The following is a 144,179-nucleotide window of genomic DNA, read 5'->3' on the forward strand; positions in this document are numbered from 1 at the left end:
AAGGGCAGTGTGGAGTGCAATAGAGATTGCATCATCTGTGGATCTGTTGGGGCGGTATGCAAATTGGAGTGGGTCTAGGGTTTCTGGGATAATGGTGTTGATGTGAGCCATGACCAGCCTTTCAAAACACTTCATGGCTACAGACGTGAGTGCTACGGGTCGGTAGTCATTTAGGCAGGTTATCTTAGTGTCCTTGGGCACAGGGACTATGGTGGTTTGCTTGAAACATGTTGGTATTACAGACTCAGTCAGGGACATGTTGAAAATGTCAGTGAAGACACTTGCCAGTTGGTCAGCACATGCTCGGAGTACATGTCCTGGTAATCCGTCGGCTACGGAGCGCATGATCACATTGTCATCCGGAACTGCTGGTGCTCTCATGCATCAGTGTTGCTTGCCTCGAAGCGAGCATTGAAGTGATTTAGCTCGTCTGGTAGGCTTGTGTCACTGGGCAACTTGCGGCTGTGCTTCCTTTTGTAGTCTGTAATAGTTTTCAAGCCCCGTCTCATCCGACGAGTGTCAGAGCCGGTGTAGTAAGATTCAATCTTAGTCCGGTATTGACTCTTTGCCTGTTTGATGGTTCGTCGGAGGGCATAGGGAGGGCATAGGGGGTATACAGAAGATAGCCCTATTTGGTAAAATACCAAGTCCATATTATGGCAACAACAGCTCAAATAAGTAATGAGAAACGACAGTCCATCATTCCTTTAAGTCATGGACAGTCAATACGGACAATTTCAAGAACTTTGAAAGTTTCTTCAAGTGCAGTCGCAAAAACCATCAAGCACTATGATGAAACTGGCTCTCATGAGGACCGCCACATGAATGGAAGACCCAGAGTTACCTCTGCTGCAGAGGATAAGTTCATTAGTGTTACCAGCCTCAGAAATTGCAGCCCAAATAAATGCTTCAAAGAGTTCAAGTATCAGACACATCTCAACATCAACTGTTCAGAGGAGACTGTGTGAATCAGGCCTTCATGGTCAAATTGCTGCAACGAAACCACTACTAAAGGACACCAATAAGAAGATGAGACCTGCTTGGGCAAAGAACCACAAGCAATGGACATTAGACCGGTGTAAATTTGTCCTTTGGTCTGGAGTCCAAATTGGAGATTTTTGGTTCCAACCGCCGTGTCTTTGTGACGCGGTGTGGGTGAACGGATGATCTCTGCATGTGTATTTCCCACCGTAAAGCATGGAGGAGGAGGTGTTATGGTGTGGGGGTGCTTTGCTGGTGACACTGTCTGTGATATATTTAGAATTCAAGGCACACTTAACCAGCATGGCTACCACAGAATTCTGCAGCGATACGCCATCCCATCTGGTTTGGGCTTAGTGGGACTATCATTTGTTTTCCAACAGGACAATGACCCAACACACCTCCAGGCTTGTGTGTTTGACCAAGAAGGAGAGTGATGGAGTGCTGCATCAGATGACCTGGCCTCCACAATCCCTCGACCTCAACCCAATTGAGATGGTTTGGGATGTGTCGGACTGCAGATTGAAGGAAAAGCAGCCAACAAGTGCTCAGCATATGTGGGAACTCCTTCAAAACTGTTGGAAAAGCATTCCAGGTGAAGCTGGTTGAGAGAATGCCAAGAGTGTGCAAATACATTTTGATTTGTTTAACACTTTCTTGGTTACTAAATGATTCCATATGTGTTATTCCATAGTTTTGATGTCTTCACTATTATTCTACAATGTAGAAAATAGTACAAAGAAAGAAAAACCCTTGAATGAGTAGGTGTGTTCAAACTTTTGACTGGTACTGTATGTCCGGTTCTTTACCTGGATCTCCACTGATCTAACACGACTGTCGGTCCCAGGCATGGTCTTGGTGATATGGCCCATCTGCCAGGAGGCTCGAGGCAGTTGACGGTCCACTATCATTACTACTTGGCCAATGTCCAGGCTGGCCGTTTCTCTCCGCCATTTCCCTCTGTGCTGTAGGCTTGGTAGGTAATCCCGACTATATCAGGGCCGAGAAATGGTTAGCCAAGATCTTGCTGTGCCGCCACCAGCTTCTGCCAATGAGGTTGGTATCAGCATACTAGGCTTAAGGAAGTGAGGCGCCTCGGCACCCCTTCAAGAGCAGATTCGGTGTGACCGGATCTGGGTCAGCGATATCCCAAGGGTTTGGAGTTCAGTATCCTTTCCACCTCTATCAGGATGGTCCGCAGTGATAGTTTGGTCACCCATGATGACTCGTAATGCCGTCTTCACCGATTTGATCTCTCGCTCCCATGTTCCTTCAAAATGAGGAGCTCCTGGAGGGTTGAATTTGAAGGAGATTTGTTGGTCCATCGGTTGATACTGGAGGGTTGGTTCCATTGCTTGGAAGGCTTCCTCCAACCTGGCTTCTCCTGCCTTGAAGTTTGTGCCTCTGTCAGCTAGGATCTCGTAGGGTTTCCCCCGTCATGAGATAAACCGCCATAGGGCCATGAGGAAGGTTTCAGCATCCAGTAGGTCCAGGTGGACACATCTAGTTGTCAAGCACTTGAACAGAATGCCCCAGCGCTTCTCCACTAGACGACCTAGCTTGATCATAAAAGGCCCAAAGCAATCTACTCCTGTTGACCAGAAGGGGAGTTTGAGGAGGCGCAAGCGAGCAGGGGGTAAATCTGCCATTTTGATCACCGTTGCTCCGGCCCGCCATCTCTGACATTCCATGTAGGCGTATTGGTGCTTGCGAATGGCTCCTCGTCCTCCAAGTATCCAATACTTCTGCCTCATCTTCCCATAGACTCTCTCTGGCCCTGGGTGGAGAAGCTTCTCATCATAATTATTGATGAGGAGACTGGTGAGAGGGTGTCTGGAGTCGAGGATAATTGGATTGATAGCATCGGGATCCAAGACTTCTGCTTGATGCAGCCTCCCTCCGACTCTGATCATTCCGAGTATCTGGTCGTACTCTGGGGAAAGAGAAGACGGCTGTCCTTAGCCACTTCCTTACCGGCTTTTAGCTCCTCAGGGAAGCTGACTGCTTGTGCATGCTGTAGGAGGAGTGTCTCTGCAGTGAGAGAGGTGGGTATGGAAGCCACTCCATCTGAGGTCTGGTTGGTGGCGGCAATCAGATCCTGCAGTGTTTGGGATTGTCCTGTGTCAGGGAGAGCTGTTGTTGGCTCCGTAGAGATGTTGTAGCATTGGGCGGACTTCCTCAACTCATGAGCTTCAGTTGGTTGCAGAGGGGCTGCAGGCATGGGGGCTGTCGGCCACTTGTTCTCCGGTTGGGACAAGAATGGTGGTCCCAAGCTCCAGCAATGGGGTTGAGCCAGTTCCTGGAGAGTTTTACCACGAGTGATTTCATCAGCAGGATTGTGCCATAGTTCACTGCTACTTGGCCTGGCTTGTGGCAGGAGGTTCTGGACAACCTCTGCTGTGTTGCTGGTTCACTGGTTGGCTTGTGGCAGGAGGTTCTGGACAACCTCTGCTGTGTTGCTGGTTCACTGGTTCTCGTTCCCGTCTTCTCCTTCAACGGATTGGAGCATTGAGGTCAGGGATTGGACAGCAAGGGAGAACTCTTGGAAGGCAGCATGGTCTCCTGTTTTGATTGGAGGCACGTTCAGGATGTTGTTCAGTTCATTCTGGACTAGCTGGCGTGGCTCACCATATCTCGCTTTCAGGGCCTGGAGAGCAGCAGTGTACAGTCGTAGTCAAAAGTTTTGAGAATGACACAAATACTAATTTTCACAAAGTCTGCTGCCTCAGTTTTGATGATGGCAATTTGCATATACTCCAGAATGTCATGAAGAGTGATCAGATTAATTGCAATTAATTGCAAAGTCCCTCTTTGCCATGACAATGAACTTAATCCCCCAAAAACATTTCCACTGCATTTCAGCCCTGCCACAAAAGGACCAGCTGACATAATGTCAGTGATTCTCTCATTAACACAGGTGAGAGTGTTGACGATGACAAGGATGGAGATCACTCTGTCATGCTGATTGAGTTAGAATAACAGACTGGAAGTTTTAAAAGGAGGGTGGTGCTTGAAATCATTGTTCTTTCTCTGTTAACCATGGTTACCTGCAAGGAAACACGTGCCATCATCATTGCTTTGCACAAAAAGGGCTTCACAGGCAAGGATATTGCTGCTAGTAAGATTGCACCTAAATCAACCATTTATCGGATCATCAAGAACTTCAAGGAGAGAGGTTCAATTGTTGTGAAGAAGGCGTCAGGGCGCCCAAGAAAGTCCAGCAAGTGTCAGGACCGTCTCCTAAAGTTGATTCAGCTGCAGGATCGGGGCACCACCAGTGCAGAGCTTGCTCAGGAATGGCAGCAGGCAGGTGTGAGTGCATCTGCACGCAGTGAGGCAAAGACTTTTGGAGGATGGCCTGGTATCAAGAAGGGCAGCAAAGAAGCCACTTCTCTCCAGGAAAAACATCAGGGACAGACTGATATTCTGCAAAAGGTACAGGGATTGGACTGCTGAGGACTGGGGTAAAGTCATTTTCTCTGATGAATCCCCTTTCCGATTGTTTGGGGCATCCGGAAAACACCTTGTCCAGAGAAGACAAGGTGAGCGCTACCATCAGTCCTGTGTCATGCCAACAGTAAAGCATCCTGAGACCATTCATGTGTGGGGTTGCTTCTCAGCCAAGGGAGTGGGCTCACTCACAATCTTGCCTAAGAACACAGCCATGAATAAAGAATGGTACCAACACATCCTCCGAGAGCAACTTCTCCCAACCATCCAAGAACAGTTTGGTGACGACCAATGCCTTTTCCAGCATGATGGAGCACCTTGCCATAAGGCAAAAGTGATAACTAAGTGGCTCGGGGAACAAAACATCGACATTTTGGGTCCATGGCCAGGAAACTCCCCAGACCTTAATCCCATTGAGAACTTGTGGTCGATCCTCAAGAGGCGGGTGGACAAACAAAACCCCACAAATTCTGACAAACTCCAAGCATTAATTATGCATGAATGGGATGCCATCAATCAGGATGTGGCCCAGAAGTTAATTGACAGCATGCCAGGGCGGATTGCAGAGGTCTTGAAAAAGAAGGGTCAACACTGCAAATATTGACTCTTTGCATAAAATGAATGTAATTGTCAATAAAAGCCTTTGACACTTATGGAATGCTTGTAATTATACTTCAGTATACCATAGTAACATCTGATAAAAATATCTCATAACACTGAAGCAGCAAACTTTGTGAAGACCAATACTTGTGTCATTCTCAAAACTTTTGACCACGACTGTATGGTGTTGCGGAGTGCATATAGGATTTGGCCAGCATGTATGCACTGGGGAACCGCAAGTGATCCATCAGTACTTGATGTTTGTAGCATTGATGACTGTGAATACCCAGTAGGCTGTCCAATGCCATTTCCAAGAGGATGAAATCACTCTTCTTTCCGCTCTCAAAGTATGGCAGTTTGGGTCTGGGAATTCCATAGGCTGAAGCTACAAGCAGTTCCATGATGTTGGCTCCCTCTTCTGGTTGCGTGAAGGATAAAACTGGCACTGCTGATTTGCTCACTGTGGCCTCGTTGGGCTTATCCCCTACTTTCCCAGACCCTCCATTGGTGTCAGCCTGAAATGAGTGAGAGCTCTCCCACCTGATGGTTGATGACTGGCCTGGCCCAGGCCCTGCACGAAAGGAATGATTTGCTGTTGTTGGTAATTGGTGGAAATGTTAAGGAGAGGTGCTTTGGCTAGATGGGGGGGGAATGCTAACTTGCGTCGCTGGCATAGAGGGTGTTGGCGGAGCGGCATGTCCCCCGTGGTCCGTGCTGGCTGTTGACCTCGGCGCCTCCGGGGACTCTTTGCCATGCTGTACCAGAGGAGCAGATTGGGAAAGAGAGGCAGACAGGTCAGGTCCATGTGGAGTGGTGGTCAGGTCAACTCCCTGTCGTTCCTCTCCAGGAAGGATGAAACTATCCATGCCACCTCCAATTACCTTCTTGCTTGACGTCGCTGCCGCTGCTGTGCCATGACTTTGGCAATTCATTCCCGTTCCTGTAGAGCTCTATAGGTGACATCGTTCATCAGCCTGTCGTTCCTCCTCAATCTGACGCTCAATTTCCTCCAACGCTAGTAGTTTCATCCTCTCTCGTAGGACAGCAGTCTGTGAATCACTGAGGGCTAGTGAATGGCGGCTGCCACGGCCACTTCCAAAGGGGTATCCATTGGTCGAACTCTCACTCCGTCTAGAGTCACTCCGTCCAGAGTGCCTCGACAATTTCCCATGACTTGAGGGGTGAGCGGAGCCCGCCTTGGAGAGCTGGTCGACCTGTGCTGTGGGAGTTACCTCTTTCATGGGTTCTTCCAGTAGACCACCCTCCTGTTCCAAAGCAGTTTCCGGTCCTTGGCTCGGACAGGATGGTTGATGGCTGATACGTACAGTTGATCCATCACTGCTTTGAGCCTTAGTGGGCTTGCCCTTTGGTGGGGGAAACTCCACTACATAATCCTTAAGATAACCAGGTGGTTGTCTGCTTGTTTGTTGTCTGGTTCTCCTGGTGCTGCTGGTGGTTGAGGATGAAGCCTTCTTCTGTGCTTTAGGCCTAACTCCTTTTATTCTTTCCAGGACTTTTCCCTCATCTTTAGCCTCAGCTGCTATTTCCTCATCTCTCCTTCCTTCCAGTGGAAATTCTTCCTTCTCCTCCTCCATTTCCTTTTCAACTGTCTTTGGTTCAGTCAACATCTGCCTCGAAGGACCATTGAAAGATTATTGGAATCTGTGTGTGTAGCCGGACAGGTAGGATGACTGACAATAGTGAAGGTGAACAGGAAACAGAATAACATGTATCAAATCAAATTCGTAATCACAAAAGTCTAATCATAACAACAATCGTTCTCATTATTAACATAATTAAGTAATTCAGCAATTCAGTTCAATATGAATTCAATATGAAGCATGATTGAGTCATTTAGGATCACAACTGTTCATCATAATCATGATAATGCAAATAAATCGATCAGATATCAATTATTCAATCTATAATCTCAATCAGTTTTATCTCAGGATTATCAATTTAGCAAATAATAATTACGTTTCATATTTCCAGTTTTGTCTTCATATGTACATGTCATTTTGTTACATTTTAACCACATATAAATGGCATAATTGTCCTGTGATGATCTGTAGGGCCGTGATCATTCTCCATTGATATAACACATTAGGTTTGAGGCGTGCGCTCCAAGCCGCACTCCGCAGTATTTACTATAAACAATAACTGATGGCCCGCTCTTCTGAGCACAACAGATAGTTCAGATGAAAGATAACCGATTCGGTGGACTTACGTTGATTCGTGGACGCACAGGATGTCTGGATTAGACAGAGTTGGGGGAAAGAAAGCAGCGAGGTCGGCCGGTGGCGATTTCCTCCTTTTAATGAGTTGAGATCTGTCAGACATTTCCAGCTGACCTAATTAAAGCGCTCTGGCCCAGCTGCGCAAGTGGCCATGAATTAAAGGGCGATTCCACCAACTCCATTGGCCTTTTCCACAAAAGGTCTTGGGCTGTTTTCATTGGTTCAGGCTAGGTCCCTTAGTTCCAGAAGGGAAATCTTAACGCTACAGCATAGGATGACATTCTAGACGATTCTGTGCTTCCAACTTTGTGGCAACAGTTTGGGGAAGGCCCTTTCCTGTTTCAGGCCCTTTCCTGTTTCAAGTCCCCGCAGCAATGTTCCAACATCTAGTGGAAAGCCTTCCCAGAAAAGTGGAGGCTGTTATAACATGACCAACTCCATATTAATGCCCATGATTTTGGAATGAGATGTTTGATCATCAGGTGTCTACATACTTTTGGTCATGTAGTGTATATAGATTGAGATATGGTCGCGGACCCCCTACAGTACCTTCGCAGACCCTGTGAACCCCACTTTGAGAACCCCTGCATTAGCAGACGCTCTCAACTGGTCGTATGTATGCACTGTAAACAATGACCAGGGCCCATATAATATGTATCTGCATTCCTTTAAAAGGGTAAACCAACCTAGCCCAACAGATTCAACATAGTTGAACTCAAACATAAACTCTATTTAATAGTAAGATACCTCCCTGACAATGCAATATTCCAAATAACAAAACACTTTCAGGTTTGGTTTGTCTATGGGAAGTCCTCCCGGGCTTTAGTTGACTGTATGTTGATTGAATCACCGTTATCAATTCGCCTCTCTCTCCTTAGACATACTGGAGGAAGTAGTCTCGGGTTTTCACGCTCATACCAGCAGAAAGAGACCAGAAGGTGAGAGAGACTGTGTGCCTGTGCGTGTGTGTTTGTGCATTTTTCTGCCATATTCGGGGAGTGTGAAAAATCCCAGGTGGGAAAATGTTGTTCCACCCGCTCAAACGGTCACACTGCAAAGATTGCAATTTAGCCTCTAGTCATCCACGGCTCCATTTCAAAAGGACCACATAACACATTGCCCAATTTATAACTTGGAGGAAATTAACTGTGACCAAAAATATATGTATATATATCTGTTGTCAACTGATAGTTATTTGTTTCTTCAGGATGTGGTCATAGCATGCCTATTCACATGACTGTTTAGAACAAAAGGACAGTATCTCAAACTGTTCTCAAACTGGGGTCTAAGTTCTTAGAAAGTGTGCTTATTAAATCTATCAGTGTTGGGGTCTATTCGAATTGAGGTCAGTCAAATTGGAATTGAGTAATCCCCCCAAAAATAACATATTTTTAATGACTTCTCATTCAACTGTAAAGGTGAAGCTATTATATTGATATATTTCTAATCAACCAAGTCTTGCAACCCTAGGCCTATATGTATTGTTTATCAGCCATGACAAAAATGTCATAACACATGGCCTCTTATGTATTATTGCTTGAATCCTGGGCTGAATTTCAACAATAGCTGTTGATGACTTCCCAAATGCTACAGTTGAAGTCAGACGTTTACATACATTTAGGTTGGAGTCATTAAAACTTGTTTTTCAACCACTCCACACATTTCTTGTTAACAAACTATAGTTTTGGCAAGTCGGTTAGGTCATCTACTTTGTGCATGACACAAGTAATTTTTCCAACAATTGTTTACAGACAGATTATTTAACTTATAATTCACTGTATCACAATTCCAGTGGGTCAGAAGTTTACATACACTAAATTGACTGTGCCTTTAAACAGCTTGGAAAATTCCACAAAATGATGTCATGGCTTTAGAAGCTTCTGATAGGCTAATTGACATCATTTGAGTCAATTGGAGGTGTACCTATGGATGCATTTCAAGGCCTACCTTCGAACTCAGTGCCTGTTTGCTTGACATCATGGGAAAATCAAAAGAAATCAGCCAAGACCTCAGAAAAACAATGGTAGACCTCCACAAGTCTGGTTCATCCTTGGGAGCAATTTCCAAGCACCTGAAGGTACCACGTTCATCTGTACAAACAATAGTACGTAAGTATAAACACCATGGGACCACGCAGCCGTCATACCTCTCATCCTAGAGATGAACGTACTTTGGTGCAAAAAGTGCAAATCAATCCCAGAACAACAGCAAAGGACCTTGTGAAGATGCTGGAGGAAACAGGTACAAAAGTATCTATATTCACAGTAAAACGAGTCCTATATCGACATAACCTGAAAGGCCGCTCAGCAAGGAAGAAGCCACTGCTCCAAAACCGCCATAAAAAAGCCAGACTACGGTTTGCAACTGCACATGGGGACAAAGATCGTACTTTTTGGAGAAATGTCCTCTGGTCTTATGAAACAAAAATAGAACTGTTTGGCCATAATGACCATCGTTATGTTTGGAGGAAAAAGGGGCTTCTTGCAAGCCGAAGAACACCATCCCAACTGTGAAGCACAGGGTGGAAGCATCATGCTGTGGGGGTGCTTTGCTGCAGGAGGGACTGGTGCACTTCACAAAATAGATGGCATCATTAGGAAGGAAAATTATGTGGATATATTGAAGCAACATCTCAAGGCATCAGTCAGGAAGTTAAAGCTTGGTCGCAAATGGGTCTTCCAAATGGACAATGACCCCAAGCATACTTCCAAAGTTGTGGCAAAATGCCTTAAGGACAACAAAGTAAAGGTATTGGAGTGGCCATCACAAAGCACTGACCTCAATCCTATAGAACATTTGTGGGCAGAACTGAAAAAGCGTGTGCGAGCAAGGAGGCCTACAAACCTGACTCAGTTACACCAGCTCTGTCAGGAGGAATGGGCCAAAATTCACCCAACTTATTGTGGGAAGCTTGTGGAAGGCTACCTGAAACGTTAGACCCAAGTTATACAATTTAAAGGCAATGCTACCAAATACTAATTGAGTGTATGTAAACTTCTGACCCACTGGGAATGTGATTAAATAAATAAAAGCTGAAATAAATAATTCTCTCTACTATTATTCTGACATTTCACATTCTTAAAATAAAGTGGTGATCGTAACTGACCTAAAACAGGGAATTTTTACTAGGATTAAATGTCAGGAATTGTGAAAAACTGAGTTTAAACGTATTTGGCTAAGGTGTATGTAAACTTCCGACTTCAACTGTATATACTGTAGGCCTAAATAGCATCATTGATGATATATGATTGATATGGTTAATTTAAAAAAACTGCTGTTGATATCTTCCCAAATGCTGGAATGACTTCGATAGCGACAGTGTAGATTTTTGAACACTCTTTCTCACGATAGCGCATTGGTAATAGTCAGTGACAAAGGTTAAAGCCGTGGATGGGAGACCGAAGGGATAGCTGTAGATAGATCAACTCTCCAGTAGGAGGTGCTGCCCAGCCTATTGTTTTTTTTGTTATAGTGGATATTACATTTGAAGATCTGATGTTGTTTTAAAGGTACCAGTTCAACATATTTTACACAAGGTTTGTCTATGTTGAAAATGTGTTACCATGATGACATAATCCTGTGGTTGAAATTCTACCCTCAAAACAACAGTTGATTACTTTTTTCAAATCCAATAAATTTTCCACGTAGATTCCACAACAGAATACATTAACAAATTACATTGAAACAACATTGATTTAACCAGTTTGTGCCCAGTGGGAACCTACAAAAACTACAGTACGTCACCTTGTAATTTGACCTATGTGCATTCCTTATTTGTCTCGCAGGCTTACGCGTTACAATGAATAAAGCTTCTTTTTTTTCTACTTTTTTGTTGAAGACTGCTCATCTGAGCTCAGTTTTAAGCAATAGGATAGCAATCCCATGTTGTGCAGTATGGCATTGTGCTTATCCTCATTTTCTCTTGTCTACTCCGTGTGGCACTGTGAAGAGTTCAAACCTTTTATAAAGCGTTTTGTCACTCGCTGTTTTCAGATGTGCTTGATGAGGAAAGACATGTTCAGGACAGACTCTTCAAGGAGATTGTGAGTGGAAATGACAGTCGTGACTAGGTTAGAGACAAAAAACAATTTTCTCTTTCCACTCACGCGGCATTAAAGAGGTCCTTCTTTTGCAAGCCATACTCAAAGTGCTGACTTTACAAGCTCAGACTGAGACTGCAAACCCTGAGGTGTTGCGAGTGTATTTGAGCGCTATGTTTTGTGTGTCTCTCCATTTAGCAAGACGAGGACATACTGAGTGTGAGGAGAGGACTGCAGGCTCTTTTCCTGCCAGAGGGATCGAGGTTCTAAACCCAAATCAAGTACCTCTGCACATTTATAAGATATGTTTGTGTTCCATTAAGTTTGCTTGTCATTCTACGTTAATTGCGATCAATGAAATATATTGAGCATAACTTAAAGAAATATACATGCATTATTTAAAAAGTAGCAAATGTTAATTTATATGATATGAATATATAATTGTTATATTTATGAATTAATTTATGTAAACTCAGCAAAAAAATAAACGTCCTTTCACTGTCAACTGCATTTATTTTCAGCAAACTTAACATGTGTAAATATTTGTATGAACATAACAAGATTCAACAACTGAGACATAAACTGAACAAGTTCCACAGACATGTGACTTAACAGAAATTGAATAATGTGTCCCTGAACAAAGGGGGGGTCAAAATCAAAAGTAACAGTCAGTATCTGGTGTGGCCACCAGCTGCATTAAGTACTGCAGTGCATCTCCTCCTCATGGACTGCACCAGATTTGCCAGTTCTTGCTGTGAGATGTTACCCCACTCTTCCACCAAGGCACCTGCAAGTTCCTGGACATTTCTGGGGGGAATGGCCCTAGCCCTTACCCTCCGATCCAACAGGTCCCAGACGTGCTCAATGGAATTGAGATCCGGGCTCTTCGCTGGCCATGGCAGAACACTGACATTCCTGTCTTGCAGGAAATCACACACAGAACGAGCAGTATGGCTGGTGGCATTGTCAAGCTGGAGGGTCATGTCAGGATGAGCCTGCAAGAAGGGTACCACATGAGGGAGGAGGATGTCTTCCCTGTAACGCACAGCGTTGAGATTGCCTGCAATGACAACAAGCTCAGTCCGATGAACGCGAATCCGACCATCACTCCTGGTGAGACAAAACCACGACTCGTCAGTGAAGGGCACTTTTTGCCATTCCTGTCTGGTCCAGCGACGGTGGGTTTGTGCCCATAGGCAACATTGTTGCCGGTGATGTCTGGTGAGGACCAGCCTTATAACAGGCCTACAAGCCCTCAGTCCAGCGTCTCTGAGCCTATTGCGGACAGTCTGAGCACTGATGGAGGGATTGTGCGTTCCTGGTGTAACTCGGGCAGTTGTTGTTGCCATCCTGTACCTGTCCCGCAGGTGTGATGTTCGGATGTACCGATCCTGTGCAGGTGTTGTTACACGTGGTCTGCCACTGCGAGGACGATCAGCTGTCCGTCCTGTCTCCCTGTAGCGCTGTCTTAGGCATCTCACAGTATGAACATTGCAATTTATTGCCCTGGCCACATCTGCAGTCCTCGTGCCTCCTTGCAGCATGCCTAAGGCACGTTCACGCAGATGAGCAGTGTTTTTCAGAGTCAGTAGAAAGGCCTCTTTAGTGTCCTAAGTTTTCATAACTGTGACCTTAATTTCCTACCGTCTGTAAGTGTCTTGTTCATTGAACAAGCATGGGAAAGTGTTTAAACCCTTTACAATGAAGATCTGTTAAGTTATTTGGATTTTTACTCATTATCTTTGAAAGACAGGGTCCTGAAAAAGGGATGTTTCTTTTTTTGCTGAGCTGATTATTGCAGTGATGTTTGACACTGTTAATAGCTTTTTATGGTTTTAACCGTCTCTCACTACGAGTAGTATTTTCAAAATAAATAATGCATTTCTATGAAAATTGTTCGAATAGCATGTCTGCTGTTAAGGTTGCCTGAAGTTTATTTCACTTTTTAAATGTTTTATAAAGTGAATTCAGATAAACTAAACTACCTTACTTGGCAGGGAAATATGAAAGTAGTACTTCAACTTATTCACGTTATTCCAATGGACAAATTTCCATTTGAGTATCAGTTTGAGTGTCCTTTGCTGAGTAACTGTTATGCTTTATTTAATCTCAAATTGCCAGACTCATGAATCTCACATTCACTCTGCTTACCACTGTACCTGACTACTTTCTGAGCAACACAAAGGGGAAGGCTGGATTGAGGCTTTACTTTTACATATAGAGCTCGCCAGCTTGTAGTCCTAAAAAACGGAAATTAGTTTGCATTTTCTACCTCCAGTTAGTTGGCCATTCCTATGGGAGAAATTAATGGGGAAAGAATGGGGTTTTGGGATATACGCCGAGAATAAGGTCTGAGGTTAATACAGGCTTAGGATATCTTAGACGTTTTGTTCTATGAGATAATACAGTATCAGTCAGTTAACATTACTTTTATGAATTATGAAGCCTTTATGAGCTTGTTTTTATTACATAAACGCTTAAAAGTTCACAAAAAGTTATGTTAGCTGATGAAGATTATCTCATAGAACAAAACGTATAAGATCTCCTAAGCCTGTGTTTACCACAGACCTTATTTTCGGCGTTTATCCAAAAACCGTACCAAAAAAAACATTAATGTCCCCATAGGCTTTGGCCAACGAGCCATGGCGGCGTTAGCCTCTGTTAGTGCCTAAAAAAGACGCCATTACTTTTGCTCTCTGTTCAGCTGCCTAGCAATCCGTTTATTAATACTTGCTTTATAAAAAATATGCTGATTACCAAAAATAAGAGGAGGCAAAACAATTTTTTAAAGACCTTGTATTTTGAAGTCAAGTAGTGCTTATAAAGTTTATATTTTCAGTAAAGACATTGACAGTCAGGTTCAGATTGACATATATACAGTTGGTATGAAATTTACCCCTGACCGACCACACAGTCGTCATCGTCGTCCCCCCTCGCCATCCCCCCTCGCCATCCCCAATCCCCCCCCCCCCCCATGTGACACGTTATTTAAAAAAATTTAAAAGGTGAAGCTGGTCACATGCACAACGTCATCTTCCCTGTACGGATTTGCCACCTTCTCAAAGAAGACTGTTAAAAAAACACACGCACACAGACCGAAGTAAATTGTTCTTCCCTCGGCTCCATCTTAACCGATGGGCAGACAGACCGACGGAGTCCCAGGTTCCGTCTTTAGTCTTCTGCCTCCAGGCAGCTCCCACAGTGGGAAGACAGCCTCTGGGATTCACTGCCACACGCCCAAACATCACCATCCGTCCACCCCTCCTATCGATGAAGGCCAGGGGCGTGCTGGAGGAATCGAGGACACCCTGCAGATAAAGGACCGGGCTCTGGAAGGATGGCTTACGTGCTCCGGCAGTTTTCTAACCGCCGCCGACGCAGCAACCGAAAATTCTAGGCTCAGCATTATTTCTTCACAGAAGTATCTCCCCTTCGTATTCATGGCCTGTGGAACCTACAGAAGGAAAGGGAGGGGGAAGAGTGAGGGGGAGGAAGAATCATGAGCGCAGAAGGTGCCTTTGTAATCACTCCAGTTATGATTACAGCTATTCATCAATCTTGTGAGGCTATTTTTAGCACGGCTATGTGTACTGGGGGAAGGGGGCTGCTGTCTCCCTAGGTCATTGGTACAAATCGACTGGAGGACATTCGTTTACCACACACACTTAATTGGGGACAGACAGCATTTGTCATTTCTCTTGCCAATATCAGGCCGCGGGGAAGGTTAGCAAGGACTCCCCTCCTTCTCATTTTACGCATCTATCTTTAGCTCTGTGGACCTTTTCTAGACATGTAAGGGGAGCTAAAAATAGAGTGAACCGCAGCCAAGAATAGAAGCAAACACACAACACACACTGACCTCGTAAGGTGCTTGCTTGAGGCGTGCACCTCCATCTCAGTGCTTTTGAACTCGTTCAGCTCTTTTCGGATAGCCGCCTGCAGAGGAAGAAAACGAGGGTTAGACTAGAGAGCATCCTTAAGCGGAGGCGGACCACGCACGCATCAACCCACGGTCTGCGAAACTCAGCACAGAAAGACGACAATGACAAGGTCTTGTGAGGAAAAAAAGCTGAAGCTAGCTAGAAAACAGTGAGACATTCTGGCTCTATGGAGATGGCAGCCAGGGCAATAAATAGGCAATGTAACCTACATCACAAAATGCTCAAAAAAGGGTATGTGCCAGTCACTTTGCAATTTGAGTGGGGAATCATGAATTTTGTGTGGAATGTGAAATATAAGAGATGCAGTCGAAGGATCTGTCACGATCGTGTGAATGATGAGACCAACGCGCAGCGCGTGTACCAATAAACATGATGACTTTATTGAATTAAAGTGCAACACGAGAAAACAACAAAATACGATACGTGAAGTTCCACTACTGATACAGACAGCAGCAACACGGAAACAAAAACCCACAAACCCCACAGGACAACATACAGCCTAAATATGGCTCCCAATCAGAGATAACGAGCCGAACAGCTGACACTCGTTACCTCCGATTGGGAGTCAAGGAATACAAACACCCAACATAGAAATACCACAACCTAGACACCCCAACATAGAAATACACCCAAAACAAATGAACATGAACAACCCTGGCTCAAGAATAAAGGTCCGTGGAGCCAGAGTGTTACATTACCCCCCCCCTAAAGGTGCGACCTCCGGGCGCACCAGCAAACAGTCTAGGGGAGGGTCTGGGTGGGCGTCTGTCCAGGTGGCGGCTCTGGCCCCGGTCGTGGTCCCCACCCCACCATAGTCATTACCCACTTACTTAGCCTCCTACACATTACCACCCCCCCACTACACCCCACTGGGTTAAGGGGCGGCACCGGACTAAGGGGCAACACCGGACTACGGACCAGCACCGGGATAAGGGGCAGCACCGGGCTAAGGGGCAGCACCGGGCTAAGGGGCAGCACCGGGCTAAGGACCAGCACCGGGATAAGGACCAGCACCAGGCTAAGGAACAGTACCTGACTAAGTGGCAGCACCGGACTGAGGGGCAGCTCCGGACTGAATGGCGGATCCTGGCTGGCTGGCTCAGGCGGATCCTGGCTGAACGGCTCATGGCTGGCTGAAGGATCTGGCTGCTCATGGCTGGCCGACGGATCTGGCTGCTCATGGCTGGCCGACGGATCTGGCTGATCCTGTCTGGCCGAAGGCTCTGGCTGATCCTGTCTGGCGGAAGGCTCTGGCTGATCCGGTCTGGCGGAAGGCTCTGGCTGATCCGGTCTGACGGAAGGCTCTGGCTGCTCCGGTCTGACGGAAGGCTCTGGCTGATCCGGTCTGACGGAAGGCTCTGGCTGATCCGGTCTGACGGAAGGCTCTGGCTGCTCCTGTCTGGCGGAAGGCTCTGGCTGATCCTGTCTGGCGGAAGGCTCTGGCTGATCCTGTCTGGCGGAAGGCTCTGGCTGATCCTGTCTGGCGGAAGGCTCTGGCTGATCCTGTCTGGCGGAGAGCTCTAGCGGCTCCGATCTGGCGGACGGCGCTGAAGGCTCATGGCAGACGGGCGGCTTTGTAGGCTCTGTACAGACGGGTAGTTCAGACGGCGTTGGGCAGACGGACAGTTCAGACGGCGTTGGGCCGACAGGCAGTTCAGGCGCCGTTGGGCAGACGGACAGTTCAGGCCCCGTTGGGCAGACGGACAGTTCAGGCCCTCTGAGGCGCACCGTAGGCCTGTTGCGTGGTGCCGGAACTGGAGGTACCGGGCTGAGGACACGCATCACAGGGCTAGTGCGGGGAGAAGCAACAGGGCATGCTTGGCCCTGGGGACGCACCGTAGGCCTGATGCGTGGTGCCGGAACTGGAGGTACCGGGCTGAGGACACGCATCTCAGGGCTAGTGCGGGGAGTCGGAACAGGGCATGCTGGACCCTGGGGACTCCCATAACGCCTAGTGCGGGGAGCCGGAACAGGGCATGCTGGACCCTGGGGACTCACCTCACGCCTAGTGCGGAGAGCAGGAACAGGCCGGGCTGGGCTGGCGACGCGCACCGTATCCCTGGTGCGAGTGGCCGGAACAGGCCGGGCCGGGCTGGCGAAGCGCACCGTATCCCTGGTGCGTGGAGTAGGAACAGGCCGGGCTGGGCTGGCGAAGCGCACCGTCTCCCTGGTGCGTGGAGTAGGAACAGGCAGGGCTGAGCTGGCGACGCACACCGTATCCCTGGTGCGAGTGGCCGGAACAGGCCGGGCCGGGCTGGCGAAGCGCACCGTATCCCTGGTGCGTGGAGTAGGAACAGGCCGGTCCATACCGGGAACACACACCACTGGCCTCAACCGAGGATCAGGAACGGGCCGGACCGGACTGGCAACACACCTCAGTCCTTCACGCCGTGCCACACACACATCCCTGCCTCTTCTCGCCAATGGCTCCCGTACTCCGTTAGCCCTCTCACCTATACTCCCTGTGGCAGCTTCCTGCTGCCCAGCCACCCAAGCCATGTGCCCCCCCCCAAAAACTTTTTGGGGTTGCCTCTCTTCCACGGGCTTCCAGCCTCGCCTTCGCGCTGCCTCCTCGTACCACCTCCTCTCGGCTTTGGCTGCCTCCAGCTCTTCCCGAGGGCGGTGATACTCCTCCGGTTGTGCCCAAGGACCCTTTCCAGCCCGGATCTCCTCCCATGTCCAAAAATCTTTAGGAGGCGTCCATAACTCCTGGACGCGCTGCTTGGTCCTTTTTTGGTGGGTTTTTCTGTCACGATCGTGTGAATGATGAGACCAACGCGCAGCGCGTGTACCAATAAACATGATGACTTTATTGAATTAAAGTGCAACACGAGAAAACAACAAAATACGATACGTGAAGTTCCACTACTGATACAGACAGCAGCAACACGGAAACAAAAACCCACAAACCCCACAGGACAACATACAGCCTAAATATGGCTCCCAATCAGAGATAACGAGCCGAACAGCTGACACTCGTTACCTCCGATTGGGAGTCAAGGAATACAAACACCCAACATAGAAATACCACAACCTAGACACCCCAACATAGAAATACACCCAAAACAAATGAACATGAACAACCCTGGCTCAAGAATAAAGGTCCGTGGAGCCAGAGTGTTACAGGATCCTTGTTTTTGACACGGTTGACATTCTCACACACACACACCTTGTCGGCTGCCGAAAGCCTGGTCCAGGGCTTGTCTGCTCTCCTGTCATAATCCTGAGCTTTGGCCACCTCAACATAGTCGCTGAAACGGATGAGAATCTTTCGGTCCCGTAGTTCGTCGACTGTGGGCCGCTGATTGAGCTGAAATACACAACGGACTGAAATTAGCTGAAATTCCTGTATTCATCTGTGGTTTTTGCATCATAATGCTTCTCTCATAAAAGTAACGATTTTGCCATAGTAGGCTTATACAAGGTTTTTTGGACAAATATTTGTACATGTCTTATTATGTTCTTATCCAGAGCACATCCCAAAAGAACGATACAACTAGTGTACAGCATGAAATAAAGTACAAAAACAGAACAAGTACTTCAGTCAGGAGAAATGGGATGTCTGCATAGTGTACTTTACGGTTAGTGTATTATTACATTGATAATAACAATAAAATAATAATAATACTTAGTAACTAAGTACTGTAATAATAGTGTAATATACCTTTCTGTTGAGCCGCTGTTTGATTTCCCTCCTCTCCTCTTGTTCTGTCTGGTCATTTCTCTCTTTAAACCAAGGAGAATAATACAATTAGTGATAGGACTACAACAAAGACACTGATAAGAACACTTGAGAGGTTGGCAAACACATTCCCCAATAATGATGTCATCATTTCACTTGTTTTCAACTGGTTTTCATCAGTTTTCCCCCTAATCCACATGTCAGTGATGTCACTGTTTGGCCCTAAACCTTATCTACTGGTGAATGATTATGAAATCAATACCAGTGTCCCACTGAGTTTGACTGTAGAGACACAGATTAGGCTTCAGATATTACAAATCAAGTCTAATCCATGGGGATATATATATGAAACATAATTATTTACACAAGTGTAAATCTTGTCAGATCCAAATTCCCATTGAATCTCAAAATTAAAATGCTTATGTAAGAGAAACACAAGGCTGTAGCCTGCCCAAAATAATATGTGCTGTTGCTCAGTTTTCTAAACGAATTTCTCAACATCAAGTCGTGTTAGGTATGTTGGAAGACAATGTGCGCTCATCCTTTCCCTCTCCTGAATTTTGAACGAGTGAATGTGTGTATCATAATACATGTATGTATTGTCTACCTTGGTAGATTCATTTAGGACCTGCGCATGAATTTCACATTACTCAATGAAAAGAAACATAAAAAGGGTAGAAATTAAAATAAAAGGGCAGTTTTACAACTCACGTTTTAGGATATTCCGGCTTTCCAACTCCTCAACGTTCGGCCTCTGGCTGAGTCTCCTGCGAAAAAATACCAGAACCACGTTCTGAACCATTTTCGATTCAAGCTTGGTCAACATCAAATAAGTAGACTTTTAAAACAAGTTCGCCTATCAATTCTCCTCAATGTAGTGGTTCTATTGGGGAACCCCCTGTTTTTCCATCTCGCGTCTAAACCTCGACTATGATGCTTTACTAGAGGCGCTCCCCACATGTGGACTACCCACAGGCGCGATTTTTTTTGTATTTCCCGTTTTACCGCTGTTGAGACCTCTGTCTGTCTTATCTTATTATCTCAAATCTTATAATAAAAGAGATACGAAGAACAAACACTAGGTCTACAGTCGTCTGCTGTTGCATGTGCAGATGCTCGCTTCACTGTCATCCCTTGCAGTCTACCCTAGTACACACACAGGCAGCACCCTTTTTGAACTAAGTCGTGATGCGCTACTCAGGCGAGCCTCCCTCCTTTCCCGACTGCATGTATAATTTGTTGTCGAGAGGAGGTGCATACGAGATTTCCACTCAAGTTATCCCCGATCACTCAGACAACCAAATGTCTCAGTTTCACAATGTTGCTTCTATTGTTCAAATTTTATTTTTTCAAATGTTAAAATAGGTTACAATTAGCCTTCATTTACTATCTTGACTTACCTATCAAAATGTATGTACTCCTGATATGGGTAGCTAGCTACAACACATATATATCTCAAACTGATTATAAAACTGTATATACTTTTTTTCTTAAAATATAATAAAAATGATTGGATACTAATAAGCAACTGAAAATAATGACTAATTCATGTTTGCTTATACCTCACCATCAAAGCTTCAAACAGTCCACAAAAACCAAATGCCCATGACTTTGGAGTCACCTGTGCATGTGAGCATTTCAAAGACTTTGATATCAATAATAGATAGGGCTCAGCCCCACACTGCATGCAGCAAACCCACCGCTCAAAAGATAAAGGTAACGAGACAGCATGCCTCGCCCCCGACCAACTTCAAACCTCAATTCCAGAGCTCTGAGCGAGGACCAAAGTCAGGTCACACACCTTGAAGTAACATGCGCTGAACTCGCCACTGACCTGCCACAGCTGGGTATTGTGGAAGCCCATTGCCCTCCCACACTGCTGCTCTTTCCCTCTGAAGAGGTGATCACAGTGCTGAAGCCCTAACAGTTATAGGCAACGTATATCAATACCAAATGCATACAATGAAATGCAAATACAGAACAATCATGCTTGTATTCAAGACAATGTATTTAATAGTATCATTACAAGATGACTAAATGTAATCAATTTGATTACATTTAGTAATCCTTGTACTGTTTGACTTAGGGTCTGATCATAAGAGATGGATGATGACATTGAACAGCATAAAAAAGTACAATGGCATCAATTGCTGAGAACAGAGACTTATAATACTTTTTTTTGGCAGACGCCTTTCAGGACACTCAAAGACAATGGTGGTACGGTAACTTGCAGATGCTTAATTTCAGCCCCTCCCAAATTTAAGGAGAGACCGGCCAATGCTGAAAAGAGTGAAATCAATCCCTAATCCTAACCCAGGGCTGGATTCAATCCGTAGTGCTAAAGTTCGGCGTTACAGGGTGATTGAAATATAAAGGCGATGTTCCCGCTTTAGCAGAGACTGCATTCGCGGTAAACGCTGCATATGTCGGCTCAATCTGAAATTTCAGCGATACAGATTGAACCAGTCTTTGTAAATTAAAAGCACCATCTGTAAGTTAAACAGCCTAACCTTGCCATTTTGTTTGATAAGGTGAGGGGTGAAGCTGGGAAACCACTCAAATACATAGGAGTCCATGAGATAAACATGACAGTTAACATATTTTGAAACTATACACTGTTGACTGAAATGACAACAAAAACAAGAAACAGAGTTGAGAGTTTGGCTTATGATATTTTAGACAACATTTATACATTTATAAGAATCATTGTCATCACAGACTTGCTACTAGCAATACTGTTGAATAATTCATTAACTTGTTATTTGTCTGGTCAATAAATTTTCCAAGGAAGATTAATACTAGGCCAGGTTATTTAGGTATATATCGCTATTTTCAGAGATGCACAAATTACAGCATTTATTTTTCCTGAATGAATCGTGAATAATGATGCCTGAGAAAGTTACAGACACACACATACCATCCTCCCCCCCAAATGCTAACCTCCCCTGTTATTGTAATGGTGAGAAGTTAGCATGTCTTGGGGGTATGATATTTGTGTGTCTGTAACTTTCTCACTCATCACTATTCACGATTCATTATGGATTATCCCTAATCATGGTAGCATCCACATTCAGCTAGAAGTGTTTAGAAACATATTGTATTCTTATTTAAAATAAAAAATGACTCCAAAATGACACTACATTATTTACCATTAATTTCCATTTGGCACAAAATAATCTGAAAACCAACCAAAACAAACAGCAAATGCATCCAATAAATGTGTAGAGTCACAAGCTTGATGTGTGCTATGAATATGGGACCAAATACTTAACTTTTTACTACTTTAATACACATATAAGTGAATTTGTCCCAATACTTTTGGTCCCCTAAAATGGGGGGACTATGTGCAAAAATTGCTGTAATTTCTAAACGGTTCACCCAATATGGATGAAAATACACTCAAATTAAAGCAGACAGTCTGCACTTTAACCTCATAGTCATTGTATAATTTCAAATCCAAAGTGCTGGAGTACAGAGCCAAAACAACAACAAAATTGTCACTGTCCCAATACTTTTGGAGCTCACTGTATATCCTACATCTGCCACTCCAGTGCGAGTGAGTGAGAAAGGCATTCCAACAGATGTGGTGGCATTACATTTTCAACAAATGAAATGGAGAGTCACTCTCAAAGCCCCAATGGATACTATACCACCATGACATTGACCTGGCTGCTGGGTGGCTTAGTGACAGTTTCTCGTGGAAATCTTTAAGACAATGGATTCTTCCCGGCGAATCCTTACTACAGTACACCTCAGCAACCCTCCAGTGGGGATTGTGTTATGGTGTAAGCTTAATAATAGCTGTGTGCAGAACATTGGCTATTCTTGGCTAAAGATAATATCTTAATTTAGGGGATTTGGAAACGGAAAGTCTAGAGAATAAGGGTTCATTAGATGTTTCCTACCCTATACATTTCATATTGACCCAAGGACAGCTGTCTAAAATACAGTACAGTTCAGAACATCTGATTTTCTTGAACATTCTGTAGAACATGAGATGATAATGCAGCGTATTGCAGGTGTATAGGTACCCACTGTCCTGAAATGGCTATTCAGCCGACAATAGGCCTTTTAAAGACGTTTCCCAAACATTCGCAGAGACATGGTAAAAGCATGTCGGCTCAAAAGTAAATTACCTTAAAAAGTCTGTTATAGTGTGATGCTTTATAACACCCCTTGGATTGCATCCTGGCCTATACCCAGCTAGCACATTTGGTTCATTGGAAGTTCTGGGAACGTAGATTTTTGGTTACCATTGGTACTGGGAACTAAGCAATATGTTTCCTAACCAGTAAAACTGACGTTTTTTTAAAAACGTTCTGAGAATGGGAATGAATTTTGTCTGTTCCGGGAACGTACAGGTTGCAGGGAAGTTCTGAGAACATTTTACTATGGTTCCCTGAAAGTTTTCCTGGGAGGTTGAATTAACTTTCTGAGAACGGAATGTGGTGAGTGATTTTGAAGGAGTCAGGCGCAGGAGAGTAAATCACAGAATAAAAGGTTTATTTCCGAAAACACAGCGGTACGCAGCAATGCGTCAAACACTCCAGTGAGGAAATCAGGCACACTGGAAACAACAAGGCACACGGGTGAAATATCCCGGCGATACAAAATACAAAGAGCTCTACCGAGCTAATCTAACCTTCACAATAAACAATCACACACAAAGACAAGCGGGCAGAGGGAACACTTATACATGTACAAATGAGGGGATATGTACCAGGTGTGTGTAATAGACAAGACAAAACAAATTGAATGATGAGATGAGGAGCGGCAGTGGCTAGAAGGCCGGTGACGACGAACGCCGAAGCCTGCCCGAACAAGGAGAGGAGTCAGCTTCGGAGGAAGTCTCACACGGAAATTATAGGTCATTTGAAGGTAATTAAATAACGTTCTGAGAACATGTTTCAATAAGACTTAACACTGCTAGCTTAGTTTGGGTTAACTGTTTTGAATGCCAAGCACAGATAGGACACATGGAAATGTATTTGCTTAGGCATTAATCATGCAAACAAATTAATTGTTTTATTGTGGCATGGCATCAGTGAGATTCGAAACTATGATTTTCTGTTCTCTAGCCATGTAATTAGTCCACTGCGTCACCAGGATGGAGCTAGTTTGACATGTTTTTTAAACTCATACAAAGTTGTTAATTTTAAGCTATTCAAACAGACCCCATTTCAAAGGAAACAAGCACTCATTAAGATCAGGTGTGGCCAATTAGTGGGCGGCGGCCAACACACCTGAACACACTTAACAAGATAGAGGATAGAGAGAGTTTTGTTGACGCTGAGAACAGAATGTATATGTTTTTAAATAAAAAATCTAGAATGTTCTCTGAACGTTACTAAAGTTTTCTTGTGTTTTTTATGGAACATTTTCTTAATGTTCTCGGAACAATTTGAGAACATTACTTTCAATAGAACCATGAGGAAACCTGTGGGAAACGTTATGCTGAAGTACTAAACTTTGCACAGAAGAACATATGTTTCTTAACATTCTCTGAACTATTCGAGAACATTCCCAACCTCAAACCAGTTGGAGAGTGTTCCTAGAACATTTCCAAAGTGTAAATGAAATGTAACCACTTTTAGGAAACGTTCTGTTAAAGTAATGAAATACCAAGAAAATAATTAGTTCCTTAAATGTGCTGAGAATGTTCCAAAGCCAAGCAACTATCCTGCACCATTCCCAGAAAGTTGTGGGAAAGTTGTATGCAAAATAACCATAGGACAACCACGCTCTCACCAAGCTCTAAGAAACATGGTTCTCAGCATGTTATGTGCTAGCTGGGTATTTACTCAAATTGCCTAATACTAGGATAAATATGTAAAGCATTGCTAACGCCTGGAGAGAAAAAAATAGACAACCTTGAGTGGGCGGTTGCAGTAGGCATTAGCTTCCTTTTCTCCTTCAGCCACAAATTGGCAGCCAAAAGAAGGTAGCCAGAATGCAGTGAGCAGTCACAATAAACCAGCTCTCCACAAAACACATCTCTTGCTGGCCCGGAGTCTTGTCGAGCAGGTAACGCTCTCGCCTCCGAAACCATACACTTCCCCTGCAGCGGGGATACCGGTTCTATCGAGGCATGAGCTCTACGCATTTCTGCTCCCCCTACTCTGTCTCCCATCTTCTGCTCCTGTCATTAAAAAAAAAGATATACAAATATGAATGAGTTCGGAATTCCGCTCTCCTTTAAAATGGAAAAAACCCATCTCCTGCATTCTGGCCTACTGTAACTGTATCGCCCTCCCCCCACCATTTCTCCTCACATAACTCCTCAATAACACACATTTGCGGAGGAGTGGTGAGGCGGAGAGAAAGGAGTGCACCGGGATGTATTATTCAATAGTCTCCGAGCTAAGAATAGCACCGTCGAAGAGCCACCGCAGCAGAAGTGGCGGGCAGAGAGCAGAGCGCTATAGATAGAAAGGTCATCTCGCACCGTGACAATGGACAGGCAAGGTGTCATTATCCCAGTGATAAGCTAGGACAGCATCTTTTTTTCTGCTCCCACCGCAACATGGCTGGCGGTTTCTCCGTTCTGGAGAGAGACTCAGAAAATGACGATTAAATCTAAGCTAGGAGCCATCTTGGGAGATCTGAACCAGGAGTGATGGACTGTTTTGTCATTCAGTAAGGGTACCCTGGGGAAATAGGCTTTACTCCTCCATTAATAGGCTTTACTCCGCCATCTTCAGGGCCAAATATAGTTGGGCTTTCCCCTCTCTGAAAAAGTGCAGTGTTAACAAAATATGGAGCATGCACGGCAAACTGGCATATATACAGGGCATTAGAAAGGTATTCAGAACCCTTCCCTTTTTCCACATTTTGTTACGTTACAGACATTCTAAAATTGATTAAATATTTTTTTCCCCTCATCAATCTACACACAATATCCCATAATGACAAAGCAAAAACAGTTTTTTTGCAAATATTAAAAACAAACAAAACAGAAATACCTTATTTACATAATTATTCAGATCCTTTGCTATGAGACTCGAAATTGAGCTCAGGTGCATCCTGTTTCCATTGATCATCCTTGAGATGTTTCTACAACTTGATTGGAGTCCACCTGTGGTAAATTCAATTGATTGGATATAATTTAGAAAGGCACACACCTGTCTATATAAGGTCCCACAGTTGACAGTGCATGTCAGAGCAAAAACCAAGCCATGAGGTCGAAGCAATTGTCCGTAGAGCTCCGAGACAGGATTGTGTTGAGGTACAGATCTGGGGAAGGCCTCCATCATTCTTAAATGGAAGAAGTTTGGAACCACCAAGACTCTTCCTAGAGCTGGCCGCCCGGCCAAACTGAGCAATTGGGGGAGAAGGGCCTTGGTCAGGGAGGTGACCAAAAACCTGATGGCCACTCTGACAGAGCTCCAGAGTTCCTCTGTGGAGATGGGAGAACCTTCCAGAAGGACAACCATCTCTGCAGCACTCCACCAATCAGGCCTTTATGGTAGAGTGGCCAGACGGAAGCCACTCCTCAGTAAAAGGCACATGACAGTCCGCTTGGAGTTTGCCAAAAGGCACCTAAAGGACTCTCAGACAATGAGAAACAAGATTCTCTGGTCTGTTGAAACCAAGCTTGAACTCTTTGGCCTGAATGCCAAGCGTCACGTCTGGAGGAAACCTGACACCATCCCTACGGTGAAGCATGGTGGTGGCAGCATCATGCTGTGGGGATGTTTTTCAGCAGCAGGGACTGGGAGACTAGTCAGGATCGAGGGAAAGATGAACGGAGCAAAGTACAGAGAGATCCTTTAAGAAAGCCTGCTCCAGAGCGTTCAGGACCTCAGACTGTGGCAAAGGTTCACCTTCCAACAGGACAACGACCCTAAGCACACAGCCAAGACAACACAGGAGTGGCTTCGGGACAAGTCTCTGAATATCCTTTAGTGGCCCAGCCAGAGCCCGGACTTGAACCTGATCGAACATCTTTGGAAAGACCTGAAAATAGCTGTGCAGCGACGCTCCTCATCCAACCTGACAGAGCTTGAGAGGATCTGCAGAGAAGAATGGGAGAAACTCCCCAAATACAGATGTGCCAAACTTGTAGCGTCATACCCAAGAAGACTCGAGGCTGTAATCGCTGCAAAAGGTGCTTCAACAAAGTATTGAGTAAAGGGTCTGAATACTTACGTAAATGTGATATTTCAGTTTTTTATTTCTAATACATTTGCAAACATTTTGAAAAACCTGTTTTTTATTTGTCATTATGGGGTATTGTGTGTAGGTTGATGAGGGGAAAAAACAATTTAATCCATTTTAGAATAAGGCTGTAACGTGACAAAATGTGGAAAAGGTAAAGGGGTCTGAATACTTTGCGAATACACTGTACGTACTAGTGGCACCACGTAAAGAAGGACTAAGCAGCTCATGACCTCAACAAAATGTCTACACTGGTGTGGGACTCTGAACTTTTACCATTTACAGTGGACCTTTTCATATGTGGTCTCTGTTTTGTCTGGAGGTAACCGTGGCTAGAGGATGGGAGCACAAATTGCAGTATAGTAGGATAATCCCAAACCGATCCCTACCTGCCCCTTCCCCTTACCTTTAATGGTCTGGATAGGTAGGAGCAATGTAGTGGTGGAGCTTTCACCACATTGCTTCCACCATACAGATCTGCAAACCTCACAGGAGACCACTGGGGAAGATATAGCAAACTATTTGGGACCGGCTACTTGGGTTGTGCCTTATGCTCCTGTAAATTATCTTCCACAGTGCTCCCCCAGGACCTTTAAGTCTTGGTCCTGGAGGCCCACTGTGTGTGCAGGTTTTAGTTTCAACCAAACAATCCCATCATAACCAGGCTTAATTCAACGGTCAAAACTAAGACATTTAGGGGGAGAAATGTTCAGTGGTCCCCCTGAATTATGTTCAGCAGTTCATCTCAATCGCAAATGGCAGTGCACGTGACCATTGAGCAGTGAGCAAAATAACTATAATATTTCAAATAGACAGGAAGGCATATTATTCAAAGGCAGTTCCAAATACAACTTGCAATTGCATTGTGTGCATCGAATACATCCATTTAAATGAGCAATTATAACGTTTTATGGTAGTTTTTGCACAGATCGGTGGTCTTTTGTTTGACCAGCCTACAATGGCGCTCTCAATGTGACCTTCTCTCCAGACAGCTCCACATCTCACTCCCATGCTTGAGGAACCCCCTGTCTTGCCACTGCCTGGAGTCTGACTGTTAAATCGCTTTCTTGAAGATGTGTAGCACTCGACTGAGTTATGTAACATGATAGTGTACCCCTAGCTTCACAAATTGGTGATAAGAAACACAGCAGTTATAGTACTTAAATGCCTTCCTATTCTGTCCTTCTACCGAACTGCTAATAAGAAACCATACAGTACGAGAACATTCTCTAAATGCTTTTGTTTAGTGAAGCACGATGTTCTATTAATATTCTCGAAGTCTTGTGTCCACATCCATAGTGTCCCGCAGGCCTGTAGTGTTACTGGAAGTTCGAATTCTAATAACTCCCTGGGAGGGAACATCTTCTAATCTAATATGCAAAAAAAAAATTGTGTGTATGGGTGGTCCCGGGGATCGAACCCACTACCTTGGCGTTACAAGCGCCGTGCTCTACCAGCTGAGCTACAGAGTGGGTGGCACATAGAGTAAAGAAAAACAGTACACAAACAAAAAGGAGGCAATAGAAAACAGGAAATTAAGGATTCCTGATTTCTTATCTCTCCAGTAACATTCTTGAAATCAAAAATAATTTTTGCTCTTGAGAAGGAATCTGGGTATTTTACCACCATAGTGTACCACGTTCTAAGCGTATAACTCAGGTCCACAAATGAACAACATTTCGAGTTTGCAGGATCTTACTCCAATTGGTGATGAAACCACTCAGAGCAATTACTCATCTCTCTCCCTCAACTAGGGATTGGTTTGGTCAAGACCTTGATTAGTTCAATCAGCTGGTTTAGCACCGGGCCGCTGTAAAATCCCTCCAACACAATACAGCGACTGATCCAGGATCAGGATTGGCCGAGTCCAAGCATCGATTCCAAAGAATGTACAAAACAATGCCAGATTAACCGACGGACGCAAATCAAGGATATAATCCTCCGAGATCAGATTGTCTTTCTCACCTCCGCTCTAAACCCCCCACTGTTCAACATTACATAACCACTACCATTAAGCTTACAGTTTCATCCCCTCCTATCACTCACTGTTCACTGTTCAGACTCTCCTCTCATGGACATTCATAGGTGAAAAATCTATCGATGTGCCCTTGAGCAAGGCACCTAACCCTATTCAAATCAAATACTATTGGTCGCATACACATATTTAGCAGATGTTATTGCGGGTGTAGCGATATGTTTGTGTTCCTAGCTCCAACAGTGCAGTAATATCTAACAATACACACAAATCTAAAAGTACAAGAATGGAATTAAGAAATACATCATATTAGGATGAGCAATGTTGGAGTCCGGAGTATAAATACAGTATATACAGTACCAGTCAAAAGTTTGGACACACCTACTCATTCAAGGGTTTTTCTTTATTTTTACTATTTCCTACATTGTAGAATAATAGTGAAGACATCAAAACTATGAAATAACATATATGGAATCATGTAGTAAAGAAAAAAGTGTTAAACAAATCAAAATATATTTTATATTTGAGATTCTTCAAAGTAGCCACCCTTTGCCTTGATGACAGCTTTGCACGCTCTTGGCATTCACTCAACCAGATTCATGAGGTAGTCACCTGGAATGCATTTCAATTAACAGGTGTGCCTTGTTAAAAGTTAATTTGTGGAATTTATTTTCTTCTTAATGTGTTTGAGCCAATCAGTTGTGTTGTGACAAGGTAGGGTGGGGTATACATAAGATAGCCCTATTTGGTAAAACACCAAGTCCTTATTATGGCAAGAACAGCTCAAATAAGCAAAGAGAAACAGTCTATCATTACTTTAAGACATGAAGGTCAGTCTATACGGAACATTTCAAGAACTTCGAAAGTTTCTTCAAGTGCAGTCGCAAAAACCATCAAGCGCAATGATGAAACTGGCTCTCATGAGGACCGCGACAGGAATGGAAGACCCAGTTAACTCTGCTGCAGAGGATAAGTTCATTAGAGTTACCAGCCACAGAAATTGCAGCCCAAATAAATGCTTCACAAAGTTCAAGTAACAGACACATCTCAACATCAACTGTTCAGAGGGGACTGTGTGAATCAGGCCTTCATGGTTGAATTGCTGCAAAGAAACCACTACTAAAGGACACCAATAATAAGAAGAGACCTGCTTGAGGCATTATCAAGTGCTTCTCAAATTGTGAATGAGAGACTGACGAAGTGTGTACAGCCTGCGCAAAAAAACTAAGCAGAGCTCATGCCCTTCAAGCAACTTTTTTCAAATCATCATTAGAGTTGCATCATGCAGCCTTACAATGTATTAAAAATCAAAACATATAGCCCAACGTTTGTAGAACAACTAAAGTTACATTAATAACTCTAAATGAATCATATAGGAGTACCTATTTCTTTGTTAAATGCTCAACACAGAATAGCCGCATGTGCGCGCTACCTCAAATCGTTTGGAGAAAATATCCTTTCTATTTTATTCAGCTTTGTTCAATTGTATTCTTCATACTATAAATAATATAAAATAATGCCATGGAATTCTAAGCAAATCGTGTCTGCTAAATTAACTAGTGTAGCCCACAGCCATCTGGCATAGCCAGATCAGGACCTAACATAAGGATAACTCAGAGTATGCTATTCTGTTCTTCTGAAATAGACTACATTTTCTTCCTATCATGCTTCTTTAGACCTGTCTAAAATAAATAATGGGTTTATTGTGAAGGTGTAGGCTATATTACATGGATTTATTAGACTTTTTAAAATGTACAGTGGGGAAAAAAGTATTTGATCCCCTGCTGATTTTGTACGTTTGCCCACTGACAAAGAAATGATCAGTCTATAATTTTAATGGTAGGTTTACTTGAACAGTGAGAGACAGAAAAAACGAAATCCAGAAAAACGCATGTAAAAAATGTTTTTAAATTGATTTGCATTTGAATGAGGGAAATAAGTATTTGACCCTCTCTCAACCAGAAAGATTTCTGGCTCCCAGGTGTCTTTTATACAAGTAACGAGCTGAGATTAGGAGCACTCCCTTTAAGAGTGTGCTCCTAATCTCAGCTTGTTACCTGTATAAAAAACACCTGTCCACAGAAGCAATCAATCAATCAGATTCCAAACTCTCCACCATGGCCAAGACCAAAGAGCTCTCCAAGGATGTCAGGGACAAGATTGTAGACCTACACAAGGCTGGAATGGGCTACAAGACCACTACCAAGCAGCTTGGTGAGAAGGTGACAACAGTTGGTGCGATTATTCGCAAATGGAAGAAACACAAAAGACCTGTTAATCTCCCTTGGCCTGGGGCTCCATGCAAGATCTCACCTTGTGGAGTTGCAATGATCATTAGAACGGTGAGGAATCAGCCCAGAACTACACAGGAGGATCTTGTCAATGATCTCAAGGCAGCTGGGACCATAATCACCAAGAAAACAATTGGTAACACACTACGCCGTGAAGGACAGGTCCCCCTGCTCAAGAAAGCACATATATAGGGCCGTCTGAAGTTTGCCAATGAACATCTGAATGATTCAGAGGAGAACTGGTCTCAAAACCTTAAAGATCTGCAAAGAGGAGTGGAACAAAATCCCTCCTGAGATGTGTGCAAACCTGGTGGCCAACTACAAGAAACGTCTGACCTCTGTGATTGCCAACAAGGGTTTTTCCACCAAGTACTAAGTCATGTTTTGCAGAGGGGTCAAATACTTATTTCTCTCATTAAAATGCAAATCAATTTATAACATTTTTGACATGCGTTTTTCTGGATTTTTTTTGTTGTTATTCTTTCTCTCACTGTTCAAATAAACCTACCATTACAATTATAGACTGATCAGGTCTTTGTCAGTGGGCAAACGTACAAAATCAGCAGGGGATCAAATACTTTTTTCCCTCACTGTAGATGTTCGAAAGGTCAGCATTAGTGGCTTGTAGGATATGTGTGGAAGCCAGGAGATGCTAAATGTGTTTATGTTAATTAACGGTCAACTACCGTGAGACCAACAGTTATTTGCGTGACAATCACCGGCTGACGAAATTTCGTGACCGCCACAGCCCTTTGCAGCAGTCTCTAAGGTGCATGGTAGAATAACCGGGTGGTAGATGGCTAGTGACAGTGACTAAGTTCAGGGCAGGGTACTGGGTGGAGGCTGGCTAGTGATGGCTATTTAACAGTCTGATGTCCTTGAGATAGAAGTTGCTTTTCAGTCTCTCGGTCCCAGCTTTGATGCACCTGTATTGACCTCGCCTTCTAGATGATAGCGGGGTGAACAGGCAGTGGCTCGGGTGGTTGATGTCCTTGATGATCTTTTTGGCCTTCCTGTGACATTGGGTGCTGTAGATGTCTGGGCCGGCAGCCTTGCGACGGTTAACACGCTTAAATGTCTTACTCATGTCGGCCACGGAGAACGAGAGCACACAGTCCTCGGGAGCGGCACACATCGGTGGCACTGTGTTATCCTCAAAGCGGGCGAAGAAGGTGTTTAGCTTATCCAGGAGCAAGACATCGGTTTCTGCGACGTGGCTGGTTTTCCCTTTGTAATCCGTGATTGTCTGGAGTCCCTGCCACATATGTCTCATGTCTGAGCCGCTGAATTGCGACTCCACTTTGTCTCTGTACTGACATTTTGCCTGTTTGATTGCCTTGCGGAGGGCATAACTGGACATTTTGCCTGTTTGATTGCCTTGCGGAGGGCATAACTGGACTGTTTGTATTCGACCATATTCCCAGTTACCTTGCCGTGGTTAAATGCGGTGGTTTGCGCTTTAAGTTTTGCGCGAATACTACCATCTATTCACGGTTTTTGGTTTGGGTAGGTTTTAATCGTCACAGTGGGAACAACATCCCCTATACCCTTCCTTATGAAGTCGGTCACCGTGTCAATGTATACGTCAATGTTTTTCTCAGAGGCAACCCGGAACATGTCCCAGTCCGTGTAGGTCGCTTAGGATAAGAGTGTCTGCTAAATGACTCAAATGTAAATGTATTTACTGTATTTATATTGACATTCATAGGCAATCAATATCAATGGTGTAGTCTTATGTCCCAAAAGAGCCTTCAGGTTAATTTCTTCCTTCCAGACCTGGGTTCAAGTACTATTTTAAATCATTTCAAATACTTTATTTGTGCTTAATAGTAGAATAGTTCCAGAACTGCAAACCCTTCCCATCTGGCAGGTATTTGAAAGATTTCAAATAGCATTTGAACCCAGGTATGCTTCCATACATTCTAGGGTATGAAAGATGTTGAAAAGGAAGAGGTGTCATTGCAGTAGGCCAACAGGATGTGATCTAGATGGGCTTTTTCTCAATTGGCCTTTCGCCATTCCTTGCTCCTTGCTTCCTTCCCAACCATATTGGAGAAGAAGCTCCAAGGTCCCTTCCCTTGCACCTTCTTCTCCAATGCCTTTTGAGAAAAAGGGGTGACGAGACGATGCAAGGTATTATGTAAAGATTAAATGAGAAAGGAGTGGGTGAGGAGTGAAGATGACTACTTACTTGGCGAGTTTCATCTCGATCTGCTGGCGTATATCCTGACGCTCCTGTTCGGTCCGTGCTGGGAAGATATTCCGGTCTTCCAGCTCCTCCTTGCTGGGTCGATTCCGAAGCTTCACTGTCAACAGCTCCTTCCTTAGCCTGCTCGGTAGTGTACCTGCACACACACACACAAAGGACTTCAGCGATCACTTCGAAGGACAGAAACCTAACCTAAAATGTTCACATGCAAGTAAAACCTTCTTGTAAATCATGTGGACATCTCAAGTTTAGGAGAGTCCATAATGCCCCCCAAAAACAAAACAAGTTTTTTAAATGTGTCGTCTTAAAACTGCACTGTCTGCCATTTGTGTCTGTCTGTTTTCCCCCCAAAGTTTAGCCCAAATGAAAGTCTATTCTTGAGTTGTTATATATCGCTTGGGAATTTGTTTAACAAGGGGGATATCATTAATCTATGTTGTTCGTTTGGTGGATTTCATTGTATGCAATCTTTCCTTTAAGAAAGGACACACCGGAGATGACAGAGTCGTTCCAGTCGTCCTGATCGTGGGGGAGGCCCGAGCTGTCGGAGAAGCACTGGTCCAGCCGCACGTTCTCCTTGTTCTCCTCTGCCTCCTTCTTCCTCTCTGCTTGGTGGAGCCAGTCGACAATGCCGCCACCCACCGCCGACTGATTCTCCGAGCTTGTGGAGCGAGAGATCCGCCCGTCAGAGCGCCGCCATGGGGGCGAACCCGGCTCAGCAGGCCCATGCACACTGAGGGGACACGGGAGGGAAGAGAGAGCATGGGGGTTAACAGGACAGGAGGGGGTTAATGGATGGGTGAGCAAGGCAGTGCAGGTTAGTATGGGAGGTAGCATTGGGTCAATTTGAAAGGGAACATAGAGGTAGGCGTTAACATGGATGGGTGAGCATGTGGTGAAGATACCATAGTGAAAATGCAACATGGCGGATATAAGCTGATCGACTGTAACATCACTGAAAGGGATCATGTTGAGGTTAGATGTGGGGTTGAACATTAAATAACACTTTACTCAACATCAGTAGGTATTGTAAGACATGAGAATGTCTGGCCGCATGTGTGACCGTGTTTATAATGTCTTATCATCGTCTCATAATGAGCCTGACTAAATACCAGCCATTTTGAGTCAGTGGAACTGTTGATACAGAGAGACCTAACATATTATAATACGATTTATTGTAAGACATTATAAAGGCTCATATATGCTTATAACATGTTATAAAGCATTCTACCCACAGGCTTTAAGTGTTAGCAAACATTAGAGACAACATGAACTCCTGATCACATCATTGGTGAGATTATATGGCTGTTTGCAGTGAATGGGTGTGCTGCTCACCTTTCCTGTCGGTTCGCCTTAGAGGCAAAGGCTCGTTGTAGTTCCTCCATGATACAGCTAGGGGGCATTGGAGGATGCATAATATTGGTGAGGTGAGGAGACCCTGCGGGGTTGGAGAGGGGCCCTCGCAGGGCCACCATGGGGACCAGGCTCTCGGGAGCCCTGGGAGGCTCCTTAGGCAGGAAAGAGTTGGCCAAGTGTGAGGACACAGGGGATGGGTCTGAGAGGCAGAGAAAGACAAAGGTCAGGTATCTACTTTACTTTGTTTTTGTTTATGCATATATGTGTATAGATGACCATACGTACAATATAGTAACTGATAACAATGATGTATATATGATGTAATGTATTACAGTTGACTCCAAATGAAATATTGTACTTTGTTTGCCTATGACAGCATAGTATCTCAAAACTATTTGAGTGGTCGACAATGGGTACGTTTACATGCACAGGAATAATTCGATATGGCAGTAGGCAGATTTTGCAATAGTCATGTAAACACCTTACTCGGCTTATCTTAATTGGCGTAAAGTCAGAAACGAAGTAAGCAATCTTTCAAATTGTTAGGACATGTAAACACCTTAATCGGCATTCCAGCGGTGTATTTGATCTGTGTATGTGCTAGCACCAGCCGAGCGAGCTTCCCTCCTTTAGCGCGAGTGAAGTGAGTTCGGAACAACTGAATATATGCATCTTAGAAGTAGTTTTCACATACAAACTTTATATGTCCGAATCAAAATATGGTCGCTGTTGTAGAACATTTCTTTTGATTAGTGATTTTCTGCATTTATCAGAGTGCCATCAGGTAGCCTGATTTCAGATGTATGCATGTAAACAGGATTATTAGGGAATTCGGTCCTATTGCAAAGCATGTCAACGTTTTAATCGAACTATTATATTAATCTGACTATCCACAATAATCGCATTATTGTGTGCATGTAACCATGCTCAATGTGAATTTTAAAAACTCTAACTCTAGTGGTGTGGGTGGTCCACATCGCCATCCTCTTCATGCACAGATGTGTGATCCTTTGGTGTGTTGTGTACAGTATATGTAGCAGATGTCAGCTAGTTAGCTGTGTGTGCTAGTAGTACCCATCATGCCGTGACAAAGTAGTGTTACCCTTGGCCAAACAAAGCTATTGGTAAGGTAATGGTAGGAAGGAAGCATGCTAGCTTTTGTTGTTTTGTGTCATTGTTGATCGAATCCTGGCCGGCCGTACAAGGATGGTCTCCGTCACATACTTGTACATGTGGGGTACACACTACCCTTGTCTGAGAGTGCAGTGCAGTACATGATGGTCCCTTCCTTTTAGTACACTCCACCAGGGTCAATTCCATTTCAATTCAATCGATTCCAATTATTCTCAATGCTTTTCTATGAGGAAAAATTGGAATCGGAATGTCAGTTTACAACCTGAATGGACTGAGTTCGATTCGAATTGACGCCTACCCTGGTACACTCCACTCCACTAGCCTACTCACCCTCGCCACTGCTCAGCTGTGGCATCACCGGTTTGGCCGCTACTGGAGGTGGCGTGGTTCCCCGAGGTATTTCCTCTTCTCGGGTCTCCTCCGTCTCCTCCGTCTCCTCTACGCCCTCCTGGACCTCCCCGGAGGCATTGGCACCAGGCTGCGCCTCCTCTTCTCCCTCCTCTTCTTCTGTGTTCTGACAGCTCTCCTCCTCTGGCTCACAATCCTCTGGAGGCTCAGCTGCTGAAAGACATTCGTTTAATTAATTAAGTTGAATCAAAGTTGAATCAGGTACCATCAGGACACCATTCACAGTGAGATAGTTGTTGTCAGTGAATGAACGATGCTATTATAAATACCATTCTGGTTGTTTTTACATTTTCTTCATTGCCCCCTAGTGGCTCATGTGAGTATCATGTGGCTAAACATAACCTCCTTTGAATAATATGTACAGTATAAGTACATGAATATGAAAATGGTGATCTCTCCATATCATACATCATGTATCTTGAGTGTTGCCTATGGTAAATACTGTCAAAACATAATAAATAATTGTTCACAATTATAAACAAAAAATTAAATAGTGGTTAGAAGATATATATATATTCCCTTTGACATGCCTATTAACGATTATCAAAGATACACACTAAGGATTCAGTCGAATTCCATGGCTCTCTGTAAGTTTGATTACTCTGAAATGCGTCCACAACTGGCAAAAGCAATACGGTTGATGGTAGACTTCATCATATTGCTCTCGGCTATCCTATCCTGTGTCAAATAATGAATCTTCTTCGACAGGAGGACAAAGTAGAAAAGGTGAAATTCAGTACTTTCGGCTCATGTTCATAATTTGATCTCGAATCCAGAATGCTGGAGTATAGAGCCCCCCCAAAAATGTAGCTTCACTGTCCAAATACTGAGGACTGTAGCTCCACCTTGCCCTATGACAGGCTAGGACGTGGAAGTTTCATCATATACAGTATACCAATCAAATCCTCTCAGATCTCCATAAATGCATAATAAACGGTAGGATCTAGGCGCCGATTTGGGATTGGGCCTTAACTTTCTTTGTAGGGTTGTTGGGCCGTCCTACCTGGCGGGGGGAGTTCCTCCTCTGGGCCCAGGTACTCCACACTGCTGACCGTGAGAGTGGCGCTGAGCGACCCCCCAAAACTCCCCAACATGCCTGTCCCGTCTGAGGAGCCCTGCAAGGGGGAGCCAGGCTCGGGAGAGATACACCCACTGGACAACGCCACATCTGCAGAGAGACAACATACAGGGCTTAGTCTGCAGTATTCTACAAGTGTTACCCTCTATGTTACGCTCATGGTCTCCATAGCGTGACTACATTACATTATTTCCATATTGGGTCATTCCATTTGTTGTCATTCACCTTTTGACCGCACCCCTTTAGATTTGAACAACATTTTCCATACACATTTGCACGTGGTAGAAATTGTCAGAAAGTGACATTCTGGACCCGAATGCAAAAACATTCAGGAGATAGAGGTGCTCAAAGTTGACCCATTTTGCATACCCCACCATACCATGATACATCCATGTCTTCATCAATTCATCTCAGAGCATTTTGTATTATTCTGTACATTCTGAGACACTCCATTTAGTATGATATGTTACGAATTACAATTCGTATTATATGTTCCGAATTAGCAAAACATACACTATGTTCCAAATTTGCCAAAATGATTTGTTATGAACGGCTAACATTAGCTAGGCTAGGGGTTAGGGTTACGTTTAGGAGTTAGGTTAAAGGGTTAGGGTTAGCTAAAAGGGTTAAGGTTAGGGGAAGGGTTAGCTTAAATGGTTAAGGTTAGGGAAGAGTTAGCTAACATGCTAAGTAGTTGCAAAGTAGCTAAAATGCTAAAGTTGTCCGTGATGAGATTCAAACTTGCAGCCTTTGGGTTGCTAGACGTTCGCGTTATATACCCACCCATTTTTGTTTCTGTATATGTTGTAGCTTAGACCCTAATTTACATCACCTGAGGTGTTTGTGTTGTGCCTGCAATCGGTTGAGACTTAGCATACTCTTGAATAGAGGGTTGGAGTCATGTTTTAGCTGATAAATGTGCTAAAATGGGAATACAATTAAAATTACAACTTTCAAATTGTACCACAAAGATGGTTGGAAGTCCACACATCAGAGAATGTTGACTTGAATGGGAATATCATTTGTTTTAAATTATACTGTCAATCTTCCATAGGAAACCTATTGAAATCATAGAAATATAGATAATAGAATATACATTTGCATTTAAGTTGACATTTGACGGTGGGTAGCCATCTTTGTTGTAGTAATTGGTGGTTAAAATTTCAATTCGATTTCAATGTCAATGGTGTACCAGCTAAATTGTAGTGGCCTGAAGGGATAGGTCCATTCTATGAATTATATTTCTATGACTGAAATGACACGCACCCTGTATTCATGGGAAAGCAGCTGTGTCTCAACCGATTACTGGCACAACACAAACACCTCAGGTGATGTAAATTAGTGTCCAAGCTACAACATATGCGAAAATGAAAAACATTGGATTTTACGCGTTAAGAAAATTGATGTTAAAAGAAATGATAAAATAGTTTGACTAACCTGATTGTAAGCTTTTAAATTATATCAAACTAAACCGTTAATCTTTTCCAGTGATGAAGACATGGATGTCTCATGGTATGGTGGGGTATGCAAAATGGGTCAACTTTGAGCACCTCTATCTCCTGAATGTTTTGGCATTCAGTTACAAAAAGTCACTTTCTGACCACTTTTACCATGGGGAAATATGTATGGCAAGTTTCGTTTAAATCAAAATGGCTGCGGTCAAAAAGTGATTAATATCAAATGGAACGACCCTATTCTGAAATGGCTTCCTTTCCTCGTGTCCTTTCTTTCATTACCCCTGATCTGACAGAATTGGAGAGTCCTATTTGGGGTCATGGTAAGTTGAGATAGAGGAAGCCATTTTAAATATTTGGGGCATTACTCAAGCCCTTTTACTCATAATCTGCTACGCCCGCTCTCTCTTTTCCCCCCCATCTCTGTCTCTCTCTCTCTCGCTCACCTGTGGAGCTCTGCTTCAGCTTCTCGTTTTTCTTTTTCCTCCACTTCCAGGGTTTGAAGATGCGCCCCAGGCTGGCCAGCTTGCTGTTGCGGCGGATGGGCGGGGTGTGCACCCCCGACACCAGGCAGCCAGTATGCAGCACCCTCTGATGGTCCATCACCTCCACTGCAACCAGAAAGGTGTGTAGTAGACAGGGAGTATGGAGCGAGTGGGAGACAGGAAAGAGAGAGGGGGGAGGCAGAGTGGAAAATAGGGGGAGGTAGAAAAGAGAGAGGGGGAGAGAAAGGGAAACGGTGTAAGAAAGAGAGAGTGGAAGAGAAGGAAGGGGTAGAGAGGGAGGTGGAGGTAAGGGTGGAGAGAAGAAGAGAGATACATGTGCAGGGAGAGAGATATTAGTTAACAGTGAATTATGCAAATCATGTCATGGTGTGAATGTTCACCCTATTCATTATGCAAATTACCTCCTACTTTAAATAAATTGATTTGAATTAACATATGGTTTCCCTATATCTCTCCCCTTTAAGACTAGAGAAAATAAACTCTACAGCAAGACTCTACAGCTACTAACGATGGAGCACTGAATATAGAAGCCACAGCTCCCAAGAGCAAAACAGGTGCATCAATCCAAACAAGTTTCTCATGAAGGCATAACCAGAGTATTTACAGAAAAAATGCCTCTCCATCTATTTTCTCTGATCCTCTGTTATTAAGCCAGATGACAAGGGCATATTGTTGAGAGAGCGAGAGAGAGCGAGAGCGAGAGCGTGAGCGAGAGAGCGAGAGCGAGAGAGACAAAACGACATAGATAGATATGGCACAGACTGATTTGATTAGCTGACCACAGTGATTGATTTGACATCACTACATCAACAGCTCCTCAACATCAGAAGAGAACCAAGTTTCATTGAATTATTGCGTGAGTCACACAGCCACAGGCCCACACAACAGCTGCACCGATGTACATATAGTCTTGCTGATGTGTTGTGTTCACATTCAATCACAAACAAACAGGGTAGATACTTTTTCCACATTTTGTTATGTTACAACCTTATTCTAAAACGGATTAAATTGTTTTTTCTTCTTCATCAAACTACACACAATACCCCATAATGACAAAGCAAAAACAGGTTTTTAGAATGTTTGGCAAAAATTAAAAACACGGAAATATCAAATTTACGTAAGTATTCAGACCCTTTACTCAGTACTTTGTTGAAGCACCTTTGGCAACGATTACAGCCTAAGAGTCTTCTTGGGTATGACACTACAAGCTTGTGCACACCTGTTTTTGGGGAGTTTCTCCCATTGTTCTCTGCAGATCCTGAATGCCAAGCGTCACTTCTGGAGGAAACCTGGCACCATCCCTACGGTGAAGCACGGTGGTGGCAGCATCATGCTGTGGGGATGTTTTTCAGCAGCAGGGACTGGGAGACTAGTCAGGATCAAGGGAAAGATGAACAGAGCAAAGTACAGAAAGATCCTTGATGAAAACCTGCTCCAGAGTGCTCAGGAACTCAGACTGGGGCAAAGGTTCACCTTCCAACAGGACAACGACCCTAATCACACAGCCAAGACAACGCAGGAGTGGCTTTGGGACAAGTCTCTGAATGTCCTTGAGTGGCCCAGCCAGAGCCCGAACCCGATCGAACATCTCTGGAGAGACCTGAAAATAGCGACGCTCCCCATCCAACCTGACAGAGCTTGAGTGGATCTGCAGAGAAGAATGTGAGAAACTCCCCAAATACAGGTGTGTCAAGCTTGTAGCGTCATACCCAAGACTGCCAAAGGTGCTTCAACAAAGTACTGAGTAAAGGGTCTGAATACTTATGTAAATGTGATATTTCAGTTTTTTTTTTTTTATACATTTGCAAAGATTTCTACAAACCTGTTTTCGCTTTGTCATTATGGAGTATTGTGTGTAGATTGATGACACATTTATTTTATTTAATCCATTTTAGAATAAGGCTGTAACGTACATTTTCTTGGAAAAAGTAAAGGGGTCTCAATACTTTCCGAATGCACTGTACATAGGAAATGTACAGTAAATAGACCAGAAAGAATCCAAGCGGCAAACATTAGCTTGACTAAACCCACTACAACAGGAACAGGCAGGAGGCAGACATTTTGGTTTCTCTATTCAGTACAGGCTACAGAGGTTTTCATCAAAACAGGGGGAAAATGACTGGAAAACCTCAGTTCACTGTGGAACTGGGTGTTGTTGGAGTACAGTGGAGGAGAGGGAGGGTGGATAGAGCCCCGATGCCGTGTGCAACATGCCTCTCTCGCTCTCTCTCTCTCTCTCTCTCTCTCTCTCCAAATGCATGGGATGGGATGGGATGTGGGAGAGAAGTGGGCTCTGGCGTTTGACATCCAAATAATGGAGAAACGAGTCAGTTGACCGGCGCGCACGTCCTCCCTACTAACCGTCAACCAGCACACAACGGAATCCAGGTCAAGCCTGAAGACGCGAGGCGGCGAGCATGAGCACAGCAAGATTAGAGAAGGGGGGAGGAGGGGATAGGAGGTAGAAAGGAAGGGTGGGGGGGGGGGGGGGGTATTTCTGTTACCATGGCGACAACATCCAGATGCTGCAGTCAGTCGGTGGAGAGGAGCCTCCTTGGAGGCAGAGCAGCCCAAGTGCATGCAGGGAAGGGGGTAAGCAGCATGGAGGAGGTCAGTGAGTAGAAAAGGGGAGGGGGGGGGGGGCTAGGTGGGAGGGAGGAGAGGAGAGTTGAGGGGGGATTCTAGGCTGTTGCCATACGGAAGGAGAATCTCCAGCAGCCAATCAGAGCCCAGCAATTCATAATGTATATCTAGTATTTCTACATTTTCCATAGAAGGAAACCTGTTTTAAAAAATTGAGTAACAGATAACATTGAATTTGGAGAAATCTCAGCCTTTTTTTTTCACCGGATGGGGATATATTAAAAAGTATGTAAAATGTCCATCATGAATGGGCGGTACCACATGTGGTGAACAATACGATGTCAATGAATATGCTAATGTGAATTTGGATTAATTCATTCCATGTATTGTGTTTAGGCAGCGCCCCATTTCTTTGCAGTAATGTACATAGTCCAACAAACATGGTCTACAGTATGTTTTAGTCTACAGTATGTTTTAGTCTTCCAGCTATTGCGAGTGTTTAGCCTACAAGTGCTAAAAGTCTGGAACCCTTACCTACCAATCAAATTTAGGCAAAATATATTTTGTGTGAAAGAAAGGGGGGATTTTATGATTGCATAATAAGAAGTGTTCAAAATAGATATTTTCATGCATGATTGACAGTGTTGTGAGGTTACTGCTGTACTGTCACAATAAAACAATGAAAAACAACCATACAACATAGTTTGCATCTTATATAGGCATTATTATGTTGTAATGCATACCCTGTTAGTGTGGAAGCGGTGGTAACCAAGGGTTCTTCAAATTGTGTGATTATCGTCACAACAATGTTGCCCTGCTGACTGGTCAAGATGAACTACCTCACTGTTCACACACTTGAAGACCAGAGTCATGTTCCTAAGGCACCAAATGGAAGAAAACTGATTGAAACAGGGAGGGACTAGTTAGACTAGTGCAATAATAAATGCTGGTTTTCCAATGCAGATCATTTTAAAATGTGTTCTGCTGTGTGCCCTAATGAACACGATCCTGCTCCGTATTTGGTGCTACTTAGCTTGCCTTTCCCTGCCATATCTCAGTCAATCATTACACTGAGTGAGATACTGCCAGCTGTAACAAATTATTGCAATTAATTTACAGCTGTCTCTCTAATGACAAAAGTAAACTGACATAAAACATGACTGACAGCATGCATGACAGACACGGTTGTAACTAAAGGTCTGTTGTCCTAAGGTGGAGTTGAAAGGTGGGCTGTTCATAGGTGCAATGACATAAGGAGACTAAACATATGCCTTATGAGCGTATTTCAAGGGCATTGTTGATGGACACTTCATGGTGCAATGTCACAGTCGATGGAGGTCACACTCACACCATATACAGTGGCTTGCGAAAGTATTCACCCCGCTTGGCATTTTTCCTATTTTGTTGCCTTACAACCTGGAATTGATTTTGGGGGGGGGTTTGTATCATTTGATTTACACAACATGCCTACCACTTTGAAGATGCAAAATATTGTTTTGTGTGAAACAAACAAGAAATAAGACAAAAAAACGGAAAACTTGAGCGTGCATAACCCCCCCCCCCCCCCCCCCCCCCAAAGTCATTACTTTGTAGAGCCACCTTTTGCAGCAATTACAGCTGCAAGTCTCTTGTGGTATGTCTCTATCTCTGTAGCTCATTTGGTAGAACATGGCGCTTGTAACACCAGGGTAGTGGGTTTGATCCCTGGGACCACCCATACGTAAAAATGGATGCACACATGACTGTAAGTCGCTTTAGATAAAAGCGTCTGCTAAATGGCATATTATTATTATAAGCTTGGCACATCTAGTCACTGGGATTTTTGCCCATTCTTCAAGGCAAAACTGCTCCAGCTCCTTCAAGTTGGATGGGTTCCGCTGGTGTACAGCAATCTTTAAGTCATACCACAGATTCTCAATTGGATTGAGGTCTGGGCTTGACTAGGCCATTCCAAGACATTTAAATGTTTCCCCTTAAACCAGTGTTGCTTTAGCAGTATGCTTAGGGTCATTGTCCTGCTGGAAGGTGAACCTCCGTCCCAGTCTCAAATCTCTGGAAGACTGAAACAAGTTTCCTCAAGAATTTCCCTGTATTTAGTGCCACCCATCATTCCTTCAATTCTGACCAGTTTCCCAGTCACTGCAGATGAAAAACATGGTGTTCTCGGGGTGATGAGAGGTGTTGGGTTTGCGCCAGACATAGCGTTTTCCTTGATGGCCAAAAAGCTCAATTTTAGTCTCATCTGACCAGAGAACCTTCTTCCATATGTTTGGGGAGTCCCCCACATGCATTTTGGCGAACACAAAACATGTTTGCTTATTTTTTTCTTCAAGCAATGGCTTTTTTCTGGCCACTCTTCCGTAAAGCCCAGTTCTGTGGAGTGTACGGCTTAAAGTGGTCCTATGGACAGATACTCCAATCTCCGCTGTGGAGCTTTGCAGCTCCTTCAGGGTTATCTTTGGTGTCTTTGTTGACTCTCTGATTAATGCCCTCTTTGCCTGGTCTGTGAGTTTTGGTGGGTGGCCCTCTCTTGGCAGGTTTGTTGTGGTGCCATATTCTTTCCATTTTTTAATAATGGATTTAATGGTGCTCCGTGGGATGTTCAAAGTTTCTGATATTTTTTTATAACCCAACCCTGATCTGTACTTCTCCACAAACTTTGTGCCTGACCTGTTTGGAGAGCTCCTTGGTCTTCATGGTGCTGCTTGCTTGGTGGTGCCCCTTGCTTAGTGGTATTGCAGACTCTGGGGCCTTTCAGAACAGGTGTATATATACTGAGATCATGTGACAGATCATGTGACACTTAGATTGCACACAGGTGGACTTTATTTAACTAATTATGTGACTCCTGAAGGTAATTGGTTGCACCAGATCTTATTTAGGGGCTTCATATCAAAGGGGGTGAATACATATGCACGCACCACTTTTCCTTTATTTATTTTTTAGAATTGTTTGAAACAAGTTATTTCTTTCACCAATTTGGACTATTTTGTGTATGTCCATTACATGAAATCCAAATAAAAATCCATTTAAATGACAGGTTGTAATGCAACAGGTTGTAATGCAAGGCACTGTACACATGGCTTGTAGAGTGACATGTCTCGAATCCCACACAATGAAAACGAATGGATCAACCAACCTCCAGAAATCAATTCTCAGTATATGGCTTTGTCTAGATATTTATATGTCAATGGCTCCATCATGCCGTCTGATAGGCCAGGAGGAATTGTCGCCATATCGCTTTCACCTATCCAATCGTCTCATATCTTTCCAAGTGTATAGGGGGTAGGGGCTAGGGGTTGATTTGGGATTCAGTGTCAGTCCTGTTCAAATTCATTCCTCCCACCCCCCTCACTTGGAGGACTAACAATGTGCCCTTGAACAGGCCACCTCCTTACCCACTGCCATGCCATGCCAGCTAACCTCCTCACTTACCCCCCTGGCACTGCAACTGTGCTGCCATCTGTCCATTGCCTACGGGCCTGTCACAGTCTGAGCACACAGCTAACTACCAGAAGAGAGTGAGAGGTTGCTTGTGTCTATGCTTCCTAGTGAGCAGCCACACATTGATTTAAGACCCCTGTTCTGAGAGAGACTTGAGAGCACCTGCACCACCATTACACAAAGGGAGGTGCAGAGTTCATAGTGACCCAGTCTCTATGAAGAGTGGAGTGTCCATGCTAGCAACTGGTTGGTCATTGAATCCCTTATATCTTAGTTATTGCTTAGCACTGCCTTGAATGATAACATTGTATAATGGCACTTTTTTAGATGCCAAAAATCTGAATTATCTGATATTCCACTAACAGGCCAAATAGGGTTGACCAAGAGCAGATTTGGGCTGTTGTTTTATATATATATACAGTGCCTAGTGAAAGTCTACACACCCCTTGCATAGTATTCACATTTTGCTGCCTAAACATTTAATCTAAAAAGGTATTAAATTCAATTTTTTCCCTACAGATCTACACAACCTACTTCACATTTTCAGAGTGAAAGAAAGTCATAGAACATTTTCCTGATTAATTAGAAATAAAAAAAAAGAATGTCTTGATGTCTTCACACCCCAGAGTTAATACTTGGTGGAAACACCTTTGGCAGCCATTAGAGCTGTGAATCATTTTGAATAATATTCTACCAACTTTGCATAACTCTTAAGGCAACATATGTCCATTGTTTTTGTCCAAATTGCTCAAGCTCAGTACATTTGGTTGGGAATCATTGATGGACATCAATATTCAAACCTTGTCTCAGATTTTTCAAGCAAATGTAAGTCAGGACTGACACTAGACCACTCAGGAACCCTCAACACCTTTTGGAAAGCCATTCTGGTTTGTCTTTGGCATACACACTTGTGTAATTGTCTTGCTGAAATATAAAACTCTATTCCAGGGTTTTCAGAAGACTGAGGCAGGTTTTGCTTTAACAATTTACATTGGCTTTGCTCTTTTCATATTTATTTTGATCCTGACAAACTCCCCAGTCCCTAATGATGACAAGCATACCCATAACATGATGCTACCACCACAATACTTGAAAATACAGAGGGTTTCACTCTGTGTTGTGTTGTATTGGATTTGACCCAAACTTGTAATTTTAATTTAGGCCAAAAAGTTAATGTCTTTGCCATGTTGTCTTGCAGAAACTATACTATGAAGCAAAAAAAAAAAAAAAAAGAGGGTGTTCTTTAATGGAAGCCTCTCCAACATAATCCAGGTAGAATCAGGAATTCCCCAGGGCAGCTGTTTAGACCCCTTACTTTTTTCAATATTTACTAACGACATGCCACTGGCCTTGAGTAAAGCCTGTGTGTCTATGCATGCGGATGACTCAACACTATACACGTCAGCTACTACAGCGACTGAAATGACTGCAAAACTTAACAAAGAGCTGCAGTTAGTTTCAGAATGGGTGGCAAGGAATAAGTTAGTCCTAAATATTTCCAAAACTAAAATCATTGTATTTGGGATAAAACATTCACTAAACCCTAAACCTCAACTAAATCTTGTAATGAATAATGTGGAAATTGAGCAAGTTGAGGTGACTAAACTGCTTGGAGTAACCCTGGATTGTAAACTGTCATGGTCAAAACATACTGATACAACAGTAGCTAAGATGGGGAGAAGTCTGTCCATAATAAAGCGTTGCTCTGCCTTCTTAACAACACTATCAACAAGGCAGGTCCTACAGGCCCTAGTTTTGTTGCACCTGGACTACTGTTCAGTAGTGTGGACAGGTGCCACAAAGAGGGACTTAGGAAAATTACAATTGGCTTAGAACAGGGCAGCACGGCTGGCCCTTAAAAGTACACTGGGAGCTAATATTAATGATATGCATGTCAATCTCTCATGGCTCAAAGTGGAAGAGAGATTGACTTCACCACTACTTGTTTTTGTAAGAAGTGTTGACAAGCTGAATGTACCGAGCTGTCTGTTTAAACTACTAGCACCCATGCATACCCCACAAAACATGCCACCAGAGGTCTCTTCACAATCCCTAAGTCGAGAACATATGGGAGGCGCACAGTACTACATAGAGCCATGACTACATGGAACTCTATTCCACATCAGGTAACTAATGCAAGCAGTAGAATCAGATTTAAAAAACAGGTAAAAATACACCTTATGGAACAGCGGGGACTGTGAAGAGACACACACAAAGGTAGAGACACACATACGCACACAAGCACTAGCACACACTCTACACACACATACATTGTAATATTGTTGTATGGTGGTATTATAAATGTTCTATTGTAGATATGTAGTGGTGTAATAATGTTATATGATGTACTGTTTTATCTTTTGTTTTATATGTAATGTAAGTGCCTTAATGTGTTTGGACCCCAGGAAGAGTAGCAGCTAATGAGGATCCCTAATAAATACAAAGTAGACTTACTCTGACTCTGAGAAACCGGTCTTATGTGTGGTATTCTCAAATGTGTGGGCTACTGGCTTTAAAGGAGAGAAGCGATGTCAGCAAGGAGAGCAGCCAATAAGAAGTGCCCGAGGGCCTTGTTTGCTACCATATGTTTCAGTTAAGATTGGGGACTGGTGGGGGAGTACTCAAATAGACTGACTCCTGCATGTAGACTCACTACAAAATACTTGGGATCAAGTCTTGTTTTACATCTTTTCAAGGAGGCCTATTTCGGCCCTTTGGTTAGTATCTTGGATTGTATGCTGCTTAGGTTAAGAGCTAAGTTGGTTTTGATTTTGACACATACAAGTACACTACACACACACGTATACACAAACACGCATGTATACACGCACATATACACACACATACACACACACACACACACACACACAAACACACACCTTTGTCACATGGCCTGAATCTGGCATACTGCTTTGAGTGTAATACCTGAAACATACTGTGGGGTACCCACTGACCACTAACCAGGACAGTGTATGTTCCATTCACACACAGTGACCACAGACCCTGTCAGCCATAACACAGGCCCACATTCATATTTGTAGTGTGTGTTTGTTACACTCTTTCCCACACACACACGCATGCAAGCACACACACACACACACACACACACACACACACACACACACACACACACACACACACACACACACACACACACACACACACACACTGACCATACCACCCTAAGGATCCAGCATCTCCCTGAAAGCCATAGCCAACAGATCCACCCAGTGGGCTGTAGCCAGTCCTGCTAAAAGTGTCTCTCTAGCCCAACTCCTGCCACCCACACAATAGGCTCAGGTACTAAGAATAGACGTGTCATTTTAGCCAGAGAAAGAGAGAGCACCCACGGGTCTTTGGTTTCCAACAGTTATCAGAGTAGACAGAGGCGGCCTCCCGAGTGGCGCAGCGGTCTAAGACACTGCAGTGCTTGAGGCGTCACTACAGATCCGGCCGCGACCGGGAGACACATGAGTCGACGCACAATTGGCCCAGCATCGTCCGGGTTAGGGGAGGGTTTGGCCGGCCGGGATGTCCTTGTCCCATCGCGCTCTAGTGACTCCTGTGGCGGTCGCCAGTTGTATGGTGTTTCTTCCGACACATTGGTGCGGCTGGCTTCCGTATTAAGCTTGCAGTGTGTCAATAAGCAGTGCGGCTTGGCAGGGTCGTGTTTCGGAGGATGCATGTCCCTCGACCTTCGCCTCTCCCGAGTCCGTATGGGAGTTGAAGAGATGGGCAAAGACTGTAACTACCAATTGGGGAGCAAAAAGGGGTAGTAAAAAAAAAGTTGACAGACATTTTGGTATTTGGTATTTTATTAGGATCCCCACATTTAGCCTACATATCAATACATACACACAAACTATCTAGGTCAAATAGGGGAGAGGCGTTGTGCCGTGAGGTGTTGCTTTTTCTGTTTTTGAAATCATGTTTGCTGTTGATTTTAGCAATATGATGGCTCTATATAATACTGTATGCTTTCTTGAATTTGTTCTGGTTTTGGAGACTGTGAAAAGACCCCTGGTGGCATGTCTGGTGGGGTAAGTGTGTGTGTCAGAGCTGTGTGTAAGTTGACTATGCAAACAATTTGGGGTTTTCAACACATTGTGATGCAGTCAGTCTCTCCTCAACTCTTAGCCAAGAGAGACTGGCATGCATAGTATTTATATCAGCCCTCTGATTACAATGAAGAGCAAGACGTGCCGCTCTGTTTTGGGCCAGCTGCAGCTTAACTAGGTCTTTCCTTGCAACACTGGACCACACGACTGGACAATAATCAAGATTAGACAAAACTAGAGCCTGCAGAACTTGCTTTTTGGAGTGTGGTGTCAATTTTTTTTAAATTACGGACAGACCTCTCCCCATCTTTACAACCATTGAATCTATATGTTTTGACCATGATAGTTTACAATCTAAGGTAACGCCAAGTAATTTAGTCTCCTCAACTTGTTCAACAGCCACACCATTCATTACCAGATTCAGCTGAGGTCTAGAATTTAGGGAATGATTTGTACCAAATACAATGCTCTTAGTTTTAGAGATGTTCAGGACCAGTTTATTAGTGGCCAGCCATTCCAAAACAGACTGCAACTCTGGGTTTCGGTGACTTCATTAGCTGTGGTTGCTGATGCGTATATGGTTGAATCATCAGCATACATGGACACACATGCTTTGTTTAATGCCAGTGGCAGGTCATTAGTAAAAATAGAAAAGAGTAGAGGGCCTAGAGAGCTGCCCTGTGGTACACCACACTTTAAATGTTTGACATTAGAGAAGCTTCCATTAAAGAAAACTTGTTGCGTTCTATTAGATAGATAGCTCTGAATCCACGATATGGCAGAGGTTGAAAAGCCATAACACATACGTTTTTTCAACAACAGGTTATGGTCAATAATATCAAAGGCTGCACTGAAATTTAACAGTACAGCTCCCACAATCTTCTTATTATCAATTTCTTTCAACCAATCATCCATAATTTGTGTCAGTGGAGTACATGTTGAGTGCCCTTCCCTATAAGCATGTTGAAATTATGTTGTTAATTTGTTTACAGAGAAATAGCATTGTATTTGGTCAAACACCATTTTTTCCAACAGTTTGCTAAGAGCTGGCAGCAAGCTTATAGGTCTACTGTTAGAACCAGTAAAGGCCGCTTTACCATTCTTGGGTAGCGGAATTACTTTGACTTCCCTCCAGGCCTGAGGACAAATACTTTCCTCTAGGCTCAGATTAAAGATATGACAGATAGGAGTGGCTATAGTCAGCTACCATCCTCAGTAGCGTTCCATCTAAGTTGTCAATGCCAGGAGGTTTGTCATTATTGATCGATAACAATAATTTTCCCACCTCTCCCACACTAACTTAAAAAAATTCAATCTTGCAATGCTTTTCTTTCATTATTTGTTTTTTTATGCATGAATACAATGGCTCACTGTTCATTGTTGGCATTTCCTGCCTAAGTTTGCACACTTTGCCAATGAAGTAATCCTTAAAATAATTGGAAACATCAAATGGTTTTGTGATGAATAAGCCAACTGATTCGATGAAAGATGGAGTTGAATTTGTCTTTCTACCAATAATTTCATTTAAAGTACTCCAAAGTTTTTTTTCCATCATTCTTTATATCATTGATCTTGACTTCATAATATAGTTTCTTCTTCTTTTTGTTGTTTAGTCACATAATTTCTCAATTTGCAGTAAGTCAACCAGTCAGATGTGCAGCCAGACTTATTAGCCACTCCTTTTTGCCCCATCTTTTTCAACCATATCGTTTTTCAATTCCTCATCAATACATGGAGCATTAACAGTTCGAACAGTCAGTTTCCTAACAGGTGCATGTTTATCAATAATTGGAAGAAGCAATTTCATAAATTCATCAAGTGCAGCATCTGGATGGTCCTTATTAATCACATCAGATCAACACATATTTTATACATCATCCACACCTGAGTCATAGCAAAATATTTTGTATGATCTCTTATACACTATTTTAGGCCCAGCTGTTGGAACTTTGGCTTTCCTGGATATAGCCACTATATTGTGATCACTGCATCAAAACAAAGTTCTACAGTATTAGTAAAAATGTGATCGATACATGTGGATGATCTTGTTCCTGTAGTGTTTGTAAACACCATGGTAGGTTGATTAATAACCTGAACCAGATTACAGGCACTGGTTACAGTAAGAAGCTTCCTCTTGAGCGGACAGCTTGATGAAAACCAGTCAATATTCAGGTCCCCAAGAAGGTAGACCTCTCTGTTTACATCACATACACTATCAAGCATTTCACACATATTATTTAAATACTAACTGTTCGCACTTGGTGGCCTATAGCAACACCCCAAAAGTGAATCTGCAACTACAACACTTCAATAACACTTGACATAAGATCTTCTCTAAGCATTACAGGGATATGGCTCTGAATATATACAGCAACACCTCCCCCATAAGCATTTCTGTCCCTTCTATAGATGTTATATTCTTGTATTGCTACTGCTGTATCATCAAATGAATGATCTAAGTGAGTCTCAGAAATGGCTAATATATGAATGTTATCTGATGTTAGCAAGTTATTGATTTCATGAACCTTATTTCTAAGGCTACATATATTAATATGGGCTATTTTCAGCCCTTTCCTGGGTAGCTTATCAGAGATAGACATAATACTGGAAAGAGCAAACAATGCAAGAGAAAGAAATATACAGTCAGCAGTCCATTAATCAATTGGTGTGTGTGTGTGTGTGTGTGTGTGCTGCGGGGTTGAAGCTACGAACCCATAGGCTTGGCTCTCTCATCCCTTCCAGGCTTCTGGGAGGGAGGGCGGACAATGAGCCTGTCATAGCGGATGTAAGCAATGTCCCCACGCGCTCTGGCAGCTTTCATGGCTGGGATAAGTTATTTCCTCTTCTGGCGCACAGCTTCAGGATATTCCTTGTTGAGAAAGATATACGTTCCTCTCAAGTTCTTGGCTCTTTCCAGAACAGCTACCTTGACTTGAACCTCAGGAACTTGACCACTATCGGCCTGGGTCTGTCACCTGGGCCGGTGGCACAAGGGCACGTGCCCCCTCAGATTTGTACTGTTTTTAAATTTGTCAGATGTTCAATTAATTACTAAACATTTCAAGCGTTTTAAGCCCACGTTTTTCCAGCGGTATTTTGCAGAGGGGCCACATTAACTGGACCAGGCAAATAGTACCACCCCCCTTATTCTTCCTAGTAAGTGGTTCCTTCCAAGGTGCACCACGGAGCAAAGATATGCTAGGCAGGATGTTAGATTCTATAGTGCGTGCAAACAGTATAGTTAGTGGAGGGGGGAAAGAGTGTAGAGGGATACACACAGTGTTTGATTTGATTTTAGCTGCCGGTGATGGGCAGGATTCGCAGGAGGTATGTTTTTAAATTAATTTGATCAAGCTATGTAGCCTATTGATTCCTTCTTATAGAATAAATAAAACTAAAATATTTTGTTGTTTCTCTGTAATACTAGCCACCTAGCAATTTTATGAAGTTGGCTTTAGCCAGCTAGACAGGGTCCAAATCAACCTCATAACTAGCTACCAAACCATTTCAGGCTATCAATCAAGTTATAGTAGCTTGTCTGACTATCTTAGCTGGCATGCCTGCTGGCAAGGTTGCTAGACTTTAGAAAATACTACTTGGTAGTTGTAGAGACTAGCAGGATCAGGTGGGTATGTGCTTGTTTATTGCAGTTATTCCGCTGATTTAGGGCAATGCCTGAAAGATTTATATAAACCATGTGTGCGTGTGTGTGCGTGCATATGTGTGTGTATGTGTGCGGAAGTGTGTGAGTGTATGTGCAGGCGTTAGGAGTTTGCGAATTTCTCTGTGTAGACCCTTGAAACCTACTTGTCTGTGTGCATGTGTGCACAGTGCACGTGCATGTGTGTAGGTGTGTGTGGTGTGCACATACCAGTGCGTGTGTATGAGTATGTGTGTGAATGGCTCCCTTCCATTGGGCCCCCTGCAGGCAATACTCTACTGGGAGTCTACACTACAGCATCATTGTCGCTAGGCAGGAAAGAGAAAGAGAGGGGCACAGAACACGGAAAATCACTACCATTTACATGATACCTACATACGTGGAATGGTTTTACTCTGATTCATACTGGTTTTATAGTCATGTATATCCACGAATAAGGAATAGATTCAGAAATAAGTTGAGCATTATATTGATAAACTAAGTCAGTCTACTATTGCAAGTACTATAACCTTGTTATGGGCTACAGTATGTCTGGGAATGATGTATCCTGAATAATAATGTGTAAAAATATATTCTGATGCTGGATCCCAATACTCTGACTCTACAAATACACAAACAAAGAAACACATGGCGAATTCAGTTGGACACTGAATCCAGCAGGCAGTACTAAAGCGTTAGTGAGCTAATGGTTAGCTTTCACAGACAGCAAGTGTACATAACTGTGTCAATGGCAATTGTGTGTTTGTGTGTGTGTGGTTTGGTTTTACTATCCTTGTGGGGACCAGAAGTCCTCACAAGGACAGTAAAACAAGGAAAATCTGGACAAGTGGGGACATTTTGCCGGTCCCCAAAAGGAAAGGGCTATTTTAGGCTTAGGGGTTAGGTTTAGGGTTAGGGTTACAATTAGGGTTAGTGTGTGTGTGTGTGTGTGTGTGTGTGCGTGTGCGTGTGTGTATAAGTAGCTATGATCCATTGTGTGTGTGCATATAGAGAGGTAACCCAGGTAACACTGTAATTGATACCTCTCTCCCCGTCTCTCTCTCATAAGTTCCACTGCAATGCAAGCTTTTCGCTCTCCATGGTGCTGAAATCCCCAATGCTGCCATGTAAACATACAGAATGCCCACCATCCATACAATACAGTTATACATCTCTCTCTTCTCTCTCTCCCTCTCTCTCTCTCACACACACACACACACAATTTTTAGCGCACTAACTGGTGTGCAGACACACATACACGACTGCCCTGCATCCTCCCACGCACCCCAAACAGTCCGGCGAGACAATGAATAGATCAATTAATTTCCCTTACAACCAAATTCCTTCTATTACTGTCATCTGATACGGCGATGTATTTAATTTACCATCTCTAGAGAGGGCCTGTGAGGATTGTTGTGTTCAATACTGTTCTACTGTAAGTGCTTATCAAGCTAACAGTTACTCTGAAAGGGCTTCCTCTACTCTCACTCGGTAATGATTCGATGATGGCATCCATTGAGTGGCTGGGAAGACTGTCTACCTCTTCTACCTCGTCCGCCTTGGGCTCATTGTTCTTTTTCAGTCCTCCCCTCCCCCTCTCCTTCTTTCTATTCCCTTGTGTTCCCAGCCCAGACAGTGTTTATTTGAATTTGAATTCCCACTCCCTTGATCATCTATCTCTGACAGAATCGCCCACATCGCCAGGGTGGGAAACCCAGACTATGGTTGGGTGAATCCTAACTTCCACTTAAGTCGAATTTTCACTAAGTCATGCATCAATTTCAATGGTGAACATTTGACTAAAGTGGGAGTTAGGATTGGCTGTAACACCAGCCAAAACGAAGGGTGTGTGGGGCCCTTTAGTCTACAATGATTCTGTTCTTTGCTCCCCTCGTCCTCATTGATTGAAAGGACTGGATAGTTGAAAGCTTCCTCCTACCCAGCTGGATAGTGGGCTTTAATTGTACTATATGGCTTTCACCAAACCAATGTTTTTGTTTCTGATTGGAAAATGACTAACAAAAGGATAGAAGGAAAACACAATAGAAGGATACCAGAGCATGGTATTGGTATGTAGCCCCAAAAAAGGTGAGAAGTTGATGATTGATGTTGATGAATATGGAAACTATCCAATAGATCTCAGGTAACTTTTACTACAAGTATCTATTTACAGAAAATTCACACAGTCTATCCCTGTAATGTTGGCCAGATAGCAGGCAGGCCCAGGAGGGCAATTCTGCAGTATCTCTCTGGCTTTTCACACAGGCAGAGGCTGTCTCGTTCTCTGTTGTACAAGGGCCAAAACTAGACCTTTCCTCTTCTCTCTCTGCTCTAGTGTAGCATGGCCTCCCGAATTCCTGTCTATAGTTCCATTACGTTCTCCCTTAACACTGAGGCATATGACAAGTGTTTTGCTTTGCTCTGGTCCTAGTTCCACCACGGTCTCAAAGGGCTATCTGCTGTCTGCTTTCCCACTCAGTCTGATTCCATCTGTGATTTTTCGGTGTCGTACAAGCTCAGGCAGGCGTGCCCTTTCCCCAACACATCACACACACATGCTCGTAAGTACATGTATGCATATAGACACATGCACGCATCCACGTGCGCATGTACACACCACACATACACACAGTTCACACATTGTAAAATGCCTAATTTGCTTCCACTACCTCAGGGAATAAGCATATGCTGTGTTCCATTTTCATTCGTGGGGAAATACAGCGATCCCACAGTGGGCTGTGCTCGACAAGGCATACACTAACAGTTTGTCCCATTCACTTCACTTGCAGTTCTTGTATTTACAATATCACAGTACATTACATTTACATTTTAGTCATTTAGCAGACGCTCTTATCCAGAGCGACTTACAGGAGCAATTAGGGTTAAGTGCCTTACTCAAGGGCACATCGACAGATTTTTTCACCTAGTCGGCTCGGGGATTAGAACCAGCGACCTTTCGGTTACTGGCACAACGCTCTTAACCACTAAGCTACCTGCCGCCCCCACAGTACAACATGCAGTGATGTTACAGTACGGGTTGAATGGTAAGAACATAGCGAGTTGGTGTCAGTGGGGACAGTATAACAGTAGTGGGGATACTTGTGTGACCGATGCTGGGTCGTACAGATGGCCCGTGCATTCACTCTGATTTACCAAGTGTAGAGCTATGTAGAGCTGTACCACTGGCCTTGTGACAAGCTGAGAAGAGACACAATCACTCACTTTGAAAGTAGTAGCTAAATTTACAACCAACTGATTAAATGTATGTTCATGGATCAAGTGTACAAGTCGTGGCCCACATCTCTCAAGAATAGTTTTTTAACCTGCATGGGATTACTTGGATAAATAAACAATATATATGTCACGCCCTGGCTCTGGGGACGCTTGTATGTTGAGCCAGGGTGTGAGTGTTCTTTGTTTATTCTAGTTCATGTCTATCTATGTTGGCCAGAGTGGTTCTCAATCAGAGGCAACGAGTGTCAGCTGTTGCTGGTTGTCTCTGATTGGGAACCATATTTAGACAGGCTGTTTTCCCACAGTGTTTGTGGGATCTTGTTCCTGTGTAGGTTTGTGTTTTGCACATTTGTCACGTATCGATTTGTTGTTTTGTTCGTGTAATCATTTAATAAATAAGTATGTTCACCTTCCACGCTGCGTCTTGGTCCTCTGTATCCGACGATCGTGACAGAAGATCCCACCAACACTGGACCAAGCAGCGTGTCCAGGAGCCAACGCCAGAGGTATCGCTAAAGGACATCAACCTCGACTGGGCCTGGCCCACGGGGAGGAGAGACCCCCAGAAAATGTTTAGGGGGGGGCTCACGCCGTGGACGACGGGGCAGCAGGAGGCTGCGATAGAGCGGTCCAGCGGGTTTGCAGAGGAGGCCGCCAGGTTAAGGGGGCCACTGGTCACAGAGGGGAGGGAAAGTGTAGAGGCACGGCGAGAGGTACTGGGGTGTGTTACCTGTCCGGTCCGGCCCGTTCCTGATCCCCGCGTAGGGCCAGTGGTGTGTGTCCCCAATACGGTCAGGCCTGTTCCTGTTCCTCGCATCGAGCCTGTGGTGCGCATCGTCAGCCCGGTTCGGCCCATTCCTGCTCCCCGCACCAAGCCAGTGGTGCGCGTCGTCGGCCCGGCCCGTTCCTGCTCCCCGCACCAAGCCTATGGTGCGCATCGTCAGCCCGGTTTGGCCCATTCCTGCTCCCCGCACCAAGCCAGTGGTGCGCGTCGTCAGCCCGGCCCGGCCTGTTCCTGCTCCCCGCACCAAGCCAGTTGTGCGCGTCGTCAGCCCGGTCCGGCCCGTTCCTACTCCCCGCACCAAGTTGGTGGTGCACGTCGCCAGCCCGGTCCGGCCTGTTCCTGCTCCCCACACCAAACCAGTGGTGTGCGTCGTCAGTCCGGCACAGCCCGTGCCTGTTCCACCGGTGCCTGGTCCGGCACCGGTCAGCTGCTCCACGCCGGAGCTAGAGCAATCCACTCCACCGGTGTTCAGTCCAGCTCCGGCCAGCAGGGCCAGACCGGACCAGGGGTACTTTGGGGGGTTGGAGAGGGAGTGGGAATCATGCCCGGAGCCGGATCCGCCGCCAAGGCGGAGTGCCCACTCGGTCCCTCCCCTGTGGTATTTGGTGGGCGCGGTCCGAGTCCGCGCCTTTGGGGGGGGGGGGGGTACTGTCACGCCCTGGCTCTGGGGACGCTTGTATGTTGAGCCAGGGTGTGAGTGTTCTTTGTTTATTCTAGTTCATGTCTATCTATGTTGGCCAGAGTGGTTCTCAATCAGAGGCAACGAGTGTCAGCTGTTGCTGGTTGTCTCTGATTGGGAACCATATTTAGACAGGCTGTTTTCCCACAGTGTTTGTGGGATCTTGTTCCTGTGTAGGTTTGTGTTTTGCACCTTTGGACGTCACGTATCGATTTGTTGTTTTGTTCGTGTAATCATTTAATAAATAAGTATGTTCACCTTCCACGCTGCGCCTTGGTCCTCTGTATCTGACGATCGTGACAATATAAAGGAACTAATATTTGTATACATTTTGTTGGTATTTCTAAGGAGTTCCTCTGTGATAATTCTCAAGCTAAAAGTGCTTCTGCTGTCCTCTATGGAGAACATGAGTGGCTAAGAGGAAAATGAACAGAGCTCTTGCCGCAACAAACAGGTGGCCTTAACTGGCATCCCGATCTTGGCAGGCTGAGATGAATGAGTCGTGAGCTGACAGCGTTGTGAATTATAGCTCTAGTTCCATAATAGAAATGGGTTTAAAGGGCTAGTTCACCCAAAGTCCATCATTGATGACCCAACAGCCATTATACAGTATCTAAATGAGGTGGGAAGAGAAGCTCGGAGAAGGGCCTCCCTCCCACCCTGTAGTGGCTGTGCTCTTTTTAGCAGCCAGTTAGCAACACAAGTGATGAGTCATATCCTGCCAGCCTGGTCTCATAGACTTGATATAACATAGTAAACGTAAATCTGGGACACTCAAATTAGTATATGTTACATTTGGTATGGTTACATAAGACAGAAGGTTACTTAAGGCAAAAACTAAAGTAGGGTGTTTGGTCGGGGTGGATGGTTAGGCATATAACGCGAATGTCTAGCAACCCAAAGGTTGCGTGTTCGAATCTCATTATGGACAACTAATATTTTAGCTAATTAGCAACTTTGCAACTACTTACTACTTTTTAGCTACTTTGCAACTACTTAGCATGTTAGCTAACACTTCCCGTAACCTTAACCCCTGAACCCTAACCTTAACCTTAACCCCTAACCCCTAGCCTAGCTAATGTTAGCATTAGCCACCTAGTTAAGGTTAGCCACAACAAATTGGAATTCGTAACATATCATATGTTTTGCAAATTTTTAACATATTGTACAAATTGCAATTTGTAACATATTGTACAACTTGCAATTCGTAACATATTGTCCAAATTGCAATTCGTAACATATTGTACAAATTGCAATACGTAACATATTGTACAAATTGCAATTCGTAACATATGATACGAATTATAATTCGTAAAATATCATACGAAATGGATGATGGACATCCACAAATTAATACATACCATATGAAACGTAGCATATCATACTAATTGGAGTGTCTACCCGAGTCCAGGTTGATTCTGCTTCTGACTTGTCAATTACCCTGACTTGGCATGCAGCGAGAGAGTGGGACACCCAACAGAGCTACACTACCAGTCAAAAGTTTGGACACACCTTCTCATTCAAAGGTTTTTCTTTATTTTTACTATTTTTTACATTGTAGAATAATAGTGAAGACTTCAAAACTATGAAATAACACATATAGAATCATGTATCAAAGTATTAAACAAATCAAAATATATTTTATATTTGGGGACAACGCTGCCATCACCTCATGTTTCAGCATGATAATGCATGGCCCCTTTTCGCAAGGATCTATACACAATTCCTGAAAATGTCCCAGTTCTTCAATGGCCTGCATACTCACTAGACACGTCACCCATTGAGCATGTTTGGGATGCTCTGGATTGACGTGCACGACAGCGTGTTCCAGTTCCCGCAACTTCTCACAGTCATTGAAGAGGAATGGGACAACATTCCACAGGCCACAATCAACAGCCTGATCAACTCTATACGAAGGAGATGTGTCGCACTGCATGAGACCAAACGGTGGTCACACCAGATACTGACTGGTTTTCTGATCCAAGCCACTACCTTTGTTTAAGGTATCTGTGACCAACAGATGCATATCTGTATTTCCAGTCATGTGAAATCCATAGATTAGGGCTTAATTAATTTTTGTTCTATTTTTGTTCAGTATTTCAACAAGCATGTGCCCACATACTTTTGGTCATGTAGTATAGAGTGCATTTGGGAAAGTATTCAGACCCCTTGACTTTTTCCACATTTTGTTACGTTACAGTCTTATTCTAAAATTGATTAAATAGATGTTTTCCCCTCATCAATCTACACATATTACCCCATAATGACAAAGCAAAAACTGGTTTTTAGAAATGGTATTAATGTATTAATGAAAATGTATTAAACTTATTATTTAAAAAAACGTACATGTCACATTTACATAAGTATTCAGACCCTTTACTCAGTACTTTGTTGAAGTACCTTTTGCAGCGATTACAGCATCGAGTCTTCTAGGGTATGACGCTACAAGCTTGGCACACCTGTATTTGGGGAATTTCTCCCATTCTTCTCTACATATCCTCTCAAGTTCTGCCAGGTTGGATGGGGAGTGTCGCTGCACAGCTATTTTCAGGTCTCTCCAGAGATGTTCGATCGGGTTCAAGTCCGGGCTCTGGCTGAGCCACTCAAGGACATTCAGAGACTTGTCCCGAAGCCACTCCTGCATTGTCTTGGCTGTGTGCTTAGGGTCGTTGTCCTGTTGGAAGGAAAACCTTCGCCCCAGTCTGAGATCCTCAGCACTCTGGAGCAGGTTTTCATCAAGGATCTCTCTGTACTTTGTTCCGTTCATCTTTCCCTCGATCCTGACTAGTCTCCAAGTCCCTGACACTGAAAAACATCCCCACAGCATGATGCTGCCACCACCATGCTTCACCGTAGGGATGATGCCAGGTTTCCTCCAGACCAGAGAATCTTGTTTCTCATCGTCTGAGAGACCTTTAGGTGCCTTTTGGCAAACTCCAAGCAAGCTGTCATGTGCCTTTTACTGAGGAGTGGCTTCTGTCTGGCCACTCTACCATAAAGGCCTGATTGTTGGAGTGCTGCAGAGATGGTTGTCCTTCTGGAAGGTTCTCCAATCTCCACAGAGGAACTCTAGAGCTCTGTCAGAGTGACCATTGGCTTCTTGGTAACCTCCCTTTCCCAGATCTGTGCCTCGACACAATCCGGTCTTGGAGCTCTAGGGACAATTCCTTCGACCTTATGGCTTGGTTTTTGTTCTGACATGCACTGTCAATAGGGCTGTGGTGGTCATGAAATTTTGTCAGCCGGTGATTGTCAAGCAAATAACTGTTCGTCTCACGGTAATTGATCATTAATTAACATAAACACATTTCTCCCTCACTAACTTTAAGCATCAGTTGTCAGAGCACCTTACCGATCACTGCACCTGTACACAGCCCATCTGAAATTAGCCCGCCCAACTACCTCATCCCTATATTGTTATTTATTTTGCTCATTTGTACCCCAGTATCTCTATTTGCACATCATCTCTTGCACATCATTCCAGTGTTAATACTAAATTGTAATTATTTTGCACTATAGCCTATTTTATTGCCTTACCTCCATAACTTGCTAAATTTGCACACTGTATATTATATGTATTTCTGTTGTATTTTTGACTTTGTTTTGTTTTTCCCCATATGTAACTCTGTGTTGTTGTTTTTATCGCACTGCTTTGCTTTATCTTGGCCAGGTCGCAGTTGTAAATGAGAACTTGTTCTCAACTGGTTTACCTGGTTAAATAAAGGTGAAATAAATAAAAAATAAATTTAGCATCTCCTGGCTTCCACACATAGTCTACAAGCCACTGATGCAGACCTTTGGAACATCTAATAAATCCATGTAAAATAGCCTACACCTTCACAATAAATCCATTATTTATTTTAGACAGGTCTAAAGAAGCATGATAGGAAGCATGATAGGAAGAAAATGTAGTGTATTTCAGAAGAACAAAATAGCATACTCTGAGTTGTCCTTATGATAGGTCCTGATCTGGCTATGCCATATGGCTGTGGGCTACACTAGTTCATTTACCAGACAAGATTTGCTTATAATTCCATGGAATTATTTTATATTATTTCAAAGTATGAAGAATAGAATTGAACAAAGCTGATTATAAAATAAATACTTTCTCCAAACGATTTGAGGGAGTGCGCACATGGCTATTCTGTGTTGAGCAGTTAACAAATAAATAGGTACTCCTATATGCTTAATTTTTTGTTATTAATGTAACTTTAGTTGTTCTACAAACGTTGGGCTATATGTTTGTATTTTTAATACATTGCAAGGCTGAATGATGAGACTCTAATGATGATTTGAAAAAAGTTGCTTGAAAGGCATGAGCTCTGCTTTGTTTTTTGCGCAGGCTGTACACACTTCATTAGTCTCTCATTCACAATTTGACAAGCACTTGAAAATGCCTAGAATTTCACGGCGGCATCCCCTTTGTGGCCGTAATGCACCCTAAAAACATCCTTGCCTTTTACGGCCAGTGGCCGTTGTGCCTTTCTACCTGAGTGCTGCACCTCTCACTCACATGGCTCTCCATCACGTGATCAGGTCTTTCTCACAGGCTACAAGTGAAGACAGACACATGGGGGACGCAACTGCGCGCGTCCTTATCCAATTCCGAAGTGCATATTGAAGATATTGGAAGAACTGTCCACATTTACTTTTCATCAGCCAACAAGATGAGTAGGCCTAACGAACAGCAAAAGCACTAGCCTATGTCAAACTACTATCCCCCATAGTACAAAAGTCGACAAATAAATATTCCAAACATAGTCTGGGACAGTTGTGGGATGCGATAGATCCCAAATTAATACAACTACTAGCATCAAAATACCTTTTTTATGCAATGTGGCTGACGCAACAGATCAGAACATTTAGATTAAAATGTTGAATAACTATTAGGCTATTTCTTCACATTATAAGCGCAGCGATGCGTACATGGCAGTAGGCTTTAAGCACAAATGTTCCATTAGTGGGAAAACATCATTATCAAAAGTGACCGCAAATGCAATTATGCATGTGTTGCTTTTATTTGAAAGATGCAGTTTTATGGTGAAAATGATCTTCCCCAAACTTGAAACTCATGCGCTGCTTATGTATGCCAGTTAGACTCTCTACACCCCTTGTAAAGAGGATTAATGTGCTTAATTTTAATAAGTTATTTGGCCACTTAAATTGTGATACAAACCTTATCAAAACATATGTGCGACTATGATTAGAAAAGTTGCAAAACATTTTTTGTTTCTTATACTGGGCATCATTCACAAGTGATAATATATCATTAACACGTGATAGGCTAATATTGTCACCCATCAGACTATTCTTGATTCAATCTTGTCTTTACATATACTAAATCATATATGTGTGAAATTTGTTTTGATTTAGAATGGACCATTATCATGCACCTATCTCGAAACAGGGGCAGCGGGAAAAAATACATGTCATCTATGCAATTAAATAGCAAATGGAGGACGCTTTTCCCATGGTTCATTTTCATGCCAGCCAGGTAGGCTCTGCTCCTGTTGTAAAGATAAACATTGTGCTTAATATTAGGATTATTGAGAAATAAATATAGTATGCCTAGCCTTTAGAAAGCTGATGGGATCTTCCTCTTTTTAGTTGAGGCCATCACTCTGTTTTCTCATGCAATTGCAAAGCCTATAGAAATGTTGCGCAACATGAGCTCATGGGCTCTCATGAAGTGTTTGATTAGTTTTTTGAATACATTTGCATTGATGTCAGAGTGATTAGAGGGGCAATAGAGTGCTGAGTACCAGGAAGTTAGCAAGTTTGGTAGGCTACTAATGACCATCAGCAGCATCAGAACTTGGAGAAGCCTAATTACCGTGACTAAATGGTCACGTGGAATTTGACTGCCTTCATGACTCGTGACCGCCAGTGTGGCGGTAATACAGTCACCGCAACAGCCCTAACTGTCAACTGTAAGACCTTATATAGACAGGTGTGTGCCTTTCCAAATCATGTCCAATCAATTGAATTTACCACAGGTGGACTCCAATCAAGTTGTAGAAACATTCCAAGGATGGTCAATGGAAACAGGATGCACCTGAGCTCAATTTCAAGTCTCATAGCAAAGGGGTCTGCATACTTACAGTGGGGAAAAAAAGTATTTAGTCAGCCACCAATTGTGCAAGTTCTCCCACTTAAAAAGATGAGAGAGGCCTGTAATTTTCATCATAGGTACACGTCAACTATGACAGACAAATTGAGAAAAGAAAATCCAGAAAATCACATTGTAGGATTTTTTATGAATTTATTTGCAAATTATGGTGGAAAATAAGTATTTGGTCACCTACAAACAAGCAAGATTTCTGGCTCTCACAGACCTGTAATTTCTTCTTTAAGAGGCTCCTCTGTCCTCCACTCGTTACCTGTATTAATGGCACCTGTTTGAACTTGTTATCAGTATAAAAGACACCTGTCCACAACCTCAAACAGTCACACTCCAAACTCCACTATGGCCAAGACCAAAGAGCTGTCAAAGGACACCAGAAACAAAATTGTAGACCTGCACCAGGCTGGGAAGACTGAATCTGCAATAGGTAAGCAGCTTGGTTTGAAGAAATCAACTGTGGGAGCAATTATTAGGAAATGGAAGACATACAAGACCACTGATAATCTCCCTCGATCTGGGGCTCCACGCAAGATCTCACCCCGTGGGGTCAAAATGATCACAAGAACGGTGAGCAAAAATCCCAGAACCACACGGGGGGACCTAGTGAATGACCTGCAGAGAGCTGGGACCAAAGTAACAAAGCCTACCATCAGTAACACACTACGCCGCCAGGGACTCAAATCCTGCAGTGCTAGACGTGTCCCCCTGCTTAAGCCAGTACATGTCCAGGCCCGTCTGAAGTTTGCTAGAGTGCATCCAGAAGAGGATTGGGAGAATGTCATATGGTCAGATGAAACCAAAATATAACTTTTTGGTAAAAACTCAACTCGTCGTGTTTGGAGGACAAAGAATGCTGAGTTGCATCCAAAGAACACCATACCTACTGTGAAGCATGGGAGTGAAAACATCATACTTTGGGGCTGTTTTTCTGCAAAGGGACCAGGACGACTGATCCGTGTAAAGGAAAGAATGAATGGGGCCATGTATCGTGAGATTTTGAGTGAAAACCTCCTTCCATCAGCAAGGGCATTGAAGATGAAACGTGGCTGGGTCTTTCAGCATGACAATGATCCCAAACACACCGCCCGGGCAATGAAGGAGTGGCTTCGTAAGAAGCATTTCAAGGTCCTGGAGTCTCCAGATCTCAACCCCATAGAAAATCTTTGGAGGGAGTTGAAAGTCTGTGTTGCCCAGCGACAGCCCCAAAACATCACTGCTCTAGAGGAGATCTGCATGGAGGAATGGGCCAAAATACCAGCAACAGTGTGTGAAAACCTTGTGAAGACTTACAGAAAACGTTTGACCTGTGTCATTGCCAACAAAGGGTATATAACAAAGTATTGAGAAACTTTTGTTATTGACCAAATACTTATTTTCCACCATAATTTGCAAATAAATTCATAAAAAATCATACAATGTGATTTTCTGGATTTCTTTTCTCATTTTGTCTGTCATAGTTGACGTGTACCTATGATGAAAATTACAGGCCTCTCTCATCTTTTTAAGTGGGAGAACTTGCACAATTGGTGGCCAACTAAATACTTTTTTTCCCCACTGTATGTAAATAAGGTATTTCTGTTTTTTTATATATATTTGCAAACATTTCTAAAAACCTGTTTTCGCTTTGACATTATAGGGTATTGTGTGTAGATTGATGAGGGAAAAAAGGTATTTAATCAACTTTAGAATAAGGCAGTTATGTAACAAAATATGGAAAAAGTCAAGGGGTCTGAATACATTACAAATGCACTGTATATGACAAGAATGAGCACAAAGCTCAAACGTGAGACTTTATAATATAGGTGTCACACCCTGGTTCTGGGACTCATTATGTTGAGCCAGGGTGTGTGCAGTCTATGTGTTCATGTTCTATGTTGGGTGTCTAGGTTGTCGATTTCTATGTTTGGTCAATGACTCCCAATCGGAGGTAACGAGTGTCAGCTGTCGGCTCGTTATCTCTGATTGGGAGCCATATTTATACTGTGTGTTTTCACCTTGGGGTTGTGGGTTTTTGTTCCTTTACGGTCATTGTAACTGTGGACTTCATGAATCGTTTATTGTTTTTGCACTTTAGTATAATAAAGTCATCATGTTCGCTCAACACGCTGCGTATTGGTCTGCTCCTTTTGAAGACGATCGTGACAGAAAAACCCACCATCCTACGACCAAGCAGCGTGTCCAGGAACAGGCAGCCTGGACGTGGGAGCAGCGTCGGCGGGACGAGAGGCACCCCCAAGAAATTTTTAGGGGGGGGCACAGGGCATGGACGATGGGGCTAACGGAGGCAGAGAAGGGGCGGATTCAAAGGGCCACCAGGTTACGGGGGCTACTGGTCAAAGTAGGGAAAGGAGGTGTAGAGGCACGGCGAGAGGTACTGGGGTGTGTTACCAGTCCGGTCCGGCCCGTTCCAGTTCCCGGAGTAGAGCCAGTGGTGTGTGTCCCCAGTACGGTCCGGCCTGTTACGGCCCCTCGCACCAAATGGACGGTGCGCGTCTCCAGCCCAGCCCGACCTGTTCCTGCTCTCCGCACCAAAGCTACGGTGTGCGTCGACAGCCCTGCCCGGCCTGTTCCTGCTCTCCGCACCAAAGCTACGGTGTGCGTCGACAGCCCTGCCCGGCCTGTTCCTGCTCTACGCACCAAGGCTACGGTGTGCGTCGACAGTCCTGCCCGGCCTGTTCCTGCCACCCGCACCAAGTCTACGGTGTGCGTCGCCAGCCCGACCCGGCCTGTTCCTGCCACTCGCACCAGACCTACGGTGCGCGTCGCCAGCCCGACCCGGCCTGTTCCTGCCACTCGCACCAAGCCTACGGTGCGCGTCGCCAGCCCGGTCCGGCCTGTTCCTGCCACTCGCACTAAGCCAGGGGTGCGAGAAGTCAGCCTGGTAAGGCCCGTTCCTCCTCCACGCACCAGGCCTACGGGGTGCGTCGTCAGCCCTGTCCGGCTCGTTCCTGCTCTCCGCACCAGGTCTGTGGTGCGCGTCGCCAGCCCATTCCGGTCCATTCCTGTTCCACGCACCAAGTCAGGGGCGCGTGTCGTCAGTCCGGATCCGGCCAGCGGGGCTAGACAGGACCAGGGGTACTGTGGGGGGTGTATCGGAGGGTGGTGGTCTAGGCCGGAGCCAGAACCGCCACCGAGGAGGTATGCCCGCCCAGTCCTCCCCTGTTTGGGGTTTTTGAGGCGCGGTCGCAGTCCGCGCCTTTAGGGGGGGGTACTGTCACACCCTGGTTCTGGGACTCATTATGTTGAGCCAGGGTGTGTGCAGTCTATGTGTTCATGTTCTATGTTGGGTGTCTAGGTTGTCGATTTCTATGTTTGGTCAATGACTCCCAATCGGAGGTAACGAGTGTCAGCTGTCGGCTCGTTATCTCTGATTGGGAGCCATATTTAAACTGTGTGTTTTCACTTTGGGGTTGTGGGTTTTTGTTCCTTTACGGTCATTGTAACTGTGGACTTCATGAATCGTTTATTGTTTTTGCACTTTAGTATAATAAAGTCATCATGTTCGCTCAACACGCTGCGTATTGGTCTGCTCCTTTTGAAGACGATCGTGACAATAGGCCAGGCTTCAATCTGATCGCACTTTGACCGCAATGCACGTTTTAAAGTAACTTTCAATCATATTATTATTGAGGTGTAGGAAGTCTCTTTCACAAACATGTCAAATGAGAGGATAGCTAAGTAAACTGTTTGGTTTCATTCAACTCACGTTAATAATAGGCCTACCACATTCCAACCATATTTTGAACAAAAAATATGCTCAGCATATGGTGGAAACGTGAACATGGCCTGAATTAAGCTAAAATCCGACAGTATTTCAAGTGCCACAGTTAACTGGGGTTATCGACAAATGCCTATAAGTCTCAAGCCGGTTACTCAGAACGATAGTACTTGAAAGCACCTTCAAGCGCAGTTCAAGAGACAGAAGTGCTAGGCTACTAGCGCTGCTGTAACTTCCTGTCCATTTTCTGCATGACTTGACTGACAGCTCTGAGCACAACATGAATAAAGGTGAAATAAAAAATAAAATAAATAAAAAAGACTAGTTCTAGTTCACTGCTCCTGACTACAGGTCCAGGCTGGTGTCAAGATTCCTTTCAAACTGTAAGACATTTTCTCACTGCTGCTGTCCCATCTTGTCCAGTGAGGTCCCGTGTAGCTCAGTTGGTAGAGCATGGCGTTTGCAACGCCAGGGTTGTGGGTTTGTTTCCCACGGGGGACCAGTATGAAAAGAAAATGTATACACTCACTAACTGTAAGTCGCTCTGGATAAGAGCGTCTGCTAAATGACGTAAATGTAAATGTCTTCACCATGGGCCTAAAATCTGAGGTATTTTCCTAATGCCACTTCCTACTGACACGAGCTTTTCTGCTAAAAGAGCTTGGGCCGTATCAAGCATCTCAAAGTAGGAGTGCTGATTTAGGATCGGTTTTGCCTTTTAGATCAAAATAATAGGATTACATGGACGGGGGGACCTGACCTTGGATCAGCACTCCTACTCGGAGACTCTTGATACATACGGCCCCTTGTCTCCTTTATTTGGTCCCCTGGTGCTCAGGAGCAGGAGGCAGAGAAGAGGTGCATGAAGTGTGAACTCAGTCAGGTGGGGGAAGAGGAGGCACATAGGCAGCTCTATGAACAGTATACAGTATTTGGGTTATATTCATTAGGGCACACTGTACCAAAACGTTGTGCAACGGAAACCGGAAAAAAATTGTGTTTCTTATTGGACAACTTCAGATAGTACCTCACTGTTTCGGACAATTTTCTGACGTTTATTAAATACGACCGTATTCTGTCCATCTCATGGAATAAAGCCTGAGAGCCTTAGAGCCTTCTAAGATGAAGTAAATCTCTGCTTGTGTTATTTTGAGGGCTTCAACACCTTTTTATCATGAATAAGTCCACTACTGGAAGTTTTTGCTGCATGGGTAGGCCTTTTTTGGATTCCCATCTTTGTTGTTGAGCATCCCCCTCCTACTGTCATTTCTTGGCTGAAGTGCTGAGGTCTACCTTAACTTGCTGCTCAATGAGCATTTGAGCAGATTTGTAGGGTGTGTGTGGGGTGGTGTGTGTGTGCGTGCGTGTGTGCGTGTGTGCATGCATGTGTTTGAGTAAAAGGTTTTATGGTATCACTTTATTTGGATAGTCCACAGTAGATGTTTTATAGATATTTTGTAGATGTTTATCTAACTGTACTAGTCTGAAGAGTCTTGCATACTGTCAAATGAATTTCTCATAGTGTGGGGGGCACATTATTTTAGGCTTCTGATAAACTTCCCTTGTCTACATTCAGAGTGAAGGGGAGGGTTATGATGCTTGAGCGTGACTCAAACCTTTTACATCAGCAATCAAATTGTTGTTCTTCATAATAAAGCACGCTTGGCTAATTGAGCATGTACACAAAATAATCTGAGTCACAACAGTTTAAAATATCATGATGGCGGAAGACTATAAGAGAGCTTGAAAAAATCCTTGAAAGTCCTTGAATTTGACTTGCCAATGTCTGTATGAACCCTGTATAGGCTACTTGCTCAGCCCGCAACTGAAAGATAAAATCATCTGCTATTGAAATTATGCACGCTTCATTCACTTTCCTGTCAGTGGTCTTTTAATTCGGGCCTGTAGCTTTCAGTTGACACTGGCCCGGTCTGCTGGCAAATTTACCTGAATGTCGAGCCCTGTGTGTGCAGTGTGCGTAGCCATTAGCAATGTTAATGATAGCCTAACCATCTGCGGGTAGACGGAAAGGCAATTAAAAGGTAACTACAAAGTAGCCTATGCCTACCTGCCAATCATGATTATTTGCATCAATCCAGTGGTCATTTGTTTTGAAAACTCCCATCAGAACTGCGCAACAAAAACATTGCTAGCCAAACACAACTGTCTGGCTGGTGCTCACCTGAGTTAAAGGCCAACTACACAAAAAAATCTAAATTTCTCAAATTTTTCCCAGACCCCAAAAATGGTCCCTTGATGTGGTTTAAGCATTGTTATGGACTTAGAACATACAATGTTGCCTATTTAAAATATGGCTAGTCATTATTAGCCTGGTTCTGTACGGAATGCAGTCATATTAAAAAATAAATATTAATAATAATATTATGGGACACAGGCCATGTCATTATAAATTATTTAAAAAATTGGTGCGACCAAATCATGTGCTGGTGCCACTAACTGAAAAAGTTGGAAAATGTTAGTGTAGAACCCTGCATTACCGTGTCAAAAATAGGTTTGTTCACAACAATGGCTGGTATTACGTATACATTCTAACTGGAGTATAAGACCCTGCAGTGTTTTCTCTAAACTTCTTTAAGCGGGGTGCAAACCCCCCCAAAGTAACATCCTGGCCTGGCAACAACATCTCAGACTAGTATTTGTTTTTCAAACCTTTCATACAATCCATAGTACTTTAAATACAAATTAGCCCTTGCAGTAATACAAACTTAGTGGTACAGTGCATTGCCCCAGCAAGGATGGAGGGTAAAATTGCCTTGAACGTTCTATAGCTAATGCTGTGCCTTTGTCCTCTTGTTTTGTCTTCTCTCTCTCCCTCTCTCTGCCTCTCTCTCTCTGCCTCTCTCTCTCTGCTCTCTCTCTCTCTCTCTCTCTCTCTCTCTCTCTCTCTCTCATTAACTAAGTGGATGAATACAGTGTCAGTCTCTGCAGCTGCAAAGGCCACTGTGTAAAAAGCTTAGTAATCCTTTGGCAAAGACTGTGGACCGCGACACTCACACAGTGACGATACACTGAGGACGGACAATGTGTACTTTGGGTCACCAGACACTACTATTGCTCTCTTGAATGACACACAACTGTATTTACGGTATACTCCATTAGCAGTGCCCTGTGAATGGGTGAAGGCTACATGTGTAGGCACATTCAAGTAAAAGACATGGTTATCATAGTCACTGCTTCAATGCTTCAATCATTGTTTTACAGTGCCTTCAGAAAGTATTCAAACCCCTTGACTTTTTCCAAATGTTGTTGTGTTACAGCCTGAATTTAAAATGGATTAAATTGAGATGTTTTGTCACTGGCCTACACACAATACCCCATAATGTTAATTAAAAATGAAAAGCTGAAATGTCTTGAGTCAATAAGTATTCAACCCCTTTGTTATGGCAAGCCTGATTAAGATCAGGAGTACAAATTTGCTTAACAAGTCACATAATAAGTTGCATGGACTCACTCTGTGTGCAATAATAGTGTTTAAGATGATTTTTGAATGACTACCTCATCTCTGTACCCCAAACATACAATTATCTGTAAGGTCCCTCAGCCGAGCAGTGAATTTCAAACACAAAGACTAGGGACGATTTCCAATGACTCGCAAAGAAGGGCACCTATTGGTATATGTGAAAAAAAGAAAAAATGCAGACATTGAATATCCCTTTGAGCATGGTGAAGTTATTAATTACACTTTGGATGGTGTATCAATACACCCAGTCACTACAAAGATACAGGCGTCCTTCCTAACTCAGTTGCCGGAAAGGAAGGAAACTGCTCAGGGATTTCACCATGAGGGCAATGGTGAGTTTAAAACAGTTACAGAGTTTAATGGCTGTGATAGGAGAAAACTGAGGATGGATCAACAACATTGTAGTTACTCCACAATAATAACCTAATTGACAAAGTGAAAAGAAGGAAACCTGTACAGAATTAAAATATTCCAAAACATGCATCCTGTTTGCAACAAGGCACTAAAGTAATAGGCAAAAAATGTGGCAAAGAAATACACTTTTTGTCCTGAATACCAAGTGTAATGTTTGGGGCAAATCCAATACAACACATTACTGAGTACCACTCTCCATATTTTCAAGCATAGTGGTGGCTGTATCATGTTATGTGTATGCTTGTAATCGTTAAGGCCTGGGGTGTTTTCAGGATAAAAAATAAACGGAATGGAGCTAAGCACAGGCAAAATCCTAGAGAAAAACCTGGTTCAGTCTGCTTTCCACCAGACACTGGGAGATGAATTCACCTTTCAGCAAGACAATAACCTAAAACACAAGGGCCAAATCTACACTGGAGTTGCTTACCAAGAAGACAGTGAATGTTCCTGAGTGGCCAAGTTACAGTTTTGACTTAAATCTACTTGAAAATCTATGGCAAGACCTGAAAATGGTTATCTAGCAATGATCAACAACCAATTTGACAGAGCTTGAAGAATTGTGAGAAAAAAATAGGGGCAAATGTTGCACAATCCAGCTGTGGAAAGCTCTTAGAGACTTACCCAGAAAGACTCACAGCTGTAATCGCTGCCAAAGGTGCTTCTACAAAGTATTGACTCAGGGTTGTGAATACTTATGTAAATTAAATATTTATGTTATTCATTTTCAATACATTTTCAAAAATTTCTAAAAACATGTTTTCACTTTGTCATTATGGGATTTTGTGTGTAGATGGATGGGAAAAATAATAAATGTAACCCATTTTGAATTCAGGCTGTAACACAACTAAATGTGGAATAAGTCAAGGAGTATGAATACTTTCTGAAGGCACTGTAGCTGTTAACGTGTGTGTGTGTGTGTGTGTGTGTGTGTGTGTGTGTGTGTGTGTGTGTGTGTGTGTGTGTGTGTGTGTGTGTGTGTGTGTACTGTGTACTGTGTGTGTGTGTTAGAAAGGGAGAGGGAACAGTAAAAGGTCAAGAACCCGCTCAATTTAACCATAAATATGCCATAAACATACTGTCTTCTTAAACAGATACGGCCTGGCACCAATACATAATAGCTGTCCAATAAAATAATTTAGGCAACTGTTTTTAAAAATATCATAACAAAATGCCATTAGGCCTGCAGACTATGCCTAAAAGTACTTGAGAATAACAATACTTGGTTGGTAAATAACATGCTTCTAGGGATGGAGAGTCTGTTTATTTATCAAGGGAAAGAGATGTATCACCCATATAGGTGAAAACAGATGAGAGGTAGGCTAAGAGGTAGGTTAACTTAAAGGGGAATAGCCTATGATTGCTCTAGGTGCTCCGTGCATACCTGCATGGTCCACACTATAGGGAATTGATGTTCTTCTATATGTAGGGAAGCACAGACGTCGAAGTCATACATACATCACCTGGAACGCAGGGTCATTGATCATAGGACTGTTTGATCAGCTCAACCTCAGCATAGGATCCAATTTATGCTGCCAAGCGCAGTGGCCGAGTCGGGGATAGGCAAAGGTCCATTGAATGAGCCTCCAATATAAGCTACCACCCGAAACCCAGGCCTATGCTGAACGAAATTGCTAAAATAATCATTATAAATGTGTCCGCTCAATGTCAGTGTCTGTGCGCTCAATGTAACATTGAATCACAATATAACCCAGCGACGCAAAAATGTGTCTAGACATAGACTTACCACACCATGCGCTTTCTTCACTGTAGCCTATGTCATCTTTGCGTCCAATCTGATTGGGCCTATACATAAATGTAGCAAAATGGATGCAATGATGTCCGAAATATTATGGGTTTGTGTAAAATAGGCTTTGCATTATAGGCTAAAGTTAATTTATAATCTGCACATTTACTGCAAAACCATATAAGACATCATGCACAAACAGCTTATTTTGGGAGAGCATCCATTCATTTAAATAGAACTGGAGGAAAATATTTTCCTACCAATTGTCTGCGAATCTCGGTTTTATTGTATTTGCTGTCAAATGGAAGCATGGAGTGCTTATTATTCTGATGTGGTCCTCAAATCCCATTTAGCAATTGGGGATGGCTTTAGGAGACCACTGTAGCCTATCGCCAAAACGATGATAATAAAACGCCAATACCATAGCCTATAGAATATCCAGACAATAAAACATGTCCCTTACCTGTGTTGTGCACTAGATCGATGCCTGACTCGGTGAGTAGGTTTGGGTCACTTTGAGATCTGCCTCTATGCAGAAGACAGCCGTCTACTCCATTTCCATCGGATGTAGCCATTGGGAATAGAGCACATGAATTCTGAATAAAATATTCAAAACCCTACCAGAGGCAGGCAAGGTCAGAAGTAAGCAGCAGTAGGGCAGATATAATTCGTTCTGACAACAGCCGCTTTGAGCATCTAATGGGGAGCCATGGGTGCTGAGCAAAAATTCCTAGTATGTTGGAGCCACTGAAGTATAATAAGAATGGTTGAAGCGCGTGTGTGTGTGTCTGTGCGCGCTCGTGTGGACGTGGGAGGGGTGATACGGATGTGCCGGTCTATATGTCACTGCTGCCGGATTGTGCCTCGCAACATTGTAGCCAGCGACACACATTTAGGCTAGGACGCCTGCTTACACAATCTGAATGTATTAATGTACATTTACATTTTAGTCATTTAGCAGACGCTCTTATCCAGAGCGACTTACAATTATTGAGTGCATACATTTTTCATACTGCCCCCCCGAGTAGCCTATTGATTTCTGATGCTAGTTTGGCCTATATGAGCATGGATGGTGATGAGGTTGTATAGAGCAGAACGTCAACACGTGGTTAAATTGGTTCATTGAAGAAATCTCAGGACTAACGTAACAATGATTTTGAATAGTTTTTTAAAAATACTGCAATTTATCCCAATATTTCAATTTAATGTAATTATGAATGGCATTGAAGGGATTCAGAGACAACAGCTGGATAGGCCTAGTGTTATTGGCTGAAGGGAGATCAGTAGGCCTATGGATATTCTAAGTAGAGAGTCTAATAGACAGAAACGAACATAAATGTTGTCTAATATTGGCTTTAAGACCATGAGAAACAACAATATAGCCAAAGCCTCCTGTTCAACGACTATATAGGCTATGAAAAACACATATAAAGTATTATATTATATTCCAAATGTGAATACGCTATGTTCAATTGATCAAACAATTAATAATATTTCAATATTTCTGGTAACAAGCAAAGCCATTTTAGACCTTATGCGCATATTGTGCGCCTTGAGGATTGTCCATAATAAACAAAGTTATTTCATCCTATTGGTCAACCCTGCTATGACGCGCTGATGAGGAAGTAGTCGCCGTTGCAAAGATGTTGGATATACTGACAAGATACATGTCTCTCCGCCCTAACAAATTGGAGTCGTTGTCCACAAAGTGGCACGGAGGGCTGTCTAGCTCCCGCCTATCCTTTCTTTGGATTGGTGGATACATCTCATTATTGTAATCTCTTTTTGAATATTCGATTAAGTTTGTTGACGTGAACCGCCTGTATTCAATGAATGGCGAGAGAGAGACGCTACGTCACTAGCCTCAATCATGAATATGCATAGCCATCTCGATACAACTCCGATATAAAGTGTTTTTTCTCAAAGTTGCCGGGATGTCACGTGCCCTACTTATATCAGTACACTCTTAACAACAAGCATTACAATACTTCTATTCAATCAAATACACCTCACGTAGCAAATAAGTCATTCGTTGTTTTTGTTGACCAAATTCGAAACTCTCTTGACCTCCATATAAAATCACCTTGATTGGTGTACGAAAATACGCCTCCTGCTGGAGGGCAACAGATTTTCCGTCGAGTTGGGTCTCTCTCGTCCTCTGCCTCTCTGGTATTAGCGCATACTGTACTGTCTTCCGTATTAGCGTCACTGCCGTCACGGCAGCTACATTCGCGATCCGGCAGCAGCATTAAGACTTCTGGTTTTCTGATATTGCCTTCAAAATAAAAGGCTGCGGTAAAACGCTATGCGTATGATACGAAATCAATACTAGTGCATAATGTTATTATTTTGTGCCCAATAGAAATAAATGGTAAATAATGTATTGTGTCATTTTTAAGTCACTTTAATTGTAAATAAGAATATAATATGTTTCTAAACACTTCCACATAAGTGTGCTACCATTATGATTATGGATAGTCCTGAATGAATAGTTAATAATTAGTTACAGACGCACAAATATCATACCCCCCCCCCCCCCCCCCCCAAAAAAAAAACCTCAATACGGTCTGTAGAAACCCCCTTCAAATTACCCAATGCTGTCCACGGTCTAGAAGTCAATGCACACACTAAACTATCAACACTCAAAAACAAACAGATAAGGCAAACTTTTTAGTCAAAACAAAAAATCTTATTTATTTAAAATGTAAACGTAATGAATATCAACTAGGCTATAGGTACACAGTCACTACAGTCAACTATTTTATCAAATGTGTCAGTTGAAATGTATGGTCACACTCTAGGATACATTCATTCATTTCAGTCCCCCATTTCATAAAATGTTTTGGCTAAAAATGTATGGTCTAACACACTTTATGATACATTCATTCGTTTCAATCCCTCATTGAATAAATCCATTAAATTAGTGATGGGAACCGATGTGGAAAATCTATATCAATATCAGTTGCATTTTTTGATTCGATTTTGACATCATATCGGTTCGTAGAAAATACATTGCAACTGTGTGAATGTTCACTTTTCTGTGAAGTCCAGACACCTGGGCCAGGTGTGTTCTGGTGGTATAAACCTACCCAACTAGTGTTAATACAATGGAAAGCCCATCCACAATTGATGGCCCATCATCAGGCAATTAAGTATACTAAACAGCCTGTTTTTGTTTTAATATTTTTAAGTATGCTAAGCAGCCTGTGAGAAGGTCTGTGAGAGGGCTTTGTGCATACAAGAAGAGTCATTTATGCTTTTTTACAGAATAGTGTAAGTTAACAGTAAGAATAAATCAATATCACGATATGCCTTGCTCATAACGATATATAACAGTATCGATATCATATCAAATTATCGATTTTGGTGCCCACCACTACATGAAATGAATAACAAATGTATATTTAAACATAATTTCGTTATTAAGCATATACAGTGGGGGAAACAAGTATTTAGTCAGCCACCAATTGTGCAAGTTCTCCCACTTAAAAAGATGAGAGAGGCCTGTAATTTTCATCATAGGTACACGTCAACTATGACAGACAAATTGAGGGAAAAAAATCCAGAAAATCACATAGTAGGATTTTTAATGAATTTATTTGCAAATTATGGTGGAAAATAAGTATTTGGTCACCTACAAACAAGCAAGATTTCTGGCTCTCACAGACCTGTAACTTCTTCTTTAAGAAGCTCCCCTGTCCTCCACTCGTTACCTGTATTAATGGCACCTGTTTGAACTTGTTATCAGTATAAAAGACACCTGTCCACAACCTCAAACAGTCACACTCCAAACTCCACTATGGCCAAGACCAAAGAGCTGTCAAAGGACACCAGAAACAAAATTGTAGACCTGCACCAGGCTGGGAAGACTGAATCTGCAATAGGTAGGCAGCTTGGTTTGAAGAAATCAACTGTGGGAGCAATTATTAGGAAATGGAAGACATACAAGACCACTGATAATCTCCCTCGATCTGGGGCTCCACGCAAGATCTCACCCCGTGGGGTCAAAATGATCACAAGAACGGTGAGCAAAAATCCCAGAACCACACGGGGGGACCTAGTGAATGACCTGCAGAGAGCTGGGACCAAAGTAACAAAGCCTACCATCAGTAACACACTACGCCGCCAGGGACTCAAATCCTGCAGTGCCAGACGTGTCCCCCTGCTTAAGCCAGTACATGTCCAGGCCCATCTGAAGTTTGATAGAGTGCATTTGGATGATCCAGAAGAGGATTGGGAGAATGTCATATGGTCAGATGAAACCAAAATAGAACTTTTTGGTAAAAACTCAACTCGTCGTGTTTGGAGGACAAAGAATGCTGAGTTGCATCCAAAGAACACCATACCTACTGTGAAGCATGGGGGTGGAAACATCATGCTTTGGGGCTGTTTTTCTGCAAAGGGACCAGGACGACTGATCCGTGTAAAGGAAAGAATGAATGGGGCCATGTATCGTGAGATTTTGAGTGAAAACCTCCTTCCATCAGCAAGGGCATTGAAGATTAAACGTGGCTGGGTCTTTCAGCATGACAATGATCCCAAACACACCGCCCGGGCAACGAAGGAGTGGCTTCGTAAGAAGCATTTCAAGGTCCTGGAGTGGCCTAGCCAGTCTCCAGATCTCAACCCCATAGAAAATCTTTGGAGGGAGTTGAAAGTCCGTGTTGCCCAGCGACAGCCCCAAAACATCACTGCTCTAGAGGAGATCTGCATGGAGGAATGGGCCAAAATACCAGCAACAGTGTGTGAAATCCTTGTGAAGACTTACAGAAAACGTTTGACCTGTGTCATTGCCAACAAAGGGTATATAACAAAGTATTGAGAAACTTTTGTTATTGACCAAATACTTATTTTCCACCATAATTTGCAAATAAATTCATAAAAAATCCTACAATGTGATTTTCTGGATTTTTTTCCCCCTCATTTTGTCTGTCATAGTTGACGTGTACCTATGATGACAATTACAGGCCTCTCTCATATTTTTAAGTGGGAAAACTTGCACAATTGGTGGCTGACTACATACTTTTTTCCCCCACTGTAGCTTCATTTCATCAGTCTGCTGTATCATTCAAGCTTAAAACCTTAACTTCTTTCAACTAAGTAATTTACTCTCCGATAACTCAAGTAAAATATAGTATTGCATGCCATTGTGAAATGTTTAATTCACATTGCCCTGTCATAAGACTGCTTAAGAGAACAAGCACACATAAACACCACAACTGCTAATGTTTTTTTTTAAAAGCAGAGGCTGCGGATTCAACTTTTCTGTACCCCGTTTCTCAGAGGTGCAAATAGGCCTACCCATGAGAAATGTTTAAATACTTACCACTTCTTTCTGAATGGACCCTGTCCCATTTGTCACGAGTCAAGGTAAACACACTATTATTTGTAGTGGTAAGCCTGAACCCTCCAATATTTGCCTCATCTGACAAAACACATTTCAGTGTATCCTCGCTTATTTCGATTTCAACGTCTCCAGTTACATGCTGCTCATCTGATTCCGTTGTCATAGAGCTTACGATTTCCTCATCTGATAGACCTCTACCACAGCTTTCTGTCTCTAAGTGGTAGTGTTCATTCCCAATATGAACTCTTGGCTACATCAGGATGAGGATCAGAAGCAGGTTCTTTATCCTCAAAAGTGTGTACATTTAGCATATTAAGTTGGCAGTCTGAGGGTCTTCTCTGAGCAGTTGACATTCCCTCATTTAAACTCTCTAGAGGCAATAGGTTTAGTACCTGATCCTCATTTACCTTCTCTGTTTGTACCATTTTGTTTAATTTAACCTTGTTGTCACAAGTAATAGAATGTATAAATGTGTCACAGTCCCCTTAGAGACTAAATCCATTTCTCCTCTCCACTGTCAGTTTGATTCGTGTTTTTGTATCAATTACTTTGTCTTTGACTGTGTTGCACTAACTTAAGTTTGTGCTGTCACCCACATATCCTATCTCATTACATATGGGTGACGGGCTCAAAGGCTTGGTCAACTCAACCTGTTCCTCAATCTTATTAACAAGACTGAATGTAACCTCTATTCTTGTCCCACATATTTCAAAGATTTTTGAAACTACGTTTAGTGACAATAGGTTTTCCAATTGGCCATTGCAAAGTTCTGGCTACTTCCTCCTAAAATTGGAAATCACATTTTTCATTATGCTGCATAACGGAATGTATTGCCATTGAAATAGCATGATAATCCAAACATTTATTTAATTTCTTCCACATTTTTTGTGATTCTTAACTTTCTGATCTTCCCCAACATCCCTGCCACTCTCATACAATTTATGTTTCAGATTTGGTGGTTCAACAGCATTATTTTAATTTATCATCTGTTGTGTCAAATTATTCTGATCTATGCATTTATCAGTACGGCCAACTCCACAGTTAACTCTATCACCACAGACAACAGCGTCACTATCAGTACAGTCAACTCCTACTATAGCACTAGGTCCAACCTCTACCAGTCCCTCCACAGATACATCTGATTTTTTTTTATAAATCAAAAATGTTTTTCGGAAGAAGCCTTTGACTCGCCTCCTGGAGTGTCACCGTACACAGCACAGACATTGGTTAGGCAGCACAAAAAAGTTTACATCAGCAAGAGCAGGGCAGGCCAGGGCTTATGATTGGGATATCCATCCAGTGTATAATGAAGTACAGCCTAGTTTTATTTACATCATCCCAGCAGTGCAAAACTTGGGAAGGAAGTTCATTTTCTTAGAAATATACCTTTTCCCTGTGCTTCTCCGAGCATGCACTTCACATAGCCTAGGCCTATTGCCTAGTATAGGCTATGGGTCATTTGATTGAGACCACACTAAAAATAGGCGCACTTGATATTGCGCACCCAGCAGAGAATCAGGGATAAGGGGCAGCACATACATCGGCATACATACATTTGACTTCGGCACCTAGATGAGTTTTCTCTGTAAGCCAATATGTAATTTATAGGCCTATTTGTATTGCATTGGGACCAATGGAGTGGGTGGAGTAGAACGTGTTGCTGGGCATATAGACCTCAGTCCACCATGGAATAACACCATACAGTGCATTCGGAAAGTATTCAGACCCCTTCCCCTTTTCCACATTTTGTTACGTTACAGCCTTATTCTAAAATTGATTAAATATTTCCCCCCCTCAATCTACACACAATACCCCATAATGACAATGTGAAAACAGGTTTTTAGAAACGTTTGCACATTTACAAAAAATAAAAAACAGAAATACCTTATTTACATAAGTATTCAGACCCTTTACTATGAGACTCGAAATTGAGCTCAGGTTCATCCTGTTTCCATTGATCATCCTTGAGATGTTTCTACAACTTGATTGGAGTCCACCTGTGGTGAATTCAATTGATTGGACATGATTTGGAAAGGAACACACCTGTCTATATAAGGTCCCACAGTTGACAGTGCATGTCAGAGCAAAAACCAAGCCATGAGGTCGAAGGAATTGTCCATAGAGCTCTGAGACAGGATTTTGTCGAGGCACAGATCTGGGGAAGGGGACCAAAACATTTCTGCAGCATTGAAGGATCCAATAACACAGTGGCCTCCACCATTTTTAAATGGAAGAAGTTTGGAACCACCAAGACTCTTCCTAGAGCTGGCCGCCTGGCCAAACTGAGAAATCGGGGGAGAAGGGCCTTGGTCAGGGAGGTGACCAAGAACCCGATGGTCACTCTGACAGAGCTCCAGAGTTCCTCTGTGGAGATGGGAGAACTTCCCAGAAGGACAACCATCTCTGCAGCACTCCACCAATCAGTGGCCAGACGGAAGCAACTCCTCAGTAAAAGGCACATCAATCAATCAATCAAATGTATTTATAAAGCTCTTTTTACATAAGCAGATGTCACAAAGTGTTATACAGAAACCCAGCCTAAAACCCCAAACAGCAAGCAATGCAGATGTAGAAGCACATGACAGCCCGTTTGCAAAAGAGGCACCTAAAGGACTCTCAGACCATGAGAAACAAGATTCTCTGGCCTGATTAAACCAAGATTGAACTCTTTGGCCTGAATGCCAAGCGTCACTTCTGGAGGAAACCTGGCACCATCCCTACGGTGAAGCACAGTGGTGGCAGCATCATGCTGTGGGGATGTTTTTCAGCGGCAGGGACTGGGAGACTAGTCAGGATCAAGGGAAAGATGAACGGAGCAAAGTATAGAAAGATCCTTGATGAAAACCTGCTCCAGAGTGCTCAGGACCTCAGACTGAGGCGAAGGTTCACCTTCCAACAGGACAACGACCCTAAGCACACAGCCAAGACAATGCAGGAGTGGCTTCGGGACAAGTCTCTGAATGTCCTTGAGTGGCCCAGCCAGAGCCCAGACTTGAACCCGATTAAACATCTCTGGAGAGACCTGAAATAGCTGTGCAGTGACACTCCCCATCCACCCTGACAGAGTTTGAGTGGATGTGCAGGGAAGAATGGGAGAAACTCCCCAAATACAGGGGTGCCAAGCTTGTAGCGTCATACCCAAGACTCAAGACTGCCAAAGGTGCTTCAACAAAGTACTGAGCAAATGGTCTGAATACTTATGTAAATGTGATATTTCCGTTTTTTTTTAAAAATACATTTGCAAACATTTCTAAAATCTGTTTTTGCTGTGTCATTATGGAGTATTGTGTGTAGATTGATGAGGGGAAAAAACAATGTAATCCATTTTAGAATAAGGCTGTAAGGTAACAAAATGTGGAAAAGGTGAAGGGGTCTGAATACTTTGCGAATGCAGGCCCTACTGAGTACTCCCTACCCCACTTTTATATCGGCACAAATCATCGTTTTTCCTGTACAGTTCTATATTTGTACCATACAGTGTCCATGCACCCCATTTTAAGCTGTTTGACCACAGTAAAAGGCCAGCAACACTCCGTATTATTCAGAGCCCCATGAAATGACACCATACATACATTCTACAGACCCTACTAAGTATTCCCTAAAATACTTTTACTGCTGCACCCAGAATAGTTTTTGCTCTTTAACCCAATATGTATTCAATGTACAGTGATTCGCATTGTGGGCATTTATTTGACCTTGGAACATGTTTTAAAACCCAAATGTAATGCAAATGTCACTTACATATGAACAAATATGCATCATTGTTAATGTTTAGACAATTATTTTTTATATATCATGAATAAATACAGGTTATTGACACTTTTCTACTATTACGTGGGGAGTTTTATTTTGAAACATCTCGACATTTCGTGAGCCGGAAGTACATTTTTAGTGTTGCTGATGAGACGTTGATAGCCGTTCAGCAATTGGAAAAATGGCAGCGCACAGGTGCAATATTGTTGTGCTGGCGTTCGTTCTTTGTGGATTAACATATGTGTTTGTTACAGCAGACATACAAGACACAAATAATGTGAAAGATGATGAAAGCGGCGCCGTTGATAGTGCACCGAAGACGAATATAGGCGCGTCACTGCAATCAACTAAAACCGAGGACCAAACCCAGGCTACGGAAGAGGAGAGGCAATGGGAGGCTACCAAGGCCGAAACGAATCCAGCAGATGCTCCAAGCGACAACAAAGCTGACCATGTCCATGATACCATCCAAATCCCTGACAGTACTCCAACGCCGCCTGCAAAAGACCAAACCCAAGAGGTAGCAGAAGAAAAGAGGCAATGGGAGGCTACCGAGGTCAAAGAAGCTGACCATGTCCCTGTCACCATGCAAACCCCAGACGTCCCTCCACCAACGCCCGCAAAAGACCAGTTTCAGGAAGAGTTGGTGATCAGACCATTGCATTCTGGGGATATCTATGCCAGCTTCCAGTTCCGCACCCTGTGGGATACAGACTTCTTGCGTGGAAGTAAAGGTAAAGAGTTTGATTTAATATGCTGTTTGGGTCACATCATCTTCTATCCTCTATCTAGTAGTCACACAGGGACACCACCAGTCGTAAGTGCATATCCAGCACAGGAGGTTGGTGCCACCTTAATTGGGGAGGACAGGCTCGTGGTAAGGTCAGGAGCAGAGTAAGTGGAATGGTATCAAATACATGGTTTCTATGTGTTTGATGCCATTCCATTTGCTCCGTTCCAGCCATTATTATGAGCCGTCCTCCCCTCAGCAGCCTCCACTGATCGTCATGGTCCTGTAGACCCACAGAGCAGGCTTTTGTTCCAGCCCAGCACTAAACATTTTATTCAACCAATCAAGGGCTTGATGAGTTTAATATTTGAACCAGGTGTGTTATTGCTGCTGGGCTATGTTGACTGTAGCAGTGCATTCATTGTCATCAGTACATGGGACCTAGGCCTAATTTGAATGAGTTATGTCCAGTGCACACTTTTGGGAGATTATAGGCCTAGATCTGGTACGTGCACACACCTAAACCCAAGGACGGATTTTACGAACTATGAATCAAGTCAACATATTAGTGTTCTATGAAACTCACTGTTTCCCCCAAAAATTTCATTTTCAGTCTCCCACTACCGACTCTTCCCAAAATCGCTGGGCCAGGTGATTTCAAAGTTCTCTGTGCGGGAGCTCCACATCTCCTTCACTCAGGGCTACTGGAGGACCATGCAGTGGGGCCAGCCCTTCCTACCATCGCCCCCTGGTGCTGAACTGTGGGTATGGTTCCAGGACACTGTCACTGAGTGAGTATATAATATACTGTATATTTATCCATACAAGTTCACTTTCCTTATTGCTGAAGATAATGGAGTAGCTTTAGATCTGTCGAATCATGCTTAGTCGGTTTTGGTCTCAACAAGAGCTGTATATATGAATACATATGTGTGGCTCTAGGGTTGTTCCATATGATTTTAATCACTTTTTGGCTCCACCCCTTTTGATTTGAACGAAATCGCCATACATGTTTGCCCATGGTAGAAGTTATCATAAAGTGACTTCAAATGGATATCAAACTCAACCATTTTATATTTTTCAGTGACGAAGGCACGGTGGCTGTATCATGGTGGGGTATGCAAAATGGGTCAACTTTGAGCACCTCTATCTCCTGAATGTTTTGGCTTTCAGGTCCAAAAAGGCCCTTTCTGACTACTTCTGCCATGGGTAAACGTGTATGGAAGGTTTCGTTCAAATCAAAAGGGCTGCAGTCAGAAAGTAATTGAAATCATATGGAACGACCCTGTAGTCTCACCCATTTTGTAAACTATGACCGCAGGTACCGCTATCATCTGGTCCATTGAGTCTTAGACCATGAAGGTATCACAACATTTGACAGGCATGTCTTTCTTGTGACTGGTGGCAGATACTGCCATTTTACACATTGTAATTTCTCCCAAACTATATCGGCATTAAAGTGATATAGTTGTCTATTAAAGTGAATGTCCACTGAAGTGAATGATCCAGTGCCTTCAAAAAGTTTATATAGTATATATTATATAAGTGTTAAATCACCTTTGACAGCGATTACAGCTGTGATTCTTTCTGGTAAGTCTAAGAGCTTTGCACACTTGGATTGTACAATATTTGCCTATTTTATTATTTAAAAAATGTGTCAAGCTCTGTCAAGTTGGTTGTAGATCATTGCTAGACAATTCTTGCCATATACACTGCTCAAAAAAATAAAGGGAACACTTAAACAACACATCCTAGATCTGAATGAATGAAATAATCTTATTAAATACTTTTTTCTTTACATAGTTGAATGTGCTGACAACAAAATCAAAAAATTATCAATGGAAATCAAATGTATCAACCCATGGAGGTCTGGATTTGGAGTCACCCTCAAAATTAAAGTGGAAAACCACACTACAGGCTGATCCAACTTTGATGTAATGTCCTTAAAACAAGTCAAAATGAGGCTCAGTAGTGTGTGTGGCCTCCACGTGCCTGTATGACCTCCCTACAACGCCTGGACATGCTCCTGATGAGGTGGCGGATGGTCTCCTGAGGGATCTCCTCCCAGAACTGGACTAAAGCATCCTCCAACTCCTGGACAGTCTGTGGTGCAATGTGGCGTTGGTGGATGGAGCGAGACATGATGTCCCAGATGTGCTCAATTGGATTCAGGTCTGGGGAACGGGCGGGCCAGTCCATAGCATCAATGCCTTCCTCTTGCAGGAACTGCTGACACACTCCAGCCACATGAGGTCTAGCATTGTCTTGCATTAGGAGGAACCCAGGGCCAACCGCACCAGCATATGGTCTCACAAGGGGTCTGAGGATCTCATCTCGGTACCTAATGGCAGTCAGGCTACCTCTGGCGAGCACATGGAGGGTTGTGCGGCCCCCCAAAGAAATACCACCCCACACCATGACTGACCCACTGCCAAACTGGTCATGCTGGAGGATGTTGCAGGCAGCAGAACGTTCTCCATGGCGTCTCCAGACTCTGTCACGTCTGTCACATGTGCTCAGTGTGAACCTGCTTTCATCTGTGAAGAGCACAGAGCGCCAGTGGCGAATTTGCCAATCTTGGTGTTCTCTGGCAAATGCCAAACGTCCTGCACGGTGTTGGGCTGTAAGCACAACCCCCACCTGTGGACGTCGGGCCCTCATACCACCCTCATGGAGTCTGTTTCTGACCATTTGAGCAGACACATGCACATTTGTGGCCTGCTGGAGGTCATTTTGCAGGGCTCTGGCAGTGCTCCACCTGCTCCTCCTTGCACAAAGGTGGAGGTAGCGGTCCTGCTGCTGGGTTGTTGCCCTCCTACGGCCTCCTCCACGTCTCCTGATGTACTGGCCTGTCTCCTGGTAGCGCCTCCATGCTCTGGACACTACGCTAACAGACACAGCAAACCTTCTTGCCACAGCTCGCATTGATGTGCCATCCTGGATGAGCTGCACTACCTGAGCCACTTGTGTGGGTTGTAGACTCAGTCTCATGCTACCACTAGAGTGAAAGCACCGCCAGCATTCAAAAGTGACCAAAACATCAGCCAGGAAGCATAGGAACTGAGAAGTGGTCTGTGGTCACCACCTGCAGAACAACTTCTTTTTTGGGGGTGTCTTGCTAATTGCCTATAATTTCCACCTTTTGTCTATTCCATTTGCACAACAGCATGTGAAATGTATTGTCAATCAGTGTTGCTTCCTAAGTGGACAGTTTGATTTCACAGAAGTGTGATTGACTTGGAGTTACATTGTGGTGTTTAAGTGTTCCCTTAATTTTTTTGAGCAGTGTATTTTCAAGCTGTTTTTAAGTCAAAACTGTAACTCAGGAACATTCAATGTCAACTTGTTAAGCAACTCCAGTGTATATTTGGCCTTGTGTTTTAGGTTATTGCCCTGCTGAAAGGTGAATTTGTCTCCCCAGTGTCTGTTGTAAAGCAGACTGAACCAGGTTTTCCTCTAGGATTTTGCCTGTACTTAGCTCTATTCTGTTTCTTTTTATCCTAAAAAAGCTGTCATGTGTTGTTGGATTTTCCCCAAACATACAGTTGAAGTCGGAAGTTTACATACACCTTAGCCAAATACATTTAAACTCAGTTTTTCACAATTCCTGACATTTAATCCTAGTAAAAATTCCCTGTCTTAGGTCAGTTAGGATCACCACTTTTATTTTAAGAATGTGAAATGTCAGAATAAGAGTAGAGAGAATGATTTATTTCAGCTTTTATTTATTTCATCACATTCCCAGTGGGTCAGAAGTTTACATACACTCAATTAGTATTTGGTAGCATTGCCTTTAAATTGTTTAACTTGGGTCAAACGTTTCGGGTAGCCTTCCACAAGCTTCCCACAATAAGTTGGGTGAATTTTGTCCCATTCCTCCTGACAGAGCTGGTTTATCTGAGTCAGGTTTGTAGGCCTCCTTGCTCGCACACGCCTTTTCAGTTCTGCCCACACATTTTCTATAGGATTGAGGTCAGGGCTTTGTGATGGCCACTCTAATACCTTGACTTTGTTGTGCTTAAGCCATTTTGCCACAACTTTGGAAGTATGCTTGGGGTCGTTGTCCATTTGGAAGACCCATTTGTGACCAAGCTTTAACTTCCTGACTGATGTCTTGAGATGTTGCTTCAATATATCGACATCATTTTCCTTCCACATGATTCCATCTATTTTATGAAGTGCACCAGTCCCTCCTGCAGCAAAGCACCCCCCCAGCATGATGCTGCCACCCCCGTGCTTCACGGTTGGGATGGTGTTCTTCGGCTTGCAAGCTCACCTTTTTCCTCCAAACATAACGATGGTCATTATGGCCAAACAGTTCTATTTTTGTTTAATCAGACCAGAGGACATTTCTCCAAAAAGTACGATCTTTGTCCCCATGTGCAGTTGCAAACCGTAGTCTGGCTTTTTTATGGCGGTTTTGGAGCAGTGGCTTCTTCCTTGCTGAGCGGCCTTTCAGGTTATGTCGATATAGGACTAGTTTTACTGTGGATATAGATACTTTTGTACCTGTTTCTTCCAGCATCTTCACAAGGTCCTTTACTGTTGTTCTGGGATTGATTTGCACTTTTCGCACCAAAGTACGTTCATCTCTAGGAGACAGAACGCGTCTCCTTCCTGAGCGGTATGACGGCTGCGTGGTCCCATGGTGTTTATACTTGCGTACTATTGTTTGTACAGAGGATTGTGGTACCTTCAGGCATTTGGAAATTGCTCCCAAGGATGAACCAGACTTGTGGAGGTCTACAATTTTTTTTTCTGAGGTCTTGGCTGATATCTTTTGATTTTCCTATGATGTCAAGCAAAGATGCACTGAGTTTGAAGGTAGGCCTTGAAATACATCCACAGGTACATCTCCAATTGACTCAAATTATGTCAATTAGCCTATCAGAAGCTTCTGAAGCCATGACATAATTTTCTGGAATTTTCCAAGCTGTTTAAAGGCACAGTCAATTTAGTGTATGTAAACTTCTGACCCACTGGAATTGTGATACAGTGAATTATAAGTGAAATAATCTGTCTGTAAACAATTGTTGGAAAAATTACTTGTGTCATGCACAAAGTAGGTGTCCTAACCGACTTGCCAAAACTATAGTTTGTTAACAAGAAATTAGTGGAGTGGTTGAAAAACGATTTTTAATGACTCCAACCTAAGTGTATGTAAACTTACGAGTTCAACTGTAACACTTTGTATCCAGGACATAAAGTTAATTTCTTTGTCACATTTTTTGCAGTTTTACTTTAGTGCCTTATTGCAAACAGGATGCATGTTTTGGAATATTATTTCTATACAAATTCCTTCTTTTCACTCTGTCATTTATGTTAGTATTGTGGACTAGGCCTAATTACAATGTTGTTGATCCATCCTCAGTTATCTCCTGCCACAGCCATTAAACTATGTAACTGTTTTAAAATCACCATTGGCGTCATGGTGAAATCCCTGAGTGGTTTCGTTCCTTTCCGGCAACTGATTTAGGAAGGGCGCCTGTATCTTTTGTAGTGACGGGGTGTATTGATACACCATTCAAAGTGTAATGAATAACTTCTCCATGCTCAAAGGGATATTCAATGTCTGCTTTATATTTTATTTTTACCCATCTACCAATAGGTGCCCTTCTTTGCGAACCATAGGAAAACCTCCCTGGTCTTTGTGGTTGAATCTGTGCTTCAAATTCACTGTTCAAGTTGGGGACCTTACAGATAATTGTATGTGTGGGGTACACAGATAGGATAGTGATTTTAAAAAATCATGTTAAACACTATTATTGCACACAGATTGAGTCCATGCAATTTATTACGTGAGATGTTAAGCACATTTATAGTCCTGAACTTTAGGCTTGCCATAACAAAAGGGTTGAGTACTTATTGGCTCAAGACATTTCAGCTTTTAATTTGTAATTAATTTGTAAACATTTCTAAAAACACAATTCCACTTTGACATTATGGGGTATTGTATGTAGATCGGTGACACAATCTCAATTTAATCAATTTTAAATTCAGGCTGTAACACAACAAAATGTGGAAAAAGTCAAGAGGTGTGAATACTTTCTAAAGGCACTGTAACTGTACCCATCGTTCGGTCCTTTGTCTTGTAGTGTGGACGGTGCCTGGAAGGAGCTGACCAACGTTCTCTCTGGGATCTTCTGTGCCTCCCTGAATTTCATTGACTCCACCAACACGGTGCAGCCCAGTGCCTCATTCAAGCCTCTAGGCTTGGGCAACGGTAAGGCTCCTCACACTCAGCAGAATCTACAGTAGCTAGCCTACCTCTGAACTGAGAGCAGGGTCGTGTTCATACAGCACCAGAGTGAAACAGAGAGGTACCATCTGTAATTGTCCAATAATAAACACTTTTCTACTGTGTGACATAATGAATATGACCCAGTGCCAACTAATGCTTTGTTGTTATGTCAAACTGAAAAGACAATGCCATGAGTCTTTACAGCAGGGGTGTGCAATCCTATGGCTGGTATGGGGGGAGCTTTTGCTCGAGCCAAGCGGTAAAACACCTTATTCAACTACCTAACTAATCATATTCTTCAATGAAGTCTTTGAGTAGTAGGATCAGGTGTGCATCTTGGCTAGAATATAAGCCTGCAATCTTAACAGTCCTGGTGGGGTAAGATTCCCACTCCTGAACAGAGAGCAGTGCTTTAGAACAGCCACATTTCTGTCATATGTACTCAAAAGGAATCCCAAAGAAGTTGGATAGTTAACGATGTGAAACACTACGGTACTGATGTGTGATTCTCCATAATACTATGTTTTATGTCTGGTTGTGATGTCTCGTCTGTTGATGTTGTCGTCTCATGTACCTTGTATGTGTCCTCTAATCAGTGACAGACCAGCGCTTCCTCCGCTATGCTGTGTTGCCGCGGGAGATCGTCTGTACTGAGAACCTGACTCCGTGGAAGAAACTCCTTCCCTGCGGCTCCAAGGTACCTGTCTGTCTTACGTTTGATGCTCTTGTCACATCTAGCAAAGGCTTTAGACTTTAGTGCAATAAATCTGAAATCTGCCACTACAACTATGTGTACAAAGGCTTCTTTCTTCTTCTTCTTTCTTCTTCTTCTTCTTGGCTTTGGGTGGTTAATTTTGTCCTTTTATTGTAGTTGACTTGTGAGTGTGTCATGTGACATGATTAACCATGTCGTGCATGTTGCCCGTCTCCTTCCACTAGGCTGGTCTGGCAGTCCTGATGAAGTCTGAGAAACTCTTCCACAGCAGCTTCCACTCCCAGGCTTTACACTTCAGACCTGTGTGTCAGGTAATACAGTCTGTAGTGTACCTATATCTATTAAATGTATTACTAAACTAAACTATTATAGCTACATAGGTATGAGGAATACTACCACCTGCTGTTCAAATGGGGTCAGCCATATCAAAGCTATTTTGAGGGTTTTGGGATTTTAGAGTAATGATATTTAGCCCAGGTTGTGCAGTTCTGCCACTTGAATTGTGCTTATTTGAAAATGACATTATTATTGCTTTCTGATTATATACTGAACAAAAATATAATCGCAACATGCAACAATTTCAAGGATTTTACTCATACAAGGAAATCAGTCAATTTAAATAAATTGACACTTGAAACCCCACCTCTTTAAGGAATACCTGGGATAGGATAAAGTAATCCTTCTACCCCCCTTACCCCCCCCCCAAAAAAAAAAAAAATATTGTAAAGTGTTTATCCCACTGGCTATAAGGTAAATGCACCAATTTGTAAGTCGCTCTGGATAAGAGCGTCTGCTAAATGACGTAAATGTAATTAGCCTCTAATCTATGGATTCCACATGACTGGGAATACAGATATGCATCTGTTGGTCACAGATACCTTTAAAAAAAAGGTAGGGACGTGGATCAGAAAACCAGTCAATATCTGGTCTGACCACCATTTGCCTCATGCAGCGCGACACATCTCCTTCGCATAGACTTGATCAGGCTGTTGATTGTGGCCTGTGGAATGTTGTCCCACTCCTCTTCAATGGCTGTGCTAAGTTGCTGGAAATTGGTGGGAACTGCAACAAGCTGTCATACACGTTCATCCAGAGCATCCAAAACATGCTCAATGGGTGACATGTCTGGTGAGTATGCAGGCCATGGAAGAACTGGGACATTTTCAGCTTCCAGGAATTGTGTACAGATCCTTGCGACATGGGGCCGTGCATTATCATCCTGAAACATGAGGTGATTGTGGCGGATGAATGGCACGACAATGGGCCTCAAGATCTCGTCATGGTATCTCTGTGCATTCAAATTGCCATCAATAAAATGCGCACTGACAGTGCAAATGCGCACTATATATACAGTGCATTTTGAAAGTATTCAGACCCCTTGACTTTTTCCACATTTTGTTACGTTACAGCCTTATTCTAAAATGTATTAAATTGTTTTTTCCCCTCATCAGTCTACACACAATACCCCATAATGACAACGCGAAAACAGGTTTTTAGACATTTTTGCAAAGACACACACCTGTCTATATAAGGTCCCACAGTTGACAGTGCATGTCATAGCAAAAACCAAGCCATGAGGTTGAAGGAATTGTCCGTAAAGCTCTGAGACAGGATTGTGTCGAGGTACAGATCTGGTTAAGGGTACCAAAAAATGTCTGCAGCATTGAAGGTCCCCAAGAACACAGTGGCCTCCATCATTCTTAAATGGAAGAAGTTTGGAACCACCAAGACTCTTCCTAGAGCTGGCCACCTGGCCAAACTGAGCAATCGGGGGAGAAGGGCCTTTGTCAGGGAGGTGACCAAGAACCTCCAGAGTTCCTCTGTGGAGATGGGAGAACCTTCCAGAAGGACAATCATCTCTGCAACAGTCCACCAATCAGGCCTTTATGGTAGAGTGGCCAGACGGAAGCCACTCCTCAGTAAAAAGGCACATGACAGCCCGCTTGGAGTTCGCCAAAAGGCACCTAAAGGACTCCCAGTCCATGAGAAACAAAGATTCTCTGGTCTGATGAAACCAAGATTGAACTCTTTGGCCTGAATGCCAAGTGTCACGTCTGGAGGAAACCTGGTTCCATCCCAACGGTGAAGCATGGTGGTGGCAGCATCATGCTTTGTGGATGTTTTTCAGCAGAAGGGACTGGGAGAATAGTCAGGATCAAGGGAAAGATGAACGGAGCAAAGTACAGAGATCCTTTAAGAAAACCTGCTCAAGACCTCAGACTGGGGCGAAGGTTCACCTTCCAACAGGACAACGACCCTAAGTACCCAGCCAAGACAACGCAGGAGTGGCTTCGGGTCAAGTCTCTGAATGTCCTTGAGTGGCCCAGCCATAGCCCGGACTTGAACCCAATCGAACATCTCTGGAGAGACCTGAAAATAGCTGAGCAGCGACGCTCCCCACCCAACCTAACAGAGCTTGAGAGGCTCTGCAGAGAAGAATGAGAGAAACTCCCCAAATACAGGTTTGCCAAGCTTGTAGCGTCATACCCAAGAAGACACAAGGCTGTAATCACTGTCAAAGGTGCTTCAACAAAGTACTGAGTAAAGGGTCTGAATACTTATGTAAATGTGATATTTCCGTTTTTTATTTTTAGTACATTTGCAAACATTTCTAAAAACCTGTTTTTGCTTTGTTATTATGGGGTATTGTGTGTAGATTGTTGAGGGAGAAAAAACAATTTTAATCAATTTTAGAATAAGGCTGTAATGTAATAAAATGTGGAAAAGGTAAAGGGGCCTGAATACATTCCGAATGCACTGTATTTATAACATTATTGGTTGCAAGAATTTTGTATAATTTGAATAGAAAAACGTTGAATCCAGTGTCGTTTTGTGTATCAGTTCATAAACGATGTGCCATTGAATTAGTACATCAAAAATCTCTTCCCATCTATTTTGAAATCTATATGGCACAACTGTCAATTTTTTGGTCCTTAAATGAAACTGATATACTTTTTTATTTATCACACATTTCTTTAACCAATTTTGGTCTTTAATTCAGTGCCGACAGATAAGGTCCTTACTTTCTCCCCCTTCCACTTGCCTCCACCAGTCCTATTTATGATATCATTTACAAAGATTATACCGTTTTTAAACATTGTTTTCCAAAACATATTGTTTAAAAAAAATCAATTAGTACATTTGAGTTTAACCATTTTATATTTGTTGCAATATTTGTTCTGTCTGTTCTGGTGGATTAAACTGAAATTGCAACCAACTTTCTATGGCTTGTTTTAAAAATAGTGATATTTTGGAGATGATTTTAATTTTCAAATAACCGAAAGTGAGATGTTGTAATCTGAGGTGAGACATTCTTACTAATCTGCTAGAGAACCAGTTCTGATTTAAGGATCACTTTTGTGTGACTGAAGCCTTTAGTGAGAGGTCTAATGCTTTAATATTGATTCATTATATAAATAGGCCCGTTTAATTTTGTCTGGTAATTGTAGTGAGATCATTACTTTCTTTTGGGTTATGAAATAAGCTTTTGTGCGTATGGAAAATGTCTGGGATCTTTATTTCAGCTCATGAAACATTGGACCAACACATGTTGCGTTTATATTTTTGTTCAGTGTAGTTGGTCGTAGTCATTTTTGAATGTAAGAGTGTAGGAATAGAGAATCTTTGTTCATTGTCTCACTGTCTTCATTGTCTCAAAAACGAAATCACTGGTTTCTCCTTCTGTCCTACATCATTCCATCCTATCCGAATCCCATTTGATAGCCTGTCACTGTTGATGAGCCCCAGCCTTGATATGACACTCTACTGTTGTTTCAGGACTGGAAGTGCAAATCCACAGTGTGGGAGCTGAGACAGACACTGAACGTGGTGTTCGACCTTCACACCTCTGGCCAGGGCAAACGAGGTGAAACACCTCTCCACATTCAGTATTGCACCCCTTTCACACACCTAAGCTGAGCCGATCTGTATTGCACTGGCCTGTTTATGCATCCACCATATAGTTGCTGGAAACATAAAGAAAAAGAACAGAGCCAGCACAATACGGTTCAGGTCGGCATGATAGTGTGAAAAGGGTGCAAGTAATTTCGCCTCACTATTGCTAAAACACTAGGCTTGAACGGTATACCATATATACTGTATACTGGGGTATTTGGATGGTTTTTCAATACTGTCAACTATTTATTTGAAGTTTTTCAATAAATGTGAATATTTGTAACTACTTTTTAAGTAAATACCTGCAGTCGACTTGTGCAATAAATTAGGAGATAAAGCAGATTGCGTTCTTAATTTCACCTGTCACATTATTTCACATTATGAAGCTTACCGGTAGCTCGTGAGTCCAGCTGTGTATTTGGTTTAACTTGCTAGTGGCTGAATTAATAATGAGATTGGGCATCATATAGTGTTAGCTTTCTGCCGTGTTTGAGAAGTCAAAGCGCTTTGGATGAGTTATCTGTACTGCTGCTACTGCTTTTATCTTGATTTCCTTGTGTTGATTGCCCCCTCTTCTCTGAGCAGAGCAGGCAGGCCCGTAGCTCCAGAGCCAGTACTATTCTTCCTTCAGACAAGCATGCGTCAAAACTTTGTTATTTTGCACAATGTCTCTCGTTCACATTTGCTTGTAAATGTCCAAACTCACCAAACATGACATTCGGTAGCTCCTACCTACACTTGTATAAACGTTCTGAGCTGGATTGCCTGTCTTTGCAATTTAGTTTATTTTCAAATGTTGTTAGCATTCTGGTAATGGTCGCCCCCTGTGGGCTTAAAAAAATGTTTTGCGCCCCTTGTGTACTAAGACGGTAATACCGTAAATCCCGGCATAAGAGAAGGACAGTATGATGATATAAAAATCTGGATACCGCCCAACCCTAGTAGGTGTATTTGCCTGCTAGCTGGTTGTTACAAAGCAAAAAAGGCATGTTTTTCAAATAAAATAAAACTTTATTTAAAGTGCATTTTAAAGTTGCAACACACATTACAGTAAAACAATAAAATGAACGAAATAAAGAACAAACAACTTTTCATATAAAAGTTGTTTATGTCTAATGCGGTGTACAGACATTGACCTTTCTGTGCTCCTTAAAAAGACGGTTCACTACCTTTTTAAATACAAAAAGGGGCCAAGATGAATGCGATGCTATGTATATGATGTTATGATGGTGATGTTGGTTATTGGGTGTTTCGTCAGAGTGGTCCCTGTTCAAGATGTTCTCTCGCACCCTGACTGAAGCCTGCCCGCTGGCCTCCTCCAGTAAAGTATACGTGGACGTCACAGACAACCCTCAGGTCAGCAACTTTACATTACTGACTTTACATGACTGCTAACTTTACCCAACTCCACATTCTATTTAGTTAGCAGACAATCTTACTCTTGAGTGCATACACATTATTGTTCATTCATTGATTTGTGAATCAATGTTTGTCTGTATTTGTATATGCATGCTTGCGCACATGTGTGTGATTTGTTAACTCTAAAACATCAGAAAACGCTATGGAGAAGTGTCATTCTATGGTAATTATGCAGGCAAGTGTTGTTGTTATTGTGTTTCCCCTACAGGGAGAGCTGTTTGAGCTTAGCCCAACCACTCCCCTGCTCAGCCAGGCTGTGGTGCTTGGGGACCGGAGGACCTACTCGGTCTACGACCTCACTAACCAGGCCACGTTCGGACAGACGCGCTCCCTCAACATGCTGCTGCGCTGGAGAGCAGCCGAGAGTGGTGAGTGACATGTAAAGAACACAACACGTGGGCTGCATTTAATTCCAGAAAATATGTTTGTTCCGTCGACTGTCTGTTCACTTCCCTTCACAGATTGGTTGTTGCTGTTACACAAGTGGAATAAGGAACAATCCCTATTCGTCTTGTATAATTACAAACACTGCTCAACCCCATTACTATGCAATTATTATGCAGTTCCTAAAGTACTAAGAAACGGCATGTTAATACAATGTTACTAGTGTCATTTGCAGTTACTGCTAGGGTTGTTGCGGTGACCGTATTACCACCACACCGGCGGTCACGAGTGAGTCATGAAGGCAGTCAAATTCCACGTGACTGTTTAGTCACGGTAACTAGTCTTCTCCAAGCTCTGATGCTGCTGATGGTCATTAGTAGCCTACCAAACTTGCTAACTGCCTGGTACTCAGCACTCTATTGTCCCTCTAATCACTCTGACATCAATGCAAATGTTTTCGAAAATATAATCAAACACTTAATGAGAGCCCATGAGCTCATGTTGCGCAACATTTCTATAGGCTATGCAATTGCACGAGAAAACAGAGTGATGGCCTCTACTAAAAAGAGGAGGATCCCATCAGCTTTCTATAGGCTAGGCCTACTATATTTATTTCTCAACTTTCCTAATATTAAGCACATTGCTGGCATGAAAATGAACCACGGGAAAAGCGTCCTCCATTCACTATTTTAAGTGCCCCTGTTTTGAGACAGGTGCATGATAATGGTCCATTCTAAATCAAAAGAAATGTCACACATACAGTGGGGAGAACAAGTATTTGATACACTGCCGATTTTGCAGGTTTTTCTACTTACAAAGCATTTAGAGGTCTGTAATTTTTATCATAGGTACACTTCAACTGTGTGAGACGGAATCTAAAACAAAGATCCAGAAAATCACATTGTATGATTTTTAAGTAATTAATTTGCATTTTATTGCATGACATAAGTATTTGATCACCTACCAACCAGTAAGAATTCCGGCTCTCACAGACCTGTTAGTTTTTCTTTAAGAAGCCCTCCTGTTCTCCACTCATTACCTGTATTAACTGCACCTGTTTGAACTCGTTACCTGAATAAAAGACACCTGTCCACACACTCAATCAAACAGAATCCAACCTCTCCACAATGGCCAAGACCAGAGAGCTGTGTAAGGACATCAGGGATTAAATTGTAGACCTGCACAAGGCTGGGATGGGCTACAGGACAATAGGCAAGCAGCTTGGTGAGAAGGCAACAACTGTTGGCGCAATTATTAGAAAATGGAAGAAGTTCAAGATGACGGTCAATCACCCTCGGTCTGGGGCTCCATGCAAGATCTCACCTCGTGGGGCATCAATGATCATGAGGAAGGTGAGGGATCAGCCCAGAACTACACGGCAGGACCTGGTCAATGACCTGAAGAGAGCTGGGACCACAGTCTCAAAGAAAACCATTAGTAACACACTACGCCGTCATGGATTAAAATCCTGCAGCGCACGCAAGGTCCCCCTGCTCAAGCCAGCGCATGTCCAGGCCCGTCTGAAGTTTGCCAATGACCATCTGGATGATCCAGAGGAGGAATGGGAGAAGGTCATGTGGTCTGATGAGACAAAAATAGAGCTTTTTGGTCTAAACTCCACTCGCCATGTTTGGAGGAAGAAGAAGGATGAGTACAACCCCAAGAACACCATCCCAACCGTGAAGCATGGAGGTGGAAACATCATTCTTTGGGGATGCTTTTCTGCAAAGGGGACAGGACGACTGCACCGTATTGAGGGGAGGATGGATGGCGCCATGTATCGCGAGATCTTGGCCAACAACCTCCTTCCTTCAGTAAGAACATTGAAGATGGGTCGTGGCTGGGTCTTCCAGCATGACAACGACCCGAAACACACAGCCAGGGCAACTAAGGAGTGGCTCCGTAAGAAGCATCTCAAGGTCCTGGAGTGGCCTAGCCAGTCTCCAGACTTGAACCCAATAGAAAATCTTTGGAGGGAGCTGAAAGTCCGTATTGCCCAGCGACAGCCTCGAAACCTGAAGGATCTGGAGAAGGTCTGTATGGAGGAGTGGGCCAAAATCCCTGCTGCAGTGTGTGCAAACCTGGTCAAGACCTACAGGTTTTGTACCAAATATTAAGTTCTGCTTTTCTGATGTATCAAATACTTATGTCATGCAATAAAATGCAAATTAATTACTTAAAAATCATACAATGTGATTTTCTGGATTTTTGTTTTAGATTCCGTCTCTCACAGTTGAAGTGTACTTATGATAAAAATTACAGACCTCTACATGCTTTGTAAGTAGGAAAACCTGCAAAATCATCGGCACTGTATCAAATACTTGTTCTCCCCACTGTATATTATTTAGTATATGTAAAGACAAGATTGAATCAAGAATAGTCTGATGGGTGACAATATTAGCCTATCACTTGGGAATGATATATTATCACTTGTGAATGATGCCCAGCATAAGAAACAATGCCTTTTTTTGTGAATTTTTCGAATCATAGTCGCAAACCTCATGTAGCCTAGCCCATAGGCCTATATGTTTTAATAAGGTTTGTATCATAACTAAAGTGGCCAAATAACTTCTTAAAATTAAGCACATTAATCCGCTTTACAAGGGGTGTAGAGCCTAACTGGCATACATAAGTGGCGCGTGAGTTTCAAGTTTGAAGATAATTTTCACCATAAAAATGCACCTTTATAATAAAAGCATTACATGCATAATCGCAATGGGAAATGTTCGCTTAAAGCCTTCTGCTGTGTGCATTGCTGCGCTTATAATGTGAAGAAATAGCCTAATAGTTTATCAACATTTTAAGTCTCATTACGTAAAAAAGTTTTTTATGCTTGTGGTTGTATTAATTTGGGATCTATCGCATCCCACAACTGTCCCAGACTATGATTGGAATATTTATTTATCTCAGAATAGAATAGGTCAACTTTTGTACTATTGGGGATAGTAGATTGACATAGGCTAGTGCTTTTGCTGTTTGTTAGGCCTACTCATCTGGTTGGCTGACGAAAAGTAAATGTGGACAGTTCTTCCAATATCTTCAATATGCACCGCGGAATTTGATAATTATGCACGCAGTTGTGTCCCCGATGTGTCTGTCTTCACTTGTAGCCTGTGAGAAAGACCTGATCACGTGATGAGAGCGGTGTGAGCGAGATGAGAGATGCTTCGGAGTGGGCAGCATTTAGGAAGAAGTGCTGCAAAAGGCATGGATTTTTTTAGGGTGCATTATGGCCACACAAAGGGGTTACCACTGGGAAATTGGAGGCATTATCAAGTGCTTCTCAAATTGTGATTGAGAGACTGACAAAGTGTGTACAGCCAGCGCAAAAAACTAAGCAGAGCTCATGCCTTTCAAGCGACTTTTTTCAAATCATCTTTGGAGTTGCATCATGCAGCCTTGCAATGTATTAAAAATCAAAACATATAGCCCAACGTTTGTAGAACAACTAAAGTTACATTAACTCTAAATTAAGCATATAAGAGTACCTATTTCTTTGTTAACAGCTCAACACAGAATAGCCGCATGTGCGCGCTCCCACAAATCGTTTGGAGAAAATATCCTTTCTATTTTATTCAGCTTTGTTCAATTGTATTCTTCATACTATAAATAATATAAAATAATGCCACAGAATTCTAAGCAAATCTTGTCTGCTGAATTAACTAGTGTAGCCCACAGCCATGTGGCATAGCCAGATCAGGACCTAACTCAGAGTATGCTATTCTGTTCTTCTGAAATAGACTACATTTTCTTCCTATCATGCTTCTTTAGACCTGTCTAAAATAATTTTGTGAAGGTGTAGGCTATATTACATGGATTTATTTGACTTTTTGAAATGTAGATGTTCCAAAGGTCAGCATCAGTGTCTTGTAGGCTATGTGTGGAAGCAAGGAGATGCTAAATGTGTTTATGTTAAGTAAAGGTAAATTACCTTGAGACCGACCAGTTATTTGCTTGACAATCACCGGCTGACGAAATTTCGTGACCGCAACAGCCCTAGTTACTACACAGTAAGATCAGGTAATGTAAGTGTTACCGAAAAAAGGAAAACGTTTGTGATATGAATGAATTTCCATGTAGGGCATATAAAATGGTGTCTGTGTAAAATTGACCAAAGAAATTATATTTCTATTCTAGTTATTCTAATTCTATGATTGACCATATGAATGCTCCCTCCTTCCCTGTCCCCAGGAGACATGCTGCGTCCCCTACTGCATGGAGAGCGCTACGTGGCCGGCTACGGGCTGCAGACGGGAGAGATCCACACCCTGATGTACAACAACCATCCGTACCGGGCCTTCCCTGTCCTCCTACTAGAGACTGTGCCCTGGTACCTGCGCCTCTACATCCACACGCTCACCGTCACCAGCAAGGGGCGTGACAACAAACCCAGTGAGTTGTTCAGTGCTGCTGCTCACCTGCTGACACTGTTCCACCTAGGCCTGATATGAATGTCAGCTACCTATTGATAGCTGTTGAGGGAAAGGTCATTTCTTCCCACATGGGGGAGCACATGCTTCTGCATCATAAAGCCTCATGCAGCCACTGAATGTGCCTGATATAAAATGTAATATTGTGAAGAGAACTTGAAAGAGGCTTCATACAGTGCCTTCCGAAAGTATTCATAACCCTTGACTTATTCCACATGTTGTTATGTTACAGCTTATTCTAAAATGGATTAAATAAATAAAAATCCTCAGCAATCTACACACAATACTGCATAATGACAAAGCGAAAACAGATTTTTAGAAATTTAGCTAATTTATCAAATAAAAAAATCTGACCCTTTGCTATGAGACTCAAAATTGAGCTCAGGTGCATCCTGTTTCCATTGATCATCCTTGAGATGTTTCTACAACTTGATTGGAGTCCACCTGTGGTAAATTAAATTGATTGGACATGATTTGGAAAGGCACGCACCTGTCTATATAAGGTCCCACAGTTGACAGTGCATGTCAGAGCAAAAACCAAGCCATGAGATCGAAGTAATTGTCCGTAGAGCTCCAAAAAGGATTGTGTCGAGGCACAGATGTAGGGAAGGGTACCATAAAATGTCTACAGCATTGAAGGTCCCCAAGAACACAGTGGCCTCCATCATTCTTAAATGGAAGAAGTTTGGAACCACCAAGACTCTTCCTAGAGCTGGCCACCCGGGGCAAACTGAGAAATCGTGGGAGAAGGTCCTTGGTCAGGGAGGTGACCAACAACCCAATTGTCACTCTGACAGAGCTCTAGAGTTGCTCTGTGGAGATGGGAGAACCTTCCAGAAGGACAACCATCTCTGCAGCACTCCACCAATCAGGCCTTTATGGTAGCGTGGCCAGACGGAGGCCACTCCTCAGTAAAAGGCACATGACAGCCCGCTTGGAGTTTGCCAAAAGGCACCTAAAGATTATCTGGTCTGATGAGACCAAACTTCACGTCTAGAGGAAACCTAGTACCATCCCTACGGTGAAGCATGGTGGTGGCAGCATCATGCTGTGGGGATGTTTTTCAGCGGCAGGGATTGGGAGACTAGTCAGGATCGAGGGAAAGATGAACGGAGCAAAGTACAGAGAGATCCTTGATCAAAACCTGCTCCAGAGCACTCAAGACCTCAGACTGGGGTGAATGTTCACCTTCCAACATGACAATGACCCTAATCACACAGCTAAGACAACGCAAGAGTGGCTTTGTGACAACTCTCTGAATGTCCTTGAGTGGCCCAGCCAGAGCCCGGACTTGAACCTGATCGAACATGTCTGGAGAGACCTGAAAATAGCTGTGCAGCAACATTCCCCATCCAACCTGATAGAGCTTGTGAGAATCTGCAGAGAAGAATGGGAAAAACTCACCAAATACAGCTGTGCCAAGCTTGTAGCGTCATACCCAAGAAGATTCGAGGCTGTAATCGCTGCCAAAGGTGCTTCAACAAAGAACTGAGTAAAGGGTCTGAATACTTATGTAAATGTGATATATTTTTGTATTTTTTGAATATGTACAAATTCCAAAAACCTGTTTTCGCTTTGTCATTATGAGGTATTTTGTGTAGATTGATGACGAAAAAGAAATAATGTAATGAATTTTTAGAATATGGCTGTAACGTAACACAATGTGGAAAAAGTCAAGCGGTCTGAATACTTTCCGAATGCACTGTAGTTTCATTCAATCAATGAATAAATCAAAGTTCAATGTTGGTGTTGTTTTCCCCTTCATGGTATGAGGAGTGATAGCTCATAAACTGAAGAGAACTTCAATGAGAAGATTGATTGGCTTCTTTCTCTCGTTGGATATGTTTCACACCTTTCCAATTCAGACTCAAAATGGGGACTTCATTATCATAATGTGGGATGTAATAATAATAATAATAATATGCCATTTAGCAGACGCTTTTATCCAAAGCGACTTACAGTCATGCGTGCATACATTTTTTTTTTTTTTTTTTGTGTATGGGTGGTCCCGGGGATCGAACCCACTACCTTGGCGTTACAAGCGCCGTGCTCTACCAGAACGATGTGATGGGTATATGGTCTTCTCTATACGCAAAATAAAATTGTAATGGAATACAGGAAACAAAAATCTCAACCTACAGCGGTCAAATGATTTGGCTAAATAGAAGCAAGCACCAAAAGCTTGTGAAAGCTTAATTACAATATTATTGGGAATATGTCCATGATAAAAACAAAGAAAATGGAATGTAATTGGATAAATTACAGAAAAGTTAGTTGAGAATGATGCAGCGTGTGGATCGCTATTTCTAAAATCAATATGGACAGCGCCCGGTGCTTGAAGTTGAATAGGCAAATTGACTAACAAGGGGGCTTTGTTGGAGCACTATTTAAGAAAGAAGAGGTATGCTTACCGATTTGACAGACGCAATTATGTTACCCATATATTTGTCGGTAGGCCTATAGCTATTTCCTCCTTTCTGCGTCGACTCGGACCTCATGTCTGGGGTGGAAAATCTACTTCTGAAAGTACCATGCTGATATTCATAATGACATCTCAGATTGAATTATTTGCAAACAGTGACAGTTTAGTTCCAAACAAGACACACTAGTTTGTCATTGGAGAAACACTGTACAATTAATATATTTTAATAGAGTAGGTAGGCCTATTAACATAATTATTGGTGATTTTACCACTGTAATCAGATCGACAGTTTTATATTGTCATTGAATTGATTAGTCCACTAACTACGTGTTAAATGTGTAGTGTAACTTATTGTGTAGGGCTATGAATTGGGCAGCTAGTAGGCTATTTGCTAATAGGCTAATTATGTTCAGCCCACTGACTAGTTACAAGCTCAGGAACAAATTGGCTGGAGGCCAAACCTAGTTGCCAACCCCCGTATATTGTAAATTCAATCATCATCATCATCATCATCATCATTCAGATCATTCAAACGTGTGGATATAGGCCTAGTACTAAACTTGAAGAACTCGTGGTTGTCTCTGTGAAATTATGTAGTTGCTCACCAGTGCGTTCTTGAAGAGGAAACTAGGTTACAATGTAGCCTAACAATATCGCTCGCAAACGGCACAGATGTGCGATTTTTATTGCTATATAGCACTGGTCCTCTTACATTTTAATTCCAGTTTGCATATCACAGTATTTAAGCGCATATCGGATGGTCTGCTCTGCCCATAAGTCACACCAAGCATAGGGTCCCTATAAGTTTGAAATTTAAAAAAATTGTCCTATTGAAAAAACGGACATAGCTCTCCAATTCCGTCTGATGTGTATATATATAATGTATTACATGAATTTAAATAATGTTTTAATGCCATCTTTTCACCCTGCTCCGTGTAGTCAATGTATTCCATTTAAAATGTGGCTCCCAGTGCGGCTAGTTCCGGGGCTATTATGACGTATCTGACAGTTCCTTCTCTGTATGTTCCTAGGGCAAGTGCAGGGGCAACAGCGGGAGACAAGGTCTGCATATTCCCATGATTTGTGAATCTATTCGGACAGAACAGCTAGCGCGACAGCTAAATTGGCTTTGAAAAAATATGATTTCAGCTAATAGGGAGAAGTAGCTAACAAAATAACTACAGTGGCTTGCGAAAGTATTCACCCCCTTGGCTTTTTTCTTATTTTGTTGCCTTACAACCTGGAATTAAAATTGATTTTTTTGGGGTTTGTATCATTTGATTTACACAACATGCCTACCACTTTGAAGATGCAAAATATTTTTTCTTGTGAAACAAACAAGAAATAAGACAAAAAAAACAGAACTTCAGCATGCATAACTATTCACCCCCCCAAAGCCAATACTTTGTAGAGCCACCTTTTGCAGAAATTACAGCTGCAAGTCTCTTGGGGTATGTCTCTATAAGCTTGGCACATCTAGCCACTGGGATTTTTGCCCATTCTTCAAGGCAAAAACTGCTCCAGATCCTTCAAGTTGGATGGGTTCCGCCGGTGTACAGCAATCTTTAAGTCATACATTTACATTTTAGTCGTTTAGCAGACGCTCTTATCCAGAGCGACTTACAGTTAGTGAGTGCGTACATCTTCATACTGTAATTCTCAATTGGATTGAGGTCTGGGCTTTGACTAGGCCATTCCAAGACATTTAAATGTTTCCACTTAAACCACTTGAGTGTTGCTTTAGCAGTATGCTTACGGTCATTGTCCTGCTGGAAGGTGAACCTCCGTCCCAGTCTCAAATCTCTGGAAGACAGAAACCGGTTTCCCTCAAGAATTTCCCTATATTTAGCGCCATCCATCATTCCTTCAATTCTGACCAGTTTCCCAGTCCCTGCCGATGAAAAACATCCCCACAGCATGATGCTGCCACCACCATGCTTCACTGTGGGGATGGTGTTCTCAGGGTGATGAGAGGTGTTGGGTTTGCCACAGACATAAACTCAGCAAAAAAATAAACGTCCTCTCACTGTCAACTGCATTTATTTCAGCAAACTTAACATGTGTAAATATATGTATGAACATAACAAGATTCAACAACTGAGACATAAACTAAACAAGTTCCACAGACATGTGACTAACAGAAATTGAATAATGTGTACCAGAACAAAGGGGGGGTCAAAATCAAAAGAAACAGTCAGTATCTGGTGTGGCCACCAGCTGCATTAAGGACTGCAGTGCATTTCCGCATGTACTGCACCAGATTTGCCAGTTCTTGCTGTGAGATGTTACCCCACTCTTCCACCAAGGCACCTGCAAGTTCCCGGACATTTCTGGGAGGAATGGCCCTAGCCCTCACCCTCCGATCCAACAGGTCCCAAACGTGCTCAATGGGTTTGAGATCTGGGCTCTTCGCTGGCCATGGCAGAACACTGACGTTCCTGTCTTGCCATTTGGCTAACACCAAACGTGTTTGCTTATTTTTTTCTTTAAGCAATGGCTTTTTTCTGGCCACTTCCGTAAAGCCCAGCTCTGTGGAGTGTACGGCTTGAAGTGGTCCTATGAACAGATACTCCAATCTCCGCTGTGGAGCTTTGCACCTTCAGGGTTATCTTTGGTCTCTTTGTTGCCTCTCTGATTAATGCCCTCCTTGCCTGGTCCGTGAGTTTTGGTGGGCGGCCCTCTCTTGGCAGGTTTGTTGTGGTGCCATATTCTTTCCATTTTTTTATAATGGATTAATGGTGCTCTGTGGGATGTTCAAAGTTTCAGATATTTTTTTATAACCCAACCCTGATCTGTACTTCTCCACAACTTTGTCCCTGACCTGTTTGGAGAGCTCCTTGGTCGTCATGGTGCTGCTTGCTTGGTGGTGCCCCTTGCTTAGTGGTGTTGCAGACTCTGGGGCCTTTCAGAACAGGTGTATATATACTGAGGTCATGTGACAGATCATGTGACACTTAGATTGCACACAGGTGGACTTTCTTTAACTAATTATGTGACTTCTGAAGGTAATCGGTTGCACCAGATCTTATTTAGGGGCTTCATAGCAAAGGGGGTGAATACATATGCACGCACCTCTTTTCCGTTATTTTTTTTTTTTCATTTCACTTCACCAATTTGGACTATTTTGTGTATGTCCATTACATGAAATCCAAATAAAAATCCATTTAAATTACAGGTTGTAATGCAACAAAATAGGACAAATGCCAAGGGGGATGAATACGTTAGCAAGGCACTGTACATTATGGCATTCACTAATCATCTCTATTTACTTAAAATTAATGTGGGTACAATTGTGGACAAAATTCTTACTTACCTAACGTTTAAGTTGATAATTTTATGGGAGAAGTTTTTGTATAAGCCATTGGGTTTCTCACCTCTCCTGCACTTATGTATTATTTTACTATCACCATTAGGGCTGTGACGTTTTTTGTATAACCGTGTAATAAATGATTATGGATGAAGACCGTGATTGTTGTTTTAAAATCAACTTCATATTCAAGTCGGCAAACTTTACCCTAAAGAAGCAAATCAAAAGGAACCCTGGTTTATATCTAACAGCTGATTATAAGGAGAGAAACCCGGCCATAAGGAAAAACCCGGCCATAAAAAAAGATGACACGTGCGGTTGAGTCCGTTTCCACGTTAACATGGACTCTTTACAACGTCATGAAACTTTGCTGCTCAGCAAGGTGTTGTAGCAAACACATCTTCGGTTACGCAGGAGCGTAGGAGAGGAAAAAAATAGTACAAATAAATATATCGTAATTGCTATTCGACCGATTTTATAATGGTGACTGCGGTCATTTGGCTGATAAATAACCTTCATCCGTTTCCACGTTAACATGGACTCTTTACAACGTCATGAAACTTTGCTGCTCAGCAAGGTGTTGTAGCAAACACATCTTCGGTTGCCTAGGTTACGCAGGAGCGTAGGAGAGGAAAAAAATAGTAAAAATAAATATATCGTAATTGCTATTCGACCGATTTTATAATGGTGACTGCGGTCATTTGGCTGATAAATAACCTTCATCCAAAATTCCATGACCTTCACAACCCTAGTCATCGTTTTACTTGTCTTTCATTGTTGTGCAAATATATAAATACAATTTCTCTCTCCCCTCTTCTCTACCTAGGCTACATTCACTACCAGCCGTCCAAGGACCGCCTTCGGCCCCACCTGCTGGAGATGCTGGTCCAGATGCCCCCTAACTCTGTGACCGAGGTGACCGTGCAGTTTGAGAGGGCACTCCTCAAGTGGACCGAGTACACCCCCGACCCCAACCACGGCTTCTACGTCGGGTACAACTTGACTTTGACTTTATTGAGTCATGTTAACTTTTTACAGAAACTGAAAAAGGGCAATGCTATGGGTCAAGTTCTGTACTCTATCCATCTGTGTCTAATGAAATGCAAACTGACCGAAATGTTACATATAAATACATTTTTCATGTTTGCCTAGTGCTGTCAAAGCTTTTATAAGTGCCCTTTGCTCTTCAATTCTGAATGAAGATAGGGCCATGGCTGAAATTGAGATACTACTTGCTTGTGGTCTCTAGATGTCCAGGTTTGCAGTAGAAGATGTTTGATTAAATGTTGTCCCTCGCTTCAGGTCTTCTGTTATCAGCGCTCTTGTGCCCAGTGTCGTTGCCATGGATACCAACAGCACTCGGGAATGCCCACTTTTCAGCAGCTTGTGAGTAATGAGGCAGTTTTTTTTAAAGGAGTGGTTGAGCACTTACATAGTAGTTGTCTACTATGTAAGTGAGGTAATGCAATTTGAATGCATCCCAAGTAAAATCCTCTTTAAAAGTGGTGTACCATTCCTCAATTCCATGGAATTGACCCCAAACTCTCATAGGTAATAATAATAATAATACATTTCATTTGAATACCACTTTTCTTTACAGAGGAATATCACTAGCTCTACATTGGCAAAAATAAAGACATTCAATTTTAAATATGAAACTACATTTTTTACATTAAACATACCTCATCTCGTCTGTCTTCCCAGTTTCCCCTGTAAAGAGGAGTCCAGTTACTTCATGCGGGTCTACACGGAGCCCTTGCTGGTGAACCTGCCCACCCCTGATTTCAGCATGCCCTACAACGTCATCTGCCTCACTTGCACCGTGGTGGCCGTGGGTTACGGCTCCCTCTACAACCTCCTGACCCGCAACTTCCAGGTGGAGGAGCCCAGCCCGGGCCTGGCCAAACGGCTAGCCAACATAATCCGCAGGCTACGGGGTGTGCCACTGCTGTGATGAGCCAGAATGCTAACTTAAACAACAACAACAACAGCAGAGGTCAGTGGCTACACCACTTGGGAACTGTGACCATAAGTTTCAGGAAGATACCGCTTTAAGCGCTGGAAACTTCGAAAAAAATTAATAAAAAAATAACTCTACGTTTCTGTTTCGTGAAGGATAAAGGAGTTGATGAACAATGAAGTCTAATGAAGTGTCATGGATTCGATGGACGTTGAAGGCTTTTTCTTGCCCGTGAGAAGCAAAAAAGGGTGGCCTTTCTTTAGTGCACTACTGCTGTTCTAATTAAACAGGGAATCACGCATTTAAGGCAGGAAACAAAGTGTTTGCGCCTGGGTTTCATTGGAGACAGTTGGCTGCAAGAATCGCAGCAAGCTCATTGTTGGTTACTGGAAAAAGTAATTGTCTGTTATAGATCACAAGGAAGCCATTGCTCTGAGATCTCAGAGTCTCAGAGTATGAGTGCTGATCTAGGATCATGTCCCATATAATCTTATTCATTGTGTTCTAGAAAACAAAACTGGTCCTAAATCAGCACGTTTGGTAAATGCAGCTCCAGATTCATCTCGTAAATGTTAACTGAGATAAATAAGGTTTGTATTTTTAGTTGATGTTGAAATGTTAAATGCACTGACTAACAGAACTTTCATAGCCAGTTGCCTTTTATTGTTTTGATATGTTGGATTCACATTTGTTCATTTATCATAGAACCAGTCAAAACGTTTGCACCCAAAAATCTCTACTGGAAACGACTGTTGATTTAAAGAAACTTGTCTTAGCCAGCCTTTGTCCAAATTTCTCTTTGAAGTTGTAGTGTTCTCTAATTGGCAGTACCTTTGGTAAGCCTTTGTAGCACAAATACCCAACAAACAACATTAAAAAGAGGAGTTTGCCATGCATTCTTATTAGGAACTAGACTAACTAAGGCTAAGTACACCCTCCATGCATTTACTTTTTAAGACTGCTCGTTCTTTGTATATTAAACTGCTCTCAATACTTACATTTTACTGAACAACATTAGAATGTGTGAAGATATATTGGGTAACCATGGGTGTATATATATAAAAAAATAATCTATAAACTGGCCAACTGACCAAACATTTATCATTTTTGTTTTAATCCAATGGCTTTAAGGCAAGGCACCATCCCCATATAAGGTAATTTTCCCCCTTATTCATATCACAATAAACTTTTACCAGTTGAATGTAGACATAAATATAATACTTTTTGTATTACAACTTTCCTGAAATATTGTATTAAAATATGCAAATTAGTCTCTCATAAAATATACCACAAATCAAATTTTCTGGACACTGGATGAAGTCAGCCTAAATTATTTTGTGTCATTTTGTTAAGACACTCCAGGACCGGGTGTGTATAGAGCCGATTGTGGATAAATATTGTTTTAATCTTTCTATCTGTGAAATACTAAAGTCACATATGTAAAATGCATTTTAGGTGAATAAAAAAGAAAAAGAAAATGTAAACTAGAATAAAACATTTACAACATATCAACAATTCCCTCTATATAAGTCTGGAGAATATATCTAAGGATAACCACACAACATTTGGTGAATGCAGATGCTTCTGAGGCAGAGAAGAAAATAGTTTTTCATGATGGAAGTGTCTGACTTTTGGGAAATGGCAGTTAAAGAGAAGTACAAGGAATTTAGCCTACCAATTGCAAAACACCTATTTAGACCCAATCACAATCTCTTCAAAGTTAGTTACTACATATAGTCCAGTTTGTAACATTCTCTACGAAATGGGCTTTTAATTACCTGACGACTCAAACTGAGTTTTTCCGCTGCTCTATCGTTCGCTACATACTTCAATCTGAGACTGCAATCATTGAAGTCGTTTGTGGTGACGTCAAAATGAGGGGTGTTGTACAAAGCAAAGTCAGCAGCGATTGGATCGTCTCTAACCAATCACAGTATCAATGCCAATGATGCATTTTCAAATGCCGCTTTACCCACGTGTGTTCTGGCTCTGGCCCAACCCATCGTTTTTTGGGACCAATCAGATGGTCTAGAATGGATTTCCATTCTAGAAATCGTCGGGGAGGTACTCAGATCCAGACTCATTGCAGAGAAGAAACTAAAGTCCGTAGGCGTGGTGTAACGTTTTGCCGGAGCAAGGAGTTTGGGTAGCCAGGCAAGGCTTTTGAATTATAATAATATAATAATAATAATATGCCATTTAGCAGACGTGGTCCCGGGGATCGAACCCACTACCCTGGCGTTACAAGCGCCATGCTCTACCAATTGAGCTACAGGGGACCAATTATGTATTATTAAATGTAGTGAGCTTTGAAATTATGGATTTATGGCCATTTGAATGTGGTTAAAAGTCATGAAATTCTGATGACGGTAGTATGATGAACTAAATAATATATACATTTACATCAAGTTTTTACATTTTTATGTTTACTTTGTGAAATAACTAATGTTAAGGGACAAAAATACCCCCAAAAATCGAAATTGATAAGTAGATGCAAAAATGTCATTTAAGCCTGTGGTGCCTCGCCTTAAAAGAAGAAATACATGGAGGCTTGTAGAGGTTCAGGTCCCTGCTGTCCATATAATATTGTCCATTATGATCTAAGTCAAAACTCATTCTAGATCAGCACTCTCGCTTGATACATACAGCCCTAGATCACTGAAAAGGGGATTGTGTCCTTGATGAACGCTGTGAATCCCTGCTTTCCAGTCCAAAACATTATTTTCGGACAGCTATGAGAACTCTTGAGGATTCCTGAGAATAAATGATGAGGAACCACTTGGCTGCAGCTGAGCGTGGATCAACTGTATCATAATCCAGCAAAAGTCTTCACGACATACAGGGGCATCATTTCCCAAAAAACCTGAGGGGGCACAAAGTATGTAAGGTTGGCTGGGGGGTGGCTCAGGAAGTTGGACAATTTTCTTTTTTTTAAATACCTGAAATAGCTTTTTCCTGCAATCTAGAGCCATAATCATTATGCTTAATTCTTTGTAAATAAAAATGACTTTTCTGCATATCTCTTAAGCTGTCTTTATCCTCCTTACTGGTGGTTCTTTTTAAAAATAAACTAAATATGCTTCCCTACATCTCGTCTACAATCTTGGTAAAATATTTAAAGGAATTAGTCTTCCTCATTACATTTAATTATTGCTTGCTTTTCTAAAGTCTACCAACCTTGCCAGCAGGCATGCCAGCTAAGATAATTAGACAAGCTAGCTACTCTAACTTGATTGATAGCCTGAAATGGCTTCTTGGTAGCTAGTTATGAGGTTGGGAGATTGGGAACCTACAGTATCTGGGCTAGCAAAAGCCAACTTCAGAAAATTGCTAGGTGGGTTTTAAGCTGGGTTTCTTTGTGACATCTGCTGATATAAAAAAAGGGATTTATAAATACATTGGATTGGTAGTATTACATGTATTTTAAATACAAATGAAAAAAGCATTTATTTTAAACTGGACAAATCTGAGGGGGCACAGACACCTCTGACGACATAACGTCATAAGCATTCAAAACAGCTGATGTAATTTTATGACAAGCCATACAGAATGGATCTATTCAGTAGGATGTAACATTACATATCTACTTGAATGTTTTGTATCATGAAGAATAGATATTGTCTACTCTATCGTATAGAATAGTGAAATGGTGTAATCTCTATTAATTATATTTCTATCTGTTATGTTCAGAACGTTTCACATCACTGAATACACCCAGGTCCAGGAGTTCACTTTCTGTATTCCATCTCATTTGCCTCAGCTGTGGAAGTGCGTGTATGTGGAGGGTAGGGGAAGGAGCGGCTGATTCTTTTCTCTATAAACAAACTTGGCCTCATTCCTGCCAAGCTCCAATAGAACATAGACAGACACAGAGGTCTCTTTCTTTGCCAGCCAGCAATTTTCTCTCTTGCATGTGTTTGGCACTCTAGAGTGGAACAAAAAAGCCCTCTGCATTCCTAATCAATGATGGTCATGTCCGGTTTAATAGCTCTGCTTAACTCAGTCCATTTAGGCAGGGAAGTGAGTATAACTTGGCAGGGAACATAGACGCTTTGTGCAGAGTTGAAGGTTGGGGGAGGTGTAGTAGCACACTAGAAGGTTTTCTAGAGGTTTTCTTTAGACAGCATCACTGGTCAAATAAAATAATATGTACTGACTCTGCTGGACAGCCAGAAAACGTGTACATACTTGAGCAATTTCCATTCTTGGAGTGTTCCATAACTTGTTATTGTAGCGCTCAGTGCCGCCATAAAAAGCCCATAAAAGGCATCTCAGAAACTCAAGACTTCCACCAAGGTCATAAATGCACAGGAATGTATTTAAAGGCTACACAGACCATTTTATTGATTGGAATACAAACAAGAAAAGAAAAAAAAACCTGAAGCATTCCTGTTCTTGGAAGAGAACTCTTATTTTTTTGTAGAAATGAAGGATTTGAGGAGTCTATTAGCGTTGTCACTAATTTCCCGACCCAAACCTTGCTGTCCTATGAGCATGGCTCGCTACAGGCGTGGCCGCAGGTTGTCCGGCAACACTTCTGTTCCTCTGGGCACTGACCGTCATGGTAACAGTACTCAGCACACATGGGGGTCCCCTTGGGCAGGGCACATCGACCGGGCTTCACTATGGTAACAGAAAAAAAGGTGTTCAGTTATACTGTCGCAACATAGGTCTATAGTAGCAACTTGTCAGTCTACACTGACTCTTCCCATTTGAAGTCTTACTATTAAAATGCTTGAGACTCTATATAGACTCTATAAGCAGACATGGCTCTGGGAATTATTCTGAAGTGTCTCAGCTCTAAAAAGAGTGTATGTGAAATATATCTTCCCATGTGCATGACATGTACATAACAAGCCCAGCTTTCTTGTTTCCGGAGTAATGCAGCAATAATGAATGCAATGGATAGGTCGTGTCTGTCACTTTGGGACCATATCCTACCTGTGTAAGGTGCAATGCACTCATGCCCACATCCGTTGTGGCAGCATTTTTCATCATTGGCGCAGTCACTGTCGTTGGAACAGAACTCAGCACACATCCCTGAGCCCCATAGTCTGCGAGGGCACACTCCTGGCTTTGCTTTTGGTACACAATTTGCAGAGCAGACATGTCAGGGAACCCAACTTACTGCAAAGGGACATGAACATATGGATACAATTGGACTGAACCATTTTCTGAAAATCTGTCATATTTGTGTGGAGATGGTTAGCATTTGCATTTGTGGGAAGACTGCAGACTATACCCCAAGTATTTTTGTGTCTAAATAAGTATAGGAGTCATTTGGCTTCCATCATCAATGTTTTCCCCACATCACCCATGAAAATGGATGACAGCATTCTGAACACTGTAAATCAACCAGTCAGGTTCTTACTGAAGGCAGGTGGGACACACACGGCACCACAGTCAAAGACACAGCACTTGTCATCTCCAGGACAGTCCTCATCGCAGACGCATCCCTTGTGTGACGGCACGACGTTCAGAAGCCGCGGGCAGTGACCTGCCTTCTGGAGGATCGGTACTGTGAGAGAGCAGGAGGAATTGTTGGAGTGAACTGTGGAGACCTCAAATCAAGTTAATTATGGTGTAATTACGCAGTACCATAGCAACCTTGCGGCAATGTTACAAAACAATTTGACCTCATGTTTTTTCTCAACTGAAGCTTTATAGTTCACATGCACACTCAGTGTATGCTTAAAATGTACGTAAAATTTCTAAGTAGGCTGGATTCTTTCAACTAGCAAATTAAAGTCATGATGGCTGGCTTGTATTTTTTGTAAGAAACAACAAAATAGGTTGCAAAGGTGCCTATGCACAACTATAGGCTAGTGTGTCTCACACCACATAGGTAGGCCTACAACAAAGCAGTCAAATGTAGTAGGCGCTACTTCAAAAAAGTATCTGTTTCATGACAAATAATGCAAAGTAATTAGAACAACTCACCTGTAGATTTGCCTCCAGTTTCAGCAGCAGAGACTATTTTCAAATCTACAAATGCCAACAGAACAATAGCCAAAGCACAAAGCGCTGAGGAATTCATCTCCATGCTGACTTCAAGACTGGAAACTACTTGTTGGAGCAAATACTCCAAATCGATTACATAAAAGGGGGAGAGCCCAAAAGAGAGACGAATGCACAGGGAAGAATGTGGCTGTAGGGTCCTTATGCCCTTCAATTTACATTCCGAGTTCGGATCAGAACACGCGCTTAGGTCACATGTAATAACAATCATTTAAAAATGGAAAAAGGGGTCCCCAAAATGGATAGAAATTCATAATTGGACAGAAAGGCACTCACCTCCCCAAACCCATGAGCAAAAGCAAATATTGTTAACATAAAAATAAGGATTTGTGTGGTTTCATTAGATAAGAAATTGATTAATATTACAGTGCCTTCAGAAAGTATTCATACCCCTTGACTTATTCCACATTTTGTTGTATTACAGCCTGCATAAAAAATTGATAAAATATATTCTCCCCCATCGACACACAATACCCCATAATGACAAAGTGAAAACGTGTTTTTAGATATGTATTGAAAATGAAATATAGAAAAATATAATTTACATAAGTATTCACACCCCTGAGTCAATACTTTGTAGAAGCACCTTTGGCGGCGCTTACAGCTGTGATTATTTTTGGGTAAGTCTAAGAGCTTTGCACACCTGGATTGTACAATATTTGCCTATTTTTTTTTTTTTATTCTTCATGCTCTGTCAAGTTGATCATTGCTAGACAGACATTTTCAAGTCTTGCCGTAGATTTAAGTCAAAACTGTAACTAGGCCCATTCAGGAACATTCAATGTCGTCTTGGTCAGAAACTCCAGCGTAGATTTGGCCTTGTGTTTTTAGGTTATTGTCCTGCTGAAAGGTGAAATTGTCTCCCAGTGTCTGTTGGAAAGCAGACTGAACCAGGTTTTCCTCTAGGATTCTGCCTGTGCTTATAGCTCTATTCCATTTATTTTTATCCTAAAGAACTCCCTAGTCCATGCCGATGACTAGCCTACCCATAACAGAATGCAGCCACCACCATGCTTGAAAATATAGAGTGGTACTCAGTAGCTAGGTTTCCATCCAATTAGCGACACATTTTAATGCGAATATTCAAAAATCAGAGCGAGGTTATTTTTATTTGTCAAGCGGCAGCCAAGCATCGATGATCATGTCACCAGAATAAGACTCTCGATAGTTATTGGAAAGGAGCATCAAAGCTCATCTTGCATTTTCACCACCCTGTGAAGTTCATCATAACTTATTTAATCTGTTGCCTAATAAACTGCATGTTTTCCCGACGAGTCGTAGTGGGAGGACCACACGTCATCGTGTAACTCCAAGTTTACTTCGATATGATGGTTATTATATCAATATTTGGGCATAAAAGTGTTTCCACTGACATTTCTCGCATAATTAATATTATAGACACAAAAAGATCCCACCTTGTCCTGCGAATTTTGTTTTGTCGACATTTGGAAACCTGGTTAGTGATGAGTTGTGTTGGATTTGCCCCAAACATAAGGCTTCGTATTCAGGACAAAAAGTTCATTTCTTTGCCACATTTCTTTGCAGTATTACTTAAAGTGCCTTGTCGCAAACAGGATATGTGTTTTGAAATATTTTTATTTGGTACAGGCTTCCTTCTTTTTTTCCCACACTGTCATTTAGGTTAGTATTGTGGAGTAAGTACAAAGTTGATCCATCCTCAGTTTTGTCATATCACAACCATTAAACTCTGTTTTAAAATTACCATTGGCCTCATGTTAAAGTCCATGAGCAGTTTCTTTCCTCTCCGGCAACTGAGTTAGGAAGCACGCCTGCATCTTTGTAGTGACTGGATGTATTGATACACCATCCAAAGCCTAATTAATAACTTCAGCATGCTCAAATGGATATTCAGCATCTCCTTTTTTTTTTTTTTGTACACATCTACCAATCATTCAAAAACCTCCCTGGTCTTTGTGGTTGAGTCTGTGCTTGAAATTCACTACTTGATTGAGGGACCTTACAGATACAGTGGGGGAAAAAAGTATTTAGTCAGCCACCAATTGTGCAAGTTCTCCCACAAAAAAGATGAGAGAGGCCTGTAATTTTCATCATAGGTACACGTCAACTATGACAGACAAATTGAGATTTTTTTTCTCCAAAAAATCACATTGTAGGATTTTTAATGAATTTATTTGCAAATTATGGTGGAAAATAAGTATTTGGTCACCTACAAACAAGCAAGATTTCTTGCTCTCACAGACCTGTAACTTCTTCTTTAAGAGGCTCCTCTGTCCTCAAATCGTTACCTGTATTAATGGCACCTGTTTGAACTTGTTATCAGTATAAAAGACACCTGTCCACAACCTCAAACAGTCACACTCCAAACTCTACTATGGCCAAGACCAAAGAGCTGTCAAAGGACACCAGAAACAAAATTGTAGACCTGCACCAGGCTGGGAAGACTGAATCTGCAATAGGTAAGCAGCTTGGTTTGAAGAAATCAACTGTGGGAGCAATTATTAGGAAATGGAAGACATACAAGACCACTGATAATCTCCCTCGATCTGGGGCTCCACGTAAGATCTCACCCCGTGGGGTCAAAATGATCACAAGAACGGTGAGCAAAAATCCCAGAACCACACGGGGGGACCTAGTGAATGACCTGCAGAGAGCTGGGACCAAAGTAACAAAGCCTACCATCAGTAACACACTATGCCGCCAGGGACTCAAATCCTGCAGTGCCAGACGTGTCCCCCTGCTTAAGCCAGTACATGTCCAGGCCCGTCTGAAGTTTGCTAGAGTGCATTTGGATGATCCAGAAGAGGATTGGGAGAATGTCATATGGTCAGATGAAACCAAAATATAACATTTTGGTGAAAACTCAACTCGTCGTGTTTGGAGGACAAAGAATGCTGAGTTGCATCCAAAGAACACCATACCTACTGTGAAGCATGGGGGTGGAAACATCATGCTTTGGGGCTGTTTTTCTGCAAAGGGACCAGGACGACTGATCCGTGTAAAGGAAAGAATGAATGGGGCCATGTATCGTGAGATTTTGAGTGAAAACCTCCTTCCATCAGCAAGGGCATTGAAGATTAAACGTGGCTGGGTCTTTCAGCATGACAATGATCCCAAACACACCGCCCGGGCAACGAAGGAGTGGCTTCGTAAGAAGCATTTCAAGGTCCTGGAGTGGCCTAGCCAGTCTCCAGATCTCAACCCAATAGAAAATCTTTGGAGGGAGTTGAAAGTCCGTGTTGCCCAGCGACAGCCCCAAAACATCACTGCTCTAGAGGAGATCTGCATGGAGGAATGGGCCAAAATACCTGCAACAGTGTGTGAAAACCTTGTGAAGACTTACAGAAAACGTTTGACCTGTGTCATTGCCAACAAAGGGTATATAACAAAGTATTGAGAAACTTTTGTTATTGACCAAATACTTATTTTCCACCATAATTTGCAAATAAATTCATAAAAAATCCTACAATGTGATATTCTGGAGAAAAAAAATCTCATTTTGTCTGTCATAGTTGACGTGTACCTATGATGAAAATTACAGGCCTCTCTCATCTTTTTAAGTGGGAGAACTTGCACAATTAGTGGCTGACTAAATACTTTTTATCCCCACTGTATGTGTGGGGTACAGAGATGGGGTAGTTTTTCAAAAATCATGTTAACCATTATTATTGAACACGGAATGAGTCCATGCAACTTATGCAATTTGTTAAGCACATTTTTACTTCTGAACTTATTTAGGCTTGCCATAATAAAGAGGTTGAATACTTATTGACTCAAGACATTTCAGCTTTTATTGTTTAATTAATTTCAAAAAAATTCTACAAAGTTCCACTTTGACATTATTGGGTATTGTGTGTAGATCAATGACACAAAGTTTCAATTTAATACATTTACAATTTAGGCTGTAACACAACGAAATGGAAAAAGTAAAGGGGTGTGAATACTTTCTGAAGACACTATACCATACCCTCAACATTCAAGCCAAAATTTGATGCAACCGATTAGCAACTAAACGTCCATAGTCTGTTTTCAACTGAGTTGGTAGGTCATTGACCACATTTACAGTATTCTGGATAGTAGCTCATATCCAGCTTAAGGTCTTATTTGGGATAAGCTGTTTACATGCACCTTTGATCCTCTCACGAGTATCCATGAATAAAATTAATTAATATGGGTTAAATGGAATAGTAACTGAAATCTGGACACTCACTGTAGGCCTATAACCTCTCACATGTAGCATAATATAATATTAACTCCTGCAGAATTATGCATTTCTTGCAGTAAAGCAATACACCATATTTTTATTTTGTCTCTGGAACAGGAGTGGAGAAAAATGATTTATTTATTTCAGCATCTCTTGAGAAAATGTGCATGTAATGTGTTATCTTTGACACTGTTATGCAAGCAGTCGGTATTTCAACCAAATAAATGATGCACCCAAGGCAAACTGAAGTATTATCAGAAACGTGTTTCATCATTTTCTCAGCTTTTCATTTCCTTAAACCGGTCAAACTGATGACACAATCTTTCCACTGTTTTGGAGTTATTGTGTTTTTCTACCAGTGGCCTGGACCCTAAACATCCTTGAGTGTAGTGCCTATCAATTTATGACATTATTCTGGTGAGCACTGCTTTATTTAGTCTTCTAGGGAAACAAGTTATGAAACAAGTTATGACAGAAGAGAAGCTGTATGTAGGCCTATAGTTGACAAACCAAATGTCCGAAATTATAATACGGCGTACCAAATGTTGGAAATTATAAGCAGAAATTGATCTAAATTAGGGGTGAAAGTAGTCTAAACCAGTCAGTCCAGTACAGAGTATCAGCTAAATAAATTATTATGTAATTATAGTTATTTGTTTAACAATCCGATGAAAACATCATCACACAACACCCATGAAATGCGAAACTGAGCCTGTGCAGACCGCAAAAAATAACAGTAAATGGGATAAGATGTTTACATGCCACAGTATCCCATCTAAGATCAGCATATCCCAGGTATTTTATACGAGGTTCTCATAACCGGGATACAAGCTTTTTCGGGTTATTGTAAACGGGATATGATATGTGTAAACTCAAAAACACAATACTTGAGTATCCCGAATAAAAACGGGATATTAGTGTACTTTTGGTCATGTAGTGTATCTGTCATGTTTATGATGGGCGGACCAATATGCGTTTTTCATTTGACTACACTGACATCTAGTGGCTCAGGACGGACAGCTATTTGGCAGACAGCAGACTAGATAAATGCTCAACATTGGATTTTCTTCCATAATCACTTTCAACAACGTTAACCTCTGTGAACATAGTAATAATACTGCTACTCTATTTCAACTTCCCTGAAAATTATTTGTAGGACTATACACGTCATATTCTATATGACTGACAAAAACTCCACTTAGGGTAAACATATAGGCTACATGAGCAAAAGTTTAAGAGGAGCCTATTGCTTAATAATAGGAAAATATATAACACGTCATGGTTGATAGTGATGAAAAATGCATGTATCAGGGGAAGGGAATTTGGTAAAATCGGGCTGAGACTTCAGAGGGGTAGCAACATATGCTACTTGCTACACAGCAATTTACAGAGCATTACGTTGCGTTTGTCAAGGGCCCCCAACACTTCTAAGGTCAGCCAGGAACCAATTCATAGCAGGGCCCAATTTTCCAGTCCATAGCTCATCACCTTGCCAGCATTATATGGAGATAGGCCCACAACTGAAAATATTTATTTCACTAGCCCCATGATGGTTTGAAACACAGGATGTTATATGCATGTAGAATTATTTACTGTATAATTTTTTCCATCTCAAACAAACCTCAAACGAACCAAGTATTGGTGTTAAAAACCGTGTTTTATTCCAATTCAGTGGTCCACATACAGGCGTTTGTCATTTGTTTGACATACCGTACATACCGTCCAGTTTTCATAAAGCTCTCATAAAAATAAACATAATTATCAATTTCTTATAAATAAATAAAACGTCCAATAAAGCTCCCAAGATCAATCTGATGGCAAAGTTATGCTATCTTGTAGCCTATTAGAGCATTCAGTCATCACCCCAAAAAATCTGAAGGAATTTAAGATGAATGCTATATCTTTGCCCCCCTGTTTCCCACCAAACATAAGATATAGGCTTCTAGGACTTCTCTCTGAGAGATTACATAAGGTTTGCATGATATTGGATTTCAGATGAGAGCCAGGCTAGAAGTACATCCCAAATGGCACCCTATTCCCTATATAGTGCACTACCTTTGACCAGAGTCCTATGGGCCCTGGTCAAAAGTACTCTGGTCAAAAGTAGTGCACTAAATTGGGAATACGTTATCATTTGGACTCCCCACTCTGAGATTGCCCTGTCTCTCTGATTCAGCCCCTTGATCTTGATCTAAAGTTGTGTCTGCCTGCTCAAGCAACATAGTGCACTCTGTCTCGTCTCACCAGAAGCAGAGAAACCCTACGTTAGCATTACATGGTTCTGTTACAGTGAAAACTGCCACTAGAGATAGTAAGTACACAATGACACAATACTGGATATCTGCTCAATTATTAGTCGATGTCATGAAAATGACAGTGAAAATGTGCAAGGTAATTGTAATGATAATTGTAAGCTAATTGTATTGTAATTGTATTGTATGTGTGCGGTTGTCTGTTCTGGAGAGTAGGGCTACATGTATTGGCACTTCAAGACTGAGGGCATGATTATTTTCATGGCCTGTATTAACAAGGGCATCTCCATTTTGATAGACATGCATGAGTGCACTTGATGACTGGCTCTATCTCAATTAGTCTTTCTGCGATTCTTTGCATGCTTTCCTTGCCTCCTCTCCTAACCTCCTTCTCAACCATATTGGAGGAGAACATCCAAAGTCCCTTCTTCTCCAATGTGTTTAAAGAAGGAAGCTAGGAGAGGGGATTCGAAGAAAGAGGAATTGAGAAATAGCCAATGTAGTGATTTCACTGCAGTACCACCGTTTTTCTTTAGATGGGTGTCTTTGCTTGAAGATGGGGCTGCGGTGTGGTTGCTTGAAGATGGGGCTGCGGTGTGGTTGCTTGAAGTCTTCTACAGGTTTTTCTGGACCTAATAACGACCTATTCTGAAAATCCCACAAATTTAGTCACCGTGACAAAAACCGAAATGTCTAAAACATCATCAACTTACAGTATTTGAAAGATTTTTGTGCAACATTTATTTAAAGGCCCCATTCTATAGGGCGGCAGGTAGCTTAGTGGTTAAGAGCGTTGTGCCAGTAACCGAAAGGTCGCTGGTTCTAATCCCCGAGCTGACTAGGTGAAAAATCTGTCGATGTGCCCTTGAGCAAGGCACTTAGCCCTAATTGCTCCTGTAAGTCGCTCTGGATAAGAGCGTCTGCTAAATGACTAAACATGTAAAAAATATAAAATTGTGAAATATGTATAGACATAATAAGCCTGTCAGTGGCTACAATCTGTCTTCTGTGTCAATGAATGCTGCTGTCTGTGTTCATTTGGATTGACAGCTATCCCCAGATCCCTCACACACAGACAGAATCCAGAGTGTTATTATACAGGGTGCAGTGAGGAGTAATTTATCTCCAAGAAAGGAAAGGCCATGCAATTTACAGGGCCAAGAAAATGCAGGACTGCAGTGCTAGAGTGCACAGTCAGTAACCAATGGAATTTTTGCTGTAGTCTGTTCAAGACATGCTCTCTTAGTGTCTTCTGTAAGAGCATCATCTTCTCAGCCACATACCACAGCACCTCATATTTTATTTTGTATGGAGGCTACAGTATCTGCCATACACACTGACTTACGGTATTGCAGATTTCGTCCATATTGTTTGTCTATGCACAGTTGAATTTGTATTTATTATGGATCCCCATTAGCTGCTGCCAGGGCAGCAGCTACTCTTCCTGGGGTCCAGCAAAATTAAGGCAGTTATACCATTTTAAAACATTACAACACATTCACAACAGATTTCACAAGACATTAACTGTGTGCCCTCAGGCCCCTACTCTACTACCACATATGCTGATGTTCCAGATACTCAACTAGTCTCAAGAAGGCCAGTTTTATTGCTTCTTTAATCAGCACAACAGTTTTCAACTGTGCTAACATTATTGCAAAAGGGTTTTCTAATGATCAATTAGCCTTTTAAAATGATAAAAACTTGGATTAGCAAACACAACGTGCCATTGGAACACAGGACTGATGGTTGCTGATAATGGGCCTCTGTACGCCTATGTAGATATTCCATTAAGAATCTGCTGTTTCCAGCTACAATAGCCATTTACAACATTAGCAATGTCTACACTGTATTTCTGATCAATTTTATGTTATTTTAATGGACCAAAAAATTGCTTTTCTTTCAAAAGGAAGGACATTTCTAAGTGACCCCAAACTTTTGAACAGTGTATGTGTGTGAATAGTGCGTATGTTATTGTGTGTGTGTGTGTGTGTGTATGCATGTGTCTGTGCCAATGTTTGTGTTCCTTCACAGGACCCGCTGTTACATAAGGTGTATTTTTATCTGTTTTTTTAAATCTAATTTTACTGCTTGCATGATTTACTTGATGTAGAATAGAGTTCCATGTAGTCATGGCTCTATGTAGTAATGTGCGCCTCCCATAGTCTGTTCTGGACTTGAGGACTGTGAAGAGACCTCTGGTGGCATGGGTGTCCGAGCCAGGAGAGATTGACATGCATATTATTAATGTTAGCTCTCTGTGTACATCCAAGGGCCAGCCGTGCTGGCCTGTTCTGAGCCAATTGCAATTTTCCTAAGTCCCTCTTTTTGGCACCTGACCACACGACTGAACAGTAGTCTAGGTGTGACAAAACTAGGGCCTGTAGGACCTGCCTTGTTGAAAGTGCTGTTAAGAAGGCAGAGCAGCGCCTTATTATGGACAGACTTCTCCCCATCTTAGCTACTGTTGTATCAATATGTTTTGACCATGACAGTTTACAATCCAGGGTTACTCCAAGCAGTTTAGTCACCTCAACTTGCTCAGTTTCCACATTATTTATTACAAGATTCAGTTGAGGTTTAGGGTTAAGTGAATGATTTGTCCCAAATAGAATGCTTTTAGTTTTTGAAATATTTAGGACAAACTTATTCCTTAACACCCATTCTGAAACTAACTGTAGCTCTTTGTTAAGTGTTGCAGTCATTTCAGTCGCTGTAGCAGCTGACGTGTATAGTGTTGAGTCGTCCGCATACATAGACACACTGGCTTTACTCAAAGCCAGTGGCATGTCGTTAGTAAATATTGAAAAAAGTAAGGGGCCTAAACAGCTGCCCTGGGGAATTCCTGATTCTACCGGGATTATGTTGGAGAGGCTTCCATTAAAGAACACCCTCTGTGTTCTGTTAGACAGGTAACTCTTTATCCACAATATAGCAGGGGGTGTAAAGCCATATCACATACGTTTTTCCAGCAGCAGACTATGATCGATAATGTAGAAAGCCGCACTGAAGTCTAACAAAACAGCCCCCACAATATTTTTATCATCAATTTCTCTCAGCCAATCATCAGTGATTTGTGTAAGTGCTGTGCTTGAATGTCCTTCCCGATAAGCATGCTGAAAGTCTGTTGTCAATTTGTTTACAGTAAAATAGCATTGTATCTGGTGAAACACCATTTCTTCCAGAAGTTTACTAAGGGTTGGTAACAGGCTGATTGGTCTGCTATTTGAGCCAGTAAAGGGGGCTTTACTATTCTTGGGTAGCGGAATGACTTTTTCTTCGCTCCAGGCCTGAGGGCACACACTTTCTAGTAAGCTTAAATTGAAGATATGGCAAATAGGAGTGGCAATATCGTCCATTATTAGCCTCAGTAATTTTCCATCCAGGTTGTCAGACCCCGGTGGCTTGTCATTGTTGATAGACAACAATACTTTTCTTCACCTCTTCCACACTCACTTTACGGAATTCAAAATTAATACGCTTGTCTTTCATAATTTGGTCATATATACTTGAATGTGTAGTGTTAGTGTTTGTTGCTGGCATGTCATGCCTAAGTTTGCTAATCTTGCCAGTGAAAAAATCATTAAAGTAGTTGGTAATATCAGTGGGTTTTGTGATGAATGGCTCATCTGATTCAATGAATGAGTTTGCCTTTTTGCACAAAATTTAATTTAAGGTGCTCCAAAGCTTTTTACTATCATTTTTTATGTAATTTATCTTTGTTTCATAGTGTAGTATTCATTAGAGCATGGAACAGAAAACGTTTTAAAAATGAAAACATAAACGAGGGTTTCAAGTAGTCCCTCCCTGTTTAAGACTAGGTAGAATTGGTTTCATATTGAATATTTGGTTTTCTCTCGTGAAGAAAATTTGTTGATTGTTCTCCATCCTCCCCTGATTCAGAATATATCATTTTCATAGTCATGGCACATTTTGTTTATGCGCTATTGAAGATTGAAATCCGAAATCTTAATTTTTAGGGGTTAACAGTGAAACCTATGGTTATTCTCTGAATTCTTTATATTTTTTATTCCTTGACATGGTCAAATAACTCAAGCATAGATTATTAACTTTTATAATTTGGCACACAGAAACTAAAGGCCATGAGTAACTTCGTCAAAAAGAATGGCACCGATTGGCCTATAGGGGGCGCTGTTATAAGCAGTCTCACTTAAACCCTCATATCCGTCACCCCGTTTGACCTAGAGACTTTGCATGTAGGTGTCTTTCCTCATGCTGAACAAATCTGCCTCAAGGACTCGTAAGGTCCGTCAGGATAGATTTTCCTCCATCTTGGAAATCGGTATGTAGGCTCTTAAGTTAGTTTGAGAAAAACTAAGGGATTGGTTGAGTAATTGATAAATCAGGAAATCAGATTTTACGTGTCCATTTAAATCTTTTGTAAATCCACTCCACAATAGCCTATCAACTTAAAACTTTATGGGGTCATCAAATACATTACCATGATGAACCATGTTAAGTATGGCATTGATATCTTAAGAAATACGGAAACAATTCACTTTTTTGACTATGTAACGCTAATGCTTATAATAATCATAAAAAAATATTTTCATGGACTAAAAGTCAGATTCACTCCAAATCTGGTCTTTGGACTCATCACAATAGTCCCTAAAGAGTTTGAGAAAATAACATTGATGCGTTCAAAGATGGCCACACTATGCCAGTATATGCAAATTAGCACATAGCCTAATATGATACAATATGCTAGAAATACTTTTAAAATCTTCTTCTTATTAACCATAGGACCAACTGACACAAAATGTGGAATGTAGGCCATGGTACAGCTAAGGAATTGGGCAAAAGATGGCTAAGTTGTTGACAAATAAATAAAAACAATTTACGTGTCCATTTAAACCACTGTGTCAGGATGTCAGTGTGATGCGGTAGGACGAAGTCAGGCGCAGGACACAGAGCTAATCGAAAACATACTTTACTCGTAGGTAACGTAAAACAACATAACCTCCACGCAGGGAGGAAACAAACCCGCTCACCAGACGACAACCAAACATGAACAAACACGCACAACATACAGTGGGAGCCAGAGGGTTAAATAGGGAAGTGATCAATACTAATGGGAACCAGGTGTGAACAATCAAGACAAGACGAACACAGAAACATAGATCGGTAGCAGCTAGTACTCCGGTGACGACGAACGCCGAAGCCTGCCCGAGCAAGGAGGAGGAGCAGTCTCGGCTGAATCCGTGACACACTGTAAATCCACTCCACAGTGGCCTATCAACTTGAAACTTGTCCTTTATCATGGACGTCCCTAAAATGAACCAGACTGAATTTGTTATTTATATCTCAAAAAACAAGGAAACTACCCACTGGGAAAAACTGGTTGAATCAACGTTGTTTCCACGTCATTTCAACAAAACAATTCAATGTGATGACTTTGAATCAACATGGAAAACTGATTGGATTTGCAAAAAGTCATCAACGTGGGTCTTTTTTTCCAATCAACTTTTAACTTAAATCCAATGACATGGTGAATTGTTTTGTTGATTTCATGTTGAATTCACGTTAGCTGACAACTCAACCAAATAAAAAATAGATGTTGAACTGACGTCTGTGACCAGTGGGTATTAACAACTAAGCCAGAGACAGCGCCGGAGACAGCGCCGGAGAAGATGGCTGCCGTTTTACAGCCCTCTAACCAATTGTACTATTATGTGTGTTTTTCCGCGTTATTTGTAATTTATTTTGTACATAATGTTTCTGCCATCGTCTCTTATAACCAAAAAGAGCTTCTGGATATCAGGACAGCGATTACTCACCTCGTATTGGACGAAGATTTTTTCTTCAACGAGGCGGCCGCGAAGGATATCATACAGACACCCGACAAGGCCCAAATCCCCGTCATTCGCGTGAGGAAGAGACGGAGATATCGTGGACGGAGATCGGGGTGCCTTGTAAGGATCCGACGGCGAGCGAGTAAACTGCCTCTTCCATCAATCCTATTAGCCAACATTCAATCTTTTGAAAATAAAGTGGACGACTTAAGATTACGGTTATCCTACCAACGGGACATTAAAAACTGTAATATATTATGTTTCACTGAGTCGTGGCTGAACGACGACAATGATAACATTCAGCTAGCAGGCTATACGCTACATCGGCAGGACAGAACGGCTGACTCCGGTAAGACAAGGGGTGGCGGTCTGTGTATATTTGTAAACAACAGCTGGTGCACAAAATTAAATACTAAGGAAGTCTCGAGGTTTTGCTCGCCTGAGGTAGAGTATCTTATGATAAGCTGTAGACCACACTATTTACCAAGAGAGTTTTCATCTATATTTTTCATAGCTGTCTATTTACCACCACAAACCAATGCTGGCATTAAGATTGCACTGAATGAGTTGTACAAGGCCATTAATCAACAGGAAAACGCTCATCCAGATGCAACGCTCCTAGTGGCCGGGGACTTTAATGCAGGGAAACTTAAATCCGTTCTACCTAATTTCTACCAGCATGTTAAATGTGCAACCAGAGGGAAAAAAACTCTAGACCACCTTTACTCCACACACAGAGACGCATACAAAGCTCTCCCTCGCCCTCCATTTGGCAAATCTGACCATAACTCTATCCTCCTGATTCCTGCTTATAAGCAAAAACTAAAGCAGGAAGCACCAGTGACTCGGTTAATAAAAAAGTGGTCAGATGACGCAGATGCTAAGCTACAGGACTGTTTTGCTAGCACAGACTGGAACATGTTCCGGGATTCTTCAGACAGCATTGAAGAATACACCACATCAGTCACTGGCTTCATCAATAAGTGCATCGATGATGTCGTCCCCACAGTGACCGTACGTACATACCCCAACCAGAAGCCATGGATTACAGGAAACATCCGCACTGAGCTAAAGGGTAGAGCTGCCGCTTTCAAGGAACGGGACTCTAACCCGGACGCTTATAAGAAATCCCGCTATGACCTCCGACGAACCATCAAACAGGCAAAGAGTCAATACAGGTCTAAGATTGAATCGTACTACACTGGCTCTGACGCTCGTCGGATGTGGCAGGGCTTGAAAACTATTACAGACTACAAAGGGAAGCACAGCCGCGAGCTGCCCAGTGACACAAGCCTACCAGACGAGCTAAACCACTTCTATGCTCGCTTCGAGGCAAGCAACACTGAAGCATGCATGAGAGCACCAGCTGTTCCGGATGACTATGTGATCACGCTCTCCGTAGCCGATGTGAGTAAGACTTTTAAGCAGGTCAACATTCACAAGGCCGCAGGGCCAGACGGATTACCAGGACGTGTACTCTGAGCATGTGCTGACCAACTGGCAAGTGTCTTCACTGACATTTTCAACATGTCCCTGACTGAGTCTGTAATACCAACATGTTTCAAGCAGACCACCATAGTCCCTGTGCCCAAGGACTCTAAGATAACCTGCCTAAATGACTACCGACCAGTAGCACTGACGTCTGTAGCCATGAAGTGCTTTGAAAGGCTGGTCATGGCTCACATCAACAGCATTATCCCAGAAACCCTAGACCCACTCCAATTTGCATACCGCCCCAACAGATCCACCGATGATGCAATCTCTATTGCACTCCACACTGCCCTTTCCCACCTGGACAAGAGGAACGCCTATGTGAGAATGCTATTCATTGACTACAGCTCAGCGTTCAACACCATAGTGCCCTCTAAGCTCATCACTAAGCTAAGGATCCTGGGACTAAACACCTCCCTCTGCAACTGGATCCTGGACTTCCTGACGGGCCGCCCCCAGGTGGTAAGGGTAGGTAACAACACATCTGCCACACTGATCCTCAACACGGGGGCCCCTCAGGGGTGCGTGCTCAGTCCCCTCCTGTACTCTCTGTTCACCCATGACTGCATGGCCAGGCACGACTCCAACACCATCATTAAGTTTGCCGACGACACAACAGTGGTAGGCCTGATCACCGACAACGATGAGACAGCCTATAGGGAGGAGGTCAGAGATCTGGCCGTGTGGTGCCAGGACAACAACCTCTCCCTCAACGTGACCAAGACAAAGGAGATGATTGTGGACTACAGGAAAAAAAAGAGGACTGAGCACGCCCCCATTCTCATCGACGGGGCTGTAGTGGAACAGGTTGAGAGCTTCAAGTTCCTTGGTGTCCACATCACCAATGAACTATCATGGTCCAAACACACCAAGACAGTCGTGAAGAGGGCACGACAAAGCCTATTCCCCCTCAGGAGACTAAAAAGATTTGGCATGGGTCCTCAGATCCTCAAAAAATTCTACAGCTGCACCATCGAGAGCATCCTGACTGGTTGCATCACCGCCTGGTATGGCAACTGCTTGGCCTCCGACCGCAAGGCACTACAGAGGGTAGTGCGTACGGCCCAGTACATCACTGGGGAAAAGCTTCCTGCCATCCAGGACCTCTATACCAGGCGGTGTCAGAGGAAGGCCCTCAAAATTGTCAGAGACTCCAGCCACCCTAGTCATAGACTGTTCTCTCTGCTACCGCACGGCAAGCGGTACCGGAGTGCCAAGTCTAGGTCCAAAAGACTTCTCAACAGCTTCTACCCCCAAGCCATAAGACTCCTGAACAGCTAATCATGGCTACCCGGACTATTTGCACTGCCCCCCCACCCCATCCTTTTTACGCTGCTGCTACTCTGTTAAGTATTTATGCATAGTCACTTTAACTCTACCCACATGTACATATTACCTCAACTACCTCAACTAGCCGGAGCCCCCGCACATTGACTCTGCAACGGTACCCCCCTGTATATACAGTGGGGAAAAAAAGTATTTAGTCAGCCACCAATTGTGCAAGTTCTCCCACTTAAAAAGATGAGAGAGGCCTGTAATTTTCATCATAGGTACACGTCAACTATGACAGACAAATTGAGGAAAAAAAATCCTGAAAATCACATTGTAGGATTTTTAATGAATTTATTTGCAAATGATGGTGGAAAATAAGTATTTGGTCACCTACAGACAAGCAAGATTTCTGGCTCTCACAGACCTGTAACTTCTTCTTTAAGAGGCTCCTCTGTCCTCCACTCGTTACCTGTATTAATGGCACCTGTTTGAACTTGTTATCAGTATAAAAGACACCTGTCCACAACCTCAAACAGTCACACTCCAAACTCCACTATGGCCAAGACCAAAGAGCTGTCAAAGGACACCAGAAACAAAATTGTAGACCTGCACCAGGCTGGGAAGACTGAATCTGCAATAGGTAAGCAGCTTGGTTTGAAGAAATCAACTGTGGGAGCAATTATTAGGAAATGGAAGACATACAAGACCACTGATAATCTCCCTCGATCTGGGGCTCCACGCAAGTTCTCACCCCGTGGGGTCAAAATGATCACAAGAATGGTGAGCAAAAATCCCAGAACCACACTGGGGGACCTAGTGAATGACCTGGAGAGAGCTGGGACCAAAGTAACAAAGCCTACCATCAGTAACACACTACGCCGCCAGGGACTCAAATCCTGCAGTGCCAGACGTGTCCCCCTGCTTAAGCCAGTACATGTCCAGGCCCATCTGAAGTTTGCTAGAGTGCATTTGGATGATCCAGAAGAGGATTGGGAGAATGTCATATGGTCAGATGAAACCAAAATAGAACTTTTAGGTAAAAACTCAACTCGTCGTGTTTGGAGGACAAAGAATGCTGAGTTGCACCATACCTACTGTGAAGCATGGGGGTGGAAACATCATGCTTTGGGGCTGTTTTTCTGCAAAGGGACCAGGACGACTGATCCGTGTAAAGGAAAGAATGAATGGGGCCATGTATTGTGAGATTTTGAGTGAAAACCTCCTTCCATCAGCAAGGGCATTGAAGATGAAACGTGGCTGGGTCTTTCAGCATGACAATGATCCCAAACACACCGCCCGGGCAACGAAGGAGAGGCTTCGTAAGAAGCATTTCAAGGTCCTGGAGTGGCCTAGCCAGTCTCCAGATCTCAACCCCATAGAAAATCTTTGGAGGGAGTTGAAAGTCCGTGTTGCCCAGCGACAGCCCCAAAACATCACTGCTCTAGAGGAGATCTGCATGGAGGAATGGGCCAAAATACCAGCAACAGTGTGTGAAAACCTTGTGAAGACTTACAGAAAACGTTTGACCTGTGTCATTGCCAACAAAGTGTATATAACAAAGTATTGAGAAAATGTTGTTTTTGACCAAATACTTATTTTCCACCATAATTTGCAAATAAATTCATTAAAAATCCTACTATGTGATTTTCTGGAATTTTATTTCTCATTTTGTCTGTCATAGTTGACGTGTACCTATGATGAAAATTACAGGCCTCTCTCATCTTTTTAAGTGGGAGAACTTGCACAATTGGTGGCTGACTAAATACTTTTTTCCCCCACTGTATAGCCTCCCTACTGTCACTTTATTTTATTTCTGCTCTTTTTTTTCTCAACACTTTTTTTTGTTGTTGTTGTTTTATTTTTACTTTTTGTTTAAAATAAATGCACTGTTGGTTAAGGGCTGTAAGTAAGCATTTCACTGTAATGTCTGCACCTGTTGTATTCGGCGCATGTGACCAATACAATTTGATTTGATTTGATTTGAACTAATTATTTGCATATGTAACGCTCAAAATCATCTGCAATCATATTCTCTTCATGAACCATACGTCAGATTCACTTGATGATATCGTTTTCACTTGGAGTTCCATTACGAATGCTATATTCACAAATGTTTCACATTTCAGTTTTTTCTATCAGAAATGATTGCTCACCTTCATGTATGTGTAAAATATTGCTGTTCTCAGATTTGTAATTAATAGATTTTAGATGTGTATTAAAATGGGGGTTGTTGCAAAACGCTATATATCCATTCATTAGCTGGAATGGAATGGTCTAATCCTGTATATTTGAATCTGATATATGGTTGTCTCATCTAGCTAATACTTTTTTCCCCCACTGTATAGCATTTTGCAACAAAACTATTTGTCTCTCTGAAATGTCTGTCATTGAAATGCCATGATTAGATGGTGAAAAAACATGGCAATCTCTTTCATATACAGTGGGGAAAAAAAGTATTTAGTCAGCCACCAATTGTGCAAGTTCTCCCACTTAAATAGATGAGAGAGGCCTGTAATTTTCATCATAGGTACACGTCAACTATGACAGACAAGTTGAGAAGAAAAAAATCCAGAAAATCACATTGTAGAATTTTTAATGAATTTATTTGCAAATTATGGTGGAAAATAAGTATTTGGTCAATAACAAAAGTTTCTCAATACTTTGTTATATACCCTTTGTTGGCAATGACACAGGTCAAACGTTTTCTGTAAGTCTTCACAAGGTTTTCACACACTGTTGCTGGTATTTTGGCCCATTCCTCCATGCAGATCTCCTCTAGAGCAGTGATGTTTTGGGGCTGTCGCTGGGCAACACGGACTTTCAACTCCCTCCAAAGATTGTCTATGGAGTTGAGATCTGGAGACTGGCTAGGCCAATCCAGGACCTTGAAATGCTTCTTACGAAGCCACTCCTTCATTTCCCGGGCGGTGTGTTTGGGATCATTGTCATGCTGAAAGACCCAGCCACGTTTCATCTTCAATGCCCTTGCTGATGGAAGGAGGTTTTCACTCAAAATCTCACGATACATGGCCCCATTCATTCTTTCCTTTACACGGATCAGTCGTCCTGGTCCCTTTGCAGAAAAACAGCCCCAAAGCATGATGTTTCCACCCCCATGCTTCACAGTAGGTATGGTGTTCTTTGGATGCAACTCAGCATTCTTTGTCCTCCAAATGCGACGAGTTGAGTTTTTACCAAAAAGTTCTATTTTGGTTTCATCTGACCATATGACATTCTCCCAATCCTCTTCTGGATCATCCAAATGCACTCTAGCAAACTTCAGATGGGCCTGGACATGTACTGGCTTAAGCAGGGGGACACGTCTGGCACTGCAGGATTTGAGTCCCTGGTGGCGTAGTGTGTTACTGATGGTAGGCTTTGTTACTTTGGTCCCAGCTCTCTGCAGGTCATTCACTAGGTCCCCCCGTGTGGTTCTGGGATTTTTGCTCACCGTTCTTGTGATCATTTTGACCCCACGGGGTGAGATCTTGCCCCAGATCGAGGGAGATTATCAGTGGTCTTGTATGTCTTCCATTTCCTAATAATTGCTCCCACAGTTGATTTCTTCAAACCAAGCTGCTTACCTATTGCAGATTCAGTCTTCCCAGCCTGGTGCAGGTCTACAATTTTGTTTCTGGTGTCCTTTGACAGCTCTTTGGTCTTGGCCATAGTGGAGTTTGGAGTGTGACTGTTTGAGGTTGTGGACAGGTGTCTTTTATACTGATAACAAGTTCAAACAGGTGCCATTAATACAGGTAACGAGTGGAGGACAGAGGAGCCTCTTAAAGAAGAAGTTACAGGTCTGTGAGAGCCAGAAATCTTGCTTGTTTGTAGGTGACCAAATACTTATTTTCCACCATAATTTGCAAATAAATTCATAAAAAAATCTGGATTTTTTTCTTCTCAATTTGTCTGTCATAGTTAACGTGTACCTATGATGAAAATTACAGGCCTCTCTCATCTTTTTAAGTGGGAGAACTTGCACAATTGGTGGCTGACTAAATACTTTTTTTCCCCACTGTAAGTTCTTCAAACAGTAAAAGCTAATTGATCAACATTTCGGAACATTGATATATAGCATTTTGGAATCAAACTCTTCACTTGTCATTTTGGATATTGAGTGTATTGTATGTGACTGGAAAAAAATATTGTTGCGTAGCTTATAGGACTGTAAGCATTTTCATGCATATTTTACTATTTTGGTAATTGTAATTAATGAAACGGGAAAGTAAACATAAGTAAGACATGAAAAGATTGACATTTCAATATATGTGAATAATATCTATGCAACAATATGGTCGAAGTAAAGTATGGTACCATTCAGTAAACTGAACTTAAACCAATACTCCATTAACAGAAATATTAATATACAGTGCATTTGGAAAGTATTCAGACCCCTTGACCTTTTCTACATTTTGTTACGTTACAGCCTTATTCTAAAATTGATTACATTTATATTTTTCTTCCTCAATCTGCACACAATACCCCATAATGACAAAGCGAAAACTGGTTTTTAGCAATGTTTGCAAATTTCTTACAAATAAAAAATAAAAACCTAATTTACATAAGTATTCAGACCCTTTTCTATAAGACTCGAAATTGAGCTCAGGTGCATCCTGTTTACATTGATCATCTTTGAAATGTTTCTACAACTTGATTGGAGTCCACCTGTGGTAAATGTAATTGATTGAACATGATTTAGAAAGGCACACACCTGTCTATATAAGGTCCCATAGTTGACAGTGCATGTCAGAGCAAAAACCAAGCAATGAGGTCGACGGAATTGTCCGTAGAGCTCCGAGACAGGATTTTGTCGAGGCACAGATCTGGGGAAGGGTAGCAGAAAATGAATGCAGCGTTGAAGGTCCCCAAGAACACACTGGCCTCCATCATTCTTCAATGGAAGAAGTTTGGGACCACCAAGACTCTTCCTAGAGCTGGCCACCCGGCAAAACTGAGCAATCGGAGGAGAAGGACCTTGGTCAGGGACGTGACCAAGAACCCGATGGTCACTCTGGCAGAGCTCTAGAGTTCCTCTGTGGAGATGGGAGAACCTTCCAGAAGGACAACCATCTCTGCAGCACTCCACCAATCAGGCCTTTATGGTAGAGCGGCCAGACGGAAGCCACTCCTCAGTAAAAGGCACATGACAGCTCACTTGGAGTTTGCCAAAAGGCACCTAAAGACTCTCAGACCATGAGAAACAAGATTCTGTTGTCTGATGAAACCAAGATTGAACTCTTTGGCCTGAATACCAAGTGTCACGTCTGGAGGAAACCTGGCACCATCCCTACGTTGAAGCATGGTGGTGGCAGCATCATGTTGTGGGGATGTTTTTCAGCAGCAGGGACTGGGAGACTAGTCAGGATCAAGGCAAAGATGAACAGAGCAAAGTACAGAGAGATCCTTGATGAAAACCTGCTCCGGAGCGCTCAGGACCTCAGACTGGGGTGAAGGTTCACTCCCCAAATACAGGTGTGCCAAGCTTGTAGCGCCATACCCAAGAAGACTTGATGCTGTAATCGCTGTCAAAGGTGCTTCAACAAAGTACTGAGTAAAGGGTCTGAATACTTTTGTAAATGTATGTATGTATGTATATTAGCAAAACATTCTAAAAACCTGCTTTTTGCTTTGTGATTATGGGGTATTGTGTGTGGATCGATGAGGGGGAAAATCTATTTAATCATTTTTAGAATAAGTCTGTAACGTAACAAAATGTGGAAAAGGTCAAGGGGTCTGATGACTTTCCGAAGGCACTGTATATATAATATTCTGCTTGTAATAACAAGCACTTCTTGTTATTGAATCCTTTGTGGATCCATTGTCTTTCGACAGACCCAAACAAGTCTGAATGTGACCTTTGAGAATGCCCCCCCACACACACACACACTATACTATTCTGAATAGCACTGTACATGCCCTGGATTTGAACCCCATGCTAAACCCAATTGCCACATTATCTGCACTCTAATGTTCCTCTCATCCTAGTCATATCGCAGAGAGAGAATCAGATTTGGTGCCTAGAATGGCCTGAGGCCCTGAGGCATCTTCAAATGACTGTTAGGCACATGAAGGGTAAAGGGCTTGTCATATCAATCTGACAAGCCCATAGGGAATTCAGGGATATAGCGCATGCAGGGGATGTAAGGGATCGGCTGTGATTGGTTTAGGAGGAAACATGATTCCCATTGTTGGGAGGTGAGAGATGGAGCTTGTTGAAGGATAAAAGTAGCCTTATACCGTGTTTGTTTGTTGTTACTCTGTTCATGTCGTATGGCTAGTAGGGCCCTTTGTCAGTTAGAAACCTTGAATAGAATGCGTTTCAAATGCAATGACTAGTACTGTTCTACTGTTCTACCACTACTGCCACTACAACTATTTATTGTATATATTATATATTTTGAAATCCTTCCCATAGTCTTCTATATGTACGAGGACCCCAAGATCCCTTGGGAAATCTCTAATGTATTCAGCACAAGCCTTGGGAGTAAAATGAAAACAAATGTGGTGTAATAAAGTTGAGAAGATGAAGCGATTCCATGATGATGCTCTCCACCGCCCCTATAAATCAAAATAAAAGTGGAGCAGGTCATATTGGCCTCCTCCGCCTCCCGCATGCATACAGATATTGGGTGCATATAAGAAGGGGCCTGGAGTTGATCCTATCTCCCCCGACTACAACACCGGTGGGAATATTATCTGGTGAGAGAGAGAGCAGCAAGGACCTCAACGTGACAGCCACACATATGCCCAGGTTGTGAGCAGAGCAACTCCTACACCCAACCAAGCCCCATCCATCGACCTAAGAGGCATTCACCAGATGCTTAGCATGCTCTGCTCAGCCTTATGGTCCAAAACTAAACCACACAAATAAAAAAACTGGACACTATGGAACACAATGAGTTTCCCATCTCATGCTGGAATATACAAGGTTTGAGGTCAACTGCCTTTGGCCTAAAGAGCAGGAACCCAGACGTCACCAAAGAAATACAGACATTGTTATCCTACAAGAAACATGGTATAGGGGAGACGGACCCACTAGTTGCCCTAGGTTACAGGGAGCTGGTAGTCCCATCCACCAAACTACCAGGAGTAAAACAGGGAAGGAACTGAGGGGGTATTCTAATTTGGTATATAGCAGACATAAATCATTCTATTACATTAATCAAAACAGGAGCATTTCACATATGGTTAGAAATTAATAGGGAACTAACAGAGAAAAATTTCCTCCTGTGTGCTACCTATATCCCGCCAATAGAATCCCCATACTTTAACGACGACAGCTTATCCACCCTAGAGGCGGAAAACAACAATTTCCAGGCCCAGGGACATGTACTAGTCTCTGGCGACCTAAATGCCTGAACGGACAAGAACCTAACACTCTCAGCACACAGGGGGACAAACACCTACCTGGAGGTGATAGCATTCCTCCCTAGATACAACTACGACAAAACAAAACGGGTCACAACTCCTGCAGCTGTGTCGCACGCTGGGTCTGCACGTAGTTTCGAGGGGACTCCTACCGTAGGTACACCTGTAGCTCATCTCTTGGCAGTAGTACTGTAGACTACTTTATCACCGACCTCAACCCAGAGTCTCTCAGCGCGTTTACAGTCAGCCAACTGACACCCCTATCAGACCACAGCAAAATCACAATATACTTTAACAGAACAATACTCAACCATGAAGCATCGAAGCCGAACAAACTGTATGCTATTAAGAAATGCTATAGATGGAAGGAGGGTAGTGTAGAAACCTACCAACAAACAATTGGCCAACAACAAATCCTATCCCTCCTAGACAACTTCCTGGACAAAATGTTTCCCTGCAATAGTGAAGGTGTAAACTTAGCAGTATGAAGTCTGAATAGTTTATTTAACCTATCAGCTAACATATCAAATGTAAATTAAATCAGAAAACCTAACAAAACTCTAAACAATGAGAAATGGTTTGATAAAGAATTCAAAAACCTTAGAAAGAAATTGAGAAACCTATCCAACCAAAAACACAGAGACCCAGAAAGCCTTAGCTTACACCTTCACTATGGGGAAACACTAGAACAGTACAGAAATACAGTACGAAAATAAATAAGTAACAGCATGTCAGAAAACAGCTCAATGTGATTGAAGAATCCATAGAATCAAATAACTTCTGGGATAATTGGAACACACATAAACAAACAACAACATAAAGAGCTACCTATCCAAAATGGAGATGTATGGATGAACCACTTCTCCAACCTTTTTGGAAATATAACAAAGAACCAAGAACAAAAGCATATCCATGATAATTTACAAAACTTAGACTCAGTTATGAAAGACTACCAGAACCAATTGGATTCTCCAATTACATTGAATGAGCTACAGGATAAAATACAAACCCTCCAACCCAAAAAGGCCTGTGGTGTTGATGATATACTAAACGAAATGATAAAATATACAGACCACAATTCAAATGGGCTATTCTTAAACTCTTCAAGATTATCCTCAGCTCTGGCATCTTCCCCAATATTTGGAACCAAGGTCTAGTCACCTCCAATCCACAAAACTGGAGACAAATTTGACCCCAATAATTACTGTGGAATGTGCGTCAACAGCAATCTCTGAAATAATCCTCTGCCGTATCATCAACAGCAGACTCCACCATTTCCTCAGTGAAAACGATGTCCTGAGCAAATGTCAAATTGTCTTCTTACCAAAATATTATACGACAAACTACATACCGTTTTTGACAAACAAATCAAAACAAAAGCAAAGTCTTGCTTTGTTGACTTCAAAAAAGCTTTTGACTAAATTTGGCATGAGGGTCTGCTATACAAATTGATGGAAAGCAGTGTTGGGGGAAAAACATATGACATTATAAAAATATATGTACACAAACAACAAGTGGCAGTTAAAATTGGCAATAAACACACAGATTTCTTTCCTCATAGCCGTGGAGTGAGACAGGGATGCAACTTGAGCCCCACCCTCTTCAACCTATATATTAAATTGGCGAGGGCACTAGAACAGTCTGGAGCACCCGGCCTCACCCTACTGGACTTGGAAATCAAATGTCTACTGTTTGCAGATTATCTGGTGCTTCTGTCCCCAACCAAGGAGGGCCTACACCAACACCTATAACTTCTGCACAGATTCTGACAGACTTGGGCCCTGACAGTGAATCTCAATAAGACAAAAAATGATGGTGTTCCATAAAAGGTCCAGTTGCTAGGACAACAAATACAAATTCTATCTAGACACCGTTGCCCTAGAGCACACAATGAATTATACCTACCTCGGCCTAAACATCAACACCACAGGGAACTCCCACAAGGCTGTGAACGATCTAAGAGACAAGGCAAGAAGGGGCTTCTATGCCATCAAAAGGAACATAAAACTCGAACATGCCAATTAGGATCTGGCTAAAAATACTCCAATGAGTTATAGAACCCATTGCCCTCTATGGTTGTGAGGTCTGAGGTCCACTCACCAACCAAGATTCACAAAATGGGTTCTGTGACTGAGCCAAATTTAAGAAAATCCTTGCCCTAGGCAGACCTGGCTCACAAGAGAAGACAGGATGTGCCCCCACTGTCCACAAAATGAGGTAGAAACTGAGCTGCACTTACAAACCTCCTGCCAAATGTATGACCACATTAGAGACACATATTTCCCACAGATCACACAGACCCACAAAGAATTTGAAAACAAATCAAACATTTATAAACTCCCATATATGTTAGGGCAAAATACTGCAATGTCCAGTCACAGCAGCAAGATTTGTGGCCCGCTGCCATGAGAAGAGGGCAACCCGTGGAGCACAAATAACACTGTAAATACACAGAAAGCGGCACAGGTCCTAATTCAGGCACTTGTCATCTCCTGTCTGGATTACTGCAACTCGCTGTTGGCTGGGCTCCCTGCCTGTGCCGTTAAACCCCTACAACTTATCCAGAACGCTGCAGCCCGTCTGGTGTTCAACTTTCCCAAGTTCTCTCATGTCACCCCGCTTCTCCGCACACTACACTGGCTTCCAGTTGAGGCTTGCATCTACTACAAGACCATGGTGCTTGCCTACGGAGCTGTGAGGGGAACGGCACCTCCTTACCTTCAGGCTCTGATCAGACCCTACACCCAAACGAGGGCACTACGTTCATCCACCTCGGGCCTGCTAGCCCCCCTACCTCTACGGAAGCACAGTTCCCGCTCAGCCCAGTCAAAGCTATTCGCTGCTCTGGCACCCCAATGGTGGAACAAGCTCCCCCATGACGCCAAGACAGGAGAGTCAATGACCACCGTCCCGGAAACACTTAAACAATACCACTTTAAGGAATACCTGAAATAGTATAAAAGTAATCCTTCTACCCCCCCCCCCCCCCCCCCCCCCCCCCCTACCCCCCCCCCCTACCCCCCCTACCCCCCCCCCCCCTACCCCCCCCCCCCCCCCCCATAAAAAAAGAAAAAAGAAAAGTGGTTGTCCCACTGGCTATCATAAGTTGAATGCACCAATTTGTAAGTCGCTCTGGATAAGAGTGTCTGCTAAATGACGTAAATGTAAAAATACCACCAATATTGATCTGTTTATTTATCTTCCCCCACTATTCGAGAGAGAGAGAGAGAGAGACTATCATATGTACTGTACATTTCAGTCTGTTGTCTCACTGCATTATGATGACGTTAGTACATAGTTCTCCCTGTAGATGATTTGTGTGTTCGCCCTGCCCTGGATGTTTCATAGAACCCCAAAATCGAAATACTACTGCACTGTGGGATGGATCCAATAAATAAAAGTGGCATTATAGATTTTAATATCGAAAGAGAGAGAGTTATGTTTCCCATGCCAATAAAGCCCTTTGAATTGAATTGAATTGAATTGAGAGAGAGAGAGAGAGAGACAGAGAAAGAGAGAGAGAGAGAGAGCGAGAGAGAGAGAGATAGAGAGAGAGAGAGAGAGAGAGAGAGAGAGAGAACACAGGGACCAATGTAGCAAAACATGTCGTGCATCAGAAAACTAAAAGGTTTCAGACCGTTCTCTTCCGTTTGGTGCCTAATCAATACAACCAAGATGTATAACATAAAGTGAGAACAACAAGCTCCCTTTCACTAGTACAGTACCTCAATGATCCTCTAAGGGCCACTGTTGTGTAATTGTACCATAATGAGACAAGCACTCCAAAACAGAGGAAAATGTTTGATCAAATCATTTTAAAGTTTTTGTTTTACTTTTTAATAAAAAAGTGTTTAACATATTATACAATAATTCATATAAAATAAAGTTTTCATCTAAAACAACAACAGCAATGGCTATCACACATAAGGAAGGAAACTGAGGAGTTAGGAATAAGGGCACACATTTTTTACAGATGTGAATCAGGCAGTGTAGAATTTGTCAACACTAACTAGAGTTGGTTTCTATTCTCTCTCGAATAGTACTTCTACTGTAGTAGTCACACCTGGTGGTTACGAAACCCATTCAACTCCATTCAAAGCAACAGACTTTGAAGATTGACGCAAAAGCTCCCTAACAAGGAGCCTACTTATTACACAGATAAAGAATTGTAAACAGTAAACGCACAGTAAATAATTGATACAAAATAAGTCTAGGGAGCATACCACAGCCTTTTCCAGGCCAGGAAAAGACAGAGCTACCAAGTTGTTTATTTTTCTCCCCCTTTTCTTTTCATGTCCCTCTCATTTTACGAGCCATGAGTCAACATCACACGTAAATTATATTTTGACACCGAGAGCCATAAATTATTCAATGGAATTTACTTTTATGCTAGAGTTAGACCCTTTCAGAACCCTTTCTCTCTACCCCTCCCTCCTCTACCCAGTCCTGCCAGCCAGGCAGTAGAAACTATTCAGAGACGGATCAGAGGCTGAGAGAGGGAGATTCTGCAGTGACTTGAAGATCCATCAGTGACTTGTTTCGTATTCAGCCCTCTCAGCTCCCCGATCCCTGACACACTTTCTCAGTCATGTGCTCTGAAAAGATTAGGGGAGACACGAAAAGCCTCCGAACCATTTTTGATGACTGAGATATCAATCAGTTCAATGTGGTCATTAGGTCATCTGAGTAAGGCCTGGCCATGGTTGAATTGTCCTTTGTTTTCCACACTGCAAACATTCAAGAAAACATATACTTTTTTCTTGTTTTATGATTCATCTTTGGCAACGTTGAAGGGGTGTTTACTACTGAGGGTCAGTTCAATGAAACCTGTGATTCAATCAAAGACACATTGTAAATATTGCTACGATGGGTTTGATTGAATTCCAGCATTACTCACGTTAAGCTGCCACTCAAAAAGGAAACAAAAACAGGAGGCTATTTTCTGTATACTTGTCATCTTATCATGGATGCGGTAAAACAGCCATCTTAGAATTCACAACATCCTTCCCATTTCGGTACGACAATAATGAGTACGGTTACATGCACACAATAATGCGATTATTATGGATAGTCAGATTAATAAAGTCGTTTGATTAAAACGTTTACATGCTTTGCAAGAAGACAATTTCCCTAATAATCCTGTTTACATGGACACATCTGAAATCAGGCTACCTGATGGCACTCTGATAAATGCAGAAAATCGGCATTCAAAAGAATTGTTCTACCACAGCGACCATGTTATTTTTGGGAAGCATCATTGATTCTGAGTTCGGACATATAAAGTTTGTAAAACTATTTATGAGACGCATACATTCAGTTGTTCCGAACTCACTTCACTCGTGCTAAAGAGGGAGGCTCGCTCGGCTGGTGCTAGCACATGCACAGATGAAATACACAGCTGAAACGCCCTTTAAAACGTGTTTACATGCCCTAATAATTTGAAAGATTGCTAAAAAAAACAGGTGTTTTAATCAACCTATGATTACTTCAATTTTGACTTTACGCCGATTAAGCAGAGTAAGGTGTTCACATGACTATTACATAATCTGCCTAGTGCCATAATCAGTTTAATATTTAATTATTACTGTGCATGTAAACATACCCAATAATGTTGTTCTAGTGCAAAATGGATTCCTGTCATCTCCAAAATGGGCGGAACACTCATCATCATCATCATCATTATTATCATCAGAATTATAATCTTGCCACAGATAATAGTCCCTGCCTGTAACTATAATCTACTACTTAGTCATCACTTGTGGGTAATTCTGCCTTCATCCTCAAGTGTAAAATCCTTTTGTTCTTATGCCGGAGGCTGAAGGAAGTTAATCCTCATCCTCAATTGCTCATCTTCAGAGTGTTTCTTCATTCATAATTTACCATCCTCATCACATTTGATGAAAGTCACTGACCTGGAACTACCAAGAGAATCAACTATTTTAAGTAGCATTAACATTGTACACCCACCCACCGCCACGTCTTCAAGAAACAGCAATAAAGCTCTCCAATATCAATATTAGGATCCCATTTTTCTGCTGTGCTACATATATATTCCCAATGGAAAAGATACAAGGCAAGGGACAAAATATCCAAACATAACTGTTCTATTACAAAATGTAGCTTTCCTTTTTCAACTTAATTCAGTGCCTTCAGAAAGCATTGACAGCCCTGGACTTTTTCCACATTTTGTTGTGTTTTAAAATTCCACAAATTAACTTTTAACAAGGCACACTTGTTAATTGAAATGTATTCCAGGTGACTACCTCATGAAGCTGATTGAGAGAATGCCAAGAGTGTGTAAAGCTGTCATCAAGGCAAAGGGTGGCTACTTCGAAGAATCTAAAATCTAAAATATATTTTGATTTGTTTAACACTTTTTTGGTTACTACATGATTCCATATGTGTTATTTCATAGTTTTGATGTCTTCACTATTATTCTACAATGTAAAAAATTGTAAAAATAAAGACAAACCCTTGAATGAGTAGGTGTGTCCAAACATTTGACTGGTATTGTACATTAATGGAAAATAAATATATTTTGATTAATTAAGTATTCAACCCATGTTAGAATCACCTTTGGAAGCGATTACAGCTGTGCGTCTTCCTGGGTAAGTCTCTAAGAGCTTTGCAAACCTGGATTGTACAACATTTGCCCATTATTCTTTTAAAAACACTTCAAGCTCTGTCAAGTTGATTGTCTAGCAATGATCAACAGACATTTTCAAGTTTTGCCATAGATTTTCAAGCCGATTTAAGTCAAAACTGTAACTAGGCCACTCAGGAACATACAATGTTGTCTTGGTAAGCAACTCCAGTGTATATTTGGCCTTGCGTTTTAGCAGACTGAACCAGGTTTTCCTCTAGGACTTTGCCTCTGCTTAGCTCTATTCCTTTTATTTTTATCCTAAAAAACTCCCTAGTCCTTGCCGATGACAAGTATACCCATAACATGATGCAGCCATCACCATGCTTGAAAATATGAAGAGTGGTACTCAGTGATGTGTTGTGTTGGATTTGCCCCAAACATAATGCTTTGTATTCAGGATTTTTTTTTTTTATCTGACACATTTTATACAGTATTACTTTAGGGCCTTATTGCAAACAGGATGCTTGTTTTGGAATATGTTTTATTCTGTACAGGCTTCATTCTTTTCACTCTGTCATTTAGGTTAGTATTGTGGAGTAACTACAATGTTGTTGATCCATCCTCAGTTTTCTCCTATCACAGCCATTTAACTCTGTAACTGTTTTAAAATCAAATCAAATATAATTTTATTGGTCGCATTCACTGTTACATTCCCACAAGACAAACTCAATATGTCGCTGACAACAAAGGTTCGATTCCCACGGGGGGGCCAGTATGACCAATAAAAAAATTATGTATGCACTCACTAACTGTAAGTCGCTCTGGATAAGAGTGTCTGCTAAATGACGTAAATGTAATGTAAATGTACAAGCCCTTAACCAACAATGCAGTTTAAGAAAAAAAAAGAAGCTAATAAATAAAGAGCAGCAGTAAAATAAAATAACAGTAGGAAGGTTATATACAGGGGGTACCGGTACAGAGTCAATGTGCGGGGGCACCGGTTAGTCGGGGTAATATGTACATGTGGGTAGCGTTAAAGTGACTATGCATAAATAATAATAAACAGAGTAGCAACAGCGTAAAAGAGGGGGTTGGGGTGGGGTGGGCAAAGCAAATAGTCCGGGTAGCCATAATTAGCTGTTCAGGAGACTTATGGCTTAGGGGTAGAAGCTGTTAAGAAGCCGTTTGGATC

The 144,179-nt window shown here is 42.5% G+C and overlaps 3 protein-coding genes across 4 annotated transcripts; 1 reads left to right on the forward strand and 2 right to left on the reverse strand.

Moving 5' to 3' along the window:
• Positions 1-14,306: 14,306 nt before the first annotated feature.
• Positions 14,307-73,977, reverse strand: LOC311149953 (phosphatase and actin regulator 3-like; the record flags this gene model as incomplete). The annotated part of the gene is made up of 13 exons (XM_084187176.1): positions 14,307-14,377; positions 14,457-14,596; positions 15,168-15,244; positions 18,419-18,559; positions 18,914-18,975; positions 19,643-19,698; positions 33,546-33,699; positions 34,055-34,296; positions 34,899-35,118; positions 36,384-36,614; positions 37,465-37,629; positions 39,440-39,604; positions 73,866-73,977. The coding sequence occupies 13 exons, from the start codon at positions 73,975-73,977 to the stop codon at positions 14,307-14,309; spliced, it is 1,836 nt and encodes a 611-aa protein (XP_084043302.1).
• An 8,649-nt stretch (positions 73,978-82,626) lies between these two features.
• LOC311149765 (GPI transamidase component PIG-T-like) lies at positions 82,627-108,898 on the forward strand. Of its 2 annotated transcripts, XM_084186987.1 has the most exons (13): positions 82,627-83,236; positions 83,846-84,023; positions 89,328-89,455; positions 90,070-90,170; positions 90,413-90,499; positions 93,966-94,053; positions 95,341-95,438; positions 95,710-95,869; positions 100,077-100,277; positions 106,871-107,036; positions 107,347-107,430; positions 107,749-108,040; positions 108,160-108,898. In XM_084186987.1, the coding sequence occupies exons 1-12, from the start codon at positions 82,684-82,686 to the stop codon at positions 107,996-107,998; spliced, it is 2,094 nt and encodes a 697-aa protein (XP_084043113.1). In that variant the 5' UTR covers positions 82,627-82,683; the 3' UTR covers positions 107,999-108,040; positions 108,160-108,898. The 2 variants fall into 2 exon arrangements, with proteins under 2 accessions (XP_084043113.1, XP_084043112.1); XM_084186986.1 differs by having other exon boundaries at positions 107,749-108,898.
• A 2,512-nt stretch (positions 108,899-111,410) lies between these two features.
• Positions 111,411-114,056, reverse strand: LOC311149393 (uncharacterized protein). The gene is made up of 4 exons (XM_084186571.1): positions 113,945-114,056; positions 113,376-113,522; positions 112,946-113,083; positions 111,411-112,627 (listed from the first exon to the last, which is right to left on the reverse strand). Exons 1-4 carry the CDS (start codon positions 114,045-114,047, stop codon positions 112,491-112,493), a joined length of 525 nt encoding a protein of 174 aa, XP_084042697.1. The 5' UTR covers positions 114,048-114,056; the 3' UTR covers positions 111,411-112,490.
• Between the last annotated feature and the right edge of the window lie 30,123 nt (positions 114,057-144,179).

This window comes from Coregonus lavaretus (assembly GCF_964263955.1).
Source record: "Coregonus lavaretus genome assembly, chromosome: 22".
NCBI classification, from domain to species: domain Eukaryota; kingdom Metazoa; phylum Chordata; class Actinopteri; order Salmoniformes; family Salmonidae; genus Coregonus; species Coregonus lavaretus.

Excerpts from the sequence above, each read along its gene's own strand:
- LOC311149765 (XM_084186986.1), top strand. The coding sequence starts at position 82,684 with ATGGCAGCGCACAGGTGCAATATTGTTGTGCTGGCGTTCGTTCTTTGT. Across the intron at positions 95,439-95,709 it reads ACGTCACAGACAACCCTCAG|GGAGAGCTGTTTGAGCTTAG; the intron begins GTCAGCAACTTT and ends TTTCCCCTACAG. Across the intron at positions 95,870-100,076 it reads CTGGAGAGCAGCCGAGAGTG|GAGACATGCTGCGTCCCCTA; the intron begins GTGAGTGACATG and ends CCCTGTCCCCAG.
- LOC311149393 (XM_084186571.1), bottom strand. The coding sequence starts at position 114,047 with ATGGAGATGAATTCCTCAGCGCTTTGTGCTTTGGCTATTGTTCTGTTG. Across the intron at positions 113,523-113,944 it reads AACTGGAGGCAAATCTACAG|TACCGATCCTCCAGAAGGCA; the intron begins GTGAGTTGTTCT and ends GCTCTCTCACAG. Across the intron at positions 113,084-113,375 it reads GTGTGTCCCACCTGCCTTCA|CAAAGCCAGGAGTGTGCCCT; the intron begins GTAAGAACCTGA and ends GTGTACCAAAAG.